Consider the following 144,179-nt stretch of genomic DNA (forward strand, 5'->3'; position numbering starts at 1 on the left):
CATCCCTTGCCACAGAACTGCCACAAAGTCATCAAATCCCCAGCCTAGAGAATTTCATTAAACCTCTCTGTCCTGAGTGCAGACTTCTGAGTGTGTGTTTGTTTAATTTCTGGAAGTCCTTGCCAGCTCATCCCTCCAGCTTAATTACTCCTCAGTGTCAGTCCTGTCCTCCAGGAGAGAGAGGAGCTGGGTCTGTTTAGTCAGAGAAGGGGAGACTGAGAGGGATCTCATTCATGTTTATAAATATCTCCAAGGTGGGTGTCCAGACTCTGTTCAGAGGTGCCAGCAAAGGGCAAGGAGCAGTGGCCAGAAAAAGTTCCACCTCAATGTGAAGAAGAAATTCTTTATGTTGAGAATGGCAGAGCACTGGAACAGCTGCCCAGGGAGGGTGTGGAAACATTCCAAACCTACCTGGGAGCATTCCTGTGTCACCTGCACCAAGTGATCCTGCCTTGGCAGGGGGTTTGAACTGGATGTTCTCTGGAGCTCCTTTCCAACCCTAAAAATTCTGTGATGTTGTGATTGGAGTATGGATTCTCCATCCTGAATTGTCACATCATTTTCTGCTGTACAATAATTGAAAAAAATATATCAAGAATGAAAAGGACCTCTGAGAAAAACCAAACAAACAAACACACTTTTATGCATTTTGAAGCACATAAAAAATGAGTCAAACTGAGCCAGCAGAGAAAGACATAAGAAGACTGACTGTAAGTTAAAGAGAGACAAATGGAAATCAGAAAGCAGTCATGACTTTTGAGCACCAAAATAAACAACCAGGACAACTCATGGAGCCTCTAGTTCTTGATGTCTTCAGATTAGGTGCAATTGTCTCTCAATGTGAACTAATTCAGCCAAATACAAATTACTGGTATTGACACAGGGAAAAGTGGACAGAATGCAATGTAGAACACAGGAGGAGAAACTGAATTATCTAATGGACTCTTCCAGGTTAAAGCTTTTGAATTTATGAATAATGTCTGGGACAAATCTGCTGCTGAAATAATACAGATGTCTGTAATGATCCCTGCTCATTCTATTGTGTAGCTGCTTTTCTTGCCAAATGTAACCACTTAATGTTTCCAGAAAAATGGGCACCAAGGTACATATCATTCCAGGAATTTTTTATTCCAACAAGACAGATAATACAAATATTGCATTAAATTCTATAAGATAGATATGGATACATGCAGGGCAGATTGACATCATTCTTACACTTTATATCTACTTTTGTTTCCTGTACAAACATATAAATTGCTCCATTCCAGCCAGGTTGGGAGAGCTGGGGGTGCTCACCTGGAGAGGAGAAGGATCCAGGGAGAGCTCAGAGCCCCTTGCAGAGCCTGAAGGGGCTCCAGGAGAGCTGGAGAGGGACTGGGGACAAGGGATGGAGGGACAGACACAGGGAATGGCTTCCACTGCCAGAGGATGGGATTTTGGAAGGAATTTTTGGCTGGGAGGGCGGGGAGACCCTGGCACAGGGTGCAGAGAAGCTGTGGCTGCCCCTGGATCCCTGGAAGTGTCCAAGGCCAGGCTGGACAGAGCTTGGAGCAGCCTGGGACAGTGAAAGGTGTCCCTGCCCATGGCAGGGGGTGGAAATTGATGATCTTTAAGGTCCCTTCCAACACAAACCATTCTGGGACTCTATTATTAACCAGACAGCAACCTGTTATCAATTTTCACATCCAGCACAATATTTAGTGTTTTACCTGAAGAGTAGTTTTACAGGGATGGAATCTATTTTTAGAGATCCTGGACTAATTCCACATTGCCTCTTTGTGGTGCAGAAGATTTTTTTTAAACCTTATCTATATGAAATGCTATTTCTATTGAAAAAATGTAACCATTTTTTACAGTTCAAATGCTTTTTTTTTTTTTTTTTTTTTTTTTTGCCAGAAGGATTTCTTCCAAGGATTTCACCCAATATTGCCACGGAACTTTCAAATTTTTCAGGATGGCATTAGGAAATTATTGCCCTAGTATTGTGTTCCAGCAGAGAAACTCAGTGCCCCTAAAAAATAAAGGAGACAGCCACTTGTATCTTTTGTAAGGGCTACTCACAAATAAATATAATTAAATCGAAGTGTTAATTCCTGCTTTCATAGGAATTAATTAAAAAAAAAAAAAGTACCTGAAACATGCACTGCCACCAGATAATCAAGAGTGAGAAAGAGAGGGAGATGGGAAGAGAGAAAAAGCTGGCTCCATGCAGGGCCTTTTTGCTTACAGCTATGAGACAGTGCTGCACTTTCTCCCAATAACCTTGACCTGCTTTTCCTGGCTCAGCAGTAGCATCTGTGTCACATCGGCTTAGCATCTGTTTATCAATCCAACAGCACAAACCTGATTCCTGCTCCTATTCTCCCTACTGCTCACAATATTAAAATGACTGAGTTAAACCAGCAGAATTCAAAAAAAAAAGGAAGCTTAGAGATGAAAGCAGCTCTGTAAAAAGAAAAGAAAAGGTGAAAAAAAAAACTAGAGAGGAAGAGGATGCTGTATGTAGGAGCTCCATTTATTTTATTTTATTTATTTAATCTCAATGCATTTAAAGGAGAAATTTTGAATTAATAATCACTGCTAAAATCTCTTGTGCAGAATTCAGGGCCACAGGCTCTCAAAACAGAGAAGGCAGGAATCATCTCAGGCTTTTTTGAAAAAAAGACATGGCAAGTACAATGATATAATAAATTACAATCTGCCTGCAGTCTCTGCCTCCAGGTGAAAGAGCAAAATACCAGTGAATAGGATTTAGTGCAGGTCTTTAATAAACAGGGTGAAAGCAATTGGGAGCTCCCCAGTCTTGCCCCTGAGGTTTACTTTGTCCCTTTGGTTGACCACTACTCTGCTCTTTCCAGTTCTGAGACAGAACCAAAGAATCATAGAAAATCCTGACTTGGAAGGGACTGACAAGGATCACCTGTCTCCCAAAAATCATATCACATGTGCCTGAAAGAGTTGTCCAAACACCTCCTGAGCTCTGGCAGCCTTGGGGCCATGGCCATTCCCTGGGGAGCCTGTTCAGCGCCCAGCCACCCTCTGGGGAAAGAACCTGATATCCAAATAAACCTCCCCTGACACAGCTCCAGCCCTTCCCTTGGGTCCCATTGCTGGCCACCAGAGAGAGAAGAGAAGGCACAAAAAGCCTCAGTTAAAACTGAGGTGTCAAATAGTGCAACATTATTATTTATTGTTTATCACTGCCATGCTTGGATCTGAATGAAATCAGAGCCCCACTGTGCTGTGCATGCACAGTTCAGTGTTTATCTTCCAATCCCCCACCTGCACAGAAATTAAGGCAACAGGAAAAGGAAGGGAAAAAGAGAATTGGAGAAATTCTCTGATCTGCTGGAAGCAGCTTCGTGAGTCTAGGGTATTGCAGACTTGAGTAAAGATCTCATGAGTACCCAGTGTTTAAAGCATAAAGCAGAATAGTAAAACAGACATCTACCAAATTAATAAAAACACACACAGTTGGGTAAATCAACACAAATAGCCACAGCTTTGGGGTTATGTCTCCTACATAAAACCATATTTTTTCCAGTAGCACAGAGATCACAGAGTTCATTGATGTTACTCTGGTAAATGGTTTAGGTGCTGAGTTGGACAGGAAATACACTCAGAGACACACTGTACCACCCTAAATTATTCTCTGGAGATCTCCCGTACTTTACTACCCTGAGAACTCTAAGATCAAAATGGCAAGAGGTCCTTTCACAATTACTTTATACACATCATTATTTATCCTTCTTTCAAATGCAATAATGGAAACTTTGGACTACATCTACAGCAATGCAAGCTGAGCTGCTCCACTAGATTTTATGCCTACATCCATGATTTTCTGATAGTAAATAAAAATATAAAATAGATGGGAAGAAGGGATTCATTGCAGCTACACAAACTCCCAGCTATCAAAACCATATGAGTAGATCTCAGTGTGAGGTAAATATATGATTTACAGGCTAATTCACTGCTCAGGCCACCTCCAGTGAAGTTAGATTAGTCAAGAGATGAGTTTGAAAGAGAAAACATATGTAAACAATTGCTGAACCTCCAAAGGTTTCCAAACCAATCAAAAAGGATTCTTCCACAGGGAAGCAAAGGATAAAATTATTTGGGCTATAGATCTGCGAAGGAGCAGACAGCCAACACCAACTTTGAGCCAAATTACAATTATTCCAGAGTTCTTCCTAATGTAACAGTGCACATGGATATGCTATAAAGTTGAAAGTAAAGGCCTTGAGCCTTTTTGTTTTTAACAGTTTTTCACTCCATCTTTTGTTTGAGAGCCATGCCAGAAACTCCTGGGAAAGCACACCCAATGTCATGGAGGTTGTAGGATTTCACCTATATTTCACACAGGAAAGCTTTCATGGCCCCAGGGCTGCTCAGAATCTTTCCCCAGCTCATTTTTGCAAAGGCTGGGCTCGATTCGCATCAGTAGCTGCCCAGACTTCCCTTCAGGATTCCTCGTGCCCCAGGCTGGAGACAGAAACAGCAGGAGGGGAACAACAGGTTGGGTTTGAGATCTGGCATTTATGGCAGCCTGGGTTCTATCACTACAGGATTACATTTGTATATAAAATAGGATATTTTATATAATTTTAAGAAGATGATAACTGATGTCAGGAATAAAGCTAACTTTTATTTAGGAGAATTTCTGGAGATGCCAGAGGTAGTTAAAGCAAGAATAATATCAGCAAGAAGAAGATGTGGAAAAGACTGACCTGAGATATACTGAACTTTATTCCACTGTTAACAAACTCAAGTGTTTAGGCAAAGTGTGTGATAATATAAAGAGCCAGAGTTTACTTTTTTTACATAATATCCATAGAAGGAATTTAGGTAAGGTGCCAATAGCTCCCACTGATTGCAGAACTGCACATGAATTAAAATCCCTTGTACTGAAATACTGTTGTCTCTCTTATGCATTAAAATTTCTTGTTATAAGCAGTTAGGAAGGAACAAGTAAATGAGGGAAGGTGTTATGGGTACATAACACTGCTTTTCTTATTGAACATATTTCTACAGGGAAGTACATGAGGAGGTGTGGTTCACATTGGTCCTCAGCTCCAGCAACAGCTTATGGAATCCTTAATAATAATTATTATTAATTTTAATTTTTATATCTGTTTGAATCAAGAGGTAGCAAGCTGAGGAAAAATAAGAGAAAGCTCATCTCTACATGCCAGTCATGTAAAATATGCCCAAATCAAGACAAATTCAGCAAATACTGTTTGAGCTGCCAGACAGGCTGAAGAATGACAAGGATCAGGTACTGGGATCAAGCTGGGATTGCCATGGGGGGGGACAGTGACAGGGAAAGAACCAGACACACTGCCAGGGCCACATGGGAGGTGGGACCATGTTCTTGGAGATATAGGGGGACAGGGTTGGGCTTCCTTGGTTCTGTTCCATTTGGAATGGTTTTTATTTGGTATTTCTGAATGTTTAGGAATTGGGGATCTCACCTGACTATAGGTCATGCAAAAGTGTTATGGCTGTATATGTTTATTATCATCTCATGCAGCCTGGCTGAGGTATTTGAGAAAGCAGGAGATGTCACAGACCAGTGACTCCAACAGTCTGAGTTACTTCCTGAGCAGCTATCCATAATGAAAAAAATAAATAAATAACAGAAGGAAATATCTTTTTAATGGGAGGCTTCAATTTGGGAGACATATGCAACCAGCAGTAAACTTCTCTTCAAATTTAAGAAAAATATAAAGATGAATTAATTATGGGCTGGCAGTTGGTCGTAGCCTAGGGACCAACTGTTATTATTAGATTGCACTCCATACAGAGAGAGGACAGGACAAACCAGTAATAAATACACTTGGCTCTCCAAAGTAATTCATTTCTCAAAACTGGGAAATTACAAAGAGATTTAGAAGGTAGGAAAAAATTCCAAACAAATAAGAATGAACATTTTTAAGACGAGTTTATGAAGCTGTGAGACCAAGTTGTGTGAAAGTAAAACTTTGTTCAAAGGCAAAAGAAATGCACTAATTAGAAATAAGAATGCAACATGTGACAACTGGAAAGAAAGAGATCTGAACACACACAGCAATATAAATTAAACATTATAAAGTGTAGAAAATTGATAAGGGAAGCTAAAGACATCAAAGAATATCCCATGGTTAGTAGGATTAATGACAATGAACTTAATTTTTAGGAATAATTAGGAACAAACTAAATCCTACAAATAGCATAAAACCATTTAGTAATGGAAACTGCAAAACTATTTAAACCCTACAGTGAAGGGTCAGGTCTCCATACGTTTCTGTTTATCTAATAAGGCTTGAACAATTTGCATCCTCAAAGAATTTATACACTGAGGAATGCTCTATATCCTGTAATTTTAAAAGTCATTATTAAATTAGTCTTGTGGCAACTTTTCTAGTATTTTTTCTAGGGTCAGCTTCAAAGTAATCAGTCTATCCTTCTTGTCAGTTCCTTTATCTCTGTTTTTAAATATATTGATACGACACCAGCATATTTTCCTTTTCTAGAATTTCTTTGTTATGCCAATATTGTTAAAAATTACTATCAGTGATTGACTGTGTGATTCTGTGATAAGATTACAAGAGCATTTGATAGACTGTAGGTAACCTAATATTTCAGAAGGCATTCAAAATTGCTACCACATATTCTAACACACATAAAAAGAAAAAAAGCCCACTTAGAACTTTAAGGAAATTCCATAATAAGAAAAGAAGCATTCAATGGAACAAATAAAAGACAATAAATATTAAAAAAATAGGTTTGACAGAGGAATAAGAAGTGAAAAAAAGCTGTTTTAGATTAATTTGGTTTCTCAACAATTCCATAATTCTGAAAATCAGTATAAAATGTATGCTGTTAACATATGTTAAAATCAACATCAAAAAGCACAGAACAACAGGGGTAAGCAACTAGACAGAGCATCCTAAGTACCTCAATAAACCAGGTTCAAAAAGAGAGCATATTTTAATATGGCTGCAAGATTTGTTGATTCCCTGTTAGACCTTCTGGGATGTTCTTGATGACTGCAGAGAAATATGTAATGCTCTATAGCCACATGGGTTTTCTGAGCTAGAAGGGGCCATTGCAGTCTGACCTCAGGTACAACAGGGCTGCTCCAGACATTTTGCAGCCTGTGGCCCAAAATGTTGCTGTCCTTGCTAAGAACGATGTGAATGCACCATTCAGGAAATCTGAAACTGATCTTTGATTGCTAAACCAACCAATTAATCAGAATCTAAAAATAAATTAAATAACAAAGAAAAAAAAAAAAAAAAAAAAAAAAAAAAAGCATCCTTTCCATGTCTGTTAACAAGGATGTCAGCTCTCTAGTTCTGCTATAGGATGGACTAGTCCTAAGTAATATAAAGTACAATGGAAATCATTCCAGTGTTTCACAGCCTTTTATCAAATGGCTCTTGTATCAAAGCCTTTTGCACAATCAAACTTTTTTTTTTTTCCACTAAGAGTGCTAAAATGGGATCCTGCCTCACTAGTTTAGTCCTATTCTTTTAGTTACCCTTTACTTCAGTCCCATAAATTTTAGGTGATTTTTTTAACTTTTCCTTTAGCAACCATATTCCCATTGGGTCAACTGGACATCATCATCACTTGATTTTCATCTTAGGGAGACACAGCCACAAATACACACACACAAAGAGAACCATTGGTCAAGAATGGAAGACAAGGCCACTGGTTTTGCTTTGTGTCCTTAACTGGCATCACCATGTTTTGTTTAGGTAGTACAGTCAGTAAAACATGAAGTTCCAGGGATAAATTCACAGTTCATGGCACTGCTTTTCCCAGTCTGATACTTGCCTGGTCCAAGAACAGGACAGTTATAGAACCTTTCTTCCTGACTCTTTGTTTGAATAGTCTCAAATGCCTCACCAAGGACCTGACCTATTCATGCCCAAAATCAGAGTATCTCAAAGCTACCCTAATTTGCCCCATCATGCTTGTACAATGAGGACCTTGTTCTAATGACAAGGAAAGTGTGGCTTGAAGGAATGTCCCAAATAGTGTTATTTTACTTTTTGCTCTTGACACCAAAGAGTGGTTTATCCAGGAACTGCTAAGCTTGCTCTTCACCATCTGGAATTAACCCACACAGAAGAAATTCCCAAGGGGATGGTTAAGCTGGTTTTCCAGCTGAAAAACAGCCTCAGCAAAGACCAACATCTGGCCAAAGTGTCCTGTCAGAGACCTATGCTCACTGTGCAGAACAAACATGGCTCACTATTATTCTTGGTTTATTTTTTTCTGTCTCTTGAGATCATGATGAGGAAGGGAAAGCAGTAGAGAGGAGAAAGGAAGACAGAATTGGTGTAGTAAAACACACCAGCATTTCCAGAAACTGTAAATCTAAATTGGCATAAATTTACTTCAGAACACACAACAGCAACATTTTCTAGAAGACCTGGGAGTTGGTACTACAGCCAGAAGTTAATGTTCATTATGCTGATGTGTCATCTCTCACTGGCAAACTGAAGCACACCACAAAGGCTCTGAATTGTTCCTAGATTTTTCATGGCTGAGATTGTCTTTAGTTCCTGACAGAACTGAACAAATCTGTTCATACTTTCCTGCATTTTTAATTACTCATTCTCATCTAATAGAAAGAGCACTTTATCTTGCAAAGGTTCTGGGAACCATCCAGCCTTACCCATTTTACTTTCAATTCGTAAGTAGCACAGACAGGAAAGATCAATTTTTTTCTAAATTTTTGTACTCCACAGGTCCTTCTGGCCTAGAACAGACAGATATTATCATACTGGTCACCTGCAGTACTTGCTGATCTGTGAACAGAAATCCAGTTTAAACATCTTATAGGTTATTCTTATCTCCACCCAACTTATCACTTCTAACACAATTAAGAGTTTGGAGCTACTTACACATCCCAAGCTCTAAGCAAGCACCTTCCCTACCCTATTTCTTCATGTGGAAAGGTCTGTTTGTGTAAATAACTTGCTTTTCAGTGTCTTTTCCAGCCTTTTTTTGATGACCTATTGTAACTTCTCACAAAAGCAATTTTCCACGTAGCACTTTTCCATCACCTCAGCTCTCTCTCATAATTGTTAATTAGGAATAAGATTTAAAAGATTTACTTTTCCCTATAATTTATTTTTCGTTTTTGTTTTCTGGCACCTTCCCAGCCCTTCAACTTTCACAGCCATTCTCCACACCTTTGGTTTGCACAAGGCTTGCTGCACTGGTTTTTCCCCAGTCCTTCCACCTGACTCCCTTTATTTCATCTTAAATCAGGTTTTTTCTACAGTGTAACACCAGAAAAGTGAAAAATTCTGTTTTAGTATCACCTCGTTTTTCTTTTGTATGTTGAGCTCGATTCCAAAAACCCTGCCAGCCTTCCAACAACAAGTTCCCTTCAATTTTTCATCAGGCTTCTCTTTGTGAAAAATTCTTATATGTCTTTAATGTTCTGTACTCTCTGTATCTTCTATTATCTATTTTCAGCATGATTAGATAGGCTTTTGCATTTTTTTTTTTCATTATTACTGGGTTTTGTTATTTCTAACATGAGAAGAACATGTACAAAATCAGGGTTTTTTTCTTTTTTTTTCTTCTCTTTACAACCTCATACTTGGGCAATACCTGGGCTTTTGGTTTTCCTCTAATGGGGTACTTATTCCTCTGAGACACTGGTCAGCCAGGAGAATATTTATGTGGTAATAAAAAACTTTAACAGAGGGTTGTTTGGATCTAATAGTCTCAGGTATTTCAACACATCTTTGCTTGTCATGTGTCATGCTGAATTACATCGTGGCCTGCATGTGCAGCAGCCCATAATGTAACCCATGTAATATAGTTTGAAATGTAATGTAGTGGGAAGGGGGCTTAAAGGGAAAAATCACTTTTTTATGCTGGATAAAAGCTGTGGATTAAGAAAGAAAGCAGCTCCAGATTATTGGGGAACTGGGAAAAATTAAATGACAGCTCAGCAACAAGCCTGCAAAGAAATCTGCAATAATGAATTAAATGTTACCTGTAACACATTACATCAATTTTAATAACTTCCATTAATATTTTTCCATTTTACAGCACAGATCATTTTTTGTCTGAGTCATCCAATGACTACTAAATGTTAATTCATGCCTGGCAAATTCTAAATGGCTTATAATTAAATACAAATGCAGAAAGGTAAATAAACATTCACAGAGGATAAATGTCTGGCTGGGACACAGGGGCAGAGCCATGGAGAGAAACCAGGTGTCCTGATTCTCAGGAATGAGCTTCAGCCTTTTGGAAACATCTTTTGCCTCCAATCATGTGCTTATTCTGATATATTTTGGCTTCAGAGAGGATTTGCTTCCTTATTGAACAGTCTGGGTGTATCAGGGAGCAAAAGCAAGAGAGGGTACAACAGATTTCCATTTGAGGTAAAGGAATTGAAAAGTCCTTCTGTTCTTAGAGAGGATCTGATTCTCTAGGGAAATGATGCTCTTTGCTTTGATGAGGGAGTGGTGGGGGAAGGAAAAAAAGAAAAAAAACAACCTGCTTTTTTCTGGCAGAAATGGTGAAATTTCACCCTTCAGCAATTTGGTGAAAGCTGATAGCTGTGGACACTTCTCAGCCTGGGTAGCACAACAAAAAGCTGCACCATGAGAACTGGCAGATGCAAAGAGAGAGAAAAAAATTAAATTACACTTCAGAACTGTTGGCCAGGCTGTCCAGCTCAGGGAATCTGCTCTGCCATCCTCCCTGCTTGCACAGGACTGGTGAAAACTGAGAGAGGAGAGGATTAAACTCATTTTTGCCAGCTGGGAATCCAGCAGATGATAAAGCAGATCACTGTGAAGCTCTGGTACTAGGGGAAGATGTGATTTCATTAACATGGCTCAGATGCAGTTCCTCTTCCCTGTCTGAAACTAGAATCACATCACAGGGCAGACCAGCAAGGTCCAGCTCACCCTTGGATCTGCAAATAGAAGCAGGGCCATGAAACAGCTTTGGAAGTAAAGGATATACAAGCCAAGCCACAAAGAATCATGGTGGGAAATCCTAAAAAGTGCAAAATGTGCCTGTTTTAATTTACACAAATCAACAGTGGAAAATAAGTTCAATTTTAAAACTTTAATAACTTTAAAAAGTTATATTGTATTTAGATCAAGAGTCTTCAAGTGAATAATCCCTATTGATCATGTTTCTTTTCCTTTTAAATTCATGATGAATTAAAAGATTAACATTATTGCTATTTAATTATTACATCATAATTACTATACAATGCAATATACTCTTTTCAAAGCAGAGCATGCCATTTGAATTGCTAATATAAAATTAAAATTAACATTGCAGATTTTTACTATTATTATTACTATTATTATTATTACTACTACTATTACTATTATTACTATTATTATTATTACCACAATCATCATCATCCTTATAAGAATTACTGCATTTCAAGTCAAATTTCAGGATTGTCTGGCTTTGATGCAAGAAAAACTTTCAAAGGTTTTTCCTTTCACAATGGAAATGCAGGTCCCTATTTCTGGGACTTACTAATGCAAAGCCACAGAAAAGTGATAACCATTTCCAAAAACATCAAAAACCTACATCATCAACAACATCTCCCCTTGTCAGGGGAGAACAAGCTTAATTTAGAACAGTAAGTCGTGCCCCTTGTTTCTCTCCTTTGACTGCAATGGGGACTGGAGGAAACAGGTTCCAGGACAGCACTTATGGATCTGCTCAGTCACTCACTCACAAGCAGCTTGTGCCATCTGAGACCTCATGGATTTCCCCCCTGGCCTCCAGCTGCCACTCCAGAAGGCTGCTGGTTTCCATCAGCCCTGTGTCATATCTGTCAGTGCTGTGCAGATGTCTTGGATATCCAGAAGTGCCTCCAATGGCATGAGAAGCCTGTGTTAAAGCAACTGAATTCTGCTACTCTAATAGGATTCAGCTTCAGATTTAGACAAAGCTCCAGATTCAGTTATTAAACACAGGCTGCTAGTGACGTTTGAGATGCTCCAGCATTCCTGAGACATCTGCACAACACTGGCAGATGTGGCAGAAGCCTCACAGGAGACCCAAAAGGTCTGGAGCAGAAACTGGAGGCCAAATGGAAAAACTTACAGTGCCAGAAGTGGCACGATGTGTGTAATGAAATGAATCTTTTATCTAATCAACATAGCCAACAGTCTAGCTGACTGTCCAGATGATGACAGAATCACAGGATAATTAGGGCTGGACAGAACATCTGGAGATCATCCAGCCCAACCTCCCTGCCAAGGCATGGTCACCTAAAGCAAGACACTTTGGGAGCACACACAGGTAGGTTTTGGCTAACTCCAGAGAGGGAGGATTCAAAACCCCCCTGGGCAGACAGAGGTGTCTGCTCCAAGATGAGATTGTTACCTGCCCCAGCTCTGTTGGCTGTACTGATAAGATTTCCCTTGACTTAATGGGAACATCAGCTCCCAGCTCATGTAAAGGCACTGCTTTAACAGGTGTGGTTCTGAAACTGAATTGAAGCTCACTTTTTGCTGGATGAATCTCCTCTTCAGAGTGTAAAGTCCCCACTATTTCCACTGGCACTCACACATAAACAGCACAGAAAGGGATGACATTTTTGGTCAGCTCAGAAGAGAGCTCTTCCTTGGGCTCTGTTTCAGATTCATAGAATCATAGAATGGCTTGGGTTTGAAGGGATCTGAAAGATCATCCAATTCCAAACCCCTGCCATGGGCCAGGACACCTTCCACTAGACCAGGCTGCTTCAAGCCCCACCCAACCTCTCTTTGAGAGCTTCCAGGGCTTGGGTACCCAAAATTTTCTGGTCCATCTCTGCCAGGGCCTCACCACCATCACAGGGAAGAGTTTCTTCCTAATATCCAATCTAAACCCACTCTCTGTCAGTTTGAAACCATTCCCCCTTGTTCTGTCAGTCCAGACCCTTGTAAAAAAGTCTCTCCATCTTTCCTGTCATCTCCCTTCAGGTACTGGGAGGCCAAAATTAGGTCACCTCACAGCCTCCTGTTCTCCAAGCTGAATAATCCCAATTTTTTTTAGCTTTCCTCATAGAAGAGGTGCTCCACCCCTTAAATCATCTGATTAACTTCTGGACTCAGTGCAATAGCCCAATGTGTTCTCTGGGGTCTCACAGGAATGGAGGAGAGGGGCAAACCTGCACCTTGAGAGAAGAGCTCTCCTCTCTAGCAGATTCTGCACATCCCACTTTATGCTGCTGTAGTTTATGCTGTCACTTGAGTCCACTTGAGGCATTTCTTCAGTGTATCTACACCAGACTGGAGGTGTTTCCCTGAGAGAAGGGGTGAGAAGAGTTGTGCAGACATTCTCTGTAGCCTGGTAAAATGTTATTCTCCCCAGGAAATGTCACATCCTGATGAGCATCAGTGCCTTTCAAAGCTTTCCATCTCTGCCCTTAATAGGCAGGATGTCTGTGTCTGTTCTTCTGCAAAGACTGTACTTGGGGCAGATTTGAGATTAATTTAACTTCCTCAAAAAATCACTAACCTGGCTGAAACTTTTTTTTTTTTTTTTCTTCAGATTTCAGGTCCTGATGGGGTCTGTGGGCAGGTTGTGTCCATGGGAAATTTGGTCTCAAGGAGCTGAGCTTCACTAACACACATGGCAAACAACTCCTCCAAGACCTCAATCTGCACATATGTAGCCAATGAAATTTTAATATTGAATAAAGGAATCACTTTGAAATTCCATCTACACAGCCTTTTCCTTCCTTTACAGCATTTCAGGGGTAACACAATAGCCAAGTAATGCAATAATAACAAAAATAACTCTAACAAGCTATGCTTGATTCCACTGCAGCACAGCCTATAAGGGCAATCTTTTCTTTCTTTTAATAATGCTTTTATTGCACAAATTTAACAGAATTATGCCCTAATTATAGTGGATTTTTTTTTTATTTGCCACTGGGAGGAAATATAGCAGATGAAGCTCTTTGAGCTTATGGTTCATACAGCTGTATTAAATGCTTCCAAGTGCTGTCTTTATGGTTGTTAACAAGTCAGGACCAGACACGCTTGCATTTTCTGAGTGCCTTTGAGGATGGCATGGATTATACTTGTATTTTTATTAGAGCTGCTCAACTCATTCACTGAGAAACAGTCTGACTGTGTTTTCCAAACTGGCATCTCTAACTGAAAAAGAGGAAAACAGATTCCTAAAACCAGTCAAATTACTTTGCACAGAGCTAGGGCTCTAAAAGCTCAGTGTTTCTGTCTAGTCTAGACCACTTCGTTTGGAATCAATGCATGAAAATAAGCAGTTCCTGGGGGGCTCCATTTATCCATGGTAGACAAGTCACCAAATGGGTTCTCCAAAGATCCCTATTTCTTTCCATAGTCTTAAAGAATCTGGGATGACTATTTAATGGAAATCTAAATTTTTGACATGTAAATTTGGATGAGATGAATCCTAAGGGGGGGGAAAAAAACCAAAAACAAACAAACAAACAAAAAAAGCCATGAAAACCAACCTTTAATTCAAGCTGAATTAGCAGGCAGGGTAAAGAAATAAAGAAAATCCAGTCAAGTCTCCCACCCTGAGTAGCTTCTGCACCTTCCTTCTCCCAGCCTACAGACTGAGGGGTTCATTCCTGTCCTGCTGCAATCAGTGCATGCATATTATCCCCAGAGATCACGTTACCAGCTGGCAACCTGGGGAATCTAGATTTGGAATCACTTTGGCCTTGTGATATTTTGAGTGTCAAGTGTGAAACAGGTGCTTGATTTGCATAAAATTATGATCACACATGTTAACCCACCCAAAAGCAAGTAAAGCAAAGTTGTTACCCGAAACCAAAGGCACCCCAAGTAACTGGTTTTCAAATATAGGTTTTCAAAAGCCATGGCTAATATCATCAGCTCATGCCACTGGTGTAAATCCAGAATAACTTGAATAGTTCCACTGGCAAAACAGGTGCTGGCTCTTGGACTGTTGGCAAATCCAGTAGTCCAGGTTCCAGTTACTGATTATTGATAAGTCTCAATAAAGTTTTAAATATTCAAATATTTTTTCTAAATTTTCAAAAGATGTCTCAGCAAGCAATTTACATTGGAAAGATAATTCTGATTTCTTTTCTCTTTTTGGCTAGATTGTCCATCAAAAGGAGTTTACACTTCATCATCATTAGGAAATATTTGCAACACCTCACTATCATTGTAGCACAAAATTACCTGGAAGAGATCCCAAAAAGAACAAAATCCCATTTAGAAATTGTCCAGAAATTGAAATTGATATTTTAAAATTGTCCAGAATTGAAATTGATTTAGAAATTGTTTAGAAATTGTCCAGTGTTTTTGATTTTCTTCCTAGTCATGGCTGGGCTAGAATAGGAACAAGAGATGGATAAGATCAGCCAGTTAATATCAGTTCTCAGGTTCCCAGTTTTGCTGGGAATATTTTCTTTCTTGTGGATTGAAGAGTGTTCAGATGTCAGGGAAAGCAAGGTAGGTGGCAATTCACAGAATCTCAGAATCACTAAGTTTAGAAAAGACCTCTAAGATAATTGTGTCCAGCCACCAAACCAGCAAGGCCCACATCTAAATCCCTAGGAATAAATTTAAAGTGACAAAGTTTAAAGGCATAAATCATTTATTATGTTTGCAACAAATTATTTTTTTTCCTAAAACTGGCAAATTACCAATAACGATTTTTTTTTTTTTTTTTTTTTAAGAATTTAGGAGGAAATAAGAAATTTTGTGGGGACTGTGTAGAACCAGAAGTCCATGTGCCTAGCCAAAAGTACAGAATAAAAGTTGTGCCTGAAAAAAAAAAGATGCCTCATACAGACCAGTTAGACCAGAGAAGAATGTTCTTTTGGTGCTGCATTTACTCTGCAATGCTTTGACTTCAATTCCCATCTCTACCCTATAATTTCTGTGTGCCTTGGTAAAAACTTTCGTCTTCCCTTTATTTTTGATTTTTCATATTTACGATGGGAAAAATAATAGCTCCTTTCCCCTTGAGGGGTTGTATTGCTCGTTATTGTTTGAAAAACGTCTTTTGGGGGTGTTTTAAGTAGGATCATTCATCTCTTGAGGCCAGAATGACCTCCCCAAGTCCCTCCTGGCCCAATTTCCTAAGCCTCCGTGATTGCTTCCTAGATTCTGCAGCAATAGGGAGCAAGTGATGACCTAGACAGAAACTTTTAAATGACTCAACCCACAGAGCATCTGTGGGTTCCTCTGGGACTCTCTCTCACAAATGATCTAACAGACACTGGAGAAGTTTGTCGAGGTATCCAACCTCATTTTGCTGGTGCTCAGTTCCATCTCGTTGCCCCCAGTTATGAATCCGTGAGCCACCCTCAAGGATCCCTGTCCCTCCTCGCTGCATGCAGCCTTCAGATGCTCACAGAGCTGCCAAATTCTCCCCACAACCAGCTGGGGACAGCAGGGACAGGCACCTCTTTGGAGCCCCCCAGCACTCAGGAAGAAAGCACACTGCCTGCAGAGATGCCCATGTGGATTTTCTATATTAGAGCAGCGAGCACCTGAGGAGAAACCCACCTGGTGAGAGAGCTTGCATTCATTTAGAAAAAAAAAAAAAAGAAAGAAAGAAAGAAAAACATCAAATGGTGTTTGCCTTACGATCTTAATTCAAGCACTTAATTAAAGCCAACAGAGGATTCTAAAGTGAGGAGAAAAATTAGAGCAACAACTTTTTAATTATGCTGTAGGCATTTTCTCTCTTCCTTATTCTTCCTCCAAAAATCAAACAACTCCTCCTCTAAACACACATTTAGACAAAGATGATAGAACAATAATATTATGGGATACAGCTTGCTTAGTGCTTAGCAAGTACTGCAAGTTGTCTGCACAAATCCATGACCTAAATAGAAGAATCACCCCTTACCAGGGATCCCCAAGTCATAGAAAGAAGGGATAGGAGGCAGCTTAAATTGTGCCTCTTTCCAGGAATCTCTACCAAGTGGAAAATTTTCCATGCAGATCTTCCAATCCATGAAGATCTTCCAATGCAGAAGTGTTATTCTTCCAGTGGTACAGCAAATTGCTGACTGCCCCCAGACAGTGGGAGAAATGGAAGCTCCTGGTCCTCATCTCCTTCCTGTCCTCATCTCCTGGAGCAGCACAGCTCCAGCCTGCCCACAGCAAGGAGCTGAAACTGCATTGCCCTCTCTTGTTCTGCAGTATTATTGTTGCATAAAAAAATGTTTTGCCAGCAGGTGATGTTATATTTCTTGGGATGGATGGGGAAATGTTCTTGTGGACATGGACAAGCTTTAAAGCTTTTTTTTTTTTTTTTTTTTTTTATGGAGTTATAAAAGCTGCTTCCAGAGCCCCACAATGGCTGGGGGTCCTTTTAGCTCTTCTTAGGACTGAATCACAGTACTAGAGCAAGAAAAATAGTTTGAGTAACTCTGTCTCCAACCAAACTCCTTTGGGTATTTTTACTTCTTCCTGAAGAGATGGAGCTTGACCCAGAGAAAGCATGGTAAAGCTTTGAGGCTCTTATTTGCAGAACAGAAATCTGTAAAGCTCTAAGATTACAGGTTTTTTTCAGCTCTGTCTGGACTGATAAACTCAGCAGGGTTTGGACATGGCCTAAGCCAGGGTCCTTGTGTTTCTATAGTGCTTAATTGTTATGACACTCCCTTGCATGGATGTGACCTCTGCCAACTCCTATTCTCCCAGACAATGCCCCAGCATCTTTCATGGGTAACCCAGGACAGTCCTAGGAATATCCAGTTTTATTTGGAGAAACTTTTATCAAATGTGGAATATTAAAAAAATGTAATAATAATGTGGCCCACAAAAAAATGTGACCCACAATAACATGGGTCAAACAGTTTTTCCTTTCCTGATTTATTTTGCTTAATTTCTTTAAAAAAAAAAAACAACAAAAAACAGGAAATCCCAGTCAAGTCCCAGTTGGAATCATTCCTTTGTGCTCTATAAGCCTTTGACATTTCACAGAATATTTGATTGCCCTGTTTTAGCTATTCACCTGTAATCATCCTGTCTCTATTATTGTCTATCTCATTTATTTAAATATCAAGAATGTTATTTTTCTGAGAAAAAAACTTCTGGATTTGGATTGCAGCATTTTGCTCTCATGGGGTTATATTTATATCTGAAAGGATGGGGACAGAAAAAAGGAGGAGATGTAGAGACAAATCAGTAAAACACATGCTAATAATGTGACCTTCCTTCCAAATGGTGAGATGGTCTAGGTACTACAAAATAAATACAAAAAAATATTTTTTTACAAACTACCTATAGGTTTTAAATCTGAAATTCAAAAGAAAATGCCAAAAGAATCAAACAACCATAATAAATATCCCATCTACCAGATAATTCAGTAGGGCAACACCTTCTTATTTCTCACTTGAAATCTTCTAGCTGTGTAAGATATTTTTGAATTTACCTTATTTATGTTTTTTTTTTAATGTTGTTTTGTGGAGACTTAGGATCCAGCATGAATCATTTTCTTTTGCAATAGTCTGTAAAGAGGGTGACTGCACAGAGCTTATCCTGCAGTTCAACATCTCTGACTGTCTATTAGCTGCTTTCTCACCCTCATTAGCATGGCAGAAAAGTAGCCTCAACAGTTGCCTTTCTTTTTTATGATCTTTGTCATTAAAATTACAAATATGGAGCATCCCTTAAAATGGCATGATCATTTACATTTGTAAACATGGGAAACTTAGTGAGAACAAGGAGACAGTACATAACATATCGAGCCTTGCTCTGAAAAATCATCAAATACCTCCTGAGAAATTGGGAAAAATTCCTTTTTTTGTAATGTTAATATAAGAAATAATTTCTTGGGATGAAGCCATGACCAGAGTTGACATATAGGATGGTAAGTTTAGTCTTGTGGATGTGATTCACAAAAATAACTGAGAGATATATAAATCTATTCCCAGTCAAATCAGTGGTAAAAAACTCAGTCAGAAAAGGATAACAGTGAGTATTTTTGGAAACTTTCATTCAATGCTTTCAGGGTGCTCTTTGACACAACATCCTACCCAACAATTACCTGCCATAAACCATTAATGAATATATTCACTCAATAGCTCACAACCATGAAACAAATATATTTTTTCTGCTCTACACAACCACCCCAGAGCTAAAGAAAGGTATAAAACTGTCTGCCTGTGAGACTGGTGCCCTTATTTAATCACAGAACATGGGAAGCAATTACAATCATATTTCCCACATTGTCCAAAATATTACACTTATATCCTGGTGCTTAGGATCAAAGAATATCTCAGTTCCTTGCCCTCATATCCTCATTCAGTCTTTGGCTTTGTAGATGGGTATGCCAGAAAGGGCCTCTCATATTCCCAGTCACAGGGATTATTTTTGTCATATCAACTTTTGTCCAGAAGATACTAAAATAAGAATGCTTATTTATTCCATGCACACAAGTTAGGCATCACCCTCCCCTGATCTGATTTTTCAAATCATCTTCAGTAAATAAATTATGGAGAGCTTTGCAATGAGATTAACTTGGGAACAGCACTTAAAAGAGAATATATCTTTTCCTGCTAACCCTTATCTTGCTGAAGCATCATAATGGTTTGGGAAGTGAAAAGATAGGATTACCAGTGCTGAAAAGCAAAAAGTGCCTGTCTCACTAATCTGAAAGTATTTGGATTATTATGTGGATTACTTCTGTAAATTTGTGTACACTGAGCTGGTGATGCTGCCTATTTATACCCAAGGCAAATGAATAAAACCCCAGGCATTAGCTAGTGTGCACACACTGCTGCAGGAATCACAGGGTGAATTGCTTCCATAGGAATCAGAGAGGTACTGCTGAATGCTGGAAAAAAGAAAAAAAAAAAGAAAAAAAAAAAGAAAAAAAAAGAGCCTCTTAGCTGCCTAACAACCTCAAACACAAAAAACAGATTAAAGGGAAAGTACAACTCCAAGCTGAAGACCCCAGACATGAGATGGATGCTCCTCTGTTCTCATGTTGATGGTATCTATGAGAGGATACAGGACTGAAAAATTTTGGAATCTTACAGCAAAGCTGAGATCTCCACATTTCCTTTTTTTTGCACTGGAAACTCTGTGGAAAGTTGTCTTTGAGCAGGGCTTTGACTGTAATATTCAGGGGAAAAATAAGATAAATTCAAATTTTCTTTTATATCCTTTAGGAATAAAAGGTGCCTTTACCACAAGCTATGGATAGTGCACATATGATTATCCTGAAATTATGAGCCTGAACTAGGCTATGGCCATACAAAAGTAATTTTTCCAGTTGACTTTGTTATTTTATCAATGTATGCTAATTTCTTACTTTTCTCCAGCTCTATCTTTGGCACTCTCATGCTCTATTTTCCTCTCTCCTCACTGTCTGCCTCTTATGGGAAGAAATTCCAGATGACATCTCCAGCCACTCTTTCTTTCTTGTGCTGCAGGATAAACTTCTCACTCCCACTGGAAAGAACTGGCACGTGGGATGCTGATGTCCCATGATTGTTCTGCTGTATCTTTCAGTAACCCTCAGTGACTTCCCTGCTTCACCTGTGTATTTCCAACCCTTCCACAAACACATTCCAAATCATGCTTATTAATATCCTCCTGTTCCCTACAGTTTTTCACAGCTGTCCCCAGGAAGAAACAAAACAAACAAAAAAAAAAAAAAAAAAAAAAGAGGAAAGCAAATTTCCAGACAGATTTGACTTTGCCTCTAGGATATTCCAAACTTGCTAATCTCAGAAAAGACACTCAAACACATTTCACCTACTTTTTGTTGTCTGCATTACACTTCCAAATTTCTTCCTGTACATTATCTTCCCTTCAATGGGAAAAAAATCAATTTTAAGTGTGTGATTACATGACTCACTTTCTAAGGATGCAAACAATCCCACACCAGAGTGGTTTCCTCCCTGCTTCCATTATAGAGGATCTAATCAAACCCAACATAGACTCTGCATTATAGACATCTGAATTGTAGCTATCTACACTTAGCTGAATGTCATGTCACACTAAACCTGACCAACATGAGCCATTGATCTGTTCAAATGTCCCAAGCAACTAATAGGGCACATTCTCCCTTGGTTTACACCTCTATGCAAACTCATGACACCTAGCAAGACAAAGTTCATCTGATCTTCAAAGACCAATATCATGCTATAAAAACAAAGGTCAAGTTTTACTGGGACATAATTAGAAACTTGGAGTAGTTTTGTTTGGAATTTTAACCTCAGTGCTTTGACTCCATCACACTGAACAGATTGTGATCCTCTGCAATTGAAGAGAATTGCCACCACACCATTTACCTGCAGGTTTACATGGTAATATAAAGATATAAAGGGAAGTCAGCACACCCCTTTCCTTCCTGAATTTTCACTGAAGAATCTCAGACACTCACAGTGCAGCCCCAGATGTTGTTGGGCTAAAGAAGGAAACTCTGGGCCAGCTGTGAGAGGGACTGCCACTGAGCAAAACCTGCCCAAATGTACTAGTATTCATCTCTCTCTTCTTTACATTTCAGTTTTGACTATTTTAAACTTTCCTGAAAATAGTCTGAAGTTCTAGCAATGTCCTTGGAGAAATACCTTGCCTGAAAGGAACATTTGGTTAATATTACAGTGGAAAACAAACAATTCTAGCTGCTGCCATGTTTCCCTGAATCCCTCTTCTGCTCTTAAGCAAGAGTCTCAGCTCAGCAAAGAAAGGGAAGACTGAGGTTTTTGCTGGCTATGTGAGGGTGTTGTTTATCATTGTTATTTAAATTGGTTTTATTTCTCTAGAAGTAGCCAGATTAATATTTTCACTGTCTTGAATAATTTCACTGTCTTGCCACTTTGTGGAACAGGGATAAAGTCTGGCAGAGCCAATCTGCTTTGTTCAGCCAGCCTGGCCCTGCCCGGACAGGATTTTATGTGTTGGTGCTTTACATGGCTTTTTTTTTCCCCCTAAACTTCTGAAAGTCTGACAAGCAATTGCTTCTGTTGTCTGTTCCATTGTCTCTATTACTTTCTTTCTTGGATCACATTTTCAATTTTATCACCTTTCCTGAGTTTAACCCTGAAAGGAGTTTGTAGCCAGGTGGGTGTCACGCCCTTCTCCCAGGCTACAAGGACAGGACAAGAGGAAATGGCCTCAGCTGCACTGAGGGAGGTTCAGGCTGGATATCAGGAAGAATTTCTTCATGGAAAGGGTGGTCAGGGATTGGAAGGGGCTGCCCAGGGAGATGGTGGAGTCACCATCCATGGAAGTGTCCAAAGAAGGACTGGACAGGATTCAGTGCTCTGGGCTGGGGGACAAGGTGGGGATTGGTCACAGGCTGGACTTGATGGTCTTGGAGATCTTTTTCAACCTTGATGAATCCATGACTCAAAGATAAACCACCACTCCACAATTAGACCTCTGTTCTGAGAGGCTAAAACCTTTCTCTTCTGTAAACAGATGGGAGCATCAAGCCCAAATATCCAAACTCACCCAAATATCCAAACTCACCCAAATATCCTGACTCACCCAGAAAATGCAGGTGTATTCCAATGAATTAAAGCATTTCAGGTGCTGCTTTCTGGCCAACTACATGAGCTGGTTACTTCCATACCATGAGACCCTCACAGCCTAAAATCGAGGTGAGTGCATGCAACCTGCTTGTTAGGAATACTGTCCAGAACATGAACTGTGCCCAGGAATTGCTAAAACTGTTAAGATTTTCCACGAAAAAAAATTGCACTGGGACCTATAATGATTTCTGGTGCCTGAATCTGAGGCACCAGATTGAGGACTGTTTAATCTGCTACCACAGAGGTACTCAAGAAAATGAACCACTTCTTTTATTTAAATATTTTCAACCTGGTACTTAATTTTTAATTTTCTTTTCCTTTTTCTTTTATTTTTTGTGGTTTAGTCAAACTTCCTTTTTGCCTGCAGTCAGTAAGAAAAGAAAGGAAAAAATAAAAGTCAACTTGTCTTAGCCACAGTTAGCAGCATGATTTGAAGGAAGCAAACATAACCAGGGAACATGGGAGGGCTTCAGATGCTTTTTAAATTGTTTTTTGCCAAGACCATCATATTGCAATCAGTAAGTAACATAATTCTTATAATGCCTCCTATTTCATCCTTAGTTATTTTTTCTTTTCCCTGATCAGACTGAAATAAAACCTAGAACAATTGGCTTCAGCAGGGCAAAGTCTGGTAGGAAGAGTGCACTATAAATACAGTGTAGAAAGATAAAGCTATTGCCTTTATTTGACAAGCTAACTGTTCCCCAAGCACTCATCCACCAGCCTTATAAAAGGAAATGTAGTTACTGAGGTCCAAATTCACCCTTGGCTTAAGTGTGTGCAATTCCACTGAAGTCAACACAATTGTATCTCTTTACTTTCATGGTGAATTGGGACCCAGACCTTTACTGAAGTAATAAAAGGTCAGTCAGATATACAGGCAAGAGACCAAAGCTGTGGCTTTGCTCAAAGTTCTTGGCACAGGTGATAGTGTCAGCAAAACAGCTGACCAGTCTGTGAAAAAATAATCTCTGGGGTATATCAGCAAGTTACAGAGGTTTAGGGGCACATTATCTCAGCAGTTGTGATAAATAATTACATATTTTCACCTTCTGTAAATGCAGAGAAATATTTTTTAGCTTATGGTGGAACAGAAGTAAGGTGAAAAAGTAATGTGGCTGAATACCTTCAAGAGAACATGGAGTATTTGCATTAAAAGACAAAATTAGTCTGATACTAATGAGTTTCTTGTACCATTACATATAATTCCTTCTGAAGGCATTAATTAGAACTGAAAGCCTCCATTGGCTCATGAGAACAGTACAACTTGTCTCTCAGTCACATTTGGGAAGCTCAGACAGTACCCACAGCTTTGCCTCACCAGTCACATCTAAAGTAGCAGGAGTCATGCATACAGACAGAAAATAAGGATGAGTCCCACCAGCTGGATATAACTTGGTCTCATGGTGCCAGGATCTCGTTTACTCATATTGTTACAGTGCTTAGGATAGCACAACAGGACACCAACCAGGACTCACATTGTCTGGGTTGAGTGTGTGTTAGGAAACTAGTTTAAACAGCTTGTTCAAACCAAGGCTCTCTCTTTAGTCAATGGAGATTGTATAATTAGTAAAAGCAATTACCATCCTGATAGCAATTCTCCACAGCAAAGAGATTCGTGTGTTGCCTGTAGCACAAATGGAAGACATGCATGCAGGAGGACTTTGGAGGGCAATGCAGGGGGTGACCCACAGAGTCAAGAGAAACCACCAGTGACCAATAACCATGATGTAAATACATTATAAACCAATCTTACAGCAGTGAACCTACCTCATCATTCTGGTATTCCATATCTCACCCAGATTTCTGGATCACAGCCTAAGATACCAGAAGGGGCAACATGAAGAAAATAAAAATTGTGCAACAGGAGAAAGTAACAAGGAAAGAAATAAATCTGCAATCATAAGGAAGTTTTCAGAATATACCAAATTTATATTTATTGAGAAATAGAAAGTTTTTTGTCAAGACTGAATAAAGTGGATTGAATTAATTCAAAAGTTAGATGGTTGAAGTTATTAGTTTATAGTAGGCAGTAATTTTGCAATGGTAGCAAGCCTATTAATCCCAGGTGCCATGACCACTGAGGATTAAGGATGACAGATCTTGTAAAACATTGAGGATCTCTCAATCTCAAATGTTCTCTCACTCTCATACTTCAGAGAAGGCTGGGAACCTGATCTGAGAGCTCACCTCTACAACAGAGGAGAACATTAATCACAAATCAGAGAACTGTCAAAGGGCTGGAGCATAGCTATGGAGACAGATTGGGAGAGTTGCTCATCCTGGAGAAGAGAAAATTTTGGGATGACTTCATTGCAGCCTTCCAGTACTTGAATGGGGCTTATAAAAGTGGCAGAGACACTTTTCACATGGGCAGATAGTGACAGCACAAGGGAGAATGTATTTAAAACTATTATCTCTCCTAAAAGATGAGAGATTTATATTAGATGTTAGGAAGAAATACTTTACTCAAAGGTGGTGAGGCACTGGAACATGTTGCCCAGACAAGTTGTCTATATCCCATATCTCATCCCTGGAGTGTCCAAGGCTGGGTTGGACAGGGCTTGGAGCAACCTGGGATAGTGGAAGGTGTCCCTGCCCATGGCAGGGGATGGAAATTGATGATCTTTAAGGTCTCTTCCAACACAAACCATTCTGTGAGTCTTTGTTTGTTTAATCTACTTCTAAAACGTTATACTGGTGGAGATTCCACCACCTGCCCAGGCAGAGCTAGCCAACAATTAGAAAGTTTACCTGATGACAAACCTAAATCTTTCATGCAATGGTTTAAGCCCATTGATTCCCATTCTGTCCTCAGTGAATATAGAGAGCATTTCCTTTATTTTTGCAACAAACTTTTCCTTGGCTGCAGCCTGTTTTCCTCTCCTTTATCTTCTTTTCTCACAAAATTAAAAATAATCCTAAAATATGAGTAGAAAATATTTAATATATTCACAGGCTTTATAATAAGCAGGTTATCTGCAAGAGTAAAACTTGCATATGTGAGATTTTGAAGCCGTGTGCCTACTTTAAATGTATATTTTTAATTTTCATTTGGGATTGTGTGAGTTATGAGGCTTGCTGTAAAAATATTCAGATCAACCTGTATTTTCCTCCAACTCTCAAAGGGTGAAGCCCCTGGCTGATAATTCCCTTTGCAAGTCAGATCCTTCCTTACACCTAGAATCCTTAGAAGAACACATATTTCATTTTTTAACTGGAGCACATCTGACGATCCAGAGGAAAGCCCTGTCCTGTAACATTTGATGTAGCCTCAGACAAGAAGAACAAGGTGGCATCAGCCTCCTCCATTTAGTCATGAGCCAAGGAGCTGCACCAGTGTACAAGTGACACACAGAACACATGCATCAGAGCAGCAGCTCGATCTGTACTGCAAATAACCCTCTTTGGTGGCTCAGCATGGTTGCTGGCCCTGAGCTCTACTTCCAGTAATTGACATAGTTGCCCAATGCTAAAAAACAAACTCAGAAACTATTCTCATTAGACATCCCCCTGGTTTGCTGCTCAGTTATTGTAAAACCCAAACACTGAGCCTCCTACCAGCATGGCTCTGTTTTTAATTAGTTCTGATGGCACTGGGCGACGCGCCAAGGAAAAAAATGAACTTCCTGTGATTGAGGCTTGTTGCTCAGTATGTTGCTTCCTCCACACAGAGATTGTTTTCACAACATTTTCTGAAAAGGAGCTACTGACAGAAGTAACATAAGTTTTTACTGCTTTTGATTTTTATTTTTTTTTATTCTTCCTTTCATGCTTATAAAAGGTGGCTCAAAGTCAAGGTTCTGTAAAGTTACTGTGTCATTATTTTGCCTTTGTGTGACTTGGCTGATTAAAGACATCCTAGCAGATTAATTTTTTAATAGAATGAGCACAGGCTCCTGTTTAAAAAATTTAAGACCAAGGACTTTTTAATGGCTTAAATAAATTAATTTGGATATGCTTGGGCATGGGGTGGGGAGGGACTTGAGGCTCATATTCAACAGCATAAGTTGTCACAGTGTGAGTAAGGGTGAGGGAAACAGCAGATAAATGTGATTCAAAAGCAGAATTATATCTCCATGTGGGAATGTGATGAATCCTAACAGTCTCCTTCATTTCTTCTTATGAGGCTTCTCAAGTTAATTTGATGTGAAAGGCTCAAACACAATCACTTTGTTCCAGTGAACTGTAGGTGGGATTGACAGCCATACACCTACATCTAAGGGTCTCAGAAGGGCATGTCTGTGTTTGTGCTGTCCCTGATTTGAGTCTGAGAACACGAAGATCCAGTTGATGCCATCACTGGAGTCCAGAGAGCAGCTGACCTGACCAAATGCAGGCAGGTATTTCTTGTGTGAGCTGAATTGCTTTCCAGGCTCCATTGACTTGTCTGGGCAGGATCTCCTCTGATCATGATGGGCTGGACAGCAAGAGCAGAGGAACCATCCAAATTTCAGATTCCTGACTGCAGACCTACATAGGAGTAGGTGTCTGCCTTCAGGTGTGTGTAACTGCTCTGCAGACTCCCACTGACAGCACTGGTAAGTGCTTGATTAACCACACACACAGATATCCAGGGCTGTCTGAGATGCCCCCAAGCCTCATCCTGCATCCAGCTGTCTCTCCAGAAGAGTGTGGCTCTCCTGTAAGTCCAGGTTATATCTATCAATCCCATATGGGTGTCTTACAAACCCTTGAATGTCTCAGGTGGGCACTAAAAAACTATGTCAAGTCAGATTTGAGCTCTCAATTTTCAGTGACAGCAATGAGAGCTTGAGCATCAGGTACACACACAAATTCCCATGCTACAATTATCAGAATTAGACATCTGCAGCAGGGGAGGAATCTCACCTGCCATGCAACTCTCCCTGGATTGATGCTACTTTATTTGATCCACTTGTAATCCTTTCATGACTAATTCTGTGCTTTATAAATTTCATATTAAAAGATGGTTTAGGAGAAAAGAGATAAACTCATCCTGAAAGCTTCTTGAACCTGGTTTGTACACTTGGATGTCAGCTATGACAGCCTGCTTGCCATTGCTCAACTGTTTTGTGGCAGCCTCATTTCTACATCTATATAAAGAGATAAAAGAAGTGATCCAGACAATTCAATTATAATGTCAGTCAAGTCAGAATAAAAACTGAAACAGTGCTTTTTTTTATCTTTGTACTTCTGGAATTATTTGTCTTACTTTTTAAAAAAGTAGTATGAAGTGCATCAGAGCACATTAGTGTATAAGGATCACTCTGATGGCATTTGAAAGCACATCATGCCAGATTTCCCTGACCACTACTACAATGGGTATTAAATCTGCAGACCATGCAAATAACTGGAGCACTAAACAGGATAATTTATCTTAATACTTTTCTTCTGCTTATATTTATTTGATTAATTAATTTTTAGGTAGAAGACAGCCTTTCTGAAATACAACCATAAATATAGAATATAATCACTGCTTCAAGTAAATTTTCTTCTCTGTTGAAAAAAAGTATGAAAGGATGTTGAGGCAGGCAGGAAAAGGTAAAAAATTCTACCAAAAACTAATAAATAAAAAGGCTCTGGAGATTCCTGAGCCACGGATCACCAGAAGCAGGAACTACCTAGGAACCTGCCTACCACAGGACATTTGACCAGCAGACCCACTTTGCATTCAGCCCATACTGAGCTAATGTTTTCCTCGTGTTCCTTGGGAATCTTTCCTTACCTGATTTTGAATAATGAGCTATGGCTGAGACAACTGATGCTTTGCTGCTGCTTTTGGTTGTCCTGAAAAATTGACAGTCAGATGGAATGGAAAACTAAAATCTTTAATTTCAGAGCACTGATTTTGGATTCTGGAGATGTTTAAGAAAATGGAAAATCTTGAGAGAAATTTCTATGAGCAGATTTTTTATGTTTTTCAGTATTCCAAGGCCTACAAACACCAAAACAACTGGTCTATCAACCATATTCCAAAATATGGTTCCACCTACTATCCTTATATAAAAGCATGAACTTGGCTTCCAGCCACTCTTAAGGAAGAAAATTTGAGGATACAGAATCACAGAATTGAGATTGGAACATCTGGAGATCATCTTGTCCCATACCTCTGTTCCAGCAGTCACCTACAGCAGGCTGCATATTTTCAAAACCACACAAAAACTAGACAGTTCTGGTCAAGAGCAGTAATGGAACACTTTGGCAGAAAGGAACTTTGCAGAAGTCATGAGTCACAAAATGAAGTTAGTTCTGGACTCAACATCAGCATGTTGGTTTGTCTTGGCACTGGCACCAAGATGTAGCTAAAAACAGATGCAAGGCCAGCTGCTCTTTTTGTAGTTTCATTCATTTATGGGTAAAATAAGGAATATTTCTGGGGTTGAGAAATATAACCTAAGTCCTACCTGGAGAAACAAATGCAAACTAGGCAGGATATCAACACCTTATTTGTCTCAAAACTGCTGGTCCTGTGCCTGGGCAACTGAACTGAGCCCAGAGGGTTCCCAAAACCACAAAACAGCAGAGTTTGGAAGGGATATCTCCACATCATCTAATCCATCCCCCTTGCACAGAGCATGGTCACCTTGAACAGGCTGCTCAGTGCTGTGTCCAGTCAGCTTCTGAGAAGGGTCTGCTTTTGTCTTGTTTGCCTCACCCAGGAACCTTCTCTTCTCCAACCTGAATAATGCCATTCTATTCCTCTGTGTGAGAAGTTAAAGAGAAGTTTATGAGTTCATATCTTTTTATGTCCCATAGCTACATCTAATTTTGGTCTAAACTTGAGATCCAAGCAGTGATGAATGGGACACACCAAGGTCCTGCTGTGCAGAACTCACCCATGAGCTTGGTTTTCTCTCCCAGTATCACCCTGGCCATTATGTACCATTCCTTAATACTGTGGAATGGTTTCTCAGTTCTACCTAAACTGTAGTTCCAGTAAGAAATCAGGCATAATGGTATTTAAAGAGCAGAGGGCTCCAGTGAAGCCTTTGAGTCCCTTCTAATAACTAAAGGAGCCCCAACAGAGATGGAGAGGATGTTTGGACAAGGGCTTGGACTGACAGGATGAGGGGGAATGTCTCTAAACCAAAAGAAGGGAGATTTAGATTAGATACTAGGAAGAAATTCTTCATGGTGAAGGTGGTGAGGAACTGGAACAGATTTCTCAGACAAGCTTTGGATTCCCTATCCTTGGAAGTGCTCAGGACCAGGTTGGACAGGGCTTGGAGCAGCCTGGTCTGGTGGGAGGTGTCCCTGCTCATGACAGGAGGGTTAGGAGGTTTAATGTCCCTTCCAACACAAGCCATTCTATGATTTTTTTTGTAGCATTTTTTAGAGAAAACACTTCTCAGCAAAAGCAATCCAACCGTAAAACCTCTATGAATTTTTTATTAAAATCTTGTGCCTTTGTTCTGATATTTTTCATTTTTCTACCCAATCTTGGCTCCTTTTCCTACAAGAATTTCACAGAAAAGCCCTTTCAAATCATGCCTTTTCTATCCTGGTTCTCCAAGGATTTTGCTGAAAAGTGGTATTTTATCCTTCTGATGGTATTTTAGGTGCCTAACTCCAAAAAGCATGTAATTCTATCAGCCTCCTTTATAAATCTCAATTTTCAAATGGTTTTGCAGGAGCTATACAGGTTGGCTTAATTTACAATGTTCCACCCTGACTGAACAGGGTATCTATGAGAATCCAGTCCTTAAAACCTGTGTATTTAGATTTAGCTTATACAGAGCAAGTCACAATCTTCAGTGCTGAAATTCCAAAGCAGGCACTGGGAGTGACACGAGGGATTAATTTGATTCTGTATTTAGATTAACAGTACTTGTATAAATACTGAGTTAGAGCTGATGTCAATCTTTTATGCTAATTGCTAGTTAGACCCATACAAAGACAAGCTTTGCTTGGACCACTTTTGTAAGATTGCTATCTATCTGCTGTGGAGAGATTTACATTTGTTTTCCATTAACATTAATAGGAGCTGTCCACATAAATCACTCATCGCCTGTAAGAAAAGATAAAGTCCTACCAAGTTCAGAGAACACAGGCTTTCCCAATTGAAAAATCTATTAATAATAAAACCCCAACCATGTAAATATCTGACATCTGAACTGTATAGTAAATAAAGTGGTCCATGAAGTGATTGCTTCAAGAGGAAGCAATGCTTGGCTAGTTCCAAACCATTTTTAAAAACTCGTATAAATCCTCTGGTATTGGTAAAAACATAAATAAAGCAAATAGCTGCAGAGAAAGGAGGAGGAGCAGGAGCACAGTAATTTCAATTGTTATTTTTATTGGCCTTTATTTTGTTCTACGAGGTAGTGACAGATCCAATAAAACACCTTGTTTTACACACAGAGAGGACAAAGATCACTAGAAAAGATAGAGAAATCTCTTAGCTAATCCAGATGTAACTGGCCAGGAGCTCATTCAGGCTGAGAAGTTAAAGGTGGCCAGATGCAATGCTTGCTGCTTTGCTCCTTGTTGCTGCTCCTTTCAAAATTGAGGCAATTTATCTCACTAGGCCAGGAAAACACATGAGATCACTGGCCAGGACTCCCTGGTACCTGGCACTGGGCCAGCCTTGATTATGATCTGTGTAGCTCTCCAGTATAATGGCACACAAAAGACAAAATCAGAATTGTTTTCCTCTTTCTGGTGATGTAAACCTGGATTGATTCTAGTGGGGTTACAATAAAGCAGCAGTGAATAATCAAAAGAACCAAGTTTTGTCCATCATGTTGCCATCATTTAATCCCCTCTGCACCAAAGGATTCTATAAATGGGTTGCCAAAAGCTTTTATCTGTGTTTTAAAATATACTCACACATCTATTATTTTGTCTTTTCTTCCATCCTTAAATGGACAACACTGAGAATTAACTAGAAATCATTGGCACAGCACTGTGCCATTAAAAGTCACCTATTAGAAAGCAAACTGGATGCAATGTTGCATTTTGCAACTAATGCCTAATCACTTGACATTAATGAAATGAGCAAAGTGAACATTGTGGGCATACCTGGTGTGTGAGAGAGGGGAAGTTTCTCTTGAGAAAACACCATATTGTCTGTACTAAAATACCTCATGGAAATAAAACCATTTAAAAATATACTTTTTTGAGTTTCACAGGTGAGCATCTAACAAAATGATTCTGTTTATTTATAATTAATTTCTTACAGAAAGCACATAACTTTGGCAAAACACCTCCTTAGAAAAGAAGGTAAAGAAATAAAGGTAAAGAAATAAAATCTTTAGAAGCAGCTCTTTTCCCTGGAAAATTATCCTGATAGATCCACTGAGCTTTGGGCTTGAAAACTGAGATTACAATTTTTTCAAGCCACAAGATCTCTGGATCTAATGTCTCTGTCTCTTTGTCACAATAAAGAGCCTCCCTGGAGAGGCAATTTTGGTTGTGCTGGTACAGTTCATGAACTGATTTACTCCACTTGGGGTCTGGCCAAGGTTTTACCATTGGCCTTGGTTATTAGGTGGAGAGGAACAATTCCTCTCTCTTAAGGAACACTGTGGCAGCCAAAGGTTAGATTGATTTTGGCTGCCATACAGCAACATCTTTCCACTTTATCAAAGGCCTGATAAGCTTGGATTCACACTTGATACTCAGTCCAAATATCCATTGGATTTGTGTAGGAAGTTGGTTGAAAAGAAACAACCATAAGTGTGATAACTTAGAAAAACTTTGAGACCTGCAGGAATGGATGGGCAGGGTGGGAGTGAAGTGCTGCACTTGGCAAGAAAATAAGAGATGGGAAAAAGGGGAATAAAAATAAAAGCTTGTAATTTCTTATATATTATGACTTGCAACTATCATATTGTCATATTCTGATAAGCTGTTGAATTGTACTCATATTTTTAGGGGTTTCTGAGATCCTCATAGAAGAGTCATTGCTGTTCAGGACCCATCACAAGGAAATAAAGATGAGCAGGCAAACAGACAGGTAGATACTGAGAATATCTTTGTAGTCTCCCTTTTAGCACAGTGGCAGACTGCAGAGCCCTAGATGTTATTTACACAGATAAAATATAAATGGGAAGAAATCATTGAATAAATGCAAAAAAAAAAAATTGGACTCTTTCTCATCTAAACAGAAGTATATGAATGTATATCTAGTGATAATTATTTAATTAGGAAGCTTTATTTTTTACAGACACAGGTCATTCTTTTGGTGCACAAAGAGATTCTGCAGACCAAAAATAACAAAAATAATAAAAATAATTATTAGAATAAACCTTCCATAACAGAAGAGGCTGACAATGAAAAAGAAAGCTTTGTCCTGTGAGTGCCAAGAATAACAATAGACAGCACCTTTAGTAAAAAAGTAACATTGATATTTTACATCTAAACACTTTCAACCAACAATGTTAAGACCTTCCATAAAAAAATAAACAAAAATCTTCCTAAAAAAGATACAATGATTGCACATCTATGTACACAGACAAGTGTGTTGAAAGAAGAGATGCTGTGATAGAAGAAGAAAATCAAAAAAAAAGAATGGAAATGGCCGATTCTTTCTTTGTGACATATTTTCTCTCTCATCCTTGCATATTTGCATTAAAGTGATTGTGAATAATGTACATTTGACCAGTGCTGTCTGCGGAACTAATGCCTATTAAAGTGATGGGAAGTAGCATATGTTGTGCCTTGGGCAGAGAAAGTCCAATCACCCCCACTGTGTGCAAGTCTCCAACTAAAATGCAGGGCAGCCTGGGTTTTATCCTAAATGAACCCAGCAGGGAGAAACAGGACATAGTCTCTCATTCCACATTTAAGCTTCTAAACTAAGGCTTAAAGAGTTAGATTTGGAAAAAAAGGGAACTGTAACATCCATCATTTAATTTACTCGTGGAGCTAATGTTATTTTATCTTTTCCTGGTGCTGGGAATACAAAGGGAAGTGGTGAGGCAGGGGAAGTGGATCTGTATGCAGGTTGTTTCAAGAACTGAGATGCATTTTCTTTATTTGTAGCAAGAGAAAGAAAAAAGAAAGAAGGGAAAAAAGGACAAAAAAGAAAGAAAAGAGAGGGAAAAAAACCCCCAACCTTCTTCCCTCCTGTTATGCTTTCACATTTTCTGCCAGTGCACGATTTTGTCAGTAATTGCAAAATGGTTTGGGTTTGTTTGGTTCCACTTTTATGTTCCTGCACTGTACTAGAAATGTTCTGTTATTTGAACAGTTTGTAAAGCTTTTTTGAGCTGTATTACATAATCTTCCCAACGACCTCCAGCATCAAGTTCAGATCTAAAGCAGTCTTTCTTCTACCTGTGTGAACTCGATAGCTGGGGAAAAAAAAAAAAAAAAAAAAGGCAATTACAGAGCTGTACGAGAATAACAAATTCAGCTGAACTAAGGAAATAAAAATTGCCGAATTGTCATGTTTAGATCTGTAGCAACAAATTTTGTTTCATTACCTTCGGCATTACAAAAAGGAGAGGGAGCAGGGGGTAGAAGGGAAAGGAGGCAAAGCCTTTTTTTTTTTTTTTTTTAATAGATAGTATTCATAGGAGGACTTCATTTCCCTTTCCCACGAAATAAATCTGTCTTAAATAGAAGTGTATCTCTTAGTGATGTGGAAAAACATTTGCTGCCAATGTAAATCAGGAGCAGTGGCAGTGAAATGAAGGATTGGCATGGGATCCCAATTACAGCAGTGCACAGTCTGTCTGTCCCACCCAATCCAGATTCATGGTCAGAAGAGAGATCTAAACTTCTTTTTTTTTCAGCATAAAGCTGAATAACTATTCGATTTATTTTGTAATCTCGAGAGCAGATTATTAGCATGTCTTAAGCATTAATTATCACTAGGTAAGAGTTTTGGAGTTGATACCTTCCACTGTCTCTCCATAGGGTCTAAACTAAAAGTTCTGACACCAGTTAGAGTCAAACCCTGTCTTAGACCTACCACTGAAATTCAGATGCAGGTTTTTATTCTCAAATTCAGTTACATCCCAGCTTCAAAATCCAAAGTGAGCTGCTTATTTGCACTTCTGCTCAGCTCGTTACTGTAGATGGAAAAGATCTCCATTTTTTCCTGTTTATTGCTGATGCTATTTAATGTTAAAAGGTAATGGGTAAATAGAAAAAGAAAAAAGAGGGAGAGAATGTATTGCTGAGATAATTACAATAAGAGGCCATTCCCATTAACAGAGCTTAAATTATATGATTAGACTTCTGTTATTTTCCTCACTGTTGCCTAGGAAATGTACACTGGCTTTGGTGGAATTATTTTAGATTTTATTTCTTCCTTTCTCTTATCTTCCCTGAATAATTCCTTAACACCAGCCATAATAAAAGCCCTATTGAATACTCAGAGACTCAGCTGTATTCCACCACAGTGAGCATCCTGCATCCCCACTCTGGGGCTCAGCTCTGCTTTGAGACACTCCAAGCACATTTGCCATAAATATTGGCTTTGTCACCCAAGGCTCTTCTGTCCCTTCCCTTGCTGTTATCATTTGGGACTATGGAATTCCACCCTGAGCTGGATCCCTAAGCTATGGAGCCTCATTCTGAGCTGGATCCCCTAACCAATCTGGCTAAAGAGGATGAAGAGAGTGAGACAATGAAAGTTCAGGCAAATAATTCAGATGATTGCCCAGTGAAAAACAGCAACCACAGTGAAAGAACACAAACCAACCAAACAAGCAGACAGCATGAAAAAGAGGCAGGAGATGTGTGGTTTCAGGTAGATGGTCTTCATACTGCAATACAGAAAGCAGCTTAGTCAACTAACAGCAATTCTGAGATCACAGCTCGGACAAACAAATATCTTATTCAATCATCTGCCAAACTGAACAGGCCAATAAAAGTGCTGTTTTACCCTTGACAGGAGCTGAAGCACTTGCAGACCTGAGCTTGGCCCTTCCTGGCTCTGTCTAATCCTGGCTGCATTCACTGGAGCTGATCCTGGCTCTGTAGGATATTTAATTTAAAGAGTCCAGGTCCCTTATATGTCCTGTGTCACATTATAGGATACAGACAGGTTGGGGTTGACAGGGACCTTGAAGACTCTCTAGCTCCACTCCCCCTGCCATGGACAGGGACACTTCCACCAGAGCAGGCTGCTCAGTATCTAATAACCTGACTGGGATGTAGCCAGCAGATCAGCAGCATCATTGTCTCAGATGACTCAGTAAAGCTTGGGATTTAGTTATCTAGAATAAATGTATATATATTATTCAGAAAGGGAAACCCACACTAGAATTTCTGAGTTCACCACTCCCTCTATCACCTAAAGAAGATGGCAGTGAAGGGACACTCCTGATGCAGCTGCTGAGAGTAAACTTGCAATGGAGGTTTTGCTGGAGTGAGAAATTCAACACTGTAAAAGTTCCTCTCCTTTTACTACACTGTGAGTAGGGTTTGATCCTCCAGGCCTACTAACAATCTAAATCCACTCATCACTATTTTAAGTTGATATGTTGTCATAGTCAAATTAGAGACGCAAGTGGCTATTTGAACATCTCTCTCTCTTGCTTATTCACACACAAAACAATATCTAAATATGTTCCTATACATCTTGTACAACTCAAACTAGAAGAGAGCAAGGAGCAAAGTCCAGAAACAAAGGTGCATGAAGTTTAAATAATTCTAGGCATCAGCTCTGACCCCAGTTAGAAGGCAGCATCCTTCCCCTGCATCACTGGATGCTCATTCTGGATACAGACTGTGGCCACTTCAAACCCATGGTATAATGTTAAGGCATTTTAAATACAAACTTGATTCAGGTATTTAAGACTTAGAGTTGAAGACTTTTTCACTGCAAAAGCCCAGAGGGAGAAGATTTCAAGGGTCCTGAGTGGTGGGAACAAAATGTCAGTTGTTCCTCACAAAGTTACACCACTTCCTAGGGATCTGTGCCATTTCTATCTTTGAGTTTAGCCTCGATGCTTGAAGTGGCCTCATTCCCTAGTTTATTTTGACTGTCTCTTCCCAGTCTTTGTTTTTATATACTTACCCATTATTAGTTCACTTTTCATAATTATGGCTCCACTTTGGGTGGTGTGTTTTAGCTGCTCCCCTGACACTGGTGTTGAAGAATGAAATAGTCTCTGGGCACCCTCTTTGGTGTACATCCTCCTTAAATATTTTTTCTGGGTTCTGAGATGTGCTCACTGCTGCTTGCCTTATGTTTCTGTCTTTCCCTCATTCTGCAGACTTTTTAGTTCACATTTAAGGAACTGGGACAGGAAGAAAAAAAAAAAAAAAGAAGATGGTTGTGAATTACAGCCTTAAACAAAGACATAAAAAATCCTTACAATTATCCAGTCTGACTTTACACATACATCTGAAAGTCATGTAACATGATCATTTATGATAACCTTCCCCAGATCTATTAAGCAATGTAATGATAAAAACAAAATGATTAAACCAATATGAAGGGTTGAGAACCAAAGCTGGTTCAAAATTTCTACTCATACTCCACCCTAGGGAAACAAAGCTTTTTAAACACCAAATTAACTGGTTTTTGGTGCTTCAATTCTCTTCACTCTTGCAAACAGAGTTCACAAATGCATACCAAAATTGGAGACAGCCTCAGAGCTGTGCTCAGCATGTGAGTCCTTGTCCTTTTAGAAGTCAAAGAGACTTTCACCATTAACATCAACTGTCCCACAGTTTTTCTCCTGGTGCTTTTTATACAAGCACTGATACAGTTTTGAAGAAAGGCAACTATTCTGTGACAAACTGAGCTCATAGCTTGGTAGTTCTTTTGCCCCATGGGTATATTGTACCTCACTGCTAAAAAGCTTTATAATAAAATGTAGGAGATGTTATAAATAGACTCAGTGATGCCATTAGGTCAGTAAAAAAAAAAAAAACAAACTAATTCCTTCAAAGATGGCTGGACAGTACCACATCTTGCTTGGTTTTTTGGTCTTATTTATTACTAATTTCAAAATGCATCTATTTGTCCTGTGAGAGGATGTGTTTGGCAAAGAAATTACATGCAGCTACCACCGAGCACAGATGTTCATTGTCATCATTGATAGCAACAAATATCATCAGTCCAAACCAAGATCACTCCTCTAAGGGGAAAGTATATATAGCTATCATTCAAAAACCTCAGCTCACATCCTTGATAGTTCAGTAACTCACAGTTTTGCCAGTGGGGATGATAGAAGTTTCTTTGTTGTGATGGATGCATTTGCCATTACTCACCATACCAGTTCTCCCCTCCCCTCCAGCTGTTTTACTGTGGTACAATATCCAAAACCCATGAATCTTGCAGTATCCTAGCAGCCCACTCTGTAACATTCCAGCCTGACAAAATTGGAGCTAATAGTTCAAACAAGCTGAAACATCAAGTGGGAAAGAGTCAGAGAAGACTTTTCATTAAAGGCATTGACTATTGGGGAACTGGGAGATAAATGGTGATCCAGGAACCATCCTTGTCAAATCAGAAAGTGTCAGTGTATTGATTGCCTCATTATCACTGAATTAATTACAGCTGTATCTCTCTCTAGATATTCCATTTATAGCTTGATATTAGGACTTGCTTTTCTTGACAAAACTATGAGGTTTTGTTTCAAGATTCTCTAAAGTTTTAGGTTTGTAATTTTATTTGTTTGTTTTTTATTTCTTTTCAATTGTATGTTTTGCAAAAGGATGGTGACCTGGAAAATTAATCTCTGCTTATCCATGCAAACAGACACAATATCTCTGCAAATTTCCAGTCTGCCAGCTTCTTCTGAGATATTTCTGTGAACCTACAGCTAGAAGAAAAAGGGTTTGCATCTATTTCACTGGAATCAGTGTGACTCTATATTCACAGTGTGATGGAGTCCAATGACTGTGTCTGTGATGTTGGTGAGCAAAGGACTGTATTAAGAAAGCAAATTTAGTCCATGTGATAGAGCAGGTGGTCACAGCTCTACAGAAAAATTAATTTCAATGATCTCCAAACCAAGCCCCAGCTTCCTGTTTATATGTATATGCAGTAATTACAAGATGAGCTGCCTTCCCAGTTTGGGGATCTACCTGAGATCATTGTCTCTGAATGGTTCCCACCTAAAGCCAACAGCAGCAGGAAAACTATTCAAGGTCTAGAACAGGCTGTCCAGGGCAGTGGTGGAGTCACCACCCCTGCAAGGGCTTTAAGCCCTTTAAGATGTGTAGATGTGGCACTTGGGAGCTTGTGGTGAATTTGGGGGAAGGCTTGGACTCAATGACCTTAGAAGTCTTTTCCAACCTAAACAATTCTATGTTTCTATGAGCCAATAGTGCACTGCATTGAATGTAGCATTTCAGAACAGGAGCCCCATGTGAAATAAGGGTTTGTGAGTTTTTACTTCTGCTCTTTTAGCATTTTTTTTTATTTACTTGGTTAGCATTGTTATATTTGATAGAAATTATCTGATGTGTCATCTCATAATTCGTTTATTTCCAAGTTCCCACTTAGATACTGAAATACTGGCATGGGAAGATTAGGCATCTAAGCTCAATCAGGAAAATAACCATAGGTGCAAACCAGTTTGGATGTCTGAATAGACAGTGCAGCTTGGTTTTCAGTAAGCTCTTTTCTCTGTCTGTGATATTATCAAATATCACTTAAGTATCTTATTTATGTTCTTATTTTAAAATTATTTATTTTCTACTTCCATCTTTGAAGGTGTCATAATGAATAGGGTGAAATCTAATATTGGATCATATCTGCAGGTACCTCAGAGCAATTGTTAAGAAATCCAATGCAATTAGACTTTGCAGGCTAATTTATCTTTGTTTTAATGATGTAAAAGGAAACACATTGAGAAGAAAACAAAAATAATTATTTTCTAATGTGGGAAGGTGCAGGACTTTCACAGATGTTTATGATTTTGACTGATTTTACACAAGGGATACAATTAACACATGATTAGTTTTTTGGGCTTTTTATTGTTTGGTGGCTTTTTAAGGTGAAACTGTTTTCATTGTTTGATTTCAGGTGCAGAGTGAAAGACAAAAAGATCAAGAGAGCACACATCTTTACTTGCCAGGTTCAGCTGTGGAGATCATGTTGCTGAAGGAGAACCAAGGAGGGTCACAATTGGCAAACTGTCTCAAATGACTCCTTAACCACATATTCCCTCATCTGGGTTTCATTCACAACTTCTTTCACCCCAAACATACTTACAGCTCTTGGAGGCCGAATCCTGTTAATTTGCACCATTGGTAGCTCCTCCACATGCAGAAACCATTCTTGATCTTAGCTGTGTGCTGCAAGAGTGCAGAAACCACAAAGTTTAAATAGGAAAACCTTCCTTTCCTCCCACTTTGAGTGCTGGACAATGCTGCTCACTGGCAGAGGAAGAGAGGGATTATTATCCTTTGAAGGAAGCAGCCTAAGAAACCATGGCCATGAAGTCTGAGAGCAGACAGACACTTGTTGGCTTGTTGAATTTTTATCTACAACTTGCATTAGGCTTTGTCTTTTTAGGAGCAATGGTAAGGGAAACATTTCTGATTCCAGATCTTCACAATAACACCTCCCATCACTTTCATCCATCTCAAATATCTGTGGGGTTTTTCTTTTTTATAATCAAGTACAACTTGTAAAATAATAATAATTACCTCACGAGACAGATATGAAGCTTAATTAAATAAAGACTGATTATCAGAAACTTGGAGCATGTGCAGAGCCAGTTTGCTATAGCTTTTTCTATTGCTAAGCTTTTCTGCAGATCAAGCCTGGGCTGTACAAGAAGTGATATGAATCATCTGTATCAAAAGAAACATGACTCATTCAAGGCAGAGCCATCCAAGACCACAAACGAGACATTATTTTGATAATGAGAGATTTATAGAGGAGGCACAGAGAGAAGGATCTCCTGGTTCTTTTAACCCAGCCCCTATCCTAGGCCCCTACACAATCTCCTTAAAAATGTAATAATCTTCACTTGAACATCTTGACTGGGAAGGACTAGCCAGCAATTCATACAAGATAGAAAGCAGATGAGCCTCCGTCATCTTTACACCTAAACTCAAACCAGACTTCATCAAGTCCCTCTGTTCTTTTACTGCTGGTTGCAAGCTGAGACTGGAAGTGGAAATGCCAAAGCATCCCAAAGATGGGCAGCATTTGTGATGGGATGAGAAGCAGATGTTGAAGAAATCTCAGAAGAGATGATCTTTTCACAGAAATTTCAATGTTTTCTGCAAAATTCAAGCCCAAGACTTCAAGAAACAGGTGTATGCAGCCTCCACTCCAAAAGAGCTCTGTTTAAAATATTTTCAGTGGTACATCCAACATCTCCATAGTCATTGGAAATATCCTGGAGCATTTCAAAGGGATGAGGATCAACACGAGTCACTAACCCAAGTCATCAGTGTACCTTGATTTTAACTGCCCAGCTGAAGATAAGCTAAACCCAGTCCAGTGAAGACACCCTGCCACATCAGGGGCTTAAACAAGATGACCTTTAATCTCCCTTCAAACACAAAGCCCCTGGCCTTGAACACCCTCAGGGGTGGGAATGTGTCTTGAGTTAAGAACAGACTGAAATCCATCCCTCTCCTGTATCATCTTTCTTTGTGGTACCATATTGGGTCCAAATTCTTACTACATTTTAATTTCCATGGAATTTAATTGACTTATTGGCCTAATCCAGTTGTGAAGCTAACTATACTGAAGATTGTTCAGCTTCTGTGGTGAGAAGACTTAAGTAACTATTGTGCTCAAACATAGTAAATAAAGAAATCCATTGTGTTGTCTCATTTTAAAAAATAGAAGCTATAGGTGGCATTCATGTCACCTGAGTGTGTTTGAAGTCTTGATGACTTTAGTCATGCTAACAAACCTAAAGGTATAGTGGTTACTTGCAATTAAAATTGTAAGTTTCCCAACTAAGAAAAATAGACTCTTTCAGCAAGTCTTTCATCTCAGCTATGTTAAATTCATACTTTAGGTCTATTGATCTCAGAATTACCTGTCTTCCCCACTGCATACAAAGGGAATCCATAACAACCTCCTTAAATTTAGACTTTGAAACTATAAACACCTAAATTCCATCTGAAAAAAGCACTGAGGCATAATTTAACACCTTAACTCTAACCAGAAATCTGGCTGCAAGCATCTTCTGACAGGATACTTACAATAAGATATTTGTTCATGGAGAACTATTTTTTTTTTTTAAGAAGAAGAAATAAGTTTAAGAATGAATGAGTTATATTGAATGTTTTATGGGTCTACAGGGAGCTAACACAACATAACATTTCGACTCAAGAGGGATTTTAAGAGCCATCAAACCAAATGGTTGTTAAGTGAGGATATTGTGAACATATTCATAAAATATTATTTCTTTCTACGTGTGCATTATCTTTATGGTTGCCATATACCTAAGTATTATTATATTTGCCTTGGATTCTTGCAAAATCTCAGAGTGCTTTATAGTGACTGATTAATTAATTAATTATTGCTCAAACTCATTCTCTTGGATAGAAAACTACCTGGTGGGTTCCCTAAAGTAGGGAGTCCCTCATGGTTGGTGAAGTGGGGGGAAAAGTAAATCTTTTTGCCTCCTGCTTTGCCCCCAGGAAATCACTTTCATAGTTCACCACAGGGCCCAGGCTGCAGTTTTTCATCTCAACCCTTTTGGCCAGTTATTTTGGAATATCTGAAGCTGCTGGTGGAAGGATTCATGAAATGAAGAGCAGTTTCACACTCCACTAAGCACATTGTTTTAAAATAAATAGATACTTCACTCCCATTTATTAAAACCAAAAGGGATTTGCAAACAAATTTCATTTCCTAAACAATCTCAATAGATTTGAGGTGTTTCTATCTCTGAGGAACATGTGAAGCTCATCTCACTAACACCAATTCAAGGTGACACTAAAGCCAGAGCTAAGGCTTGGAGCAAGCCAGACTGTCAGTCTTCCAGTTTCTGTGTGTGGGTTCAATACCACAGAAGTGGGAACCTCCAGACAGTGATTCACTCCACCCTAAAGCAGGTTTCTCCTTGATAAATCAGGACTAGGAGCCTAAGCTATACACAACCAGCATGAAGAGAGCTTAATCCCTTCAAAAACAATCAGCTACTGCTATAATGCAAGTCTTACCCAAATTAAATCAGGCTCTTTTAGTACCAAGTCAACCAGACCACTTGTTTCAAGCCCAAATAAACATCTCCAGTAACAACCAAAACCAAATGTGAAAATTACCAACATAAACGCTCATTTCAATGAAAATATAAATCCCTGTATTTTGAGGCTATTTGGCTTAAATCAAACAACTAGCTAACCTTTGAACCAGCACTGGGAAGTTTCCATTCCAATGAGAGATTTAGGAATCCATGCCAACAACCTACACTCCATCCCCAGTTGGCAGGAGGTTGGCAGGGATACAAAAAAACATGTTAACAATGCTGCTTTTTTTCTATATATACAGTAAACCTTATGTGTATCAACACACTTGTTTAAACAGCTTTTTGAATCTGACTCACAATCTTCATGAATACATAAAAAGTTCCAGATGTTAAAATGTCCCAGGACGTGCATTTTAACCAACTTTGTTCTGCATTTGGAGCCTGACATGCAAAGAGGGCATATTGATTAGAATTACTGGCATACTTACTGCTTCTGCTTTCCTGCTTCCTACTGAGTGGTATTTGCCATGGAATGACTTGTCTTTGTGCTATTTATTCCTAGCACGCTGCTCTTGGGATCCTGGGTGCTTTGGAAATTCCCTTTTCAGCAGCAGCTGGAGAGTTGAAAAGGGAAGAAAGAAAAAAGGGGAAAAGCAGTCTGGGACTTCACAGGTGCAATGAGGGTGAGGAAAAGAAGAGGGTGAGGAGAAAATGTGTTTTCCCTTCTCTGCCTGTACAGGAACTGACCAGAAAATGCCCAAGTCTGTGCTGAGCTCAGCTCACCATTGGCATCTCCATACCACAGCAAAGTCACTGTTTACTTTAATTCTTACTCGATATTAAATTTAGGACTTGGAATCCCCTGTAGCCATTTGCTTTCATTAACAGTAAGTGTGTGTGCACAGCCAGAAAATCCAGGGGCTGGGAGGAACACTCTGCAGAATGCTACAGCTTCAGCAAATGCCTGATAGAAGCTAAGTATCCTGGATGATTTGAGTGGGAATTATCATAAAGGTTTTGTGGAGCCAAAAATCAGATTTTGTGATTCTTTCTGACCTTGCTTGCATTTGATGTCATAGCAGTGCCACATTTCTGATTTTGGCTTAGCTACTTCTGAACACGAATAAATAAGGTTTAGGTGGATCTTTTAGAAGTCTCCTAATTATTCTGTTATCAAAAAGGATGAAGCACTTAGATGAAGGTCTGTAAAGGGCTGATGGAGCCTGTGCTCCTCTGTGCTTGGAGTGACATCTTAGAATGTTATCCAGTTCATTTACTGCAAACACCCAAAAGAGGCACCACAGGAAGCAGCAGGTACTCACTAGATGGAGTAACCCAAATGATGACATTTCAGCTCCCTGATGAGTCAGCTGGCACCATCAGGGCTGACAAGGAGCTCTCCAGGGACTGTGTGCATGTTTTACTCTGTGACTTCCCAGTTAACAGTGCATACATGATGACAGGAGCAGGAGCCTTCCATCCCAGCACACAAGCCAGCTGCAAAGCAATTTTGCCTCTTTCTCCCCTGGTCCCATAAAATTTGCATTCCTCCCTGCAGAACAGCCTGTGCCTGGTGTTAGGAATGAAGGATAAGTCCCAATTTCCTTAATTTTCCTCCTTTGCCCCAAATCTCTTGCTACAGAATAGATTTTGATGTGGAAGATGCCTTCTGGGCAAGGCAAACCACGTGTTCTTCAGGACCACGATGTGTCAGCTGAACTCTGGCAGAGTTAGGAACAGCCTGTGCAAGCCTGGCTTGGGCACCGTGGATCAGGCACAGCAGCTGAGTCAGCAGGGACACACAGCCCCAGGTGCAATTTAGGGATAAATGAGGGGTGGGCAGGTGGGAGGAGCTTCACTCATCTACAGCTGGGAGTGCAGGGTCAGGGGTGAGACAAAATAACCCACCTTTGACCTCTCAGCTGGAATTTGTGGGGTTTCTGATTAAAATTGAATGTGAGTGTGAGCTGAGCTGGCACCCTCTCTCTTCTCCACTGCTGCTTCCCATAGCAGGATGTTTAATACAACAACACTGAAGTGCCTTTACCTCCAACACAAACCCACCTCCCTTTATCTCTGTGTGGCACTTTATGTATTTGCATGCTTGGCTTCATCTGGCAGTGCCAAAATACAGGCATAGGATTTAGGTGGCATCCAGGTGGTGGGAATGTGGCCTCCTGCTCCACGATTTTGCCCAATAGTGGCAGCAAAAGGACAGGTGAAGGACAGATAAGGGAAGACACTGTAGCAATATAATTAATGCTTGAAAACTTCAGGTGTGCCAAAGCCTGAACAGGTTGAAGACCTTTGGCTTAAATCTTAATATTTAGATTAGCAATCTAAAGTAATGAATTTCAGAATGCTGCAGAAATTTATTTGGATTGGAAGTGTTCACCACAGGCATAGTGAATTCACCTCTCCTAACTTTAACCATCAGAAAGTCAGACATTAATCTACACTGTTTAATCAGTTCCTCTCACAGCCAGTGGAGAGAGACACAAACCTCTAGAAATGGCCCAATCCACCCCACTATAAGTGAGCTGCACTCTGGAGGATCCTGTCTGCTTCCATTGTCTTCTGAGAGATAATCAACAGCTTAGACAACCAGCTTGGATTAGGAGCTTGCCATCTAGACAAGTGACATTCCATGGAACTCATCTCCTCCTCAGATATTCCCTCTAAAATCTCATCATGAGTAGTGTTGCAGTAACAAATACTGCTTTTCCATATTTATACTTCCCAGAAGCAAGTTTTGATTTCAAGTGCATCTCTTTTTCTCCAGCAATGATTCACTGTCATTCTCCTCCTCCCCTGTTTAAACACACATATTTGTGCATGTGTTTGCACATACACACTGTATAGATGACCTAACTGCATCTGCATATGTAATGCAACATGCATTCATTTTATGACATTTGATTATATAGGAATAGGGAAATCTGACAAAGCCTCCAAATTTCTGCGCTGAATTCTGGGCATGGAATACTTTTTGTGTTAACTTTTCATGGAATCATGGAATGGTTTTAGTTGGAAAGTGACATTAAAGCTCATCCAGTTCCAAATCTCCTGCCATGGGCAGCAACACCTTCCACTTGTGCAGGTTGCTCAGAGCAGGGCAAATTGCTGGAAATTAAAAGCCTTACCAAATTATTATTAATTTTATATGCTTAAGGGTTATTTTTAAACCACCTTCCCCCAGGTGCTGTAGTTGGCTTGTTCTGGGATACTTAGGTAATGCAAAATTTTGAACCTCTCTCATCTCTTCTTCCAAACTAAAGTCAGCTGAAGCTTTTAAAGCTCATACTTGAAATTAAATTCCTGTCTGTTGAGTCTTCTAAATGTTCTAATCTACAGCTTGTGCTTCTGACCTATGGACAGTGGCTATCAGATGCACAGTTAATCAGCTTTTTTTATCATTTGAAGCCAGAAAGAAAAACAAACAAAACCAAAACAGCAACAACAAAACCCACACAAAGATCAAAACAAAAACAAAACAAAAAACAGAAAAAAAAAAAAAAAAAAAAAAAAAAAAAAAAAAAAAAAAAAAAAAGACATTACACATACATGTAGACGTACACAGTCTGTTTATATCCTAATAATATCAGATGGACTTTTTTTTTTGGGCAGAAAAATAAATTACCAGATAAATAGTTTGCTTGGATACTAAACAGATTAGCCCTTGATGCCATTTAAAGGGAGAAAACTACTTTGTAACAGGAAAATTATTTTTATATCTCCTATCTCACCTGGTGCATTTCCCTTGCATTCTACTGATAATCCCAACATACTTTTTATTAAGAGCAATTCCAGACCCCATTATTGTTCCAAGTTCTGACATTCACATAGGAAATGAAAAACTGCCCTAACCTTCCTTCCTGCTCATAAAGTCCTGGAAGAGGTGGATAAGACCACAGAATCTTTTGACTTAGGGTAGATTTTTTTTTTTCCTGCATTTGCATAAACCCCCAGGCAGGCAGGAAGAGACAATATTTCAAACCCAATCCCAAATATTTCATTTGGAGCAGTTATCTCATAATTACAGAGCTGCAGCCAATTAGCAAAAATAGAAACTTGTGGAATAATTCTGTGCTGTCAGAGATGGAGGAAGGGATGGAGCTTTTGGGCTTTAACATGTATTGTATGCAGATCTACAGCCCTGGACTAAACCAGGCAGTCCTACGGAGTGACCAGTGGTTCCTTTGGAGGGTGCACACACACCCTGGGCACATTGATCCAAACACCTTTTCCTTGTGGAGAAGTTTTCTGCTGTGGGACAATCATTGCTGCCACGGTGATTTAATAATTAATGAAATGTTATGGGCAATATGAGGCACAGGTTATATTTGCCCACCAAAAATGCACTGAGAGTTTGGGGAGAATATAATTGTCTTTGGCAGGGAATTAGTGTCCACATGTAGGTCTTGCCTGGAAGCCTGATAATTGCAGGTCAAAAAACCCTTTTCTTTAACATCAGCTGACCCCCAGAATCTGCAACAAATCCCCAGTGTCCTGTGAGCCCAGAATACAGTGAGGTGGAGATGGAACTCTGGGTGTCTGCAACTCCTGCTGGCAATCTTCCTTTGAAAACCCCTCAGACTCCTCAGTCCCTCACCAGCAGTTTGGATCTGGTGATTCAATCTTATTCCTGCCTCATATCTTATTCTTTAAGGTTTCCAACCCACTAATTTGCTGCTCTGCCACATGCTACTTCTGTTTGTAGGACACAGACTGCTCAAGTGTTTTACAGGTGAACACTGGAGGTCATGGTGAGGAGGGGATGGGAGCAGGACTTTTCCATCTTTATGGTATATTTACAATTTATGAACCAGATATGTCCTGTGCTAACTCTCTAAATAAACAAACCTTAGGAATTGGACTTGATAATCCTTGTGATTCCCTTCCAACTCAGGATATTCTATGATTCTAACCTCTGTAGCATTTTTTGCAAGTAAAAATTTGGGTATGTTTTCCTCACCTTAGGATCAGACCCTGGGTATAACAATAATCACAAAAACCCCTGTGATCACTGGCCTTTTGACCAAATAAAAGTGTAAGGGGTTATCTCACACAGTCTAAAAGGTCCCCTCACCACTTCCCAGGCTCAGGAATGAGGAACATTCAAAGCAAGGCTGTGTCTCCAGGAGGTTACACACAGAGCTGCCACAAGCACAGGATGTTTCCTATTCTCTGTGCTGTGTAAACAGATCTTTTCTGAGCTGCAAGCCTCCTGTAGACCACTTATAAGGTCTCTGGGGAGAACTTAGAACACCTTTTGGTACCTAAAGGGGCTCCTGGAGAGCTGGAGAGGGACTTTGGACAAAGGTCTGGAGTGACAGGACAAGGGGAGATGGCTTCCCTCTGACAGACAGCAGGGATAGATTAAATATTAGGGAGAAATTCTTCCCTGTGAGGGTGGGGAGGCCCTGGCACAGATTCCCAGAGAAGCTGTGGCTGCCCCCAGATCCCTGGAAGTGCCCAAGGCCAGGCTGGATGGGAATTGGAACAACCTGGGACAGTGGAAGGTGTCCCTGCCCATGGCAGGGGGTGGAATGAGATGATCTCTAAGGTCTCTCCCAACCCAAACCATCCCATGATGCCATGACTAATGTCTTGGAGTGACTTTCCTAAATCACATGCATGCAAGTACATGGATCCCAGCTTTGCACAGACATTCAGTTCAAAGGATGAGCAAATTCACCCTTCTCTGTCAGCTCAAGGCCAGCTGAAAGGAACAATCCAAATTTTCAGCTGTTTCTGTCCGAGATCCCTGGTGTAGAAGTGCCATGTCACCACTGCTGGCAGTCCATCTCTTAATGTCCCAGTCCCCTTGAGATAAGCTGGATCTCTGGATGCAGCTGGATAAGAGGCAGGAAAAGTTGGATACTGCACAGTGTCCAGGTAAGTAGGTTTATCCCTGAAATGAGTAAAAATGCTGAAGATCATGTCCAGTACAAATATGTCAAAGCAGGGAGGATAAAATTCTCCTGCCCATCAGCTTTCCTTACCAGTAATGTCCACCTGGGGTGTTTCCAGTCCTGTCTACATTGATGGTGTTTGTGCCTACTAATAAACTGGCCCTGTGTGGTTATCATCAGAATTTGACTTGGATGCTTCCAAAATTTGCTTTTTTTTTTCCCCCATACATGTACTACAAGAAAAGTCATTTAGAGAAGGTTAATAAAATCACATCCTTGAAGGAGATCCTGTGTCACATTGGTTCTAGCCTATCTCAAATGGCATGACTGGGTGCTTTGCTATGAAAATTAAAGGAATATTCTGTGTTGCATCACAAGGCCAAAAATATGAATCAATTACTTTGCAGTGGACAGCAATAAAAAATTAAAGCCAGGCCCTTTTTCTACTGAATCAATTATAATTTTGCTCCTGATTGAAATAAAAGCTGAATGAGACTTCATAACTACTTCCCTAAGTGCTTTAATAGCCAACCCTGTGTCTTTATAATGCCTGTGTTTATATGGCTTATTCATTTAACTACATCCTTTCCCCTTCATTTATGTTACAAATAAACAGAAATTGTTGAGCCAATGCCTGAAAAATATATAATATAAATATTTGTTACAGTAACAACTGAAAAACGGGATTCTCCTCTGGCCCTGCATTTGCTAAGGATAAATTGGGTCCAGTAATTTTTATTGCACTCATTATAAAACAGACCACACACTGGCTTCTTTTAGAAATGTTTAATCAGGGTTTTTAAATTATTAGCAATGCTCCTAGGACCTGTAGCACCTTGGGATGTGCAGAGGGTATCTACTGAAGGGTCTCACCCCTTCCCCTCCTGACTTTTAAAAAAAAACATAATTTACTAGTGTTATTGCAGAGAGGTGGACATGGAAGCATTGTCTGCTGCAGCCTGACACCAGAAGGTGTGATATTGTCTATTTTTGCATCAAAGTCACCCAAATGAAGAATAATCTGCCCCATATGGATACTGATATGACTCGATTGTGCCATTTGGGCCAGGTGCCAAGGAAGTGGGGCCTGATAGCTCCAAGCTGTCTGCTCTAGAGGATGGACTTATAACTCCTTATGTTGCAAATATTTGAGTTTCCCACTGTTTGAATCTTTTTTTTTTTCCTTCTTTTTCTGAAGTCCAGGAAGGTTCACCAGAATGGACAAAACCTGGCATATTTTTCTTCTTTTCTTGTGAAGCTTTTCTGGTGCTCTTTCCACATCTTCAAGCTAAATGGCAGTTGGCTAAATGCCACCCTGCATTAAAAAAAATATAGAATGTGAAAGCAAATAAAAAATGAAGTCGATTTAAAAAAAAATATATAAAAAGTAATAAAAAAATTGGGAAAATTTAGATCTAGAATAATATAATTAACAAACAGTGAGAAGATTCAGAAATTACTGGAACAGCCTGTAATTTTTTCACACTTCATTTCAAGTTAGTAGAAAGAAGGAGGAATCAGGACAGAAAGGCCAAGGAATTCTTACAGCTGACCTAACTGGTGCTTTTCCTCAAATCCAGGTCACACTTCCACTCTTCCTTGTCACTGCAGCACGTTATTCTGCTACCTGGCAGAGCAAGGAGCTAGTTAATGTTGGAAAGCAAACCAAAACTTTGCTGTTCTATACAAATGCTAAATGTTGCTGTGTTATCATGTGAAAAGTGCTGCTCCTCTGATCTCACAAGGGAAAAGGGAGCCTGGTGTGCCTTGGTGTATCAGTCACCCACAGACTGGTGCATAGGTGCTTCAGGACCCTCCAAAACAAGTTCTATAAATGTAATATATGGTTTCAAACCATGGATCATGGCCAGCCTGTGGAAAACTTGTTCATGTTTCAGGTTAACCTTGAAGGGAAGGAGGGACTCCTGTCCCTGTTTCTGGGGTGTCTGCCAGAAGGTTCTGCTGTACTTCACACCCCCAGAGACCATGGGGAAGGGAAAAAGCACCTCACAGATTTTTCAGCCTCTCCCAGAGTTATATTCTCTAAAAAACCTTCACATGGCCTGAGAAAGGCCTGGCCAGTCGCCTCTTTTCCCCATAATAAGAAAGAGCAGAAGAAACTTTGCAGTTTATGGACACAATAATCTCATTAAAGCTTCACCATGGCTTCCAGAAGTTTTAATAAACCAGCTGGCTAATCACAATAATGTCCCTCCCCCCCTCCACTTTATGGAAAGATCCTGCGGTCAGGAAATATAAAACTCTCAACACGTTGACCACAGCAAGGATTACAGCCTCATGCAGTGACACTTTCCCAACTGGAGATCTTGTGTGCTGCACAAACCTCAAACAACCTCATAAACAAGTCTGAAGCAGACCTAAAGCCAGGCTTGCCAAGGAGAACATCAAGAGTGATTCTGTTAATGAGGTCTGGCTGGAGCTGAAACACCTCTCCTAAGTGTGTTATTTTTAATCAAGTCATTTCCAACAGGAACCTTTATGGGAGTGTGCACTGATTCATTCCTTAAAATTCGCACTGGAAGGCCCCAGTTTGGGCCACTGATGTCACCAGAGGCTGTGGCAGTGATGGGTGGGTGTTGAAGCAGACACCACATTCAGTGACTCAACAGCTCAGACCTGGATCCGTGTCCTCAGACTCTCATACCTCAGGCAAGGCTGGGAACAGGATCTGAGCTCACCTCTAGAGCAGAGGAGAAGGTTAATCACAAATCAGAGAACTATCAAAGGGCTGGAGCACTCCTATGGAGATGGGCTGGGAGAGCTGGGGCTGTTCACCCTGGAGAAGAGGAGATTTTGGGATGACCTCATTGCAGCCTTCCAGTACTTGAATGGGGTTTTGAGAGAGGCAGAAAGACTTTTCACATGGGCAGGTAGTGACAGGACAAGTGGGAATGGGTTTAAATCCATTATCTCTCCTAAAAGATGAGAGACAGTGTCACTTCCAGTCCATAACCACTTTTATTCAAGGTGTACCTGAACTAAGAGTTGTTTTTTTCCCAGAAAAAAAAAAAGGAGATTTAGGGTTAGTTTCCTGCTCCATTTAAAAGATTTCAGGCCCCTGTCTCCCAATAAAGCCCCTTAAACCACCAGGCTATTTTAGGAAAAAAAAAAAATCTTATGCTGCAATTAAGTGACTGTGAAACCAAGAGTGAGGGAACAGGGGGGAGTCTGATTTCCCTTTGGACAGCTGCTGTGTCCCCTAGACCTGTAATTGTATTTAAAAAGTGGCAAATGTTGAATGTGGTGAGCACATCCAAAGACCTTCTGCTGCTGGCAGATAGTGTCAGAACAGTGTGACTCTAAAGATGCTGTGACACTTGAGCTCATGTCTTACCTATTAGACCTCAAAAGCTGAGCCCTCCTAGGTCAAAAAAAGCACAGCACAAGGAAGGAGAAAATTCTGCAGTAATGATGAGACTGCTGGAGAAGTGCAATTTTGTATGTCTGAAGACTTCAAAATTCTTAGCATAAATTAAGCAGCAAAAATCATCTTTTTGCCACTTAGCCTAATTTAGCAGCTTATCAGATACAGCCTCTTAGTTCATTGAGGGCATCACTAAGCATAAAAGACAATTTATAACAACTTATTTGAGTCCTCTGGGTGTCTGTAAAGTCCACTGAGAAACAAAAATGTAGAAATTATGTTTTTCCAACCAATCTGGGTGCTTAGATCAGGGTGATACAAGGCTCCCACTGGAAGTTCTTTCTATCCATGTAGAGGGAACCTTTGCAATTTTTAAAACTGTCTCCTTTCAGTCAAGTAAAATCTAGTGAGATTAACTTCAATCCTTAGCAGACAAGCAGAATATGGCTCTCAAACTCCATTTATGAACATTAAAAATGAGGGTTAAAGCAGCTGTTCCAGTGGAGCTGAGAAAATACAGCATTTTTTCCTTTGTCCCATGCCATGTCTCTCACTCAGCCACATTGTTTCTCTAAAGGTTTTCTACTCCTGGAAATTTACTGTTTCTGGATAATGGTTCCCAAGTAGTTGCTTAATTAAAGCCCCCATGTAGCCAGTTTTATTCCAGAATTCTGGAATAGCTATTCTGGTAAATCCTGAAGTGTCAAGAAGCCTTAAGGCACGAGAAGAGAAGTGCATGCCTGTCTCAATGAGAAGCTGTTAAAAGGAAGGTGAAAATAATAGGAAACTTTCCTATATTGGTAAAAGGCAGCGAGTGTGTTGCTGGTAGCATCACTTTAAATCATTCTGGCACACAAACAACTGGAGCTGCACAACTAGTTTGGGGGGGAAAAGAAGGATTGAATTAATGCACCTTCCTTTTTGATTCACACATGGTCTTCAAGGTTGCAGCTTAGTCATTATCTGCATTAACATTCCAAATAATTTCTTGGAGGCATCTCAGTCTCAGGTCTATGAGCTGTTGATTGAATGTGTTTGATATGTGAAAATCAAGCTGTGCTAATTAGTTTTGATTTTACATATAGTTTATGGTGTGTTAGCTCTTTGCCTTGATTGGATTAATGCAGCTCTTAGAAACACATGTTACATGTGAAAAAAAATGTATTTTCAAGTACCTCTGACACAAGTATACTCTAACAGTCATTGGAAATTCTTTGTTTGTGCAAATTTTCCTGCTGTAAACTGACAGATTAAACTATATATTAAACAAAAATTTGCACTGAGAGCGTGAACAGGGGGGAAAAAAAAATACATGCAGTATTTTGAGCAAGAAGTCAATGTTTTGTAGACTAAGCCAGCACTGTTCACTACTGGGTTCATTAACTGCATCCAGTAATTTTGCAGCCCTTGTTCCTGGCACTGGGAGTCCTCTGCTCACACACCACCCCCATCTCTCACTCTGACCTTCAGCTTCAATCACGCCCTCCTGCCTGCACTAACATGAACTCACTCAGACACCTTCACATTGGGTTACTGCCCAGCTCCTGGCACTCACATTCAGTTATGTCCAGGGTGTTACACCCACCCTTAATTACAATCACACCCTCACACTCCCCTTCCAGTTACACCAGCAGTGCTGCCCACCTCCCCCACGCTCAGTTATCATCAGATGTGATTAAACTGCAGTTCTGCACCTCCAACCCTCCACTGGCATTCCCACCCACTCATGCTCAGCAGCCCTCCCTGGATGCACGTCTGCTCGTCACATTCATGCATGGAAACACCAGGATTCTTTCATCCTGACACTGGAGAGGGGCTTTGTCCTTAGTTTTCCTTTCAGTGGCACAAAGAGCACCCACTTCCTACTGAGGAACAGAAAGACCTGCTGTTCTGTGGACTGTTGCCCTCTCAGAAAATCACCTTGAATCCTTGTTTATACCACCTGAAGAATGGATGCTGTGGTGGTTTTAGTTTTAGTTCCTGGTGGGACTTTAAATCAAGGCACCATTCCACAAAATGCTGTGTACTTGAAACAAAAGGCATTGCCAGCACTGTAGATTCAGGCTGAATCTTTATCTGAATCCTTTATCTGTAGACAGTGATGGAATTTCTCATGGAGGAATGTAGCCACCTCCTCAATCCCTGTTGCATCCGTGGGAATGTTAGGAAAGGAAATTCCTGATGTTCCCTGACACATGGACAAGCCCCCACCTCTGCTGCCCAAGCAGAGCACCTGAGGTGATCCATACAAACCACCCCCTCTGCTTGGCCCTCCTGAGCAGCTGGTGATGAGCAGGTGAGATCCTCCTTCTCCCAAACTCAGCAGAAGGGTTATTTCTGTCACCACAGACCCAGAGTGTCCAAGGCCAGGTTGGATTTGGCTCCCAGTGACATGGTCTGGTAGAACATTCCCTGCACATGGCAGGGGAGCTGGAACAACAGAACCTTCAAGGCTGCTCCCAGCCCAAACCATTCCATGATTCCTCCTGCTATGACCTCACCCTTAAGCCCATCATGTCTCCATGAAGACAAGACCCACCTCAGAGTGTGTGAAGCCACATAAAGGTTAACAAGAAATCTGGGACTGGTTTCACCAGGTACATTCAATTCCAGGAACACTAACCATAGCCATGAATATTAATAAAAAGTCATTAAGAGGATAGAAGAAAATGTTGTGTTCAGACACTTTAGAGGCATAGAGAAGGCTTATCTATACCAATCCATGTGCTCCCACATGCACAGACATCACATTATTTTTTTTCAGTATTTAAAAGCCACAGTCAGTCTGAACCAGACTTAAGAGGAAGCTCTGAGAATCTGAATTAATTTCTAGAGCAGGTTTTGATTTAGGAAGATAAGGAAAAGCTCTGACTAAGAAGCCAAATTTCCAATTGTATATTTCAGAGACTTGGACTGGAGTTTTCATTAATCAGGACAAGATCCCAACAAAATTCACTCCTAGAAATAATGGCAGGTGGTGGGAGAAAGGAAAAAGAAGAATAAGAAAAGAATAATAACAAAACAAAAACCTTCCAAACCTAGAAACCCTTTAGGACAAGACAGAGTCTATGGATAAGTGCCTGCCACCACAATAGGATACACATGGCCTGTTCAAAAATGCCTTTGCAGGAAGCCAGGCCACAAATAAAACAAAACATGTGCTGTGGGGTTGAATTGGCCATTTTTTTATTAAATAAACAATTGATCGGCATCAAGTAACTCTAAATCATTTAGGAGGTTTTTGTTGATCCTGACCAGAACTAATATGTGCAGATTACCTGAATTTGGGATTATGATTATCAGTCCCTGCACATCTACCACCCATCAGAAATCTCAACTCTGTGCATCTCAGAGGGGCAGGAGAGCAGAGGAGAGAGAAGGCAGGGAGGGACACAAAAAGAAGGAACAATCTCTTCTCATCATCCAAACATCTTCAGGACTGTCCAAGCCTGAAGAGATGCAAACCACAGAGGGGACACACCAGTGTCAGTGTCACAGGGATGGCACCCCCATTCCACCCCCACCACTGTGTGCTCTGCCCAGCATCCTGTGCAGGGAGGACTAAAACACCATGACTGCTCCTGGCATATAATTCTTGGCAGAGCCGATAGAAGGAGCTTAGAAAAACATGAAGGGTTAAATTCATCCTGCCAACTTCCCACGGAAAGATTAGAAGTCAGATTTTTGTCACAACCTAATGACTTCAAAGACACGACAGAAATTGTAATGCAACATAGAAAAAGTCAAAAGTATTTTACCACAGCATTGTCAGAACCAACAAAGATCACAATGACAAAACAGAAAGAATATTGTGACCAAATGCCTTGCAAAGCTCTTGTGTTTGGACAGGGTGAGATTCAGGTTTGGCTGCTGTGAATATTCCAGGTACAATCCCGTGATTATTGTGGCTTCAGATAAGTTGTCTTGCTCCAATGTTCCTGTATGACTTTTATAAGTCAGAGATATTTTGAATGACATTTTTCCAAGCTGCTGTTGGCTGCTTACTCCTCATTTTTTCAGGACCCCATATTTTGCCACTATTTGTTTTAGAGCCATGCTAAGTGCCACCACTCCATAGTCACCACTCTTACACATCCTGCAGAAATTGAAGCATTTTGGAAAATCCTATTTGACCCTGATGTAACAGAGATAACATCTGTGAACTTCTGCAATACTTAAGGTAAGGTTAGGGCAAGGGGCAAAGATCTGGGTTCAGAAGAGTAAAAAGCTTTATGGTGACAGTAAGGATTAAAATTCAATCATTTGCTAGGAATAGGGAGAAAATTGTAAATGTTGTCATTATGTAGGAGATGTATTCTGCCTTTCAGCTGATGATCCATCACTGACTATTTTGATTTTTCATCAAAATATGAAAAATACTTTCAGAGCAATATTTTTTATGGAGGCTTGATCCTCAAAGACTAGACCCAACCCTGAGGGCTCGTCAGGATCTCAGCAGAGTTTCTGTGGCACCACTGGCTTCCCAGTGCTCAGCTAACTTTCTGTTGAGAAGGTTTTTGTGGATTTACACCCAAAACAGTTCATACCTGATATTTGTAGTGGGCTCATCTCCTATGGAGTAAAGGAAGGGAGAAAAATCATGAACAAAAATGATGATCAGGACAGAGCAGAGAGAGCAACTTTGCAATAAAAAAGATCCCAATCCACATTTTGGGTTCACACCTCTCTAAACAGCTTGTGGGAAAATAGCAACAGCGACAACAATAAACACAGGAGCAACAAAAATGTGGAATCCCAATGCCTGTGCCCACAGTGAGAATAAAAAATGCAAAGCCTGGGCCACCTCGCCTTTAATTTCCTAACTGCTGTTTTGTAAGGCTGTGTCATGCTTCTCAGTTCAAACACGCTTTGGCTCTTTATTATTCATGGGCCTTTTTCTCAGTCAGTGGTGTTGAATAATAAAACAGCCCAGGATCAAATGGGCCAATTCTCCACGCCTGACACCAACTGCTACTGTTCGCTGGGCTCTGCCAAGCGTTGCCTCTGATAATGAGTGGGATTTGGTTAAACAGTAAATTAATGAATAATGAAATATCCAGGTTGATCAGTTAGAGAGCACGCTTGCTTTGCCCCCGGCCAAGTGCTCGGGGCAGAAATTACTCTCAAACGGCACTTGCCTGTGTGCTGGGCTGGATAACTATTTTACAGCCTATTGCTTGACAGGATGTTGGGAAGGGGGAAATGGGGGAAGCAGAGCGGGCAGGGCAATCTCCTTATCACCCTGCATGGAGGGGAGAAGGGGCCGCTTGGGGCTTCTGCAGACCCCCCTAGAAAGGGGACAGGGTTGCAGGGTTGAAGGAGGTGGTGATGAGGCTGGGAGAAGGATGAGCTCCCTCTTAGGTCTTCCTCCCTCTTCTTCTGGCTTTTTTATTATTATTTATATGGCAACACTATTATTATTATTATTATTATTATTATTATTATTATTATTATTATTATTATTATTATTATTATTATTATTATTTCCTAGTCAGGATTACCGATATAACTGGGGTTAACCCAGATTTTCCCCTTTCCTCTGTTAATTCTCCCTTTCCATCAGCCCTGTCCGAGTGTGTTTCAGAGCGGGGCCATCCCTCCTGGCAGGGCTTGGAGCCCAGACTGCAGAAAGAGCCTCCCGGAGCCGTGTGTCAGGTGTTTTGGGTAAATAAAAGAGCCTGTGAAAGGCTCTGCCTGCACGGGATGGGGCATAAAAACAAAAACAAAAACAAAAAAAAAAAAAAAAGGAAAAAGCAAGTGCGAAAGGGGAAAACAACCCTGAACCTTTCATTTTAATAACCCCGTACCCTTCATTTTCTGCATCGGGAGGAATAAGTAGCTGTGAAATATCTCCCGCAGGTCACTAACACAAGCACATGTCTGTACACAAACACACAGGCACGATTCTTACCCCTGGAGAAGGGGAAAAAGCCCTACTTGACTTTGCACACGCGGGACTGTGCCCCAGCCCAGGATGTTTATTTGGGGTGCGTGTATTGCTCCACATCAGCGAGAAAACCACTACAATTATCACCTTTTATCCAGACGCGAAACTCTCTGTAACCAGTTTACCACCCCCACTTTTTTTTTTTTTTTTTTTTTTTTTTTTTTTTTACTAGTGGTTATTCTTTCCAAACTTTCCAAACAAGCCCGAACTTATAAGCCGGAGCAAGGATTCTAAGCCGGAGCAAGGAGAGTGGAGGAAAAACAATACATACATATTAAAAATACAAGAAGGGAGTAGAAAACCCATCTCTTTCCAAAATACGAGTTTTCAGGTCGGGGCTCAGCTAGTTTCCCTCGTCTCAAGTCACTCCTAAGTTAAAGTTTAGAGAAATCTGTGAAGCGTAAAGGGAAGGAGGTCCCTGCGCTGCCTCGACCATCGCCCCCGTCCTTCCCCGGCAGCTGCCGGGAGCAGGAAAAGCCTCCAGGCTGCGGCTGCGATCCGGGAAATCAGGATTGGAGGGGTTTAACCAGAGCCTCCTTCACTCTCAGTCTTTTTTCGTCTGGCTGCCCGGCGTTGTGTCAGTGCAGCGATGAGCAGGCGGCTCTGGGGCAGGTTACAGCCGGCGTTTAGCTCATTTCTCGGGCAGAGCCACCTCTCACATCCACCCTCTCATCTGAACATCAAAATCCAGAACTTTTCGTTTTCGAGTATTTCGTTTGGTTCCTTCCTGCTCTGCAATTTTAAAACGCGTCTTTTGACTCCAGACTATTTCCGTGAAAACTATTTACCCAAAAAATGTGTTCTAGCCCCATTTGCAGTTCTTCCACCGCCATCCCCCACCCTCTTCCCATCATTACCAGTTATTATACTGTGATTTTCTATACAAAACTGGAATCAGGCTCCCTTTTTTTCCCAGCCAAAACAGGTTCCACTCTGCACTGGAATAAAGTTTAGGGGTGACCGGGGCTAATCTCACCCCAATCGTTGGACACAGTTTTTTGAGAAAACTGCAGCTTTCAGTTAAGTTACTGGGACTTTCACAGGAGAAAAAAAAAAACTGCCAGGTGATGCTTTGTGCACGAAGATAAACTATTGCTAGTCCTGATTTCATGAGGCAAAAAAATCTTCCGTGGTACTTTGACGGATTTTTACCAGGAAAATAAATGTCCAAACTCATTTCATTCACATTGGTGTTTTAAATGTGCAAAACTATGGGTACACATTTACTATGGAAACGAGTAAAACTACGGATATAATTGCAATTGCAGAGAATGCTCCTAGTAAGTCTCAACGTGCACTGATTTAACAGCTGGAAGGAGCCAAAGGTTTTTGTTTTAAAGGAAGTGTTCCTCTGGACCTGGGGAAAGCATCCTCCTCTCACGCTGTCAGGAGATGCAGACGATTTCGCGGTGTAATTAACAGGACTAATAATGACCGCCTCAGCGCTTCCCCACGCTGGGGAACCGTGCAGGTCCAGTGACTGATTTTGTGTTAAAAACATCTTGTAAATGTTAGATTTGGGTGGTTTGGGAGTTATTTTGGTTGGGGAAATGTTTATACGTTTGCCCCATTCGGGGCCGGAGGGGATAAAAAGATTCTGAAAATTCGGGTGACAAATACATGCGCAAACACACACACATTTTTTTTTTTAAATTTTAATGTTGTTTGGATCAAGCTCCAAAGTAATTGCGGTCGTTTCATAATTGCGTGAGATTCTGATTTTTTTTCTTCTTCGTATAAAGCAGAGAGTATAGAGACACTCTTAACTGGTAAACCCGCAGAGATTTATCCCTCCCTGCCCCAGGAAGCGCTCGTGGGCAGAGGGGGGATTTTGCTGGGAGGGAATCGGGGCAGCCCTTCCTCCGCTGGGACAGGGGGATGTGCGGAAAGCAGAGCCCAGCCCCGAGGGGAGAGCTCCGGGAAGGACCGGCCCTTGCACCCGCTGGACTGTCCTGCAAGGGTTAAATTCCGAAGACGAAGACAAGGAGCATTTTTGTTTTCCCTTAACTCCTAAAAGCCGGCAGTGGAACAGGCTCTAGAGCAGCGCGCAGTTGTGACACGAAATGTAACACAAAGTCCTGGTCCAGCTGTGCACAGACACAGACACACTTCCAGCTACAGGGGGAAAATATGTGTGGATGCCTGTTTACGAGACAGACAGAGAAAACGAAGGAATTCAGTGAATATATTGGTCCTGGGGATTACTTAAGACATTTGACTAGTTCCATCATAGGGACACCAGATGTTATTTATGAGGTCTCATATAAATGTGAGCCATACCGTGCAGGTAGGGAGGGAAAAGGCAAGGAAAAAAAAGCCAAAGAAAGGGAAAAAAAGGAGTTCACCCCAAAGGGATGAAAGACAAAACTTGTGTTTACAACTATATAAATCACGCTGAAGTTTTGTAATGGAAACTAGAGGTACCTGGAGTTTAAAGGAAGAGAATGGGGCAAGGCAGGAGAGGCAGAGGGAGGGAAAGTCCCTGCTGGTCGTGGCTGGGAAAGCAGAGGAGAACCCAGCGCCCTGGGGAGGGGAGGGCTGAGCTGGGGTACGGCTGCGATTGTGGGGTTACTGCGGCTGCTCCTGGGCTTGTCCTTAGCTGGGGAAAATGCGAGGAGGGAGACAGGACATAGGTAGAGAGGTAGGAAGAGAGAGAAGGAGAGAAAGAAGGAGAGAAGGAGAGAAGGAGAGAAGGAGAGAAGGAGAGAAGGAGAGAAGGAGAGAAGGAGAGAGAGAAAGAGAAAGAGAAGAAAGAAAGAGAGAAAGAAAGAGAGAAAGAAAGAGAGAAAGAGAGAAAGAGAGAAAGAAAGAAAGAAAGAAAGAAAGAAAGAAAGAAAGAAAGAAAGAAAGAAAGAAAGAAAGAAAGAAAGAAAGAAAGAAAGAAAGAAAAACATCAATCTTATGTCTTGTTGAAGCTCTCTGGGAAAATGTAGTGAAGAAGGGAGATCAGCAGGAATGTTCCTGCTTTCCTGACACGCGTCCAGAGCCGGTTCCAGTGTCCGAGCTGGCTGCATGGCCCGGGGGGAGGCAGGACACACCACTGGCAGCAAACTGCACTTTATTATAAACAGACACATAGATGTGCTTTGAATTCGCAACCTTGGCACGGTCGCCGAGAGCCTGTGAAACTCGGGGTGAGCCCTTCCTCGTTCCGTCGGGTCCCGTTCCAAAGGGAGCCCTCGGTTTCCACAGGCGGGTGCTTCTGCTGAGTTACATGAGAGCTTTTCGCGGTGCATTTGGTTTTGGTTTGGTTTGGGGTTTTGGTTTTATTTTGTTGGGATTTGGGGGTTTCTTTGGGTTTCATGTTTTGGTTTTGGGGTTTTTTTTTTGGACTTTTTTTTTTTTTTAATCCGCTTTTTACATAACTGTTGCACACTTCTTGAACAACAGAGAAACTTCCTGATCCCCCCCACCCCCCCTCCAAACAACCTCCCCCAGACTCTGCTGGGAACGGCCAGGGCTGTTTTGGAAGGTTTCATGCAAAACATGTGCTCTACTAAAAATAATACCATCGGTGCGATTAAAACAAAAGCAAACAAAACAAACTACAAAAGCGTGGCGTGCAGCCTGGCTTTAGGGAACCAGCTCCGGTGCCGCAGGTATTCCCGGCTCACCGGCATCCTCCCCACACCTGCGACTGAGGAGGGGAGGCTTGGGGGTCCCCGCCCTGCAATATCCCGGTAAAAATTAGGAAAGGGAAAGCTGGGGGATTCCCTTGGCTCTTTCTGCCCACCTCGATTTCCCCGTGCTCGGACCCCGGGCGCTGCTGTCCCCGTCCCCCCACCCTCCCGCCCGCCTCCTCCATCCCGGGCCCCACGAACTTGCTCCGGGCGTTTTTGCCATCACACCACGGAGAGAAAAGTAGGTCACGGCTGAGTCCAAGCCTGGCTGAAGCCGAGGCAGCCGAGCCTCGAAAGCTTTCCCATAGAACACACTTGGGGCTCGTCGTTTGCAATGCTGTTTGGTTTTTTGGTTTTTTTTTTATTATGATGAAGATGATGATTTATTTTGGACACCATGGGCGATCAGCTGAGCCGGCTCCTGTAGTCCAAGCTGGAAGGAGAGGGAGAAGGGAGGTAGTTTGGGAGATGGAGGTGGGGATGGATTTATTTTTTTGCTATTCCCCCATCCCCTCCGAGAGAAATATTAAGCTGCAAAAACCGATCCACCGCCTGTCGGGGCTCCTGCCCCTCTCCGTCTGCCCTCTGCAACCACCGACCGCTCTGCCTAAAAACCAACAGATCAACCCCAACCCAGACGAGCCTTCAGACCGGCTATTTAGCTGAAATAGTTCACCGCAGTAAAAGCGAGGCTTTAAACCGGTTTTCCACCCTCAGGGCTCCGTTGGAGCACACGTGTGTGTTTGTTTTCAGGGTGGCTGTGCGGAGGGTTAAATTGACAGTCCTTTCCAGGAAAAAAAAAAAAAAAAAAAAAAAAAAAGGTGTTTTCTATAATATCAGTACAAAACAATTAATTAAAAAATCCTGCTGGCCCTCCTCCTTCCCCCAGCCGCAGGGTGAACCCCGAGTCACTCCGGAGCGGCTCCGGGCTCGCCCTGGGGATCCGCATCTCCCCTCGGCTCCGCGGCGATTAAAACATGAATAAAGCCGATTCGGGAGCGGAGGGGAACGGAAGGGGGAAGGGGGAGAAAGAAGTTTTCGTTTGAATATTTCCTTTTGCTAATTGCTGGTGCTGCAAATGTAGACCCAAAGGTAGGAAATAAATATGAACATCACTCCCGATCTCTATATGAGTATATACAAATATACATCTATTTACAGACATCCAGGTATGCATAAGCGAAATGTACAGTTACAATAACATAGAGGGGGGAGGGGGAAAAAAAAGTTTGCTGAGCTGCAGGCTTACATGAAATTTTCTTTTAATGGCTTATACTTTAGAAACAAAAATATTTACTCCGAATTCATCTGGTTAAAGCAAAATGAAACAAAAGCTCACGTTAACATGACATGAGGTTTATTATAGGTCTGCTTAGAATGAAGAGGTAAGAGTGGGAAAAAATATGGACACTTTTGAGTCAGACAGAAATAAAATACCAACATTTCTGAGAAGCAATATTTATTGTCTTTTTTTTTTTTTTTTTGTATTTTCTTTTTTTTTTTTTTTTAATGTAGAGACATGTCCTGAATTTCCCCAAAGCCTAGATTGGGAAAATAAAGACTTCTTGGCATTATAAGTAAATCCGTCTGCAGAATCAAAGCAGCACCAACATTCAAAAAAACTGAAGAGGAAAATACAACAAAACACAACAATCTCTTTTTTTTTTATTCTTATTCTTATTATTTATGTAAATCAGGTCATCACTGGACAAGAAACCAATTTCTACCCATTACCATAACAGCTTGTCTATAAAGAACAGAAAAGATTCAGATAGGATACTATCTAGTCAAGCGGGATTTTTTTTTTTTTGTTGGTTTTGTTTTTTCTTTCTTTTTTGTTTGGTTTTTGTTTTTTTTTATACTTTTCGTTTTTAAATTCCCCCACCCATTCACAGAGGTATAGAGTCACAGATAAATAACCCAAAAACTACTTGCTCGCCATATTTACACATTCCCGTTAAATTAAGCATAAATAAATATATACAAACTCAATACTGAATGCCTCTCCGCATTTCTTCTCAGGAAGAGTCGATAAACTGATATTTCTTACTGCATGGTCAGATTTTTCAAGAAGAGGAGGTGAAAGGGATCGTTTGGGGCATAAAAGGAGAATTTTTTTATTATTTTTTCTTTCATCTTTCCAGTTTCTCATTCGCTTTTTCAGAGCTTTGCATTTGTTCGGGTCTTTTTTTTTTTTTCTTTTTTTGTTTTTTTGCCTTTATTTCTCGCTGGCACACAGTGTTTCATCTCTCTCGAAATGTTCAGGCGTTTGCCAGTGTGTTTGGGGATGTTTTCTTTTATTTTTTTTCCCTTTGTATAAGAAAATATACTATTTGTAAAAAGCCTACTGTCTCTCTCACACAGGGAAGCCGGAGGGGAGGGGGAGGTTGTCTGGGTCGATCTGGTAAATGCTTATGGCAGCTGAAACAAGCACCAAATTCTCCGAGAAATGTATTAAAACAGGTCTGTGTGATAAACCGGTCAGAAAGAGAGGAGCAGGGAAGGGAATAAACCCTCTGGGCACAGCTAAAGGTCTTAAAACCATCCTTCCCCCACTCCCTCCCAGCCCCAAATGCAAATCTGGGGATTTGGGGAGAGATTGGTCTGGGATGCAAAGGGACTTTAAACAGCTTCTCACAGAGAATTTCTATTAGGTGGGACAAGACACAACCCGATTTTAAAGAAACCATCGGGTTGTAAAAGGATTCCCATAAAATTGGCTTCTTGTTTCCATCACATCTTGTGTGAATAACAACCAGGAAAAAAAAAAAAAAAAAAAAGTCAGGGAGCATATGAAAATAAAGATCTTTCCAACGGCAAATAAAGAATTGTTATTAAAAAAAAAAAAAAAAAAAAAGTGAGACTAAGAATGAAATAAAATTTACAGCAACCCACCTGTTTGGTTTGAAAACAAACTTTTCATGGTCTCTCCTCAAACTTTTCCCTTGAGTTACAAAGCAAAGCTGCCGTGTTAATCCTCCTGTTTATTGATTTATGATCCCGAGGAAACCAAATCTTTTAATAACTCAATTATCAGATAAACGTCTGACGTGTCCCACCAACAGAAGCAGTCAGGCTGGGAAAGTGGAGGAAAATGCCTTCCAGAAGGAGCCTGAGTTTAGTTTTGGGGGGACCTCTGTGCTCAGCACTGAGAGGAGCCAACAAGAAATGGATAATTCCCTCTGGGACCAACACTAGGCTGGGGAAGGGACAGAGAGATGTGCTCCTCTCCTGTTTTCTGCCTGATTGCATTAAATCTTAAACCTCGTGAATTTTGTCTCCACACTTTGGGGAGCAAATGAGAGGAGGGAATCCCACTGCAGTCAAAGGAATTTTTGTTTTATTTTGCCTGAGCACTGCACAGTTTGCAGTTTGTCTCCTCCAGGTACGAGAGACTGAAACTCTTCCCTCAACCTGCTCAAGGTTTAGGTCGTGGTCCAGGTGACCAAACCTGTGCCTCGGGGAGATTTCAGCAGGATCAGGCCCTCACACCTGTAAGTGGCTCCCCAAGAAGTTCCAAGGGTTCCCTCTCCCCATTAACCCACAGTGGTGGTGGGATACTGTCCTCTGCAGCTAAAAGGAGAATCCCCTACATTTCTCCAAATAAAAGGAAAGGCCATTCCCAGCATGGCCCCAAAGCCTTCAGCTGGAAGCTCTGGGGTGGCAGGGAGCAGGTTCCCATGGCCCTGCACAGGCAGCTGGGGATGTGGAAGACTCAGAGCTAATTTGGGGTCTCCCCACACCCAAAAGTCCCACTGGGCTGGGTGATGCCGAAGGGCTGGACCCCAGACTCCTCACAAATCCTATTTGCAGGGGGAAGGCAACATCCAACACTTGGTGGTCTGCTCCAATAAACAGGATATTCCCATTAGGAATATCCCAAACAGGATATTCCCTGAGCTTCCAGGTGGGGCCATTTGCTCCTTCCCAGATCCCCTCTTTCCTTTTCCCTTGCATCACTGCTGGGCCATGCCCTACACTGGATCCTGGTTTGTCCTTCCCTAGAAGCCTGATGAGCTTTGGGGTGGTTGTCCAGGGGTAAGATTTGGAGGACTGGGGGCTGCCTGGATGTTGTTTCTCAGTCTGAGGGTCCCCAGCCTGCTGGTGGGGCATCTGTGGTTTGACCACCACACCTCCTCTGGTGACATCCACAGGGATGTGACAATCCCTGCCACAACCAAACCCACAAGCCAGGGTCTGAGACTGCCCCCAGCTCATCCCAACAGCCCATGGAGAAGCTGCCTGCCTCAGTTCCCCCCTTTTCTCACAGGAGAGCCCCACAGCACACTGCCCCAGAAGAACCAGAGGTGCATGAGAGGAGCAGCTCAGCAGGGGCCAGTGCTCCTTGGGGCTGGATGATCCCTGGGTGTCTATTGCCACATGTGCCCAAATCACAGACAGAGAACAAGAGCTGAGACTTGGCTGCACGAAGATTTGAAAAGCAGAGCAGGCTCTCAGCTGTAACCATGCCTCAGAGAGCCAAGGGCACTAAGGGGGAGAAGAGATTGTTTGCACTTTTAGAATATTTCATCAAGGGATGCTGAGATTATTGCTGAATTATTTCTCCCTCACTATCCACTTTGGATGATATCTCAAAATTAAAGCAAGGCTAAGGTTTCTCTCCCTCTCTGTCATTTTTAGTTCAGGCGTGCCTGCTTGGGATGGTGGCACTGAGTCCTGCAGCTTCCACAGGGATCCTAGGGGGAGGCCTGACCCCAGTGACTCCAGGAGAGTTACCCACACCCAGTTCTGACATAAGCAAAAAGATGTGTTAGTGCACAAGCCCTACCCCACTGAGAATCACATGTAATTACCCGGCATGGCAGAGTCCAAACAGAAAGTCATATCCTTACACTTCAGCATTATTTTTACCAGAGAAGACAGAGAAATGTATGTTGAATAAAAACAAAAAAGAAAAAGAGAGAGGAAAGAAATAAGACTTCCTTCACCCCCACCACCCCAAATCATATGCATAGGACATCCTGTCAGACACCAAACCACCAAGAAAAACATTGGAGTTAAGAAGTTTTTGCCCCCCTTACCACATCGACCTGTTCTAAAGCAAGAGTCACAAGACATTTTTTTTTTCTTAAAAAAAGCTTTCTAAGAGAAACAGATTTCCTCAGACTGAGCTCAGAAATCAGGATATTCCCTGGCAAACCCTCCCCACTCCCATCACGAGGAGCCAGCTCACATGGCAACTCTTTCCTCCCTGGGTACAAAACCCTAGTGCCAAGCAAGTGCTGTAACATTCAACACAGCTCTTATTCTCTTTGCAACAGTACACCTCGATTGCAACTTATATTTTTATCTCGTTCAAATTATTCCCTTTGAGCTTCTTTAAAGAAGTGCACCTACAGAATTCAGTAACAACTGGCTTTGATTTGAAAAAGCAAAAAAAGCAAAAAAAATAAAAAGTATCAGAATATCAGAATTGTGGATTTTTTTCTCTGTACCTGATATATTGTGTAGGGATCTCTAGTCCTCTTTGAAGAAGCTCATAAGCCAAGCGGGCAAAGCTTTAGGAAACAGAAGAAAATAAAATAGTGCATACTCCTGAGAAAGAATTACATACTCATATCACTCATTTTTTGTTGTTGTTAACAGTTCTTTAAAAATGGGGAAAGAGCTCTCTCACACACACTAGTCAAGGAAATTAAGGACTGAAACATTGGCATAGTTAGGAATATAAAACTCCCTAGAGAAAAAGAGGAGATCTCAGAAAATTAAGAAATCAGATAGTGCTGACATTGTACCAGACCTTACTTCCAAAATATTGCAACCCATTATAGACAAGGCATTTTTACCATCAAAGACAAAATTACTAAATTACAAAGGTATGTTTGCATGCATTAATATGCGTGGCTATGCACACATACTTTATCTATATATATATATGTATATATCCACATATATACATATATATCCACAAACATACAGAGGATACCCAGGCCCCCCTAGGGAGCTGGGTGTGCACATACCCAGATGCACACACAGAGGCACACACGCACTCAGACACACCTGTAAACGCTGCCAATCTAAACAGAGAGTCTGTCTAGACCAGGAAAAAGAAAAACACGGAATAGTTCTGAAAAAACAGAGCTGGCAGATTCAGCTGAGCCACGCCGAACGTCCCTTCTGGTGGCACCTAAATTAAGATGCTGCTGTGAAGGCAGCTGGTGGTGGTGGCTTGGTGAGGGTCTGGGAGCTCCCCTCCTTTCCTAGTCTAGACAGAACCAGGGTGGTGAGATGAGGTGGGAAGAGCTGAGGGGAACGAGGCCATGGGGTTGCTCAGAAAGGAGCACTCTGGAAGAATGTTTTAGTCAAGGTGGAGACAGGATGTTGCTCAAAACAGAAAGAAAAAAAAAAATAAAATAAAAATGATAGCAAGACAGACTGTGCAGCTCAAGAAATCAAAGCACTGACACCAAAAATGTTTCTCCGATTTCTTCCAATAAGTTATTCATGTCTTTCTTTTATTATTATTATTAATTATTATTATATTCCCCTCCCCCCCAATCATTATTTAAAAAATGTGAAAGAACAGAAGTGGGGAAAAAAATCCTGGTGGTTGTCTTCACATGTTCCTGGCAAGAGACTCTGAACCACTGGTCTTGCGCCATTGTGCTCCTCTAATCTTAAATTATTGTCTTTCTTTTATTATTATTTTTTATTTTTATTGTTATTATTATTTTGTCCTACCTAATAGAATTCTTCCAAAGCCCAATCCAGTATTTTTAAAGCTAAAATTAAGAAGGTTTTGTTTTAAAAGATTATCTCTCTCTCTCTTCTCCTTTTATTTATTTAACCTTTTTTTTTTCTTTTCCTTTCTTTCATTCTAATTTTTTTTTTCCTCTCTCTCTCTCTCTCTGTCTCTCTCTCTCTCATTTTCTGTGTTTCTCTTCCTTGTCTCCAGTTTTACTACCTGGTCCTTCGCCAGATGTGTGCCTGTTAGCAGTGTTGTTGTTCAAGAACATCTTGTCCATGCCTTTGAGAGCTTCAGTCAGGTAGTTTTGGAGGGCTGTGAGGGCAGCACAGATAGCAGGGGCCCCAAAGCCGTGAGTGATGAGGCTGAAGTGAGTCAAGCAGCTCTGAATGCCCGGTTCCAAAATTGGGGTGGGCCGGCTGTTTCCAATGGGCGTCCTGTCCTGGGCCAAGAGATCTGTAAATTCTTTACAAAGTTGCCTGCAGGGAAGAGAGAAAGGCAAAGAGAGGGAGAGAAGAGTGGATGTTAGGCTCATCCAACAGCTCTCTGTGACAAGCAAGGGGTAATTTCAAACCAAAGTGATCCCAAGACATGGGATGGGATCTTTTTGCCACCATCCTTCCCCCAGTTCTTCTTGGAGACCAGCCATGGTGAGCCAGCACTCCCTGCTCAGAGTGATGCTCTTCAGGGGATAACACCAGTTCTGGAGATTCAGATCTCTCCAGCAGCCACAGGGATGCTCCTGAAGCACTGTGAAAACCCAGCCCTGCCTGGTGGCTTCAGAAACAGCCAGGCTGAAAGGGAAACGTGCCCTGGATCTGCCAAGCACCAATCCTCCTGGAGGCCTGACCCTGCCTCAAAGCAGCTCCCAGAAATAAAAGGAAAGCACAGCCGTGCACTGATAGCTATGGTGTGGCACAGGGACCTGGTGCAGGGAAGGGCTAAAACACAGCCTCTCTGACACTGCTCAGGCTGGGCTACCTTATTGAGAAAAATTAGGATTTTGGGACTGCATGCTGGCTTATTCATGGCATGAGAAGCCAAGCGAGCACTTCCCATTTTATTCTGGGGGCATGACACCCCAATTAACACATCAGAGTTCACATCTGTCTCTTGGTTGTTTGCCTGCCCCTTTGAAAATTCAGATTTGATTTTTTAAATGAATTCACACACAAACATTTTCTTTTTAATTACTCTGGTCCAAAAGACCTTCAAGTCAACAGGTGCCTGGGCAATGCAGAAACCCTGGGGGCTGGTGAAGTTCCCACAGGAATAGTTTCTTTAAGACACCCAAAGGATCAGTTTTTTAAGGCAGGTGCCTACCCAGGGACTGGAGATAAAAAAGCCCAGAATTAAAAAAAAAAAAAAAGGAAAAAGAAACCCTTAAAAAAGACATTCAGCTCTCATCCTCTGAAATTCTCTGAAATTCCCAGTGGGTTAAAGGTTTCAGAGGTGGGGAAAGATAAAGGTCTACTTCTATGTGTATTATCCATTAGGAAAGTGCAAGAGAGGAAACTTTGAATTTGGAGAACAAACAGTAATGAGTCCAACATTTTACATCTTCAAAGAGCAAAGCAGGGTCTGCGAGCAATTAAAGTTCTGGGACATTAATATCTTCTGACCCTGTGGAAAAGGGCAATCAAATTCCAATCACGTCTAAGAAACATCTGGACAAATTTGAGCAAATGATTTTTCAACCCTCCATATATTTCTTTAAATTACACTGTCATCGGAGGCAAGCCACGTCCCAGAGCATGAAATAAATGAGAGATGTTTGGGCTGGGATTCTTCTTTATTTTCTTTTCTTTTTTTCCCTTTTTTTTCCCTGGCAGATGAAGATGTGTGAACACTCAGCACCCACTGCTGAGTACCCGAGCAGACCATGAAGCACCCAGTGAGCAGCCTGGGAGGCACAGCCTGGTGTAAATCATCACATACAGCACACCCACGAGGAAATCCCAAGGAGAGATGGGTTGGGGGGGACAAATTGAGAATCATTAACAGTGATGGGAGTGGGCTTTTATTTTTATCTCTTTTTTTTAATATATATTTTTAATTAAATCATATGGAAAAGGTATTGTGATTTAGGTGTGTGTGAGCAGCAGGAGGGACAGACAAACACCCTGTGGAATCAAAATATAAATTTTTGGTCCACTTTACATAAAAATTATTTAACTGGGGATAGCTTTAGCTTGGAAGTGATGCACAACAGCAAGGGGAGCATTGCCTACAACCTCTATAGGGCCAGGGTCTGTCGGCAGGAACCCCACTGCAAAGGGGTGCAGAGGTCCTTTGGGCAATTCGAGCATCCTTCCTCCCCACGGGGCTGCCGGAATTCAGAGCCTGGAAATTCCCTCTGCTCAGAGGAGGAGTTTGATGCCAGGGAGGATTTTCCCCGAGAAGGGCAGAAGGGGATGAGTTAACTTGGCACTCACTTTGTAGCAAGCAGCATGTTTTTCCTGGAGTGGAGGTCGCTGGGGTCCGTGTGCTGTCTGTTCAGGTACTCAGAAACAGCTTTGGCTGGGAACTCCGTTTCACAGATGTACCCAAAATCCCGAGCTAAATGAACGGCCTCACCTGGAGGGAACGAGACGGGAATTAACACCTCCGGGCACCGCCGGCCCGGGCTGGGCTGGCTCCGTCCCCTGGGGGACCCCAGCTCCTTTGGGCCGTGTTTGGAAACCTGTCACCATCCCTTCCGCCTCAGGGACGGGCTCCAGTTGTGTGTTTTGCCCCCAGCAGCCCTATTTTGGGGGCAGAAGTGGATGGGACAGGTTTTGAGGTGCTGAGATTTGTCATTGCTAACTGCACTCGTGTCGTGTACCCATCATGTTTGTGCAGATCGGAGGGAAGAGCTCACACACACACCAGCCACACACACAACTCTAAAATTAACTGGACCAAAGGAAAATGAAAGGGGAAACTGGTCAAATCCTGAAAAACTAAGGACCCAAACTTCTCTAAAAAGCAGAGAAACCATTCCTGTTTCAATACCTCAGATCATTGTCCAAAATTTCACAGATGTGGATATATTATTAATATTAATGTTAATTCTTTGTGGGACTTTATAGACACGCTTTATCCACACACAGGGCACTTGCATCACTATTACAGTTACCTCCACTTCTGTAAGATTATGGAGATAACTGCATTTAGCCCGATGACAACTGAACAATTTGCATTTTTAACTGACCATCATGCAACAAGAACTCCTGTCTGTTGGTGGAAAGATAACAACTAATGGCAACTTTTTTCTGTGAACAAAATAATTATTATTCTAACTCTAATTCTAATTCACTTTTCCTGCCTGCCTGGTTTCAGGTTTCTTGCCTACAGAGATTTGTGCCATCCAACTCCTACTGATGTACTTCATGCCACAAGAAGAAGACAGTAGCTGCAGAAAGGAGGAAAAGAGGAGGGGGAAAAAAAACCCTCAGACTCTAGAGGGATTCCACCAGATTATAGCTCAGCCCCTCTAGAATAAAGCGTTAAACCCTTTAAAGCATCGCCCGAGGGACGAGGGGGAAGATTTCCAGCAAGCAGGTATGTCTAATAACTCCAGGACCGCGTTATTTTTAACTATCAGGAGCTGCTTTCCAACGTCACCTCCTGCTCTGCAATGCTTCTCGCTAATCATCAAACCGGTTAATGAGGGCAGAGCCTGGAGGGGGGTTCCCGAGCCGGGTCATCCCAGGCAGCGCTCGGGCAACGCGGGCCGGGACCGACCGGAGCGTTCCTGTTCCCGGCCACACAGGAGCAGCTGTGCTCAACCCCGCTGCTGCCAGGAAGGCGGAAAAAAAAAAAAAAAATAAAGGGAAAAAAAAAAAAAAAAAAAAAAAAAAAAAAAAGGAGATAAAACTCCATCAGGTGCAGCTTCTTCTAAAAGGAGGGAGCTCTCTGGAGGCAAACTGTTGATTTGTACGGGAATCAGGGGAGAGGAGGGGAATGTACACCTTACTGCACACTTGACACAGATTTTAGCATCACTACACAAGCCCACGGGCTTTGGAGCCTCACACCGGCCTCGGGGAGGGGCTGGCGCTGCTGCGAGCAGAGAGCGCGGCGCTCCGCACACACCGTGGGGCTGAAGCTGCGCTAACAGGGCGCTCAAGGTGCCCCCGAAATGTTTCACACCTTGTCCTTAACCCCCTGAGCCTCGCACTCTCCATCACCCACATCGGGTACCAGGAGGAGCCCCCGCCCCTCAGCCCCTTCTTTTCGGGAGCTTTCCTTCAGCTCTGCAAGCGGCAGCGTCTTGTCACTCACCTAACTCAATCAAAAGAGTTGAAAAGTTAATATCTAGCGCAAATATTTATGCTCGCTTTATAGGCAGAAGAGATAAGTGGATTATTTATACGCCTCTCGGTGTGTATGTGTAATGTAGATACATATAATTCATAATTGCATCCATACTATTCCGGTTAGGTTGTTTTTGGAGGAAGTCCAACTTCTCTTAGCATAAACACGCACATAACCCTAAACTTATTAGTGGCTCTAACTTTTCCTTGTCGATACAGTAACCACAAATCAAAGAAACACACTGGCCACCAAAATGACATTAGCTGACTTGAAACCTTCAGCCTGCCCTTCCCTCTCTCCTTTTTAGCTGGTCTCTTTGTTCAGTTCCAGCCACCTTAAGGAAAACCGAGCTCTGCTACTTGTAAATTGTTCTGCTTTCTTATTTAAAAAGAAAAAAAAAAAAAAAAAGTAATTTTGTATTATCTTTTCCTCACTGAGCATCTTGTAGCGGCCATAAATCAGTTCAGGAGGAGCGAATTAGCGGGAGGATGGAGCAGACCTGGAGTGGGAGATCACAGGGTGGAAATATGGGATGAGGAACGGGACTGCCCTGCAGAGTTACACATCACACAAATGTACACACATATATCCACACGTACACACACAGACACACTCACTCTTGCCACCAAGAGGGATCAGTGACCCTCGGGCCAGTGACTTCATTTTGGGGAATGGTATCCTTGACCGTGATGATGTTCCACCCTGATTTTCACCTATACAGGGTTTTCTCACCTGATCCCAGTTCTTTTTTATTTTTTTTTTTTTTTTTTTCATTTTTAATGGTTTTTTAATATGTTTGCTTGAGGTTTTTTTTGTTGTTTTGATTTTTTTGTGATTTTTTGGGGGGTTTTTTATGTTTTTGGGGATCTGTTTGTTTGTTTTGCTTGTTTGTTTTTTTTTTTTTTGTTTGTTTGTTTGTTTGGTATTTTTGTTTTTTTTTTGTAAACGTGAGACAGGAGCTCAGAGGGTGTGAAGAGAGCTGCGACTCTCGGCTTACCTTCCACCAGGGAGGTGAGTAAAGTGACATTTGCGGCCTTACGCCTGCCGGCTGGTAAATTCAAACCGATTTTTTCTAGCCTTTCTCGCAAAGATCTCCCCCCGTTTTTCGATTTGGCTCTAGAATTGCAAAGAAATTAACATCGTGATTAACCCCGCAGTGTTCCTGGAAGAAACGTTTAGTCTGTGCAGTCAGCGAAGCCTGGGAGGGTTTTCACTCGACGTTAAGGACTCTGGGGGTGTTGATTTCTGCTTGGGTTTGCTGAGATTTTCTTAATTTCTCCCAGGGGTAGAAGTGGGGATGAACCCACTTTTCTCCCGCTTTTATCCAGGGAAATCAAATAACGCCAAACAGCGATAATTAATGGAAAGATTCTGATCTAGAGAGCAAGTGGGTATGATACCAACTTGGATTAAGATGTAGTAAAGGGATGGGCGGGAAGGTAGAGGAGGATTAAACCCTCTGTTATTCCAGGAAAGAGCCAGAATAAGACGAGGGGTTAAAAAAACACAAATACATCTGAAAAGTTCGAAGGCAGCGCCTGTGGATAAATTGGAAAGGAGGGAAATATTTATGAAATTGTTTCCCGCCTGTGAGTGTGCTCCTGAGCGATGCTGAGAAGAGCTCACCTAAGGCTGGGCGCGTTATAAAGAGGGAATGGATCGCCTGGGGGAAGATTGGAATATCTGTCGGAGGTTACTGATAAGGGCAATAAAAGGGTGAGTGAGCTATACGTGGGAAATTCAGAGCTATTGTTCGAACGCACATACATATGTAAACCCCCGGGGATGAAATCGTGCCACCTGCGAAGTCAGGGAGAGTTTTGGCACCTAAGAACAAAGTCTAACAACTCTCTCCTAATTCTTACTCAAAATTTGAGAATTAGAAGTCACACTTAGAGAAAGAAAACCAGAAACTACAGAGAAGCCAGACTGGCTTCCCACTATTTTATATCGAAGTAAATAGGGCTGGATGGCAGAATTGCAAGAGAGCAGCTTTCTATATTTCATCTGCTCTGAACAAAAATCTTGCTTAAAATTTAGATTCAAGATAGGAACTGAAGTCAGCAGCAGCCAATAATTATGGCTTGGGCCACGTCCAGAAATCTGCTGAAGTTCAATAATAATGCTTCTTTACCTTGGTAATTATATTTTCTGCAGAGCATCTCTCAGATGTTCTCCCTGCTCCATTTGCAGTTGTACAGAAGGAGCAGGCAGGTTAGCATCTGTAAGTAAAAATCTCTGCTGCTCTCCCTGGCAGCTGAACAATGATTACAGACATTCACGTGGAACAGCAGCTATTTTAGGAGCCCCTAATTCTCACGTGTATATTTGGGTGACTGACCACATGTAGCAGAATTTTCCCCCTCATCTCCAGACAGGGAGCCAGAGCCCTTGACGTCATCACAAAATTTTTTGCGGGGGCGAGGGGGGAACCCCGAACACCAACTTCATTTTAAAGCACCTTAGAGCCAAAGTATCCCAGCTGCTGCTAGAGGAGTTTTCAAGAGATTTCCTCCTCTAAAATTAGCAACTTTTAAACACGATCTGAAGTTTATACCTTGTCAATTTGCATGCATCTGTCCCTGTCCAAAAGTTATTATTTTTATTCCAGCCTGGTGTCTGCCTCACACACAGACAATGAAATCTTGTACCCTCCCAGCCTGAGTGTGTGAACTGGTGCCTCATGTTCTTACCCCATGGCTTCTCCCTGCTGTGACTGAGATAGAGCCTGAGCTCACCTTTCCTACAGACGAGCCGTGCTGACAATTCACAGTCCCTCAGGCACTGCCAAGAAGAAAAACCCCTTTCTCCCTGGTAGCCTTTCCAGCTTAATGGCCTCAGAGCTTAAATTCTTGCTGCTTCTACATAAAAGCGCAGTCTCCAACTTATTAGGATGGAGTGGCAACCGGACTTCAAGGTTATTCCTTTTCCCCACTTTCTCTAGCACCAACAATGCCAACTATTTTGAGGTCTTCAGCAAAATCCACCAGGACATTAGTGGGTGATTTGCACAAATATTAAGCAGCAAAGGCCTCGAGACCAGCTGTGAGCAGTAGCAGCTTTCTCTGGGTGAAGTGCTGAGTTTCTGACTTTCAGAGCTACCTGTTGGAGGCTTTTCTTTATTAGGTACTTGTCTACCTTACAGCTTGCCTATCAGATCCCTGCCAATTTCTTGTGTGACACCACTCGTCATAAGTGACATAATTGCCTGATCGTCATACAGAGGAAACCTCGTGGGTTTATCTAGGAAATCCCTAGAAATACATTAGGTACTGAAATTCCCGCAGTTCATCCTGAAACACGCTCGTCATGTCATTTTATTTTGTCCACTTTCTAAGAGAGAAGTGTGAGGAGGAGAAGTGATAGAAACCGTGTGCATGGGCAAGAGGAAAATCTTTCTGTCTTGGTTCCTTCATTTGTGGCTAAACAAGGCCAAATCTTTCCCTGCTCTCCATCCATTCATCCCAATGTTGAACACAGCATATTTTTGCCTTATCACCAGCATTACACACACAGGCTCTGACAGCAGGATCAGTGAGTATTTGAAACCATCTCTTCTGTTGACCAAGGATTTCTGGTGCATGCATGGGGACCCAGACACACCCACACGTTTGCCCCAGCCCCTTACCTTCTAAGCACTCCTCCTAGGAGGGACGCGTTCAGACACTCTGGAGGGGAGAGGCGCCTTTGAACTTCTCCCACAGTCACTTTGTACTTTGAAGTTGAGCTAAGCAAAGACAAGCGGCCAGGTACAGAGCAAAACACCTCTCCGGTATTGACAGAAATTCCACCCAGGAAGCCATCTTTATTCATCATCAAAGAAGTAACAGATTTTGGAGGAACCGGAACTGGAGAAAGAAAAGGGGAGGAGGGGAGAGAGAAACCATCACGCCACGAAGGAGAGCAGGTTAAACCACAGTCTCTCTGACATGCACTGAACGGCAAAATGAGAGGGAGTTTTGAATCTCTGGCTACCTCCAGCAACCTAAAGGGTGCTGCTCCCCCAACCTCTAGGACAGTGCTCCATGGATGATGGATGGAGAGAAGGGTGGTACAGTACAGCCTCTATGCAGGGTTTGATCATTGGGAAATAAAATACATATTGGCAAGCACCTGGCAACTTTCGGGTTTGAGCCTGTGTCTCACCCAGAGCCCCCCGATGCCTTTTGTACAACGGACAGCGCCTTTCTGGAGGGGAAAAAAAGAGGAAAATTTACTTTTTTTTGGCTAATGTTTCCATTACTGCTAAGCTGAGCCAGGAATAAATTCTACTACACAAAGGGAGTTGCTGTCTTAAATAAGTATCAAGGCTGGAGGATACAGCAATGGGAAGACAGCTCTGTTATTGCTTTGTGTTTTTATTAAGTCTGGTTTATGAAATAAAATGAGTCTTTTCCTTGAGAAAAATGAACACCAGGAAAAAAAATATCTGGTCTAACCATGGTGCTCTCCACCCTGATCATATTGTGCTGTCCGTGAAACAGTAGGAACTCTCCTACCCCTAAATAAAACTGATTTGGTTTCTGCAACACATATTTAAAGGTAGTTATAGGGAAAAGTAAAAGGAGGATGATAAAGTGAAACTAAACAAAATAAAACCGTGTTGTTCTCTCCAAGATAAAAAGTATTTCTTTTCTCTGAGAAACCAGTGAGGTTATTTTAAGAGTAACCAAGGGATTATAACGAACAAATTCCCATAATAGCAACCAGACACACTCAGAAATAAACAAAAAAAAATTGGCTAAACTAAAACTGAGAGTAATTCCCCCATGACATGGATTTTGTTTACAAATGAACTTAAGTAGCTCCCTTATAATTGTGTGTAACTGTTATGATTTACAGCAGGTGCTCTAATCAATCACCCAATCACTTTAATTTATAGGGAGCCTCGCTGCATTTTCCCAGTTGTTTCATTTCTGCAAGTAATTGATAACAAACCATACTTAAGGTATGTTTTATGCAGGAGTTAATAAGAGCTGACAGCTGCTACTGCAGCTTCCTCTCCATCCGCGGCAACACGAGTTTCCTTATAGAAAATATACGCTGAAATTGGGGCTTTTGCTGGTGGGAGAGCCCCGGCAGACCAGCGGGCATGCTTCAGAGGAGAAGACTAATTGATTACACACCCTCTTCAAGCAGATACTGCTCCACAATCTCCCGTTTCCACTCAATCAATTGCAAAACCAATTCGGCAAATATTAAGGTTCTATTATGCACATATGCCAGCTATTTAGGTAGTTATAATACATGTCAGTTAAGTCATAAAAGCCCTGTTTATTTGCAACATATCTGGAGAATCAAACCATTAGGGTTGAGCGGATATTTAAGTCGTCTGGAGCTGCTAAACAATAAGATCGGGTATCCTAATATATTACCAAGTGCTAACTACTGGGCAATTGCCAATTTTATAACCTCAGTGCATGGAATAGACACAACCGTGTTTCACTGTTTTTATTGCAGATCATTTCCTACTGCCAGACCAGACCCCCACAATAAAAGCTCTATAACAGCTAAAAACCAAAAGGCATGTCGATTTTAGATATACATATTGCTTCGTATGCCTTGTATATAGTCTCCAGTATAAACAAATTATTTTGAGTGGCTTGACTTCAGGGAATAGGAAAGTGAAATGGATTCCTATTTCTCTATTATTTTTAGTTAGGCACTTCATGCAGCTCATAAAGGAGGTTTCAAATAGTTTGAGAACGGCTCAGAAACAGTTATTAAAGAGTTAGAGGCCCGCTCCAGCTTTCATTGCTATTATTAGGATTTTTTTTTTTGGTCATTGGTTCTATAGGAAAAGACTCGTTTGTGTATCAGAGGCAGTACCAGCAGAACAAAAAATTGTTTTGGTATTTTCCCCCTCATTTTACATAGATATATCTCCTATTTCATGCACAATGTTCTGTTTTAGTGAAGCATCAAGTAGAAAAAAATAGAAATTAAAAAAAAAAAAAAAAAAAAAAAAAAAAAGTTGGGTTAAAGCAGCGCCAGACAGATTTCCATGACTGGCATTTTTTTTTCTTGGGACAAACACACGGGCTCTGTGGTTCGAGTACACCTTTACCGTGGCTATATTTAGTGACCAGTTTATCAGGTCACTGTCCAGTGAACTGAGAAATTAAACAAGGGGCAGCAATTCCACGAACATCTGATCTTAGTCCAAACTCACTAAAGAGAGAAGGACCCGTGCAATGCTTAAATGTACCTCACCCCGCTCGCTTTGGCCTTTTAGAGCGCTCATTACATTAGTTAACCTTTGAATTATGGATTTTCACGTGCTCGGGTTGGGCTGGTTTTTTTTTTTCTCCTTGCAAATTGCTTTTGGGAAGCAGGCTGGCTGCCTTCCTTGCTATGCTGAGAGCTCCTCAGCTGCTTTTCCTAGCGGAGTTTCCCTGAAAAGGACGGTATAAACAAACCCATCAGCTGCAGCCTGATAGCTCTGAACCCATTCGAGAGGCTTGCCAGGCGGTGTAAGCATGTCTATCGCAATTTCATAGCTTCGGAGAGATCTATTCTATCTAGGCTCTACATCTTCTGTAAATTACCTAATGCTGCCTCCAAAAAGTGTTTGCCATGGAATGAATTATCTCTATCTATATCATATCTATATGTTTATCATGGCTGGAGCTTTTCAGATCCAGCCCAGACATCGGCAGAGATAACAGAACGTGGAGCTTTTGTGGGTGAGGAGATCTCCACGTCCGTGCAGCTGCATGTGTCAAATCCCTGCCCGTGTGTAAATAAACCCGAATGCAGAGTATCTTTTTAGCCAATGTCAACCCTCCCCAGTTGGTCAGGGACTGCCACAACTGCTGAAATGACAGAGAATAACACACACGTACCCACACAGCATCCCCAGCTCTCCTGCTTTCACTTTATCCCGTTTAGTTCCTGTCATCTCCAGCAGAAACTGTTCCATTTTCTTTCACCCCAAACTCTACTTACTGCGTGTAAGCACTCACAAAATACATAATTCCGCCTTTAAAAAATCTCTGCCTTCTCCCTTCTTTTATATATCTCTACCTCCTTTGTCTTTTTTCCCTTCTTTTTCATCCCTTTATCTTTTTCCTCACCCTTTTTTTTTTTTTCTTTCTCTCCTCCTGTGGTTACTTCCAGCCTCTTTGTCATTTCCCCCCCTTCCATTTCTCTTCAGCTTATCAATAAACCGGGAGAGCAACAGTAGCCGCTTGATTTGTTAGTAATTATAAGCATACTGTTCCTGCAAACGGGATCTCTAGATGAGTGAGATCGCTTTAGAACGACAGCAGGAAATGGTGGGGAAATGGAGCATGGCGAAACTCAGCGTGAAGCTTTCAGTTCTTTACATGTTTACAATTTTCTGTGCATACATTAAGTCTTAGGCTTTTTCTTTCTTTTTTTTTTTTTTTTCTTTTTTTTTTTTTTTTTTTTTTTTTTTTTTTTTTGGTGTTGGGCTGCTCCCCTCAAACGTGTGAAAATGCGCGCAAATGTGAACTCACAAGTGGAAATGGGGTGAAAAAAAGCTGTTTTGACTACAGTAAAACTAAAGAAATAATAGATTTATGTCCTAAAAACAGCTGTTTAATAAGTGTTTAAACTATGGATAGTATTGCAATAACCCAGCTGAATAATATCGCAGTCGAACAGTCAGTCAAATAATCAATCAGAATAAAGGTTTCTTGAATTTCTTATTTTAAAATGTCGTGGACAACTTAATTACTAATAAACTATAAAACTGCTTTCAAGTTGTTTTGGTTTTATTTTTTTTTTTTTCTCTGCCTACTGGACTTTAAATGAGTAAAAAGTTCCTTGTCCCTGCTAACAACAGGACTTTGCTGTAAGTGGTGATTCGGTCTGACTCAGCAGCCAAGCCCAAAACGTCCGGGAGCAGCGTCTTAGACGCCGAAACTAAAGAGACCCGGATCTCATCTTAATTTTAAAGAACAAATACAAAAAGTGCGTGTTCATCTCGCATTTCCTTCTGTCCCCCTGGTCCCCTCCTCTCCTCGCCCCGTCCCCTGAAAGCGGGGACTAAATTTCGAGGTGGAATGTATTCCCTCGAAACTGCTTTGCGTTTAATTAGAGGGATGCTCAGGTTCAGTGGGTGATCCAGGAATGAGCACGGAACTGAGTGGGGTTGAGGCACCATCTCCTGAGCCCCAGATCCATCACCTGAAAAGCTGAGGCCGGAGTGGTTCTCAGTTAATCATTTATCAGCTGCTCCAAGAGCTGGGGAGGAAACTCGTGCTGGATTATTAACAGCTAAAAACAAAAGGTTAAGACACCTTCTTTCATGTGTTTCTTTAAAGTAGGAAGAACAGCGGAGCGTGTTTGCAAGACCATGAATTAAGGTCTTCAAGTTAAAATGGCCTTTCATGCAAAATCAGATGTGTGTGTGCAGACGATCGTCAGAAACAGCTGAAAGTAAATAAATACATCAGAATAATTTTAAGGTCACTGACTGTGCCCCAGAGTCACAAAAAATTAACTTGGGACTCAGGCCATGTAAGGTTTTGCAGGAAGACAACTTCTTTCACCATAGAGAGTGCCAAGGAAATTTCAGATGAGCATCCGACAAGGGAACCAGATCTTTTATTCCTGACACATGGCAAACCTTCCCCTCATTTCAGCCAAAATAGAGGGAAAGGCCTCAAAACGTGCAGCCAGTAAGCTCTGAAAGCTGAGTTAAATCTGATATTAATGTTCTTGGTGATTATTATCATCTTGATGATTTATCTGGCTCCCTCCCATTCCCACCACCCAAATCTTAATGGAAGTGGGAGTTAAAGATGATTTTTTAATGTCTCGTTGGATTTTTAGACTGTTAATGTACCGCATCCTTCTCATTATTAGTTTATTGATTGTCCATTGACCAGCCCCCTTCAAATCGTATTAACCACCCTCTGCCAGTTTAGATTAGGGGAGTTTAAAAAGCACCTTTCATTATTTCAGCGCCACCACCACCACGGTGGAGTTCAGGCTTGGTAGCTTAATGCTCTCTCTAATGGGGCAGCTAAGAGACAAGGGGCCACGGTCCCTGCCTATTGCATTAATAGCTCAAAGGGGGCTAATACAGAAAATTAGCCTTAAACGAGCTCTGGAGATCTCCAAATGAAAGAGCCATTTATCACGCTGGCTACCTTCACTCCACTCGTTTGCTCTCTCTACTGGGAACAACTCATTTCCTCTTAACTAAATTACTTCAGAAATGTCAAGTAAGCTCAGATAGCAAACGTAACAAGAGCCTGGGTATATGTAATCTGTTGTGTGGGATCGATACTTGAGATAAATCAATAGCCGTGGATGAATCCCTATAAAATTTCCTTAATATTTTGGCAAACCTTTTGCATAGAGAGATAATTCCCTCTGCAGGCCTCAGGGGCCATAAAGGAACAGACACAGCCGGGGTGATATAATTGAGTTTAAGCTTCAGGTCCCCATCATACTTCTCCTACTTTGCAATTGAAGAATTTTAGGCAGTGAACTGGGATTGGGTGGAGCAGACCCTCTGTGACCCTTGTCTACCAAATGTGAGTCACAGGAGTGTTCCACTGCACAAAAATCTGTCAGTACCTGGGTGTCTGTCTATCTGTCTGTGCCATCTGCCTGCAAGAACGACTGACAGAGTTAAAATAACTTGTTCTTGTTTCAAAGTACACCCTCACAGCTACAAACTGCAGGGAACAAAGCGAAATTGATACTGAGAGAAAGTATCCTTGCTCCTTTCCTCGTCCTGATTAAATATTGACTGCCACAAATGTGACCTGCTATTTATTACCCATTTCTCTTCCTCTGCACCCAGGAAACTCACTGTGGAAAAAAATAAAAAATACAGTATTTCTTTATGCCTGAGAGTTTCTTGGATCTCAGCCTTACTTCTAAGGAAGAAAATGCTGCTGCAGTGACTTTTAAACCATAGCAAATGCATCTCAGGCTCTTTTTTAGTAACCTTATTTCCAAAGAGCATGTGTCTCCTGTTCATCATGTGTAAACTCAGAGTATCTCCTCTTCTGGCTGCAAATAGGCACAAGTAATCCCACCTAGATGGGGCTGGGTCTCTTTAGGCAGCAGCTGCTCCATCTGGGGCCCTTGCAATGCCCACACACACGAAGCACACCTAAATATATGCCTAATACATATAAAAACCTATACCAAATACGTAATGATTGCAGGCATTCACATGCTAGTGCTGCTCGCTGTCTGATTGCACCACCCGGCACGCACATGGAATGTCTCTGCTGTCCTCGTCAGATGAAGGAGGGAGAGACACAGGCGGGAGTGTGTTAAAAAAAAAATAAAAAATGTATTTTGGATTGTGTATTCTGCAAAAGACCAGCACCGAACAACCTTAGAAAGGAGTCTCTCCGCCACAAATCAAGTACCAATTAATCAAATACACCCAAGAGGGAGTGTATGAGGTGTCAAATGGGGGTGGGGAAGAGGGAGGAGAGTGAGGGAAAAAAAAAAAAAAAAAAAAATACAGCCAGAAACCATCAGGTTACAGACCTTGAGTACAAACCCCACCAAACACTCAAACAGAACCAAAACAGCGGGAATATACAACCTTTTTTTTTTTTTTCTTTTTCTTTTTAAAGTTAAGTAACTTTCTATTTCTTAAACCCTTCGACCTTTCAACCGATAGTCATAAATGGTGCTGTCAAATGGTCTCCAAGTTTTCATTTGTCCTCGCTCAAATAACCAGACCTTGATCTTGTGCGTGAAAGAGAGACCGTACACGGATATTTAAATTAAAAAAAAAATACAGAAACAAAAAACAAACCACAAAAAACCCCCAACAAAACAAATAGCCAACAACAAAACAAACAATAAATACACGGAAGGACCTCATGCTGCCTTCAACACATTTTAGATAAACACCCTCTCTGTTATTTTTCTTTACATCCCAGAAAATCGTCGCTGTTAAACTATTTGTGCGCATTTGACAAATAACAAGGTCCTGGAGATAAGTGCCGTTGATAGTAGGCATAAGGGACAGCGTTTTTAAACCTCATCTCTGGTACTTAAAATTGAATCTAGAAATAGAAACTCCTTAGATAATTAAAGATAGCTTCCTCTCCATTTGCAGCGTGTGATCTGTTTAATGTCTATCAGCATAACACAACACTAATCGCCAAGCGTCTTCGAGTGACTGTCAGAGAAACGTAAAAAAATTAAGCAGCTGTAATACGCCCCAAAATGAGTTATTGTAATTACATTTAATTAGTTTAATTAGTTAATTATTTTGCTTACAGCTGTACAAGAGACTGCAAACATTTGTTAATATCACATTCGCTTTAACAGTATGGGGTGGCTCTGCAGTTACACTAAATCATGGGCGCATATGTAGAAAGATGTAAAAAATGGGCATGGGGAAGGGGGAATCTTGGGGAAGGGGAATCTTGGAGGGAGCGGGGAAGGGGCTGAGTCTGCCTTTCCATGGGCAGCTCTTTCTCTCCTCTCCGCGTTTGATTCGCCTGGGAAATGCATTCGAGCCCCAAAGGGAATCAACCCCTTCCCCCATTAAAAGCCAAGGGGTCCCCACCGAAAACTATGGGGGGGAGAGGGGGAGGGAAGGGGGTGGGAGCTGCATTGGAGCACGGGGTGCCCCATTAGAGATATTCGTGTAATTAAACCCTTCGAAGGGCGGGGGAGGCGGGGATATGAACTTTTCCTTTCGCATGTCTTATCCCTTCACTCTATCTGCTGATCCAATCAACTATTCATCTTGCTGCCACGGGTGCCTGCTTCCCGGAGAAATTCATTGCCCCAAAGTCAAAATATATCATGAGGATATCGCTACACAGTAAAAGTTTCTCTAGCTTGTTGGAATAATCCATACCTTTTTTAATGACAGACTGGTCCAATAAGTTCATACCGCTGTTATTGGCATCTTCAACTGACTGTGGATATAAAAACATCACTATTCAAATTGACTGGATATTAAAGAATCCCGTACATAAATCATGTCATTCCGAACTGGAGTACCTGTTATTTCCATTTATATTCATTCACTAGGGGAGGAGGGATTTTTTTTATTGTTGTTGTTATTATTATTATTGTTGTTATTATTATTATTTCCCCCAATCGACAAGGAAATTAAATCCTTACAAATTATATAGTCTTCTAATAAAACAAAAGGAGGTGTGAAGCATATGGGGTGCAATACTGGTTTTGTTATCTTATAAAACATAGATATCACATAGACTTTTTGCATTCCATAAAGCTTTATATTTCTTCCTTTGAAAATGTGGCAATTTGGCAACATCTGCAAGATCTATTGCATGACATAAATGAACACGATTAAGGACAACTTAAATGCTCCCTCCCCTTTCCTCCCCCTCCTCCTTTTTCTTTTTTTGTTTTTTTTTTGTTTGTTTGTTTAACCCTGCTACATCTTAATAATTCAAGGGCCATTTACTTTTTATATATCATAGTTTACATTATGAACTTTTAATTAAAGCCTAAGCCTTTCGGAGAGCAGTGCAACTCCCACATCGTACAGGGGATGAGCAAAAAGAGATTTACAGCCCCCGAGGTTGCTTCCATGTCCTGAATTAGTGGGGATGGGGAGGGAGGAGCGGGAATACACATTATCAAAAGTATGAACCATCAAATTGATTGCCTAGGAAAAAAAAAGTCTCCGGATTTCAAAGCCTTGTTTCCCCCCTTTTCCCCCCTTTCTTTCCAGCCCGCAGAGGAGCACACCTGTTATTATGGCATTAACTTCTTTAGCAGGGAAGAGAACAAAGACGGGCACAGAGGACACAGCAAATGCTTGGTTTCACTTCTCAAAACGAAAGTGGAATATACAAAATAACCCCAAACAAACCAAAATTACTGCTGAATCTGCGTTCGGCAGAGTAAAGTAATCTCCGAAAAAGAGGAGGTGTCATAAGAACAATTTATGGCAGGATTCATACAGGTTCCGTTTCAGGGTAAATTCTGAGGAAAAGGGAGACCTTTGGGTTTCTTGGCTTTATTTTTCCCATTTCTATTACTAAAGGATTTGGGTTTTTCAGTGTTTTTGCGTATTTGGGGAGTTGTCACGTTTTTCCTTGATAAGCAAAGCACCTTTGCAACAAAGCAGAGATTTACTTCACCATTATTTTAACTTTATCTTTGCTGTGCCGAGAAGCTGAGCTTCTTCAGATCTGGTCCTTATCTCCGTCTCTGTGCTCAGTGGAGACATTCCAGATGGAATGCTGTTTAGGAGAAAATTACATCTCCCCAAAATGCGACGGAACAATATTTTCTATGAGAGCTTTCCTTTCATTTTCCTTGAATCCACCCTCAAACGAGCGCACACACAGAGCGGTGCCTTATGTGCTGTGTTTGGGCATGGCTGTGCCTCTCTCTCATAATCAATAGGCTACATACCTAAAGGGCACAAAATAAAATTACAAAGTCTTCCCTCCTTTCCCTGAGCAGCTCCCGACGAGGGATGATGAGCAAATCCTGCAGCCTGCTGGAGTGCAGCGTGGCGCACCTCAGTGCCACAGAAGCGGAGGTAAACGTGAAACATCACCTTCCTTTTTGTTTTTTTTTTTTTTTTTTTCTTTTCCCCCATCTTTCCTCCTTATCTCACCTTATCTCTGGAGCCGTGCACGCCCTTTAAGCGTGTGCGTGCACTCCACTCGCTCCATCAGCAACGTGGGTTAGTTGTTGTAGTTAATGAGAAGACTCCTGTCTGATTTTCTATCTAATTACGCCCTCCTGCTGGGTTTTTGTACAGGATATTCGCTCAGCATGCTGGCAGTTAATAGTCACAGAGAGGATCGTAAAGATTTAATTAGGACTGCATGCGGAAACGTGGAAAAACAACTCAGACTTTTAATTACTAGACTTCTTTAGTTAAAAGTGATACCAGGGGTTACTTTATAAGAGACTTGGGTGTTTTGGTGCAACTTAACTTTCCGTGTCTCTAGCTGGCACGTAGTGGCAGCGTGAGTGAGGAGGAGGAGCGGAGGTGTGTGTGCAGGGAGGGGAAAGGTGATGAGTTTCCAGATATACTTGGAAAATCTGGAGAGGAAGATTCCCCTCCCTTCCCTCCTCCAATAATCTGATACCATGAGGCATCCTAAATACTATCTATAACCACCTTATTCAGCTTCTATGGATACATCTGACTGAAAACCTTAAAAACTGAGCTCTATATTTTCATACTAATAGTGTACAGAATCTGAATTTCCCCCTCCGTTTTCCCTTCATCGAATCATTTATTACCTTTTTAATAACACTACTAACCTAAGGTTTAGTGACTCTACTTTTGCCCAGCCGGTGGGGCAAAAAAATATCTAGTTTTTTTTCAGAGCCACTATTAGATGATGCAAATTTGTGTTCAATAAGTAGGTCTTGGCTTCTCCTTTCCCTGTCTGAAGGTTGTAAATGGCAGATTGAAAATTCCTCTCGAGAGGGGCAGCAATAGCAATACAGCGTGTTCTGTTTACAATAACAGAGCGCTATCGTGTTACAATCACTTAATTCTAACCCTGGACAATGGCTCACACATGGACTGGATTTGGTGTTTATAAAATAACCACTGTTTCTTTCTGTCACGCACTCTCTGTCTCCTTCTCAGCCCTGCCCATTCTCATGGCACATATTTGATCACACGTGTAAGCTAAAGCGAAGAGAAACATCTTTATCCAACTATACATCTAGATATTCGTTCAACTTTTTGGACTATTGAAATATGAAAAAAAAACCAAAAAACAACAACCAGTATTTGAAACGCTTCCTAGAAATTATATCTAGTGATGGTGGATAATGAGTGTACATAGCCTAAATAAAACTCCCTGTTTCTAGAAAAGGTTTCTTTAACCTAGAATAAATCCATATTAAATATCAAGATGGAAAACGGCCCAACTTCATCAATCTCTGCTGGGGGGACAAGAATAGAAAGTGCTGAGCGGCAGCAGCGAGCTCTGGGCTGCTTTCCCTCCTGCCTGCGTTAACTTGCACTTGGACACCTCTTCCTTCACGTGTTTCTCCTTGGGACACCCTCCTCTCCCTCTTCCCCTCCTCCCCCAACCTGGGAACAAACTTTCAGAAATACAGGGCCTGTTTAATCTCCTGCTGTCTCGGTGCCCCAAAGCAGGACCCCCAGCCCTGCTGGTCCGCAGCCTCGCCTGTCCCATCCCGTCCTGTCCCCATCCCACCGCGCCCCGCCAGCCCTGGCGAGCAGGTCGCGGGTGGCCCCGCTGCTCTGGGAGCTCCGGGGGAGGCACATTCAGCCAGTGCAGTGCCCTTCCCGCAGAAGGGATGTTTTATTGGGAAACGGATGGAGAGCTGCTTGATTTGAGCTCCTTCTTTCCGATTATTTCTTCTCTCCCTTTCCTTCTTTATGTCTTTCTCTCTTTCTTTCCCTTTCCCCCTCCTTTCCCTCTCCTGTCTATCTTCTCTCCTTTTCCTCTCTCCTTTCGTCCTTTCCGCATTTTATCTTTTCCTTCTCTTTTCTTAAAATATCTTTCCTTTCCTTCTCTCTCTTCTATTTTACTCTATTTCTCACAAAAGCACAACAATTACCGGCTATTCTTCGGGGAAAGTGTAAATACCCAGGCACAAACAGTACTTAAAGCCCATCGGCTTCAGAGAGAAAGGAGGAGAGCGATCTCCTTTCAACATTCGCAGAGGTAAAACTCGCCTTGACTTGCAAACCACTTTGTCTGAGCCAGGAATGCGAGACGAGACCTGCGCATCGCACCCAGGGCTGCCCCCAGGTCTCAAAGCCACCTCGGAACCCGCAGAAACCAGCGACCCCACGGTCACTGAGCTGGCAGGCGGGAGCAAATCCAAACGGCAAAGCCTAAAACATTTCGCCCCAGCAAAGCTCGGGGATTTTCCCGTGCAGCCCTAAGACAAGCCTCAAGCCAAAGCAATGCATCCCTTCCGCTTCCCTGCTGCTGATTCCTCTCATGTCCAGCAGCATCCTCTTTCAAGGCTATTTTTTTATCTTCCCAGCTTCTCTTTTCTCTTTTCGTTTTCCCTTTCTATAACTTTGAAGTCGTTATTTCATTCAGTGGTCTATACCTTTATTTATCCCAGGACTAAGTACGTATACGGATATGATATATGATAAAGAAATTTTGGAGAAAAAGAAAAAAAAGATAAAAACGCCTGGAGGGGAACCCCTAAAATCCCTATTAGGAGAGCCTGAGGCAGAACTTGGACCCTGGAGGCTGCAGCCCCCTCCTCGGGGGTCCCCACGGGCTGGCCATGCCCTGCTCCAGCAAGGTGCAAACCACCCCAGCAGCGAAGCTGTTAAGGGTCCTTCTGCTTTTAGGAAATAACACGTGATGATGAGTTTTGCGTGGGATGGAAGAAAGCCGGGAAATACTGTGCTTTGAGCCCGGTGAAACTCCTTTGTTATCCAAAAGAGGGAATGAAACTATTTAAAATCTGTGCTAGCCTACAAAGCACACTTCACGAATAAGGGGGGTGGGGACACGGGACTTGCTCCTGATCACCAGTTATTGCTTTTGGTTTGGGTTTTGTTTATAATTTCCCTCCCTCCCGGATGAAAAATGTAGTAATTCGACAGTTTCATCAAAATCTCTGAAAGGCAGGAAATTGGTTGGGGGGAGGAGAGGGGGGGTGGAGGGGAGTGGAAGCTGAGATTGCATGGGAAATAACTGGAATTTGAAAAGCCAAGCTTGAACTCTGCCAGCTTTTGAAACACGTGGAATATTTAGAGCAGCATGTCTGCCTTCCCCCTGCACTTTGCTGCTTTGCCATGTAGGGGAGGGTTTTTAATGCAGAGCTTGTGCGTGACAGCCAGGAAATAAATTCTCTTATTAAAAAAAAAAAAATAAAAAAATAGCAAAACTGAGGGAGAGGGAGGGGGAATACCACAATTACAAACCCGGTGCGGAAAAACAATAGCAACCCACAGCAATAATGCTGGAAACCCCTCGGTGACCATTCCCAGCCCAGGAGAAAGAAACGCGGTGCCTCACCTGGACCTCCTCCATCCCTGGGTGTCCGATGCCATGCAGAGAAAGGCTGTCCCCCATGCCGGAGTCAAGGCCATGGTGAGCTGAGTGCAGGAGGACATCTGGCCTCCGTACTGAGTGGTAGTCCCGCCTGGGGTCCAGTCCCGAGAGCTGGGGCAGGGCGGCCCGAGGCTGTGGCAGCAGTGACCCGGTTTCTGATCCCACCTCTTGCCTCTGCCTCTGTCCCCAGGGGTGCTGCTGGGGCTGGTGCAGGGGGTTTAGGGAGTAGGGGTCATTGACATGGGAGTAAGGGTCCTGGCTTTGGTGGTAAGGAAGAGGCTGGTAGGGGGGTGGGAAATAAGGCGGCTGGAAATCCGAGGATGGGGTGTGAGAGAGCGGAGGAGCGCTGGAGTAGGGTCCCTGCGAGACGGATCCCAGCTGGGACAGCCTGGAACTGTGGCTGGGCACTCCATCATGCCGGTCCTACAAGCGGAATGACATACAAACAACAAAGAAGAGGACTTTTTTTAGGAAAAGAGAAAAAAAAAAAGAGAGAGAGAGAAAAATAATATAAAAGAAAAAGTAAAAGGAGCACAATCCCAACCCGAAGTGAAATAAAATAAAATAGGATGTAAACAGCTGGAAAGTAAGATTCAGATGTGCCCCCTTCCCCTGCCACTTATCAGAAATGTTCCAATGTTTTGCACTCACATCGTCTCTATTCCCAGGAACTAGCAAGGAGGGGGTAGGGGCGGGGGGTGCGAGGGAGAATTGCTAAATGTCATAATTAAAAATGTAGGACTAGTGCTCCACACACATATACCATCTGCAATTTCAGACCAGTAGTATAATTCCCAATCCATAGTCCCCTCAAATCAAACTCAAAAGGAGAAAAAAAACCCATTAAAAACTAAAGAGCACCAAACTACCCGTCTATCCAGACAACCCACCCCTTCTCCTGCCTAAAGTTTCCCAGCATCTGCTTATTCCCCCTGCTCAAGTCCTGTAACTCAAAATCACCAACCCATTTTCACGTGGAAAAGCCCGAAAAGAAAGTTGCACTTCTCGGAAGACTCTGAGGTGAGAAGTTTTTTTAAAAAGGACTTGGGAAAAATGAAAAAAAAAAAAAAAAAAGAAAAAAGAAAAAAAGAAGAAGAAAAAAACCAAAGTAAAAATCACAGGGAAACTTTGCTTAAAGAGAATCTACCCCTTAAAAAATATTTTTTTAAAAAATTAAATCAAATAAAAATGAGACATCGGTATTGAACAAATCCAGGCGCTATGATTTCTGCAGCAACTTCCAGTGTCTTTTGTTTCCTTTTCCAATATTATATTCCGGAGAATGGGGTGGGGGTTAATTGTAATGAAAAGTCTTTGGGGTGTGTGGGGGGGACAGGGGGTGGGGGGAGTTTGTAGAGGCTTCAGAGAAAAGGTGGGAGAGGAGTTTTGTCCAACTCCAACGCACTGAAGCTGCGAGGTTAAAGTAAACAAGAAAAATATCTATTCCACAAATTGTAGCTCAAACCCCCACAAGCAATGGCACACATGGTTTAAAAAAAAAAAAAAAAAAAAAAAAAAAAAAGAAAAACAACAAGGAAAAAAAGTTCTTTTTCCCCCTGCTCTGCCCCCCAGACTCCCCTAGCTCAAATCGGGAACACACAATGCAAAAAGGGAGAAGCAGCTGCAAGCCTCCTCCAATTATTGTGCTAAATTACCAAGCCAAAGGCGTTTAAAAAGACAGAGAGAGGGAGAGAGAGACACAACAGATCGAGAGAGAGAGAGAGAACATGCAATTCTAGTACAACATGGATCCAAACTCACCATGGCGGAATAGGTGTGGACTAACATCTGGAAATAAAAAAAGTCTTGTAATAGCTAAAAAAAAAATAATGGTGATAATACTAATAATTGGAGGGAAAAATATCAAGGAGATCTGCAAAGGGACGTGTTGGATACAGGAGAACAGCTTGAGATATTTCGAAGTCTATCCATCAAAAAAAAAAAAAAAGGTTAAAAAAAAATAAAAAAAAAGAAAAAGAAAAAGAGACCAGTGCCCCCAAAACCGAGCCTGGAAACATCTATCTACATATATGATTTACCCCTCCCTCTCGGGGTTTTTTTTTTCCTCCCTTTTTTTTTTTTTTTGTTTTTTTTTTTTGTTGGTTTTTTGGTTTTTTTTGTTGTTGTTTTTTTTTTGCCTTTGAGCTCCCAAATACAATCCTCTTCAACCCAAGGCTAGGCTCAGACTGCTCCGCTACCCCTTCCTCCCTTTCCTTCTCTACACCGCCTCATAATAATTGATATTCATGACTATTAATATTACACGACTACTTTAAAGGGAGAATGCAGGACCAAATGGAGCGTGAAGCTGGCAGCCAGCTCGAGAGCTCCCCTACTATTGTAAATGACGTTCATTCAGTGGAGAATTACTAGATGTAATCAGACGAGGGGGGCTGGCAGAGGCAGAGTTTGGGGAGAGGGAGAGGGGGGAAAAGTTTAGCGAGGAAGAGGCAGAACTTCAATTAACTCGAGCGGAGGAAGATGCGGAAAGGAGACACTGCTGAGCTGGAGCAAGGGAGTGAGATGGAGCAATGCTTGAGGCGAAGAAGAAGAAGAAGCAGAAGAAGAAGTAGAAGAAGAAAAAGAAGAAGAGAAAAGTGTATTTCCCTTTTGTTTTAATATCTATTTAATTATACATTCTTAATACGAGGAATTGATTGCCTTTGGTGCTTTTGCTCTTGCAGTTTGTTTTTAAGCAAATAATGAAGAAAAAAGAGCCTTCTCTCTCTCTCTCTCTCTCTCTTTTTTTTTTTTTAATTTTTTTTTAGTAATTTTTAAAGGAATGGAAGAAGAAACTTGCAGTCACTGTAATATAGGTCTATTTACAGAGAAGATTAAGTCCTTCTGGTGCATGTTACAGATCATATTTATTCGCAGCAGCCAAATAAATACTTGATTCTCCATTGTTGGGCTCCCCCCCACTTTTTTTTTATCCTCTTTCTACGGCCCGATATGAAAAAAATATATATACGTACATAGATCTCCCGATTTCCACACAAATGTGAAATGCATGGAGCGAATTTTAAAGGATAGTAAATTTATAGTTTTGAGGCAAAGCCAGGGGCGATACAAAACCTTTTTGATGTTGCAGGAACCCGTTCAACTGGACTGTCTGCCATTTCTGTTAAAGTTCAACTTACGTTCCTTCCTAAATAGACTCACACTTCCCAGGGCTGCCCCCCCGCACGCACAAGCACACACACACACACACACACACTTTTGTTTTAAGAACAGATTCGGTTTAAGTGGCTGAGACGCCTCTACCATCGTGCTGTTAATTATAAATCTGAAAGAAGAGAGAGAAATATTTTTTAACGTGAAAGTAGAGGGTTTCAGCTCTTAAAAAAAAAAAAAAAAAAAAAGAAAAAAAGCAACAATTGCATTTTTTTTTTCCAGGCTACACGTTACCAATGCCCTGGAGCGCATCCCCAAGTTAGGATACACCCTGCCCGCAGCCAAATCCCACCCGACCGCTCCCCCAGCTCTTCTCTCCCCCGGCAATCTACAAACGCGGGTGTCCGCAGATCCACAGAGACTAAACCCCCCATCAAAAGCGGGGTGGATAAAAAAGCCGTCATCCCCGAGCTCGGCAGCCAGCGAGGGGAGATGTTTTGTCGCCTGCTGCTGCGGGCAGACAATGGCCGGGCTGTGCCGGGAGATGGGGAGGGAAAAGCAGCGAGGGCTCAGCGGGCTGGGGACACTCGGGGACACGCACACACACACACACACGCCACACACACACACGTGTGTGCTCATTCCCTGCTCCTTCTGCACATGCCGCCTTGTGCCGGTGATAATTAGCTTTTGGGAGCGGAGACATTTCTCCCGTGCGCCCGGCGGGTCCCTCCGCTCTTCCCTCCATCCCGTCCTTTCTCCGGAGCTGTACCTTCCCCCGGACTCTTCCTGCGCTTTTCCCGGGAGTTTCCCCTCTGTAAGTGCCAAGGCGCTCCCGGAGGGCAGGGCTGCTGCCGGGGCTGGGGACGGGGCGGCCCCGACGGCGCTTCCCGGGGGGCTCCGGCCGCTTCCCGATCCCCAGCCCTGCCCCGCAGCCAGCCCCTGGCTCGGTGTCCCCTCTCTCCTTGGTACCCAGCTCCTACCCAGCCCCTGCCGGGTCCTTGCCCGATCCCACCCCGGCTCCTGCCCGGTTCCCAGTCCCGATTCCTGTCCGGTTCCAAGTCCCAATTCCTGTCCGGTTCCCAGTCCCGGTTCCCAGTCCCGGCTCCTGCCCGGTTCCCAGTCCCGGTTCCTGTCCGGTTCCCAGTCCCGATTTCTGCCCGGTTCCCAGTCCCGGTTCCTGTCCGGTTCCCAGTCCCGGTTCCTGCCCGGTTCCCAGTCCCGGTTCCTGCCCGGTTTCCAGTCCCGGTTTCTGCCCGGTTCCCAGTCCCTGCTCTGTCTCCGGTCCCTGCTCAGTGCCCAGTCCTTTCCCGGCCTCTGCTCAGTGCCCAGTTCCTGCCCTGTCGCTGGTCCCTGCTCCATCCCCAGCCCCTTCCCTGTCCATTCCCAGCCCCTGCCGGTCGCTGCTCAGCGCTCACTCCATCCCCGGCCCTGGTCCTGTCCCCGGTCCCCTCCTTGTCCCCGGCTCCTTCCCGGTCCCGGTCCCTGCCCGGCCGCCTCCCCACGGAGCAGCTCCGCCGCTGGAGGTGGATTGCGCCCTTCTGAAAATCGCCCCCCATGATCGCCGTGCAAACGCCTCCCACTCAATTCAAAAATAAAAACAGTAGAAAAAAAAATAAAATATGATTTTGTGGAGCTCCATTCCTCACTCATCTTTTCCGGTTTTTTTCTTTCTTTTTTTTTTTCTTTTTACCCCCCTCGTTTCTGAGAAAATCCCGCACGCTGGTTTAACTTACAAGGAATACATTCGCGGAGCCCGTTTGGGAAAGATCCGGCTCAGGAAACCGTGCAAAATTAAGAAAGGTTTCGCAGTGTTTGAGCTGTGATTTTTTTTCCTCCCCCCTTGGTTTGCTTTTTGACCTCGCAAAGAAGGTCTGGATAAAGCTCACAACTTTTCCCGTCCGCGGACTATGCGGAGCTGCCTTTGGCTGTGTCGGTTCGGGCGTGTGAACTCACACACGCACAAGAATGTATGTGCCGCTTAATTAATGCCAGTATATGTACACATGCACATCTTATCTGTTGGTGTAGAGGTATTAAAAAGTTGTAAAAAACGTATCCGATTGTGAAAACAAGAAAAAAAAGAAAAATCCATATTCAGGTTGAGCTGAGCTTGGAACTGATAAATAAAAAATAAGAGAAAGAAATGCATCCAGTCCCTGAATACCGGATTGTGTTTCTTTTCTACTTTTTCTCCCTTTAAAAAAATTTCCTCAATATTTGTCCATATTTAATCGAATTATTTATAATTGGAGGTCTAAACAATCAAACTCTTGCCTTTAAGTTGCCTCATTCCAATCCCCAGATCATTTCTTTGATGTTTTAAATCGCATGAAACAGCTTTTCCATGAAAAAAAAAATAAAAAGTTTAGGACTTGGCATGCTGAATACAAATATGCAAATAAATAAGCATTTAAGCATTTACTCTCGGTTTCCCATCTCTATATTCATGTGTGCTGGTGTATGTCTCTATTTCTGCCTGGATGTATATGTAGAGCTATATATGTATTATATAGCCTTGCCTGTTTCTATATGCTAGATGTATATTTAAATATACATATACTCCCTTACTCATATGCATATAATATACTCACCTCATAGATATCTTCATACTTGACATTTTCAACCAGTTTCCAGAGCATGATGGCAGGCTGTTCTCTAGGAGGTGAGTGCATTCATGTGAAGAGCAGATGTCTGGATTCTCAGTACTTCTCTGTCTGTAATGATCCATCTATAATTGGAAATGGGGGACAGACACCAAATCCGACGTTCCTCTTCCATCGCAACTTATATCTGTTGTCTGAAACAATAGGCTGCAGAAGCCTACCTCAATCGGATAGTAAAAAACATTATCTGTTACATAGTTACATATAGCTACAGACATATATGTGACTAGATAGAGACATGTACACACATATAGACACTTATATGCAGGCGTGTAAAATATATACATACACACAGCTGCACGTTCACAGATTTGCACATACAGGCACCCAGACACACATATATCTCTGAACAGGCAACTTTTTCCCGTGTACAGACATATTAGTTGCCACATTTAGATATGTAAATTATATATATTCTTCCACATGTAGGCACATGGAGACTGCATGTTACATGTGCACACAAACCTGGTCAGTTTATATAGGAGTGTATTTAAATGCATATTTGTGGATCTAGTTATACATTTACACATATATATGTTGGTATAGAGAGATTAAATACACATATTATGCAGTGTATATATCTGCTGTTTTAGTAGATGGATGCATGGATGCATGGATGGATGCATAGATAGATAGATAGATAGATAGATAGATGAAATCAAATTAATATTTTTTTCCATGCTCCCTACTATAAAATAAAGGATAAGTTGCCTCTGCACTAAGTGATGCATCATTTTAAACGATATATGATGCTTTCCCCCACATGCAATATGCTTTTATTTACATGTCCAGAATTTATCCTCTCATATGCAGTTAAACACCAAAACAGCGTCTCATCAAAGCACATTCAAGCAAATCTAAAAGCAGTACATTTAGATCAATGATTTCCACTGGAAAGCCTTAGACTTCAAGCTTATGCTGTATATTTTATAACTTAGAAATACTTTATATGGGGAAAAATAAAGGGGAAAAAAAGAGTTCAGCAAACCCTTCTGTGCACACATCTGTGTTTAGTACTTTCAGAAAACGATTAAAAATAGAGTTGGATTTGTGCATTTCCTGGGTAGCCCTCGGTTTGGAAGGGGAGAGGAGGAGTTAGACCAGTTTTAACCTTTATTTTTTTTCCCCCCAGGCAAACCTTCCTTCACATTGTCCGATTTTTTTAACACGTTGCACGGCAAAGAGCCGACACAGACAGCAGAGCCCATCTCTGCCTCTGAAAGGAAACAATCGAGATTTGCAGTGGGCTGGTGCACCAGGAGGGGAAAAAATGGGAGAAAAAAATGAGGCACAGAGGCAGAGAGACAGAGAGAAAGAAGGTGTTTCTAAATTCAAGGTCCTGTCCCTGGAAATTTCAAGCTCTGCCTGTAAGGTTCCTACAAATCTTTGTTATTCTGCAAGGGATCCTATGGGAAAGTGCACAGTGTCCTTTGTACTTTCAAAGGTCCTACAGGTAAAGATGCTTTTATATATATATGTAATCTCGGAAACGAGGAGTACTTCATCAGGAGACACATTTGCTGGTGTGTGGTTGGCTGGTGGGAAGGGTGGGCTTTGCCTTTTCTGTTCGCTTTGGCCTCAGATTAAGGCAGAAAGTATAAATTCATCCATTTTCCTCTCAGCCTCTGCACCACCCTGCCACCCCTCCCCATTTCACAATGAGCATCTTCCAAAGCCTCAACCCACAAAAGACAAGAGGCAAACAGTGGCCAGATATTACAGCAGGAGCTGGACAACGGTCTTGCTAGAAGTTATTAAAGCAGATACGAGGTTTTTTTTCCTTAGCACAGCCAGTGTTGCACTGAGGAAGAGCAGAAAAAGGGCACATCTTTGTGTGGGTTGGATTGATCATTTCAAATGAGGCAATAGGGTAAAAAAGGCTGAAAAAGGAGAAAGGATGTGAGCTGTTTGCAGCGGGATGTGCGGAGATACCCGTGCAGCCACCCTCCCGCACCTATAGATCTGAATGACCCTCTTAGAAAAATACCAAGCTCGTAAAGGGACAGTTTGCCTTCACTTTTGTGAAAGTCTTTGAGTCATGAGGGCTGGCATAGGGCAGAGTGAATGAGCTTCGTGACGGCTAATGCCTCACAATTCCGTGGCACCCTGAATTAAATACGCTCTGCGAGCTGGGGGAGGGGAGAGGAGAGGAGTGAAAAAAAGAAGACTCTAAAATAGACTTGACGTTCACTGGCTCCTTGCTAACATATTGGTATAGACAGCAAATTCTGACTTTTAAACCCCACTCTTAATATATTTCTCTTGCATTTGCAAAACGTGACAAACGAACAAGTGTTCATTTGGAAAAGTAGGGCTCTTCGCATTTTATTTTTGCGCCTGTTTTGCACCCCCACCCCCGCAGCTGACTCCAGTCTAATTCACCAATTCCAGCAGCAACACTTGCACCGGTTTATCCCTCAAACACCCAATGAACCCTGCGTCCAAAAGGCGACACACGTACCCAAAACTGACCGCTACAACACATACTTTCAAAAAAAAAAAAAAAAAAAAAAAAAAGGAAAAACCAGTGGTTTCCCGGCAGTTTGGCTCGCGCTTTTCCATACTCTCCCAAAGAAAACACCGGGTTTTTTTGTTTTGCTTTTTTTTTTTTTTTTTTTTCAGCAGTGAGCCGGGCACGGGCACTGCAGCCTCAGCCTGGCAGCTGCGATGGCGATGCTGTATGTCACAAATATTTTTTTTTGCGGGTGCCTTTCCATGCAGCCAGGGCGGAGGGAGCCCCGCTGCTCTCCTCTCTGCCCGCTCCGCTCCGCAGCGCGGCTGCGGCGGGCGATGCCCGCGGGACCGCGGCTCGCAGCGCGTTCAGCGGGGCAGCGGCGCCCTCTGATGGGGACTGGGATGGAAACACGGCTCGGATCGGGAAGAACGTCTCGTTCCAGCCCCCCTGCCACGACCAGGGACAGCTTCCACTAGCCCAGGTTACTCCAAGCCCTGTCCAAGCTCGGGCAGTTCCAGGGATGGAGCAGCCGCAGCTTCTCTCTCTGGGTAACCTGTGCCAGACCCTCTCCACCCTCGCAGGGATGAATTTCTTCCTAATATGCATTCTGATTCTTCTTTTTTCCAGTTAAAAGTGACGCCTTGGGTTTTAGCTTTTATATTTTTCAGATTCTCTGCTGCTTGGAGTGTAGCTCTGAAACTTCACATTAGGTGTAAATGAGTTCTCTTTACAGGGTAGTTGGAAACAACAATCCCTTCCCAGCCAGAGGATCAAGGACACCCGGTACCCAAAAAGCAGAAACAATGGCTAAGGGAAATGGGCTGAGACTTCATAGCCTGGGGCTGTGGTTGGACAATTGACCCAGATATATAGATGAACCAAAACTTATAAAAGTGTAAAAACTCTTGAGCGGGATCCATCTTGGATTCAACCTGGGTGCAGCCTCAGCCGGGTTCTTGCACTTCCCATGATGTATCCTTTCAATAAATACATATTTTATCCCTTTTGCTCTGTCTAGTCTCTGTTCCAGATCAGCCTTTCTAGCTTTCAAAAGCCATTTCCCCTTGTCCTGTCCCTCCATCCCTGTCCCAAGTCCCTCTCCAGCAGCTCCTTTAAGCACTGGAAGAGGCTTTAAGGTCTCCCTGAATCCTTCTCTTCCCCAGGCTGAACAATCTCAATCCTCAGAGCATCTTCCTGTTCTACTCTGTACTTGCTCCAAGAGGTCCAGGTCTGTATTTGGGAGTCGCAAACATCCAAATATTTCCTTTACTAGAAATGATGCTGATATGAATTTTTCCTCCTTAAGGATAAAGTTGCAGGTTCTTATTTAAGCATTTACTTATTCAAGCATTTACTTATTTAAGCATTTACTTGCAGGTTCTTATTCAAGTATTTACATTGATTTTTGATTAACAGGCCATTCGGTGTTTGAATCTCTACTTAAAATCAGAATAAATCTTTAATACCCCATGTTCAATACTATGAGTATTGAGTATACTATAGTATACTACAGAAAAGTGAGCGTACAGACTAGGTTGAATATCCTAATTATCCCAATGAAATATCTGTTAATAGCCCTGGGAGGGAGAGAAACTACAATAACAGGATGGCTACTTTGTTGAGGACTCAAAAAATTAATTTTAATTCAATAAGTTATGCTACCTTTATTTCACATATTTTATTTTTTTTTTTTAATTTTTCCTGCCCCTAATCAATTCCCTGTTTCAGAAATGGGCTTTAAATCCTGCTCTGCCTTTTAAATCCAGCATGGATCTCTATAAATAAAAGTCTGTCTCCCTCAGTATCCAACTCCCAGCAAATCTGTATTGTTGGCTGGAGTTTAAGACAAATCTGTTTATCCCAGCGCCCTCTGCTGCTCGCTGAGCTCATGGAAAGGCAGATTTCCGAGTTCTGGCAAAATCCAGGCTTTTTGAAAGTGTTTGGTACCTTTTCCTCCAAACCAGCTTCTTTTTTCCTCCTGATATTATTATTCTGTATGTTCTCAGGTGTATTTCAGAAATCAGCATTTTTTAATTTAAAAGCTTATTTTTAATTATAAAGGCTTTAATTTGCGTTACAGGTATCTCCAAATTTACTGCCAGCCTACCAAGGGATTTACAAAATCGTTGCTTTGGTGAGCACTTTATACCTTTTCTTTGTGAATAATACCAAAGCTCTTCTTTTAAAAATCCAGCCTTCCATAATGTTTGCTGGTAAATCTGTGTTTCTTGCTACATCTCCAGACATAACCAGGGTTTTTCATAGACTCATACAATTGTAGGATGACAGAATAATTTGGATTAGAGAGGGACTTTAAAGGGCATCTAGACAATCCCCTGCTGTGAGCAGGGACATTTTCAGCCATGTCAGGTTGCTCCAAGCCCTGTCCAACCTGACTTTGAACATTTCCAGAAGTGAGGCATCCATCACTTCTCTGAGTAACCTGTGCCAATGTTTCACCATCCTCATGGAAAAATTCCTTCATTAGATCTAGTCTGAATCTGTCTCTTTTAATTTAAAAACCCTTGCTCTGTCATTACAGAAATGCTAAAAATTCTGTATTATTTTACATTTTCCTGAACCCATCAGTTCTTTCTTCAAGGAAAGGCATCACCAAACCCAGCAGCAGGAAAGATACTTGGAGCAGCTTTTAACAAGGCAGGAAAGCTCAGTCACATGTGTTGAACCCTTATGGACAGGTCCAAACTGTTTTCCACATTTAGCATCCCCAGGTTCCCCAGTCATTCCTCACAGGACAGCTTCTCTGTCTTCTTCATCAGCTCCATTCCAGCCCCTTTTTTAGTGAGAGGCCCAAAAACTGAAGACACTGATTTTGTCTAGTTGTGATAAAAATGAGCTCAAATGTCATTCCTTATCCCTGGTATCCATTTAGTCACCAATATTTGATGCCAGGAACTGTAACTGGTGTGTCCTCACACTGATGGGTCATGTCCAGTTTCTCCCAGTCCAAGCCTCACCCAGCCTGTGGGCTCTTTGGGAAATGGAGCTTGCTGCATCACTTACTGAGGAGAACTCCTGTATCCAAGACTAATTTTGTCTGCAATCCTGGGTTTTATCCCTCTGTGCTGCCTGGGCTTTTTTTTTTTTTTCCCACAAGAAATCCAGGTACATGATGCCAACAAGGATCCTGACCTTGAGGCAATGGGGATGGGATGAAGCTTTGGCATCCCCTCTTCACAACTGTTCTACAGACCCCAAACCCTGAAATGAGCTGAAATGACTATCAGATCTCCTAGGTTAAGAATGAAGAATGTTTCAGGCTTTTTTTTTTGTTTTTTTTTTTTTTTTTTTTTTTTTTTTTTTCTCATTCCACTGTCCTTTAATCTTTACTTTGCTCTGATGTGGGTACTCAGCTCAGGTTGAGTGAACTTCAGAAGTTCAGGGAGCTCAAAGCCTTGCTCAGGTCGTGCTGCCCCACCAGGTGAGCTTGAATTGCCCAGTTGTTGCCTTATGTGTCCTTGTCTTAGCACCAAAAACCTCTTTGAACAGGAATATCTAGTGCCAACTGCACAGCTTTCCATGACCCACAGGAAAAGCAGGAGGTGGTAGAAGCAGCACTAAACTAAGACTTTATGCACGATTTACCACAGGAAAATTTATCCCTTGGAGCACAAAGGGGAAGCTGGGACGTCTCAAGAGCTGCTGTCACTGCTGCATGGTTATCCTTTGGCTCCACATCCACCTGTGGAAAGGGAATTAATCCTTTCTAAACCTTCTTCCTCCTAGAAGCCAAACAAAACACACAGAAAAGTTGCTGAACTTGTTTCCTTGGAAGTTAGAAATCAGTCATATCAGGTTATATTTCATTTTTCTCAGCTGGGATATTGACCATCACTGAAATTAGCTTGTGCATCTGAATAAAGCATATCCTTTTTATTTCTCTATTTTTCCCATTCCCAAACTCCCCTCCCTCTATATCTAAATAGAGACACAAAATCAAGAATTGTCAAACTGCACCCATTAAAGGGAGGTCTGAGTTTCAGTGAATATTTAAAGTGTCAGGAAGTTAGGAGATTCCATTTTTATTAGTTTAATTTAATTCAGCTGTACTTATGTGAATACAAAGTGTTTGCATGTGATTTAGTCAAAAAACAATATTTAAATTATAATTATGTGAGAAATTTACTTTTTCCATTTTAGTGTGTAGGCAGTAGAGGAAATGATATATTTAAATTTCATGGCAGGAGAGAGTTAATCAGTTTTAAAGGGAGAGAAGAAAAATTAAGATGTGGCCCATTATCTGTTTTGAGAATATAACTTTTTTTCCTCCAGCATCACTCACAGCCCCCCTGCTTTTTAATTTCTCCACTCTCTTAACTCTCTTTCTCACAGTAGGCACTCAGAAAATATGACCACAGGCAATGCTTTAGGGAGAGAAAAAGTTCTGGGTACATGAAAGAAGACACAGCAAAGTCAGCAAACTGCATCTATAGGGGAAATGCATTTCAGGCTTCCAAAATTGCTCATAATGTAACTGGAGTTACACCATTCCCTGGATTCTCCCTTCAGTTTGTTCATATACAGCACTGTGGCTTTCTGGGACTTTAGCCCAAGTAATAGAGGGGGTTTAGATCTTCCCTTCCCTTCCCTTCCCTTCCCTTCCCTTCCCTTCCCTTCCCTTCCCTTCCCTTCCCTTCCCTTCCCTTCCCTTCCCTTCCCTTCCCTTCCCTTCCCTTCCCTTCCCTTCCCTTCCCTTCCCTTCCCTTCCCTTCCCTTCCCTTCCCTTCCCTTCCCTTCCCTGAAACTTCCCTTCCCTTCCCTTCCCTTCCCTTCCCTTCCCTTCCCTTCCCTTCCCTTCCCTTCCCTTCCCTTCCCTTCCCTTCCCTGAAACTTCCCTTCCCTTCCCTTCCCTTCCCTTCCCTTCCCTTCCCTTCCCTTCCCTTCCCTTCCCTTCCCTTCCCTTCCCTTCCCTTCCCTTCCCTTCCCTTCCCTTCCCTGAAACTTCCCTGAAACTTCCCTTCCCTTCCCTTCCCTGAAACTTCCCTTCCCTTCCCTTCCCTTCCCTTCCCTTCCCTGAAACTTCCCTGAAACTTCCCTTCCCTTCCCTTCCCTTCCCTTCCCTTCCCTTCCCTTCCCTTCCCTGAAACTTCCCTTCCCTTCCCTTCCCTTCCCTTCCCTTCCCTTCCCTTCCCTTCCCTTCCCTTCCCTTCCCTTCCCTTCCCTTCCCCTCCCTTCCCTTCCCTGAAACTTCCCTTCCCTTCCCTTCCCTTCCCTTCCCTTCCCTTCCCTTCCCTTCCCTTCCCTTCCCTTCCCTTCCCTTCCCTTCCCTTCCCTTCCCTTCCCTTCCCTTCCCTTCCCTTCCCTTCCCTTCCCTTCCCTTCCCTTCCCTTCCCTTCCCTTCCCTTCCCTTCCCTTCCCTTCCCTTCCCTTCCCTTCCCTTCCCTTCCCTTCCCTTCCCTTCCCTTCCCTTCCCTTCCCTTCCCTTCCCTTCCCTTCCCTTCCCTTCCCTTCCCTTCCCTTCCCTTCCCTTCCCTTCCCTTCCCTTCCCTTCCCTTCTGTCCGGTCCCCTTCCCTTCCCTTCCCTTCCCTTCCCTTCCCTTCCCTTCCCTTCCCTTCCCTTCCCTTCCCTTCCCTGAAACTTCCCTTCCCTTCCCTTCCCTTCCCTTCCCTTCCCTTCCCTTCCCTTCCCTTCCCTTCCCTTCCCTTCCCTTCCCTTCCCTTCCCTTCCCTTCCCTTCCCTTCCCTTCCCTTCCCTTCCCTTCCCTTCCCTTCCCTTCCCTTCCCTTCCCTTCCCTTCCCTTCCCTTCCCTTCCCTTCCCTTCCCTTCCCTTCCCTTCCCTTCCCTTCCCTTCCCTTCCCTTCCCTTCCCTTCCCTTCCCTTCCCTTCCCTTCCCTTCCCTTCCCTTCCCTTCCCTTCCCTTCCCTTCCCTTCCCTTCCCTGAAACTTCCCTTCCCTGAAACTTCCCTTCCCTTCCCTTCCCTGAAACTTCCCTTCCCTTCCCTTCCCTTCCCTTCCCTTCCCTTCCCTTCCCTTCCCTTCCCTTCCCTTCCCTTCCCTTCCCTTCCCTTCCCTTCCCTTCCCTTCCCTTCCCTTCCCTTCCCTTCCCTTCCCTTCCCTTCCCTTCCCTTCCCTTCCCTTCCCTTCCCTTCCCTTCCCTTCCCTTCCCTTCCCTTCCCTTCCCTTCCCTTCCCTTCCCTTCCCTTCCCTTCCCTCCCTTCCCTTCCCTTCCCTTCCCTTCCCTTCCCTTCCCTTCCCTTCCCTTCCCTGAAACTTCCCTTCCCTTCCCTGAAACTTCCCTTCCCTTCCCTTCCCTGAAACTTCCCTTCCCTTCCCTTCCCTTCCCTTCCCTTCCCTTCCCTTCCCTTCCCTTCCCTTCCCTTCCCTTCCCTTCCCTTCCCTTCCCTTCCCTTCCCTTCCCTTCCCTTCCCTTCCCTTCCCTTCCCTTCCCTTCCCTTCCCTTCCCTTCCCTTCCCTTCCCTGAATCGTCCCTTCCCTTCCCTTCCCTTCCCTTCCCTTCCCTTCCCTTCCCTTCCCTTCCCTTCCCTTCCCTTCCCTTCCCTTCCCTTCCCTGAACCTTCCCTGAAACTTCCCTTCCCTTCCCTTCCCTTCCCTTCCCTTCCCTTCCCTTCCCTTCCCTTCCCTTCCCTTCCCTTCCCTTCCCTTCCCTTCCCTTCCCTGAAACTTCCCTTCCCTTCCCTTCCCTTCCCTTCCCTTCCCTTCCCTTCCCTTCCCTTCCCTTCCCTTCCCTTCCCTTCCCTTCCCTTCCCTTCCCTTCCCTTCCCTTCCCTTCCCTTCCCTTCCCTTCCCTTCCCTTCCCTTCCCTTCCCTTCCCTTCCCTTCCCTTCCCTTCCCTTCCCTTCCCTTCCCTTCCCTTCCCTTCCCTTCCCTTCCCTTCCCTTCCCTTCCCTTCCCTTCCCTTCCCTTCCCTTCCCTTCCCTTCCCTTCCCTTCCCTTCCCTTCCCTTCCCTTCCCTTCCCTTCCCTTCCCTTCCCTTCCCTTCCCTTCCCTTCCCTGAAACTTCCCTTCCCTGAAACTTCCCTGAAACTTCCCTGAAACTTCCCTGAAACTTCCCTGAAACTTCCCTTCCCTGAAACTTCCCTGAAACTCCCTGAAATTTCCCTTCCCTTCCCTTCCTGAAATATCTGACAAGGAACATTTCTGGTTACTCAATTTTCCTATTCCTCGGAAGTTCACAGGACCCTGACATGGTTTTGGTTCATATCAGAAATTTCAGGCAGCTCCCAGTCACAGTTTGGGAGGCAGGAAAGACCCAAAAGTATTCCCAGGAGTCTGAATCAAAATGAACACCTTGATTTAGAGTCCATTAAGTCACTTAAAGTTTATTAATATGGATATAAACTACTCAGTGCTAGTTAAGTCATGGCAAATAATTCAGATATAGCCTAAAAAATTAGGCACAAAATTGTTTGATTTTTGTTTGAGTATCCTAACTGCTTTCCATGCAATATTCATTCTGGTGATAGAATGTGATATTAATATTAATATAAACATGAAATTTAGGGTTGTAATCCTAAGGTAATTGTATATCATTGCTTTCATATTATAAATGCAGAAACACAATAAAAATCAGTGTTTCTGGCCTAACAGGCTAAGAATGAGCAAGTGTAAATGAAGCAATTTTAACAGTTCAGAAATTAAACATTTTGCTCTCCATTATCAAAATGAGAAACTTGAAAATTCAAATTTTAGCTTTTCTCCCACTTCTAGTTTTGAAATGAACATCAAATGATTTGATTTGACTACCAGAAGAGAACTTACAATGCAAAAAATATGAAAATCTGCACTTTGATAAGTAGATTTGTTTATAGAGTTTCAGAATATTTTCCTAAAAATATAATGACAATGCTCCTTAAAAAAAAAGGCTCTCAGAATTGCTGTTCCATTTTGACAACATTGATCTCTGTTATTAATGTTCATCATGGTCAATTTTTTCTCTGACTAGGTAATCACTTTTTTTTTTTTTTTTTTTTTTTTTTTTGGGACCCACTTTTTTCCAGGGGCTTTAAACTTTTCTCACAGGCTGGAATCACAAGACCAGTGTCAGAGTTCCTTGAATCACCAACCTTGTTTCAGTCTCTTTTTTTTTTTAATAAAGCCCCTCTTGTAACTAGTGTTGATCATAAGTTAATGATGGATCTGTAAATCTTCAGTGAAAATATAAATCAGAAATACTCTTAAAGCATATGGGGTATGAATGGAGGGACATTAATTAATGTAGTGGAGAGGGGGACTGGAATCCAGGAGAATGCTTCCCTTTCCCAGCCCTGGATTGCTCCTGTGTGCATGACCTTGTCCACACCAATTTCTTTACTGAAACTCCATTTTCACTTACCTTGTTCATTGTTAATCATCATCTATAGAATCATAGAATCCCAGAATAGTTTAGGTTGGCAGAGACCTTAAAAAACTTTTAATTCCAACCCCTGCCATGGGCAGGAACACCTTCCACCACTGCAGGTTGCTCCAAGCCCTGTCCAACCTGGCCTTGAACAAAATTAATCAAAACCAACTTGATCACATCCCAGCTGCAGGAACATCAGGAAGATGCCTGGCTGAAAAAAAAAAAAAAAATAAAAGGGATCAATGTTGCAGCACCAAGAACAACATCCAGCAAAGTTCCCTGTAATGTCAAAATTCCTTATGCCATGTGGGATCTCTTGTACAAATGAAGGGTGTTGCTGTTTGGTCAGCTTCTCTCATTCCCTGGGGGATTCCATTTGTGCATCCTCTGAATATGGAATTGGTCTAAAGCAGAGCAGCAAATCTATTGTGTGCAAGTCATGGAAATGAATGAAAACAAGATAGACCAGGAAGCATGGGACAATCACAGCTTTGTGGGAACAGAAGCTGCCATTTCTCAGTTAGTGTAACTCATGCAGAACACGGGCCAGAAAATCTGCATGGAACAACTGTTGGATGAGCCACAGTGTTCCTGCAGAGCAGGAATAATAACAATGTCTTGGTTTTACTTTTTAAGGCCATGGACATAAAATCTTTGCCTAATTTACTGAATTGTTCCTTTCTTAATCACTACATCTGATAAAGATATAAATCTGTTTTCCACTCAGGGCTTTATTGAAACTGAGTCCTTGAACTGTAAAATCTTCTGATAGGGTCTATCTGTTAACTCTTGCAGGTCCCTGTGTCACCTTGCTGCTAAGATGAATAAATTAAGCTTGTTTTGTCTTTCATTTTATGGATTTCACAGAATCACAGGATGGTTGAAGTCAGGAGGAACCTCTGGAAGCCACCTGGTCCATCCCCTCTGCTCAAGCAGGGATGCCCTGCTGTCCAGGACTATGTCTAGATGACCTGTGATAGCTCCAGGGAGGGAAGTTCACAACCTTCCTGGGCAGCCTGTGCTGGTGCTTGGCCACCTTCACAATAAAAATGTGTTTCCTTCTGTTCAGAGGAACCAGCTGTGTATCAGTGGGTGCACTTGACCTCTGGTCCTTTCTCTGGACACCACTGAGAGAAGCCTGGCTCTGTTCTCTTTGCATTCTCCTTTCAGGGATTTAGGTACATGGATAAAATCCCCCTTGAGCCTTCTCTTCTCAAGGCTGACCTGTCACAGCTTTCTCAGCCTTTCCTCATGAGATATGCTGCAGAACCTTAATCTCCTCAGGGCTCCTTTGCTGGACTCTCTGCAGTCTGCCCAAGTCCCTCTGGCACTGAGCAGCCTTGAGCTGGGCACAGCTGTGAGATCAGTGCTGAGTGCAGGGCAGAGATCCCCTCCCACCTGTATCCAGCAGCTCCAGTGCAGCCCAGGACACACCTGCTCCTTCACACCTTGCTGTGGAGGACACACTGCTGGCTCACATCCAGCTGGGTGCCCACCAGGAGCCCAGGTACTTTCTGTGAAGATTCAGACAATGCTTGGGATGCCACATCCCTTTTCTCAGTTCCCCAACAGCTTTATGAAAGGCATGTGGCAGAAATAAGCCTCATATTCCATGTGCTGTTGCTTCATTCCTGTGACAGATGCAACACGAGCCCTATGAATAAGTAGATGACATCCTTTAGTTTAGTCAGACACAAGGCACTTGGCCTTCTGCCCTCAAGTTCAAGCTCAGGCTTGGTGGATCATCTACAACCAAAAATTCCCTTTCACAGCTGCTGCTTTCCAGAGCAGACTTCACCATCTCATGGGGAAAAATACATATTTTCTTCCAAGAAGTAGAAATTCCTTTTTCATTTTTTAATAAGTTGATTACTGGCATCCAGCTTCTTGAACAATCCAGATAATTTTTCCTCTTAACCAGTTTTTTCTGCAATCTCTCAATCAAATTACAAACATTATCATCAATGCCATTATTTATTCTCATAAATGAGAATATAAACTATTGTCAGGGTAGGAACTGAAACCTGAAACTCTTTTAGGAATTTACATGTTTAATCATTATTATCTCTTTTTATGAATTTCTAGATAGATTTATATTCATTTATGGCATTTAGCATTTTGATGGATTGTTATATTTGTAGTAAACATCCTTGTGGTGGCAAGTAAAATGTGCTCTAGAACTTGATCAAATTTGTCATCACATTAAAAGGAAGATAAACAAGTTTATTTGACAGCGTTTGTTTTCTGTAAACCCATATTGATTAGTGTTAATTACATTATCCTCCTTTAATTTTTTATTAATTGAGTCCTTAGTCAGATAATTCATTAGTGGGAACAGAACTGATGCCAGACTGTTAAGTATCTAATTATGTGGATTTTTCTGTTCATATTTTGAAAATTTTAGTAACAAATTATCTTCTCTGCTTCACCAAGTTATAAAAAATGAAATATTTACTTTCCAGACAGTTGATCATTTCTTTGAAAGCTTTCCAAGTTGTCATATTGTGGAATATTGTGTAACCACAGATGAAATTATTCCTTTGTTTTTATCCATAGCATTTGTTTTCTTCTTTTGAGGCACTAGTTAATAATTGCTGTGAGAGGTTACAGAACCTGCTGCTCTGGTTTGATTATTGCACTAGACTGATCCCTGCTATTAACATCTTCCTTCTCCCTTTTTCTCATCCTTGAAATGTCACAAACATGGAAACAGTGGCTTTCCATTTCTTCAGATGGAGTATAGAAAAAACCCCAGGTGTTAGATGTAAGGAAACCAAAAATCACCTAAAAAAGCCCAAAACATTTCCACTCCTTGTGCCACATTGTCCCCTCAACATGGCTATGAAATGAGAACAATTGCATAAAATGATCTGACAGATTCTCTGCAGAGCAGAAACTGAAATACAGGGAACAAAATAAAGCTCTTGTGTGGATAACACACACTTCTAGATATATGCAGCTAATGCACACTGAAATCAGATCAGGAATTATACATGGGCTGGTGTTTATTCCTCCCAGAAGCAGTGGGTGCTGTTCAGCTGTGCAGTGACACTCACTGTGCTTGTAGGACAGGTTTTTAGTGGGACAGGAGAGGTTTGGGAGCAGCCACGTGTGTTTCAGGGGTTAAAGAGAATCCAGTTGTGTTGTCATTACCATTTTTGAGAATGAGAATTTTGGGGAAGTAACAAAGGAATAATAAAACAGTAAATAGCTTGAGCATTGCTCTGCTGTCTCTACTGATCTCCCATACTCTTCTAATGCTAGAAGAACTCCTGGAAAAGTTTTGGCTTGGATTAGCTGACAGTCTGCCAAGGGGTAGCACACATCAGAGATCTTTCCTCCTGTGCAACCACATTTTTTGAAGGGGAAAAGCAATGCTGAATTGCTTTTGTGAGGAATACAAAAAGTCCCATAGAATAAGGGGAAAATATTGCTAATAAACAGAGCTGTCTGGAATTAATCCTGGCCTATTGAAGTCCATGGGGATTTTGTTATTGACTCAAGCAAAGGCTGAACAGGGTCATTAAGATAGCCTCAAGGTACCTGAGAACCAGAAATGGAGGATGTAGTGTGATATTGGAAAATAAAAGGAGTTATCACTCTTTTGGGCTATTCAGTAACTAGGTGAAAGGAGGAAATGAGAAGATCCTCTTTGAATTGGGATTTAGAGGACATTGCTCCCCATAGTTTATAATATCTAACAATCTTTAAAAATTATTCAGTGAATCAGAGTTTTGTTTGTCATTCCAAGAATTATTAGAGTGACACCAACATTAGAAAAAGGCTTTAGCATTTTGGGATATAAACAGTCTGCCTATATTTTTATTATTATTATTATTATTATTATTATTATTATTATTATTATTATTATTATTATTCCTTTGCATTAGCATTGTTAGCATTATTATTATTAGAATTATTATTAATATAATTTTTATTTTTATTTTTATTTTTATTTTTATTTTTATTTTTATTTTTATTTTTATTTTTATTTTTATTTTTATTTTTATTTTTATTATTTTACACAGATCATCCTCATTGACAGACATTATTATCATTTGAATGATGTAGTTGTTTATTTTGTCTGCAAGGTGTGACTTTTACTTTGATCCTGGGGTCATTCAGCAGCTACAGTTGATGCAGCCTTTCACATTGGAGTCTGGGAATGTTCCCTCTGATCCTGACAGGACTCCCTGAAATATGGGGCTGACAGATATGACACAGGAGATTCACATCATAATTCTTTAACACTTATTTCAGCATTATGAAATGAAAAATGCACCTTACTCCAAAAGCTGGTTTGTGATTAACTTCTTTTGGCTTTGGCTTCATCCTTGGCTCTGTCCCCACATGATCCTTGCTGATAGTTGCTGTGGCACGTTTGTCTGACCTGAATTATGTGCAGATATTTAACGGAATGTTTTAATGACCTTCCTGAGGGCAGGCTGTCTTTGCTGCACTTTGCACAAAGTTCAAGATGATCTGTGTGTCAGAAGTGACTGATAGGAACATTTTATGTAGTGAAACATAATCCACTACTCAGAAGGAGCAGCTAAGTGGCAAGAAGCTGCTTATGAAAGCTGAGGTTACAGACCCCTGAGAAAGGCTACCCAGAAGGTACTAACAGCAGCTGAGATTGAAAAGTCAAAATCCATCTCTTATCATAATTGAATGAGTAATAAATGAGATGCAGTTTAAATTTTGGCAGGTAATTAACAACAAAAAAAATGCACAGAGCTGAAATGTACTAATAAATGAAGACTGAAATATATTCACTGCCCTAAATATTGGTTTTGCTGATTGAAATAGCTGGAAGAGCACATAGATAATCTGGCCCTGCTCCCTGTGTGTCTTGCAGAATGCATCACATGTCAGGGAACTTACCACATCCTTGGTTATGTGGTGGAAATACCTTTAGAGCAGTCTAAGGATCAGTTCCCTGTCTGGTTTCCAGCTGAAGTTTAATTGTACAGGTGTGGCCATGCTGGGACACTTGGCTTCAGAGATCAATCTGTTTAGAAACACTAATTAAAAAAAAATAAAACTGCAAAAAACCCAACCGACTAATAAACCAGATTATTCAAAACTTCATCTGTGACTGCTTGGTTTCTCACTGGTGTAGACTTTCTATGAGTTGGTTTCCATGAGGAATATTCTTCCTATGTTCATTCTTGCTTGTCTGTTCACTGGCCATTTCTGAGGTGCTCTGATTCTATATTTTTTTTTGTTTTGTTTTGTTTTGTTTTGTTTTGTTTTGTTTGTTTTGTTTTGTTTTTTTGTTTTGCTCAAGACAACAACTTTGAGTCAGCTCAGCAGGTTAGTAGCAGTGCAGAATCTGGAGCAGAGGCTGGAACACCAACAGACTGCAATTGGAAACACTGTCCAGTCTGATGGATTAATTGAACCCAAAAACTGGAGGACAGGATGGACAACAGATAAGGTTGCTGCAAGTCTTTCTTCAGTGGCACCAGTTTCAGTCCTGAGCTGAACTAGTGGTGATTAGAAGTTCATCCCATTTAATTTTAGCTGAAGATAAGTTTAGTGTGGGGCTTTTCCCTTTATACTTGAAAGTTAGGTGTTTAATCAAACTAAGCTTCCTCTAGAATCAATGGAGTTGCTCTAACAAACCTGTCTAAATTTATACCTGACTTCTATGTCCAAAATTAGAGACCTGTGCAGAGCTGTGCTTTTGTTTAGGGGTTCAGTGAAAGGCAGATTAAAAGGAGTTAAAAACTAATTGTATGGTAACAGTGAAAAGTAGGCAAAGGCCAATGGTCTCAATACATTTTGCTACAAAAGTAAAAGAGTGAGTCCCCAAAAGCTTCTTCTGCTGCTACAGTACACTTGGCTTGTTAATCAGACATGAAAGTTTTGGGTTTTTTTACTCAAAACGGTGCCACCACAAGCATATTTCCCCAATGCAGTTTTCAAAAGTGGTTTTGCCACACAGGATTTCTGGTTTCTGTTTTAATCGATAGGAATAAAGGGGGAGAAACATAAACTTTTAATGTGATTCAAAAAATCATAGTTTTTAAGCCATTTTCCTCATACATATGCCCATAGCTAATTGTGCAAGATTTTTATCTGTTTGCTCATCTTTCACTTTTATTTTCACATCATAGACAATTTTCAAGGGAGAGTTTACCCATTTATTTCTCCAAATTTGACAAATAAGGAGATAATATCTTGGCATACTTCCAGCAGTTTATTCACAGAGGATCCAGTTCCACTAAGATGGAACTTGCCACTCCTAATTTTCTGTGTAGTTTCATTACTGGCTTCACACTGCATGTTAATTGGCAAAGGTTCAGTGCTTTGATAACACCTTAATTTTTCTGACCATAATGATGGCCCAGAGTGGTTCATTAATACTTGTGTTAAATGCATTAATTAGTAAAAAACCCCACATGTGATAGCTAGATAGCTCTGGGTGATAGCAATAATGGGATCATCTTCCTGCCAGCACATGCCTGGTCTAAGACTTTGGATCACAGAATCACAGAATCCTTAAAGATTTAAAGAATCTTAAAGATTTTCTTCTGGAAAAGACCTTTAAGATCATCAAGTCCAACCAGCACTGCCATGTTCACCTCTAAACCTCATCCTCAAGTGACACTCCCACATGCTATTTCCCCACGTCCCTGGGCAACCTTTCCAATGCTTTACAACACTTTTCCATGATGAAAGTTTTCTAAATATCTGATCTAAATCTCCCCTGGTTCAACTGGAAGCCATTTCCTCTCTTCCTGTCACTTGTTAACTTGGAGAAGAGACTGACAGCCCCTGATTACCACCTTATTTCAGGTACTTGCAGAGACCAAAAAGGTCTTCCTCAGCTTTCTTTTCTCCAGATTAAGATGTAGATTAAGGTGGGGCCTCTGAACCAACTTATTACTGTGCTTGTAGACAGACAAATGCAATATTTTTGCTGAGAGATGATGCTCAGCCTCATTTCATGTTTCCTTGAGAATCCAAAGTGTGCACAAGGGACTGACAGATACAGTGAAGCTGTAAGACCCTGATCCTTCTAGAGAAGCAGTGGGAGTCAGACAGGGTAGACAGGGCCAGCCTCCAAGTCTTGACATTTTGAGTTGCTTCAGGAGCTGCATTTATATATCACTAATTCAAATATCTTTCCATTAAAAAAACTCCACAACATAAACTCTGCCCAGAGCAAAATGCCCTTTCCATTAAGGCTTGAATTTCCCATTAATTTCTTATTCATGTTCTTTTATGGGAAGGTGAACCTGAACAGGAGTTAAGAGGTTAGATTTTGTTAGATTAAGTTTTTGGTCCTTGCCTAGAAACTAAACTGTACTTTCCAGCAAAATATAAATAAATTTTTATAAAAAGTGGGAGCTCTGCTGTTGAAACAAGGGATAATACTACCATACATACTTGAACAACTCTGCTAATTCCTGGAGTTCAGGACACTTGGTATTTTACAGATTTGATCCATTTTTTGCCTGGTCACTTACTTTGAATGCAAATTTACCCAAGCTCCCTGTATGCTGTTTGCATATAAAATCTGAGAGAGATTAATTTTTTTCTATTACTGTTTTTCCTTTTCATCTTCTTGTATGGTGCACTGTCTACAACTTAGGGGCTACTTTTGAGCATTTACTTGTACTTTGGCACTGCCCCTCTGTAAATCTCAGTGGAATTGTCTTCTTTTTGTTTTAATGGTCTGTGTGGAAAAATTAACACACCAAAGTGAAGAGATAGGAAATGTGACTGTGACTGTGTTTAAAATACTGATGAATTTGTCACAGTTGCATTTCCTCTGATTTTGGAGAAGAGCACATACAGAATTGATTAGAGGTATCCACTGTAACATCTGGGGAATTGTATTTCCTAGAAGATTACCAGGGTAATATTAATTATTGAGAGTTCATTTGTTAGGGAACAGAGGTGATAGTTGGATAAAATAAGTTTAAATATGTGGGAACTTCCTCCCAACACATTTCCTTTTCTATCTGAAACTCTTCTGAAGTTTCTGCTGCTACAGCTTTGCCCTTGGTGTGTTGTCTAGAATTGCTCAGAAAATCAGTTCTGAAAGAAGCACTGAACAACACAGAATGAAGGATTGGAATCAGGTTCCCAAACAGTTTTGAATATGTATGTGTTTAAAATTGCTGTTAAAACCACATATTTTTGCATTTTTTAAAAATTTTTAATTTTTAGTGAAAAGTTTTAGATCCATGTGTTTTTGGAAAGTTTGGTTAAACCTCTGAGACAGAGTTGCTTCAAGTCATACCTGAAAGAGGATATTATTTACATCTAAAAACTTTTAATTTTACTGTTGTTTCTGCCTGGAAAGAGTCAAACTTCGTGCCACAATATTGGAATCAAAATCTCCAGTGGGAGCAGTGGCATTTAGCCCAGATCTTTGGCTGAAGCAGGACTTGGAAATGCATTGCTGTAAAATTTCAGGGAGATTTAATAATTAGTTTGAAGCTATGGGGATGAAGATTTGATTGCCAGCATTTTCACAACCTTTCTGTGCATTTATGGGAAAAACACATCTGAGGGCCTCTAAATATCAAATATTAAGGGTTAGCAAGTTTTCTAGAGTGCATCTAATATGAGTTAATAGACATGAGAACTCCTACTACTTTTCCTAATCTAATCTACCACTTATCTAATATAAATCATCCCAACCAGTTTGGATTCCTTCTTCAGGACAACACAAATTTCCTCGCATAAGATCTTTCTCTTTACACAACAACGTTAAATCTGGTTAACAGATTCTAGATTAGATAACTACTTAACATAGTCACATTTAAGTGGGATAAATCCCAATTTTAATCTCTGTATAAACTGATTTCCTTGCTGTCATTTCAGAATAATATTCTTATAGTTTCTCTGCTTTACATGTCTTACCTGTTGGATGAAAATTCTAGGTCTTGTAATGTCATAGATCTGGTTCCTGGTCAAGTATGATAATCTTTACTCAGAGATGGAAATTATTTTGAAGCACCAGACAGATCAGGGTTAAATCAACATAGATTTTATTGCCGTGAAATGTTTGATCAAATGTGGTCATTATCTTCATAGACTCATGTAAAACAGGTAGCTTGTATAGGAAATAGAAATATAAAAGATTATGTTTTTCACCACTGAATTATAAATTAAATTAAGTGGAAGGAAAAGAACCAAACCAAAACTCCAAAGCAATTAATAGGACATTGTTTGTTGGTGACCAAGTGCGCACTCACATTTAAATACAATCACAACAGCTGCTGTACAGAACAGAATTCATTGTACAAAATAAAGAAAAGTAAAGAATGGCAATAAAAAAGATCAGACCTCTCCAAATGACCTTCACCTGGCAAAGGAAAATGACTTTATCTTCCTCCCTCATTCCCCACAGATATATGTGAATTTTTGTCAAACCTGTAATGAGGGCAGGGGCAAAGGATAATTTTATAAATACAGTTCCTGTATAATTTATTGATTCTTCCTTGTGTTGCAGGCTTGTGCCTTCTACTAATGCTGTTTCTTCTTGTCCTTAGAAATAAAGAATCAGAGCAGCAGAACTATTTCTCCAAAGGATAAATGAAAGTCAAATGACCTTGGAATTCACCAGCAGCCCTTTTGGGTACCTAAGACATCTAAGACCAAAATTGCTTGTTGGTATTAGGAAACAAACAAACAAACAAACAAACAAAAAATAGCAGTTAGAGATTGTAAAGTTAAAACTGGCTCTTAGGACAATAAACAGCCCTTCTTGAGCCTGGCTGCAAAACTGTGAGCTGCGCCTGTGCCACTGAGTCACGTCCAAAGGAAGAGATGAACTGGGGAAATATTTACACAGAGGTCTGGGATTTGGAAGGACTATACATTGTGCCTGCTTTGTAGCAGATTTTTCTGGTTTTAGGAAAAGTCAAAGAGAAGCTTCAAAGAGCAGATTCCATGTTGATTTGGAGAGCTGAAGTCTTTTCCCAACAAATGTTGGCGTTTATCTTTAAAAAGGAAGCAAATGAAAGGTCTAAATTCACCCCTTCTGCCAGTTCTCCAAGGCAACAGAATGACACCTAGAAGGAGTTAGGGTTAAAGGTGGCAGCACAAAGGACAAAGCTCCTGACAGCCTTCAGCAGTTGTAGGTGGCAGAGTCATCCCTGCTTGTCTGTGGTTCCCTCCCCTCAACAGGCCATGGGAACTCTGTTCCAGCTCTCAGCATCTGATAAAACTCTCTTTTTACTACATTACATGTAATGGTGCTAAATGAGAGCTGTGTGAACAGAAAACCAAATCTCAGGGCAGAGGTGAGAGTGTAACTCCTGCTCTGCCAGGCTCACCTTCTAAGCTTAGTCAGCACAAGAGCTGTTTGTACTCACAGTGAGTAACACCTTGCTCTAGAAAAATAAATCTGTAGTTAGTCAGTGTGTTTGCTCCATGAGTCATTAGCTAATAAATCCAAGAGTCAGAAGCTGATCTTGGTGAGTCAAACGTGCCAGGACCTAGGATAAGGAGTAAGTTAAGGAATCTACTTAAAATGTTTTGAGATTGGTGGTGGGAAAGGTGTAACTCATGCTGAGCAATGGGCTAAAGCACAACAGGACCCAACTGCTCAGACAGCACTTGGGTTATGAATCAATTTTGTGGTCCAACAATCATAATGACTCCTTGGCCTGGCCATGAAACTTTGGAGACTTTTCTCTACTCCTTTAATGGTTTTGACATTGAATAAACACTTCCATTATCTCTTAAAAGATGATTTCCTCCCCTCTTTTTCTGATCAGACAAATTCAAAGAGGTACAAGTATGCTTCAATCTGACACCAGAGAGCACCCACTAACTTCAAATCATGAACTTCCTTCAAGTTTATCGAGGTCATGAATGTGTTTTGAGATGGCAATGATTCCACAGAGACAAGGACTAAGGAAATAACAAAACCCCCAAATCTACACCATGGGAACATGAGCATGTTCCCATGGACAGCACGGGAATGCAAGTGGATGAGAACCTAGGCTGAGATTTTATAGGAACATCAGTGAATTCATTGCTTAAAGCCCCACTGAAAGTTCCCATGTAAAAAACTAAAGGTATTTGGACACCAAACAGCTCAGATAGCTAGTTCAGCAGAAAAGCAGTGATAATTGTTCTTTGCTCAATAAAATTATTAAGTGCAGTTAAAAATAAAAAATAGAGAGCCTGTCAATGTCAGCAAACTTGGAGCCACTTTTAAAAAAGAACTTTGCTATTAAAATGTGTTAATATCTAAAGGAAAAACCAGAATGTTTGACATGGAAACAGAAATAACTTCTTAATGGTAAGAGCATACAGAAGTTCAATCAGGTTGAATCAGATCTGTATGGACCCTTAACAAAAATGTACAGGGGTCATTAAATCAAAAACTGGAAGTTCTGGGGCTTGAAGTGTGCTCAGATTTATTAATAGCAATAGATCAAAGGGTAAGCCAGGTCAAAAATAATCTGTTGCCTGCAGAGCAGACACTCATAGTGATTATGCAACAGTGAGAGTCACAAGTCTTGAAATAAATTATTGTTGGGATCTTGGACCATATCCTGAATAGGCAAATATTTCATATAAGGTTGCATACATAATATTTCCAATGTTGAGCATTTTAATTTGATGGTAATAAAATGTTGCTTTCCCAACAGTTTCACAGATTTATTTGCCCAACCATTTATTCCTCCTTCTCCGAAAAGCTGATATTTTAGTGGAAAAAACTGAAAAGGATTATAAAAAATGTTTCCTTGTATTTTTTTCCCAAATAAAATCTAATTTAAATTTATCCACATCTTGAAACAGAGGTTCAAATTAAATTGTTTTAATTTGCACATATTTTACAGATGTGGCAAATCTCCATATCTGACACAGTCAAACTTTTAGTTTTTCCATTTCCCTCAGTCTGGGCAATAAAAAAAGCAGAATGAGTTTGATTTTCACTTTTAATCATGGTTACCTACTTCCACACAAAGTATTTCGTGTTCTAGGACAGTTCCACAATGTTTCTGCAGAAGACACCTCTGAGGACTGTTCATTTGATTTCTCCAGAAGTAATGGTACAAATTTATTAAATTAATTTAATAAAATTAAATTTTTGAGGCACTTATCTGACCTTGGTGTGTTAAGGAGATGGAGTCCCATGGAGATATCCCTGTTTCCCTCAATGTAGGATGGTGACTGGATAGCACTAAAGCAGGTGTCTGAGTTACATACCTGCCCTGAGCTAGGACAAATCTGGACAAAAGCATAGGAATTTTTTCCCAGATTTCTTTAAATAAATAGTCAGGGACTCCTTACTTTCTAGAGTGTTTTCTCATGGTGATGGCAATGTCCTTACTGACCTTGAGAGGAACAGCATCATGCCATCATCACTCTATTGCCTTCCATAATTTGGAAGGTGAGGGTTGCCTTGTTGATTCATTTTGATTCCTTGCATCTGGCTCTAAACACCTCAGCTATTTGTAGCAGTCCCTGGGTTTAGTCTAAACTGATCAGCCAAGGTATAATACACTCTAACAACTTCTAGAAAGTGACAATGTGTGTGACAGCTTTTGTCACCCACAGTATCCTCCAGCTCCTCCTCCAGGTGAGTCCAGTTCTCCTAAAGGTTTCATGTCATAACTGTCAAAACTCTGTGGCTGTCTTAGATACCTAAAACATCTCAAATGGCTCTAAATATTTACACATGGACAACTATATTTTTTCCTACCACAGAAAGAGTTGAATTGCCCCTTGGAAGAAAAGGTCTGGTTCTGCTGATCTTAAACTGAGTTTGGATGGACAACCTCCCAGTAATACCTTTCCTTCCTAATTTTCTCAATAAGGTGATGTCAGAGAAACAAGAAAAAGAATGGAATAAAGGTCTTTTGAAGAAGGAGTCGGACTGTGACTGGAAAAAATCCCTAGACTCAGAGTCTTGAGCTCAAGCTATACCTCCCATGTTTTCTGTGTGAGGATGTGTGGCAAAATAGTATTTCAAAAGTACACTAGCAAGGTTATTACCACTCAGCTGCTGTGGACTAAGCCAATCTGTCTTATTTGCCATTTTGTTTTTTATTTTATTTCCAGTGAGTGGATTCTGTTAGACCTCTGCACCTCATCTGGATTTATAAAGACAATAAAGCTGCAGGAAAAAGCTGTTGAAGAAAAGAAAGCATCATAAAATCAAGGCAACACAAAAGGTGACTCCAATTGCCTGCATTGATTGTGTTGAAGAGAGACCCAGGTATGGCAGAGTGCTGTGGGACCAGGGGCTGAGAAAACAGAGAACAGAAGCCCATGCTGTCATTTAAACTGCAGTTCACAGAGGGATCAGGGCTCTTACTGAGACTATCAAGGTTTGTTTTCCTTTCAGTCTGCCATGCTCTTCTCACAAGAGACACCATAGCTGCTGCTTGAATGGTCAGGACAGATTCCCAACAGGTTCTGGCCTCATTCCAGTGCAGCTTCACTGCACATTCCCATGTACAGGACGGTTCATTTGTCCCACGACCCAAGAATTCCTCCTTTTCCAGATTTCCATTTTGTTTTCCCAATGGTGAGTAGATCAGGCATTTCTGATGGACCAGAGGAAGCCCTTCTTTCAATCTTTCCAGCATGCAAGCAAAGTCAGGATGCTGGAACTGTGTGTCCCACAGCTGATGCACTGACCCTAACCCTGCTGCCGGAGAAGAAAGTGCTTCAAATTTCATGTGCCACCTCAGCCAAGTCCAGAAGTGCTTATAAAAAACAGTGTTAGTGTATCATTCAGAACAATCAAATACTACGTGCACAAAAAAGCAGTTTAGAGCAACATAAATTTTAAAAAAGTGACAATTTCATCACACAATTACTGTACACTGCTGTTCTTAGGGTTGAATACTTTCCTCTCGCACGCTCTCTCTTTCTCTCTGTTTTAATCTTTCTTTTTTATTTTCTTTTTATTTTCTTTTTACTATTTTTTTTTCCTTTTTTCCCCCCACTTTTTTTTTTTTTATTTTTTTTATTTTTTTTATTTTTTTTTTTGGATTTGGTCCACTGGAGATAAATCGCCCTCAATGATATATATATTTAAAAAAAATATCAGCAGCAAGACTCTCTCGAAATAGATTCTGTTTGATGTAGCTAGTCTGTCTTTTCTGTTTTGCCCTCTTTCACAGCAGCCTCTGAAGTTTTCCGCAGGGGGGCTTTCTCCGAGTTGGCGTGTCCTTGGCCGGATTCCGCCGCTCCTCCGTTTTTGTGCGATGTGTGCTTTTCCAAGTAGTTCAGCATTTCACTGAGAACAGTTTGGAAAGTGCTTAGGGCAGCACATATTGCAGGAGTTCCAAAACCATGAGTGATCAAACTACAAATGGGAAGGAGATAGAAGGGGGAAAAAAAAAAAAAAAAAAAAAAAAAAAAAAAAGAGGGAAAGAAACACACACACACACATAAATATCAATGCGCTCACAAACACCGAGGAGTTTACAGTACTCGCATTTTGCTACAGTGAAATTCAGGATTTGCTCCCTAAACTATTTATTACCTGTGGGAGAAACAGAAAAGAAAGGAATAGAGCCAAAGAGCAGACTGTATACAGCTTCAAAGGTTGTTTTTGGTGGAGCCTCAGTTCTGAAACACCATGGGACACACTCTCAGCAAGCACAGACTGACACAGGGCTGTTGACTTCAGAGAAGCCAAGACAGAATCCATGCCCTCAGCTCTCCAGCATTGCTAATTTTCCAGTGCCATGAAGTTTGGTTCACACTTCTTGGGTAAATAAAAGGAGTTCTGTGTGGTTTATTCACAATTCTGGATCATACTTGGCTGTCTTGGTGATCTTGGAAGTCTTTCCACCCTTAATGATTCTGTGATATTGTAGCTCTTAAACATGACCCACTTTTTGTACATGAAGGTATGGCTGCATCTGTACTAGGAAATTCAGCAGAGTCGAGGAAACCATCTCCAACCCTCAGAACATTTGGCATTATTTGGCCATTTCCTTGCTGCTAAACTCCTGGACCATCCAATAGGGTGAGAGCTGAAATTCCTGTTGGGAATGGACCCTGGCCAATATCCTTGGCCAATATCCATGCTCAAGCAATGAATGTTTCACAATAATGCTGGTTTAGCTAGGCTGAATTAATGGGTGATCCTAACCAATAAATAGCAAAAATAACACAGTTCTAACCATGTTTCTCTGGTAGTGTTGAACTTACTTGTATTGATTTGCCCTGTTGCACCTTTCATCTAAGCACCTACAAAAGGTGTTTTTTAAAACACTGAATTTTTATTGACGTTGTTCCTGGCTACAACTTGTAGATTCAGAAGTGTGCAAGTTTTCCACAAGTCCCATCTCTTGCATACCATCTCTCTGAAGATCATAGAATCCCAGAATGGCCTGGGTTGGAAGAGACCTTAAAGATCACCTCATTCCATCCCCCTGCCACGGGCAGGGACAGCTTCCACTATCCCAGGATGCTCCCAGCCCCATCCAGCCTGGCCTTGGACACTTCCAGGGATCCAGGGGCAGACACAGCTTCTCTGGATACCCTGTGCCAGGGCCTCTCCCTCCTCACAGGGAGGAATTTCTATCCAATATTTTGTCCAACTCCACCCTCTGTCAGTGGGAAGGCACTCCTCCTTTTCCCATCACTCTATGCCCTTACCCAAAGTCCCTCTCCAGCTATCATGGAGCCTGTTAGGGTCCTGTGAGGAGCTCTAAGGCCTCCCCAGAGCCTTTTCTTCTCCAGACTGAACAATCCCAATCCTCTCAGCCTTTCCTTGTAGCAGAACTGCCCCTGCCCTTTTGCCATCTTCACGGACTCCTCTGGACTTGCTCCAACAGCTCCATGTCTTTCCTGTGTTGGGAACCCCAGAGCTGGATGCAAGACTGAAAGATGTCCCAACTACCACAGGATATGGGATGTGCTACTAGAAACGAGTTTTTAGGCAATTGACTTTGGTGCCATTTGCCTAAATATGTGTATAGTATAAGATGATCATGAAAGGGCCAAAAAAGCTAAAGCTATTATGGTCAACCAAGTTTTTCTCCTTGTTATAATGATTCATTTTGATAAGTGGTATGTGAAAACAAAAAACCCTGCCCCAGTCCTTCACATTTGTAGTTTTCATTTAGAAACATAAATTTAAAAAATTAATTCAAAGGTTGAAATAGCATTGAATTTTTTCAAAAGTGATATCAGTTATTTTAAACCCACTCAGAGAAGAAAGAAGATGAAAAGAACAGAAGCTAATTTTTGAGTTTGTGGGCATTTTTGAGAAATCAATACTTTATATTGGTTTGGATGAGGGAAAAAGAAAACCCACATCACAGTGATTCTGACAAGAAAAAATAACTGTTTCCCATTCCCTGCCAGTTAAGATTTTGTCCCTACAGTGACTCTCTGGCTGTCTTGGGCACCACTCAGTAAATCCTGATCTGATGCAGACACCTATGTGAGGGTCAGAAACAGGAATATTTCACTTCAGTGATCTGTCTCCTCTGCACTTTGGCTTCTCAGTCTTTCCAGATCTTTTATAAACAAGTGAAAATGAAGGGACTAAGGGGAAAAAGGTTTTACAGGACATGGGCAATTGATAGCATATTGTAAATATAAAAAAAAAAACAAACATATGGAAAAGGCTTCAAGATATTTTTTGGGTCACATTTCTGTCTGCTAGACATGGGAAACCTATTTGATAGGAAAGCTGGTATCTTAGGGAAGACACCAAATATTTGTGAATTCTAACCAAAATGAGTGCTCAGTATGGAAATATGTCTTCAATTCAGATTGGCAGTGGCACAGCCTTTTATAAAAGGTCTCCAAAAGGCTATTTACAAATAACTAGCATTTAGAATGTTTATCTATCAGTCTCCAGGCACTTTTCAAAGCAGGAATTTATATTTATCCCCAGTTAGTAATGTGAGGAAAATGGTAATTAAATATTTACAAGCAATATTTTGCAGACATCAATTAATAATACCACATAAAGTTTGGATACTTGAAGTTTGGACTTGAATGAATATATATATCTTTAAAATTTAGCATTAAAAATAGGTGAACATACCTCAGTTTAATTTTATTTTCTCTTTAGGTATGCCTGGCATAGCAGAAATATAAAGTTCAACATCACTGTAATTCATGTTCTAAACAGTTGTAAAAACTAGACCAGCAGTAGTATATATATGAGTCTTTTAAGCCCTTCAAAGTCACTTTAGGAGTCAGGTGATTTAATGATTTTGTCTTGCATTTTATCATAATTTCTGGTCTTTAGAAGTCCAGAGACATGAAAATGAATGGAGTTTGCAAAAACAGTAAGCAAGAGAAAGGAAATTAAAGGTATTCATTACTATTTATGTTATTGCATGATTTTTGCACTGCTTGTGTGATCTTCTGAGTTCTGATTTGGGAAATTGACTGTACTGAGACGTAAAAATTTTATAATCTTGCAAGTAAAAGAAACTAGTGTATGTATTATAGAATCTGGCAATATCTGCATTCATTCATTCATTCATTCATTCATTCATTCATTCATTCATTTCCAGTAGAAGCAAATCATACAATCATAGAATCATTTAGGTCGGAAAATACCACCAAGACCATCAAGTCCAACCATTAACCCAGCACTGCCAAGCCCACAACTAAACCATGTCCCCAAAAGCCACATCCATGTGATTATTGAACACTTTCAGGGAAGGTGAACCCACCATTTCCCTGGGCAGCCTGTTCCAATACCTAACCACCCTTTCAGGTAAGTTTTTCCTAATATCCAACCTAAACCTCTCTTGGCTCAACTTGGGGTTGTTTCCTCATGTCCTATTGCTTGTTACTTGGGGAAAGACAGACCTCACCTGGCAACCATCTGCTTTCAGGGCACTGCAGAGACTGGGGAGGTCAAATAAATAGTCAGTTTAATACAGGATAAAATAAAAAAATAAACTTTCTGGCCTAAAATGTTTGGAAACTTTCAATTTGGGAAGAAAAGGAATGAAACTGTGTTTGTTTGACAGCTCAATAGACCCTAGAAGTAAAGTGGGAATACTACCTTCAAAATTCAGAGGGGTTGTCTCAGAACCTCTGGGGGTAGAACTTTAACTTTTTGAAATGCTGAACAAGACTGTAGGAAATATCACAATAGGACAAAATCTGATATTAAGGAACACAAGTGTAGGTGCCAATTTGTAGGTGTAAACATCAACAGTGCCAAACTCCTGTTACCAACAGAGGGGACTGAATGTAGTTTCCTGTCTGTAAGAGTTTACAGTGTTTTGATATGTCCTGTGACATCTGCAACATCTGTACAGATTTGATAGTTTGATATAGGACTGAAGTCCAGCCTGCTTCTAGATATTCTAATGCTGGGCAGGTTACCCTTGTGAATCTCAAATTGTTTACAAAATGAACTGGGACTTTATTCAATACAGTCAGAGAAGCCTGGAGAATGAATTAGCACATTAAATGCATGTGTCTCCTTTATGGTGAGCTGCACCATTCTCCTGGCCAGACTGAGGTTTCCATCCTAAATAAAAATGTGATTTGGGTGCTATTTGAGGTGTTCTGTGGTAGCTGACACCCGTGTCATGTGAACAGGTAATAATACAGAGGGGTTAGAGGGGACCTGGACCCTTTTAAAGCAGCAGTGGACTGATGGAACACCTAAAAAAAGCTCAGCTATATCTTGCCCTAGATCTTCTTTGACTACATGAGAAGCTCAGACATCCAACTTACTTAAAAGCACCAAGATACTGCTACTTTATCCAGAGCAGAATCTAAAACTTCTGGTTTAAAACCTAATGCTCATAGGAAAAGAATGCTTTGGAGTGAGTAAGGAGTCTATTTCCTTTACAGTTTAGCCTTTTAGTTGGCAATAATCATTAAATATGGCAGCTCTAACCAATGCAGCCTTGTGTTTCTTATTAAAAAGCCAACTCTTTTTAGTGAAATGGTGCTGCAGAGTCTCGTGGCAACTCTACTTTCAGTTCTTGATGAATATATTCTCCTCCACAAATGGGGATCTGCAGAGCCTTTTAATTTTCCTATGAAGCTTATTAAGAGAAAGCATTTTATAGAAAATTTCTAACCAGTCCTTTTTGCCAAGCTCCTGTGAGGGTGTATTTTATTAGGCTCACTTTAGGTAATGAGCATGAAAAGGCCGAGAGATATTATCTTCTACTTTATCTTTATACTTTCTATCAGTAATTCCCCTTGCTCTAATTTTGGTGGTCTTTACTTCTCTGCAAGTTAAAGTCTTTGAAAAATCCAAGAAAGTTGGATAATTTCCCTTTGCTGATGAAAGTAAGTTTCAAGTTTGGGACAAAATCTGATTTTACATTTAAATCAGACATAACAGACGGAAGATTAATGGCAAAGCATTTAAATGTGTTCCCTGAAAGTCAAATTTAGCTGCCTGATTTTCCAGGCTAATTGAGCTCACACTGAAATTGGCTCATTTTTGGTGTGCTCCACACCTATGAAAGGAGCTGTTTTCATTATCATACTTTCATTTGGGTTTATAAGCCTAAAAATTAAACATGGTGGTTTCATAAATGGAGTCTTCTGGGTATTCCCAGCTTTGTAGTGCATCCCACTCCAGCTCCTATAAACCAACTTTATTGTTCTGAGAGGCCAGGCTGGAATCTCTGATTCTGGTGTTGGAGAGCTGCAGAAGGAAGGCAGTGAATATCAGGCCAACACATTACAAAGCCTGGTGCTTAAGGACATCCAGACCTGCCTGTAATTCTGCCCAGTGCTATGATGCAATTATGCCTGCTCATGTTTTAATGATGGCCTTACTTAAAAGTGAAAAGATCCAAGTGTGCCTGAAGGCTTGGAGTCTTGTTTGGCAACCACCTCAAGGACTCCTCCATACCCCAGGCTGGTGAAGCTCTGACATGAAGCAAAAGAAACAGCTTCCCTCTCAGTGAGGGGGAAGAGGCCATCTGCACTGAATGTTTACACCCTCATTTTAAATAAATAAGCCCTTTAAAACAACAATAATGAAGACAAAGCAACCTTGAACTTATTGGTCGGATTTTCTCAGAACTTTGACTGTGAAAACTCAATGATTATCCAAATTCAGCAGCACACAGCTGATGACAGATGGTAAGATATGATGTGAAGTCTAGTGGTTGTAAAGGAAATGGTAAAATATTTGTGTCTCTTCACTGACACAAGTAACATCTGAATGTAGAGGTGACAATAGTGACTTTGAGGTGCTTCTGTTGATTTCAGGGTCTCTCTTGTGAAGGTTGTGCAGAAAGTTAAATGGTGGTAAGTTTACTTCAGAAGCTCAGAAGGTCTAACCATGACACAAGTTAGACTGATAGTCAAAAATCAGAACGTGGGCAGAGTATGTTACAGGGATAAGAAGTCTATAGGATCAGAGTAGCAAACAGTACAGAAGTTGCCTTCAAACTAGGACCTTGTGTTTTCCTTCTGTTCATAGTGTATTAAGGACATGTCCTCTAAGCAGATGGACCTCCTTCTACCACATGTAAAGGCCATGGAGAAAGTAGGAGGAGAGTGTTAGAGCTGATGCCCCAAATTTAAGATAATCTATTTCAGATCTGTAAATTTCAGACTTTGGGACTCATTTTCTACACTGAGAAGAATTGCCCAGGCAACAGATCTGAAACTTCCAAAAATTGTGGAGTGTTTCTGAGCTGTAGACCAAAGATTGGACCATTTAGTGGTTCATCTTTATGTTATGGGAAGACAAAGAAACTGATGAGGTTCATTCAATTTACTGCCATCCATAAATTTTTCCTGTGAGGAAATATTGCTAAGAAGCCCTATTGCCCTCCTCAAATGAGAAAGACCAAGAATTAACATTTATAAACATGCTCATGACTAAGTACAATCATTTTTGTGGCCTTTTAATTTGGAAAGGAGGGGAGGGCATTTCTTTTTCTTTTGGGAAACATGAGAGTGCCTTAAATGCTTTAAGAAGTCTTAAGTGCTGTGTTAAAAAATCCAAGCACCCTCCAAGATTTTTTCCCTTCTTTGATGAATGTGAGTTTTTTTCATGATTATGCAACCTAGTTTTTAAAGAATCAGGTAAAATAAAGGAAACAGGTTTTTGTCTGTTTTCTTGACTCCATAAATTGTGAGTTTAAAGGTATTATACAACCCATGACAAAAACCTTTAGCAACATTAGAAATTAGAAAGTATTTAGTTCATCAGGAGAGCAGGACAACCTGATGGAGACCTTACTATGGAAAAATCAAAGAAGGAATACCTTGAAAAGGAGATGAGGGAAAGAGCCCAGAAGAAGGCACTCTGACACTAATGGTAAAGAAAGAGACAAGAAAAAAAAAAGCAAAAATAAAATTAAAATAAAAAAAGGAAAAAAAAATGAAGCAATTTGTTGCTCCCTTGTGCCTCAGGCACCAGTGCTGTCCCTCTCAGTTAACAAAATCCAAAGATTGAGGGAGTTCCTGGAAATCAGGGAACTCTAGAGGGCACCAGAGGCGTTTCACCAAAAATTAATTGCTCACCAAGCTCCTTCCAGTGCCTGCATCCAAACAGGAGGCTGCTGCCGTGAACTGAGATCTCTGGAATTACAGCAGAAGCTGCTCTACCTCCTGATAAGCAAAGAAGTGTAAAAAAATAAAAAAGAGAACAATGTATAAAAGGGGGTGAGCACATCTTTGAAGGCAACCCACAAGTAAGTCTTTGGGCTTGGCTTCTTGTTACAGTTTAAAAAAACACGCTGAGCTTCAAAACCCGTTTCATCGTTCCGCTTTCCCCTTTGGAAAGAAGGATGCTCCTTCTCAGTGCTCCCAAAGTCTGAGGCTCTGGTTTCTTGTCTGTCACTTTTCGTGTCACCTCGTCAGCGTGATGCCAGGCACTGGCAGGAGGAGGCTGACAGCTCCAGGCTCTGCCAGCAGCTGAGCGACAAAACTCTTGCCTCAAACAGTTTCGTGGGGAGGGCGTTTCATATCAGCTGGATGGCTCCACAGAGCACAGAATAATCCATGAGGATGCTGATTGCTTTCATTACCCAACTTCAGTGTTCTGAACATATTATTTTCTGTGTGTCTGTTTTTATACGGTTTCTGCGGTGAAAGAAGTGTCACTTACAAGAAAGTCATTTTCCCTTTGCCTTTCTGTTGTCTTTATCTTTTATATATGAAATAGAAGATCTGGGTGTGATTTTGCATCTTGATGAAATGTAGCCTTGAAGTTAAAGGATTAACTACCTGCAGTTATCAGTGGATGCTCTCCTTTCCCTAGTAGGATATCTGATACTTCCAAACACCACAGATTCTTAGAGACACAAGTGTCCCAAAAGTAGATGTAGAAGATGTGTCTATACCCAATTCTAAAAGTGAAGAAAGTGAGGCAAGAGGGTGTTTGATGAGTTCAGGTAGTCTGTATGTATAAACCAACAAACAGACACAGATCTTGTGAGTATAATCTCAGAAAATTTTCTATTTGAAAGATTTATGTGTTATGGTATTGGATTTCCAGCACAGAATGTGGGTTATTTTGATGGGTTTTCTGCCAACTGTAGGTTACATGAGATTTTGGGGAACCAAGAAAAGAATTCTGCTAAAAATTAAAAAATAGCAAAACAAACAACAAAGTTGTTCTGATGCAAGGGCAGGTTAAGAAGACAAAGACATGAAGACAAGTCAGAGTGACTTTCAGGTTCCTGGCTGAATCTTAGATATGACAGTGAAATGGAAGAGAGAAGAAGGTATGTGCTCTCTCCACTCAATAGAAATGTTACCTAAAATAAATTGATTTTAAAAATTACTGTCTTATTGATTTGGATATTTAGTCCAATTGGAGGGGTACCCTAAATGCTGATCTGAGTGGCAGATGCATGTGAAGCAGGATGTCTCTTCACACCTAAAACGACCCTAGATCTCCACAGTCACCAGACAGGTGAATCATTCTAAGGTTCTTATACTGAAGCTGAGGAATGTTGTTAGTTCACCCTTAGCTGCATTAGCAAAGTGAAAATACAGAGATTTCTCAGGTCATGAGTGATCTGGCACAGCCTGGCCCCATCTCTATCAGCCAAGCATTTTTACCTGAAAGTAGTGGCCATGCCTAAGCCTCCAACTGAGACAAGGCTGACCAGTGTCTGGGAACTGTTTGGGACAGAAAGAGGTGCTCTTGGCCAAATTCATTCAAGGAACCACAGAAGCACCCAAACATTACAGTAATTGTGGTCCAGTGTCCAGATCTAAAGTCACACAGTCAGATTAATTTTTGTTTATCTTTTGAGGTGTCTTAATTTCTGCCCATCTTCATTCCTTCTTTAAAATGTTCCATTCTGCAGGAACTCTACAACTGAGAATCATTGGTTTATCTGGTCTGGTTCTCTGCTCTGGAGAGGGCTGGATGCACTAAACATGTGAGTAGTGCAAATATACCACAGAGATGAGTGATATGGAGCTGTGGATATTTCCCATGCTATGTGCCTCAGATCTACCTGCACAGCCCTAGCAGGAAAAGGATGGGGTTTGATGGTTGTGGTGGCTAACATTGTTCCAGATCCAGCAGAAGAACCTGTTGATTGCAATGTCACCATCCAGCTCTGCTGATTTAGTGGCAGAACTCTGTTGTTGGGGGTCAACCAAGCCTCAGAAATACCTGTGCCCTAAAATCTCTGTGTGTATCTCAGAGCTCTTTTTTCTCCAGGAAGATTTGTTTTCACCTTCTGCAGGTTATGATTACCCTAGTTTACTATTTCTGGGCTTTGCTAAAGTGAATTATTCTCAGTGTCTTACATGTGTTTTGCTCACATCTATCCTTTTCCTATCTCTAAGCATTGCAATCTCCCTTTTCCTTCCCATCACCTTGGACAATTAAGAGATGTCTCTCATTTTTACTGCTATTTTACCTGATCTGAAAACATACCCAGTGAACTTACAGTGCCAAAGAAAGATTTATGTAACCAGAAAGGTCCTGAAAAAAAAATAGAGATGAAGCCTCAGCTTTACTGGCATCTGTAGGATTTGAAACTGGTTTAAGTTTTGTGAGAAATTAATTCCCCAGCTTTTCCCTCTTCCATACTCAGATGCATGCACATATACACAGAAGCTTCACTTGATTCTGTGAGATTCTGGGGAAAAAACCCTCTGAATTATAATAAATAAGATTATTTTAAAAGAAACTAAGGTTTATGTAAGTGTTTTCCTTTTCTCTTTCATTTTTGCTTCTCTTTCTTTTGCTCTTGCTCTTCTCACTCTTTAATCTCCTGACCTTAGAGACCTTTATGGTCTCTCCACTTTGAAAGTAAAGGGTGAGAAAAATAGGTTCCTCTCATTAAAGCTATAGAAAATTTCAGGTTCTTTTCTAGTACTGATATGCTGACTTTGCTCTCTTTTGTAGTACACTCAGAAATGCTTTGCACAGATCAGCCTTTGGAGGACAATAAAGAGACTCTCCTATATCTGGACAAAGTGTCTCAGCACTTAGCAATGGAACTGGATTTTTCCAGGATTTTCTTGTTTGCTCCATGATTTCCACAGAAACTGAAGGTGGAGTAGCTCAAGTTGTGACTTTCAGGCCAGACACAACCCACAGGACTATTTGTGTTCAGGGTGTGCAAGACCAGGTTGAGTGGGGCTTTGAGCCTGGTGTGGCTGCCCATGGCAGAGAGGTTGGAACAAAATGATCTTTAAGGTCTCTTCCAACCTTTCCTGCTCAAAGAAGAGCTGAAGGGAAGGTTGGGCAGCCCTACAACATATCACCTCTTCTTGAGCTCAGACTTAGTGCTTAGAAATCTGGGCTACCCTAACACTTAGCCCATGAGGTTTGGGATCCAGCCCTGGCAAGGCAGGACTTCCCTAAATCTAAATTTATAACACAGGCAAGATACCTGACTGGGCTGTTATAAGGGCTGGTGCTTCCAGGATTTCTGAACTTTCACTTTTATTGGTGATATATATGTACCACTGTGCCCAGGGATAGTTTGGGTTAGTGCTAGTCAGACCAAGTATAAAAAACCCCAGAAATTCTGCAGACAAAGAGAAGCACAGATGGCCAATGCCTGTTCTCTGGCACTACTTTTATCTGCTAGTATCAATACATTTAAATTATTTGAACTCATCAATATAACTTCAACAGCCTACTGGTAAGTGAAGTTACATTGATAACTTCTCAGCTGTAAGATCCTCTAAAATGTATTGAAAAGGGAGAAATGTTGCATGAAAAAAACATAAAATGACCCTGGATGAGGTTGTGCACAATATTTTCTGCTATAAATTTAGAGGTCTGAATCATCTGTTTGTGATCAAATAATATTGGAAAATCATTCCTCATGGAGCATTGAGTTTTTTAATTCAGGTCAGATGAACATCTCAAACAGCAGCTGTACAAACAGTGCTGTACCAGAGGTGTACAAGAGCCCTTGTTTTTTTGCATGAGGTTGTTTAAAATCCAGCAGTTTTCAGGCTCACTGGCAGCTCCTTTGAAGATTTCCCGTTTTGTGTTTTGTGTGAACTTTGAGTTTGGAGTTTGAGCAAACCCAGCACTTCTGACCCCTTCATGGGGACTATTCTGTACTTCAGGTTGGACACATTTACAGATCTCAATGAACTAAGACTCAGTGGAAAAACTTCATAGAAAAGTGTGAACTTGAAGATTTAAAAGAGAGTAAATGGGGAAAATGCTTCTATCTGACCTGTGCCAGGCTGTGAACCCTGGTCTTAATTATTAACATAGAATAAATAACATCACGAGGAAGTGGAGTACACAACTCTACATTGAACAGCTGTAGGGGAATTTATTCCTAAAGAAAACTCCCTTTCACCCCAGTGTAGTAGAGGCTGGATCCATTTCTACTGTAGATATCCAATATTATAGCTCTTCAAAAGGTCTTTCAATATCTTAGAACTTGTTTTAATCATAGACATTTGTGTGATTCCTCTGATTTTCTATGGTCATATAAAAGCTCTTCAGATTTCTGACATTGTGTCAGAGAATCATGGAATGGTTTGGGTTGGAAGGGACATTAAAGACTCTCCAGTCCTCCCATGGCAGGGGATTGGAACAAGATAAGATTTAAGGTCCCTTCCAACCCAAACCATTCTATGATTCTGAGATATTTAATCTCAAGGAGACAAGTAGTGATATAGGGATTGAGATGATCTGGCTGTAATGGGAATAAAAGGGATGGGAATTTTTCTGCCCACATTAGGTTTAGCTCTCCACAGTGTGTCTAGAGTGTAGTGGTTGGCTAATCTCACATTCAGGTAGAGATCTAGACCAGAATGTTCAGTCAATAGAGTTTAGAGAGAAATTCTAGTTACACTGATGTAAACATCTGCTAGACATGCTTAATTCAGATTTCTCGAGCAATACAGGTGAGATTCCTGGACACAATGGCAGAAGATACAGCTGGCTGCAGTGGAGCTCCTACAGGCATCTGAGCAGAGTTAGAAGTCCAGGGCAGAAGCTGATCTGACCCCAGCATCTCTACACGAGCTGGAAAAGGAATATGGTCACAGCTCCACCTCTGGGTCTGGCAGCACTCATCATTCCCTGAACACAATCAGAGAGTTTTGTAAAGTTGACAGTTTTGCAGCTGAAGCCTTCAGCATTTTATCCTGACTGCTATTTCTGTTTTAGACACAGGAATCCTTGGGGATTAACCACCTTATATCACATTTCCTCTGTGTGCATGTAATAGGGAATTATCTCTTTTTCCACAAGCTTAGATAGCTTATTTAAATCCCTCTATGATCATTCTGCATAAATAAGAATGTTTCTCTTGATGTGCACGTGTAGTTGGGTGTTTTGGAGTGTGTATTATGGAACATATACACACACCTGGGTGCTCTGTGTGTGCACATGCTCAGCACTGCCTGAGAATAGGAGTGGGGATGTCCAGGTGTGTTCTTACACATGTAGGATGCACACAGATGTGTTTAAGAATAAACAGGAATTTCAGGAATATGTGCATTTGTGGATGGGGAATTACCCTTGCCTCTCCACACCCCAGCAGATGGAAGAAGTGGGATAGTGGGTATTTTTGGGATTCCACTCAAAGTCTGAGGGACTAAACATTAGTTATCACAGCAGCTATCAGAATGTTAATAACTAACAGATGTTGGGACATTGGGACACAGAAGTTGTCTGTCCAACTAATCAAAGAAGGGTAGCTCAGCTGCTTGTGCTAAAGAATATACAGCACAATTCTAAGCCTTTATAGGGCTATGAAACTTGCTTAGTATAATAGTCTGTAAACAACTCTCTGGCACAGTTCTTCATATGTTTTTTCATATATTAGATAGTGGATGGAAAACATGAACAATCTGTAGCCTCATCAAGTCGTGTGGCCTGAGCAAAGACAGGAGCACCTCCAGGATGTTTCATCAGACTTATCTGTGATAGATATCTTAGATGACCCCACTATTTCAAAGTGGCCCTCTGGAAGATCCCACCTCACTCATGACTGTATCTGACACATTGCCTAAAGCAAAAACGTGAGATTGCACAGCAGCTCCTGAGCTAATAAATCTTTCTGACCCCAAAACATCTATACACTTCTATACATAATTAGGATAAAATTCTAATGAAGTTTGGGCTTGTTGTGCATGTACCATGGGTCTTTGTCTTCAAAACAAGCTGGTTTAAACCAGTACATTAAATATTGCTCAAGAACTGAGTCTAAATATATCATCAGCCTGGTTTTTTAGTGTGAGTCAGCTTTCATTCTCCCAGATTTTTCTAGTATGTTATTTGGAAATTAGTGCAGTAAAATCTTTTTAGTAGGTAGTGTGCTTTGAGGCCAGCCTGCTTTGGAAGCCAAAGAGTTAATAAAATGGTCCTGGTAAGACACTGTCAAATTATGTCAGTAGCATAGATGAGCCTCTGGAACTATTTATTTAATTGGAAAGGATGCAGCCTCTTCTTCCTATTATTTCTACCTTGAATAATTAACATTTTTTTAGAACTTGAATTTCTATGCTTCTGGACCATCAACTTGAGAGCTGTGATTTGGGTCACATTTAAAGCAGGACAATTTTCTGGATAGGTGGGGACATTTGACCAGTAGATGCAGAAAATATCCTATTCAAGCTCAGATTGTGGACCTAACAGAAAGCTGAATGCAGCAAACTTGAACTACATTGCTGGGCAAACCTGCACTTTAAATAGGCACAGCTAGCAGGGATTAAGGGTGTTAATTGATTATTTGCATGTCTTTTAGGCAAGGGAACAAACACCATTAAAACTTCATATGCAGTCTAAATAAAATGTGTGGATTTTTAGTTTCCTCTTTCAAAATCATACCTGAAATGTGTTAAATGTCTCTGGATGTCGAGGTCTAATATTGGAGTTGGTCTGGAGGATCCGAGGGGTGATCTGTCTTGACTTAGAAGGTCTTGGAATTCTTTACATATTTGTCTAAAAAGAAAATGGAAATCCTTCAATAAAACAGGTGTAATCCTTCCCAAAAGGCTGATTCCCAAAACACTCCCACCTTATCCTGAGTGATCTCATTCATAACAGAATTGCTTGGCAAAAGTGTTGTCACAGAAATTAAAGACAAACAAATCCATCTCTGCTTCCCTGCCCCAAATTGTCAGAGCCAACATCATACAGAATCTCTTGAACAGGAATATTTTCCCTGTGGAACCATATTAATGCTAACATTTTAAAATGTGATTTTTCCCCAAATAGGACCCAGTTTGGCAGTGTTAATTCTAGCTTAGCTTACCTACATTGGCAACAAGGCTTACAGTTATAGGAAATGGTGAACTAGCATTGGAATATGCCTGAAATGTGTAAATTACTCTATTATTTAGTTTGTGTAAGTACACCAATACTTGTACATGGGCTTGTGTACATTGTGGGCACTGCTTTATCTGCAAGTTGAAGTCCTGGATATTTTGGACTTGCCTTCTTAACTCCCAGCCCTTGAGACAGAGGGGTTGTGAAGGAAGGACCCCTTGCAGTGGGAATTCAGGGTCTGTCTTCTCTGGTCTCCCACAAACAAAGTTGCCCATCCTCTTTGTAAAGAATAGATGGTCTTACTGTTTTCCCTCTCCACTCACTCTTCCCTGAGGTTTCTCAGGATGCCTCAGCACCTGGGGGTCAAATTTATTCCCTGGAACTCCTCTATATAGGACATAGCAAGGAAAGAGCTGAAAATAAGGCCTTTTTGTTCTTGTGTTGTTGTTTGTAAATTAGCCCATGAATATTCTACCAATAAACCTTTAAAAACAGAAACCAACTCAGTTCCATTTAGCTCAATACTCTCTGAAGAATTATTTGGACCATGAATGAACAGACATCACTTACTTTCCCTTGGTTTATGATTCAGTTAATTGGAGAAAAGAAAGGGGACCTGTCCAAATTAGCATAGAGTTCTCCATTGCCTGTATTGGAAATAAAGGGGCTAATGGGGGATCAGGAGGGCATTATCACCTCCAGATGATCAGAACCCTCAGCTGGGGCCTGATCTTTGTTGGATTAACCTGGTACTGGTCACAGTGACTACATGTAGCCTGGTAAGAGTGCCACCCAGTGAAGTGTAGAGTGACAAGGGCCACCCTCACACCTGCATTTGTCACCATCTGATAATCCATACAATTATGCTCTTTTGGTCTCTTAAATCCTGTGGCTTCCTGAGAATAGACCCTGTTGTGGGCTGTCTCCCAGGACTTGCCCAAAAGATATTTGGGAGAATTCAATGAGCCATTTTAACATTTAGTGACATGGACAAGTGCAGTCTGATGACTCAGAGTGCCTGTGGTTTACTTTGTTAGCATGGATGCAATCATTGTGCCAGGGGCAGTTTCTAATACTGAAGAGCATCTCTGTGGTCCATGATTCCTTTCAGGAGACTCATTGCACACCTGGTCCTAGAGAAAATTTGGGTTCTTCATAATCACCTTGTAACTGCTGTCTTTTGGGACATGGAAAAAGTGGATAAACTCTTTTTTGGTTTTTAGAAGATCCTTCACCGTGGAGTTACAAGCAAGAAAACTGTGCTAAGCTGGTTTTATCCTTCACTTTGTCACAGTGACACAAGCTGGGAACAGAGATCTTGGATAGCTCTCTCTTGACTAAGAGGAGATGCAGAAACCTGTTTCCTGCTGTGCTGCTGGACCCCATCCAGGCCTGACTTCTCTAAATGCTTGTCATCTGCAAGGACCTAGACACCGACTGCTTGAAAAGACAGCATCACCCCAGCCTTCAGCAAAGAGAGCTATTCAGCAGAAATGTATGTAAATGCAGCATACAGTTTTAATGAATCAGGTCCTCAGAGGAAAAACAGTTCCTTTCAACAACTGAAAACAGTCAGTCATTTTGGCTTCTAAACAATCCACTATCCCCAGTCGGCCCTGTCAGCACTGCTCTTCTCTCCTTCCTCCAACCTCTACTTTCTACCTGTTGAAAAAGTTCATCTTAAAAGTTCTTTTATTTTAACAAAGGAAAGTGTCAGAACCAAGTGTGCAATTAAGTTCCCTTCTATCTTCACGTGTCAAAAGTCTTTACTGAATGATGGCAGATTGAAAGGAAAGAAAAAAAACTTTTTTATTATACATGAAAATCTGCAAAAGGCAGTAACCTACTTTTTTTTTCATGGGGATTTCTAGGCAAAGTGGTGTCTCAGAGCCTCCACTGCCAGTAAAATATCACCTGGGGTAGTGACAGGGAGAGGGGTTGCCAGTTTTTTATTGAGCTGGACTGTGATTTTGAAAAAAACAGAGGAAGATGGTTGTGCTGTCCTAGGGGGCACAGATTAATAAAAATAGTCCTGGTCACTCCTGCATGGGAGACATCTAGTGATTTGTGATACATGGTCAGATGACCCAGTATATGACCAGAAAAAGAGAACAAATTCTGTACTGGGCCAAAACAAGAGCCCATGCAGCCCATGGGCCCCCTACCAGGGGCCAAAGCAAATGCCTGGTGTTGAGTGCAAGAGTGGGGCAAACATGACCCCATAAATCTGATTTATTCCAAGTGTGGCAGAGCTGCCATGTATCCAAGGACCAGATGTCAGAGAAATGTCATGAGCCAGATGATGGTTAGTCTGTGCTGGCTGTGATCAGCTCCACATTAAAATTATTATTCACAATATTCTGGTTTGGTCTGTGTAAATGTGGATGTGTCTGTCCCTCTGATCATATGGAAGACCTTGTGCTGTGAAACACTGGGATGTTTCCTGTAGGATGCTGTGCCTCTCCAGCAACTGGAATAGTTGGCACAGCCTTCAGCACTACTGCATCTGTCCAAGCTGCAAACAGGTCAGGTTCTGTCCCCTGCTGTAAAACATTTCAGGATCTCCCATGTTTCTGCAAGGTGAATAAGCCTGTATTTAAATACCCTATAAAACCAGGTCCCACTATTTTTTTTAATATTTCTATGTGAATTGAATACATATCCTGAAACCTTCTTACATTTCTAGGATTAACAGGACAGAATTGTGACAATTCATTCCTTTTTTGGAGCATCTTGCTCTGTCCAGAAAACCGTCTACTTGCCCAGACAATCATCTGCTCAGTCAAAGGAGGTGAGTGGAAAGAAAGAGAATAGTAGGGGACTTGTTTCTCTCACTGCTGATGCCTTTCTTACCCTTTCAGCACTTTTTCAGCCTGTTTCACTCCCATCCTGCCATTGATGACACTTGTGTTCAGCAGTGAACAGTGGCTACACAGCCCAATCACTTCTTCTTCCCATGATAATTATTAAGTAGATCTCTCATCCTTCATTGTCTGGTCCACAAATCTGTTAGAACAGACCATGGCACCATCCTGTTGCATCAATTTGTACAGTCCCAGGCAGGTCCTGAGTGTGCAAATGTGAGAGACCATTTCCATGAGGTAGCTTTGGAAGATGAGGCAGTTTAACAAAATGAACATGATTTGTTCCTTGATGGACAATGTTCCTGTTTTCATTCTCTATATTTCTATCAGCATGGCCTCACACCAGGTAGGGCTGAGCAGGGCAATGAAAAGAGTCACTTAAGCTCAGTGGCCTCCATGTGTTGGCTGTTGGCATTTAAAGCAGAAATTTTTAGTCTTCACTGTCTGAACTGCTTCCACTCAGGGTGGGTGGATTGCTTGATTACAAGGTGAGGATGCCCTTGATGCCAAGAACACCTGGGAGCTCCTACTGGAGGCTTCATCACTTTTAGATATTTAGGGCTCTCTTTAGTTACTCCCATGTAGATTTGTAATATACAAGACATCCATAACCACTGGTACAATACAGTAACAAAAATCTGTGAGGCCCTGGAGCAGCAGCTCATGCCCAAACTGGATAACCCAGTTCAACTCAAATGGCAATGGGTGTCTGTGTTTGGGCAGCTGAATTGAGCCAATGAATTTGGATGTCTAAATCCATAATGGAAATACACCTAGATATGAAAAACTGTGGAAATCATGTTACCTTTTCCACTTATTTTTCCTCATCACCTATATTCTAAGGACTGTGGAAATAACTTTGTTCTTTCCCCTTGCTTTTCCTCAAGACCCCACATGTGAACATTTCTGTGAGCTTCTGGCTCTGTCCCACAGTGGTCAGCAGCAATACACACAGGCAGTGGCACTCCAGCTCTGTCCACAGACAAAGCTTGCCACGAGTGATCTTACCTCCCTGGGATTTCTGTGTTGGTTTTGGCAGCACAATAATCCCCTGCTTTTTCTGGTGTCATCACTCACGAGCCCACGAGTCAGGGAAGTTGTGGAATTGCTGAAATTGCCAGCCTGGAGCTTGGGGATGGCTGGTGAGTAGCTGAAGCTCCTGATGATTGTCTAGAACTCTTTATATCAGGGGAAGCATGGCTGGGGAATGCCATGATGTCACTGACCTGTGTGTCCTGGAACACCTGGGCAGGGCTGGGGATCCCTGTTCTCCTGGCAGGCAGGAGAGGGCAGTACTAACACACACATTGACCCATCCATCCCTGCTACCAGCACTGACTGCAGTGGGATGTGGCCTTTCTATTATTGACAGACCTCTCTGAGCAATTTCCTGGTGCTTTTAGCTGATAGGACGAGGGGAAAAGTAATTTTGTTCCTAACAAGTGCTGGATAACAGCCCACAAGCCCGAAGCTCATGGTGGTTAGAGGTAGTTCAAGCCCATGGTACCTCACCTCAGCAGTGAAGGAGGCTGAGAAAGTAGACATGGGGTGGTGAGAAGGGTAGTGAGACTCTGATGTGCCCCTGAGTGGCACAGCCTTTGGGGACAGGACATAGAAATGACACACCAACTATTACAACCCATGGCTTTGTGATTTCTCACTAGAGCCAGGGAAAAATGGGGAAGATTTTCATCATTTTGGTTGAATTATGTTCTGTAAATGGGACAAATCCTCAGCTAGGAGGCAGGATGTTAATGGGCTACACAATTTGCAGAGAGGAATTTCTTCTGGCCAACTGGTTTATTCTCATGCCTCTGAAACCCCTTGAGCCCTTAAAAGTGGATAGAGGTAAGAATAAGGTAATATTCCACCTACATTATTCCTTTTAATGTACAGGGGAATTAGGAATGTGATCTACGAGGTCCCTCATTACCTTCATAACCAGAAAATTCCTGCTGGTCAACATGGTGATGCTTTTATCACCCAGGGAACAATCACAGGCTGTACTCATGGGATTCACAAGCATGAGATGTTTGAGTGCATCTCATCTCTGGGTCACTGTCAGGGCAGAGGAATCTTGCCAAAGCAGAAGGACACTGGGACACAAAGGACAATCCTGTTGCTGGTCAGCCCTTTCCCCTAGTACAGGGAAATTCCTCCCTGTTGGATATATCACAGCCTGGAAGGGTTTTCAAACACTCCCAGCATGGAGGGGATGATTGGAGAGCTCGGATTTGTGGTCTCAGCTCTACTTCAGCCTCAGATACGACACTGCAGTGAGCACAGAGAGACTGTGAACGTGTTTGAGGTCACCCCACACAGTCAGAACACACACCTAGGGCAGGTCTGCCCTACTCCACACAGACTATTTATTCCTGTTTCCCATGGCTCACGAAGGCTAATTCCTCCCTCATCAGGGCTAATTAACCTAGTTGGAATGTTATCCTAACATGATGTTACTGCTCCAGGGAGACAGAGTGGCTTGTTTAGAGTGAAGTCTGATGCCTCTTTGTGTCTTTAATGTCTTTAGCAAAGCTCCCCTGCTGTTGTACATTGTTCCAGTGCCTTTGACTTCGGGGGAGCTCTGGCAGTTTGCATCCAGAGAGGATCTGTCCTTCTGCAAACCAGCTCTCCCCCAGCAGACTAATGGTAATTATCCAACAGTAACCAGCACTTCAGTAAAAGCTCAGATCTCCTGCTCACACACAAACAGGAGACAGTTTCTGTCCCACAGATCTTACCATGTAATAATATCCTCTGTTCCCATCCAAACCAAAGCATCTGGGAAGATGCAGGTGCCCCCTTAACCACAGGCAGTGAGAGCACAGCCACTGAAACCCCCTGCAGTAAACCAGGTCCCTGTTTCAGCATCTCTGAGGAGGAGAAGCACTCAGTGAGCACTGCTGTGACAGCAGTCACCACAATCCCAGCTCCCTGCTCCCACTCCTCCCTCCCCCAGCCCCCAGATCCAACATGGAGAAGTGACAGACCGATTTCTTTTTTCGCTCCCCCTCCCTGCTTACTTTGTCGCTAGGATCATCTTTTTCCTCGCTGTCTGCTCTTTCTGTTCCATGTGCTGTCTGGCAATGTGCTCTCCTACTGCCTTGGCAGGGAACTCTGTTTCACAGGTGTAGCCGAAATCTCTGGCCAAATGTAGAGCTTCCCCTGCGGTCAGACAAAACGGGTCAGTCGTTTTTTAGGGTTATCATCACCATCACCATCATATTGTTGTTATTATTGTTACAGAATTTATTGCACTCTTTAAAAAAAAGCCCCAAACAGTAGCAAGTCACTTCTGTAGACATTCTCAAGTCACACATTTTACCCCAATTGGCCTGTTATGTTTAGTCACCACTGGTGCCAGGCAGAAGACAGGAGGATATTCCTCTCATCAGATGGAAGATTGTCCCTCTCATGAGAAATACTGGCCAAGACACTTGGCCCTGCCTTGCCACCAGTAAGTATTGGGCATCTGCCCAATCTTGCAAGCCCTGTTCATCACTAAAATTCAACGTGTGGAAATGAACAAAAAGTAGGAATGAACAACTTTGAAGAGCCGAGTCAGCCTTTGGTGCATCACTCCCTGTGTGTAACAGAAGAGCCCTTCTTCTTTACCCCAGGGAAGACCCACGGGGATAACACACATTCCAGTGTATTTGCTTAGAGGTTAAGCCAACAGTACAAGTGCCCCACACCAGAGAAAAGCAGACCCCAAGGGAGAGCTCAATAAATAATCCTTTTTCCAAAAGGATTGGGAACAAAATTGACCAGGCAAAACAAAAAGGGAAGATGATGAAGAAGGCAGTTGCACTGAGCACCTTTCCACCTCACTGCAAAGACTGAACACAAGAACCCAACTCCATGCTGGCTGCCAAATGCAGGACAGGACCCTCTTTACTGGCTCAGAGAATCCAGAATCCAATTTTAGGGTTTACTGAACACTATGACCTGCACGCTGTGACTCTGACAACCTCGGTGTGGGATTTATCTGATCAAAAGCAGCTGCCTGGATTGTGAACATCTGTGCCCAAGTAAGTGTTTCCCTGGTGGGAAATAGGCATTTCCAGATGACACTTGTTCTCATCTCATTGCAGAGAGAAGAAATAGGTCAGCCACCAGAAGTGTGTGTTAAAGCACATCTGCATGAATGGCTAACAGACATGTGCTCCAGAATAATTTTAGAGTTCAGGGGTTGTGGTTTTTTCACTTTACTTTTCTTTTTTTTTTCAGAGCAGTGTGTTTGATTGCCATCAGGAGAAGCATTGGACTCTGGCTCTTTGAAGTTCAAAAGGCTGCTGCTGTCAGGAGGGATACAGGACAAGTAACTCCTCCCTTTGAGAATATCTGCAGTACAATTCATCAGATTAAATGTCAATATTGATGTCTGACTTAATACTTTCAAGTCAATGGAGACAAACTAGCACTTGAAGCAGGTATCATCCAATAGTAGAGTAGAAGGCAAAAGGGAATCAGAGGAATTATGGAGTCTAGATTAAGTCTAGATAAGAACTCAGGAAATCACCTTCTGCTGCCAGCATTGCCTTAGATGAGATTATTCAAGGCTTTACCAAGCCTAGTCTTGAATGTTTCCAACTATGGAAATTCCACAACTGTTCTGAGCAACATAATAAAATGTTTAATTATTAATTTAACTTCATTTAATCATTAAATCAAATCATTCAACACCCAGAAGTGCTGATTTCTCCCTATTTACTATGATCTGACATGAGAAGGTGCAAATGCAATGAAGATGAGGAGATGAATCCCATCCTCAACAAGGCTTGGTTAAGCCAAGGAAGAGGAGAAGTTCCATGGAAACAGTGGTCCTGTGCCAGGGACAGTATGAATAAGAAAACAAGAATAAGAAACTGCAAGCACTGACCTCTATTTCAACTCCATTCTCTCCCTTTTGAGATATCATTGTCTCTCCTTCTACCACTGGAGTTTTTATGGAAAAATACCTTTTGATTTCACAAGAAAATTCTTTACTGTGTGTTTATCTGCCCCAGTTTATTCAGGTGCTGACAAAATCCAAGCACCACTCCCAGGAACTCTGTTTGCTGATACCAGCCAGATACAACCTCTGCAGCTGTAACCAACTTTACAGCAAAAATTGAAGATTATAGTCAAAATCATCTGCTTTCTTTGGATATTTTTAAAACATGATTACCAGTATTGTTAAAAAGAATGAAGATGTTAACAAGCAATCAATATCTCTAAGTTGAAAAGAGAAGCACTTAGTTTGCAGCTTCTAGAAAAGTAAAATAATTTCCAGTGGAAACAAAATGGATTTCAGTGAAAACAAAATAGATTTCAGTGATAAGTTAACAGAGAATAAGAAAGAACAGGCATAGAGTTGACTGATTGCTTTGTATTTGAAACATCTATCCCAGAGTTCTTCATGGGTGAGAAAAGGTACAAATTTAAGCCACAGCTTTTACATTTCTGTAGAGTAGTTTCAAAATGTCTATTTCAGATATGCTTTTAATCTTCCTTAAATAAAGACTTACAGAGTAAATCAATTTCAGAAGAGCACCAGATTTTTCTTTTTAACTAAATTCTGTTAAAATACTGGATAGGTTTATCTTCACTCCAGCATGGAGAGAAAATAAAAGCCAAACTCTTTGAAGCTGTCATCAGGGGGAACTGCAATTCTCTAGACAGCATCATCATGGTCCCAGTCAGTCCCAGTAACAATACAAGAAATGTAGACAGCAAAGAATTTAAACATTTAGCCATTGGAAAAGTTTTGGTTTCTTCAAGAGAGCAGAGCTTTTTGTGTTGAAATGTAGACATTCATTTAATGTGATCAACAACCAAGTGACTGAAATGGGAATGTTTCCACTTACTGTTAGAAAAAAGGAAATGAAAATGTGAATTGACATTCAGATTCATATCTACAAAGATGGTTTATATTATTTGTTAGAGCTGAGAAAATTATACTAAACTGTTCTGATGATCTGAGAAAATGATTCAAAAGTATAAAACCTGTCTGGAGCTGGGATAGTGATTGTGATATAAAATCATTTGAGAAAAAAAAACCCCAAAATTACTTATCTATTCATGGATATAGATTGGTAAAATATAGATGCAAATGTCATTATTGTTTTTAATGAAATAATAATTATAATAATTTTTAATACTTTTGAAAATATTTTTTGCTGGAAATGGCTCATGTATACTGCAAATGCATGTTAGAGCTATGCATATTTACTCATTTAAGGTATCCTGAATTATAACAACAAATTCTAAATAAAAATGAAAATTTGGACTTGAGAACACACTGCACAGAATAATTTCTCCTATCTCATTGTTGAGCAAAGATGCAATTTTAAACCAGGACCAAATGGTGATTTGATTTTTATAAGTGTACTGTGATATGCTTAATTATTTGTGAATAGGTGTCCCTTTGATTACAGTAGAATTAAGTCTGCTTGGTGGGGGAAATAAGTTTATACAAAATGTCATAGAATAAGTTTTTTCTTTTTCTACAGCACAGTTTGGATAAACATTTACTTTGGGAGAAAATGTGTAAATATCAGAAATGTGGATGAACTGATCTTTTTTCTTTTACCTAAGATTTCCCATCTTCTGCCTAGTTGTTATTTACATCAGGGTAGGAATCACAATGAAGGTAAAAACCACCAAAACCCCTGACTTTTATATTAGTTGCCTTGTTTCAATCTTAAATTCAACCTAAAACCAAAT

At 41.5% G+C, this 144,179-nt stretch overlaps 2 protein-coding genes across 4 annotated transcripts in view; both read right to left on the bottom strand.

The window, feature by feature from the left end:
• Positions 1 to 67,474: 67,474 nt before the first annotated feature.
• Positions 67,475 to 95,204, bottom strand: TFAP2B (transcription factor AP-2 beta). Of its 2 annotated transcripts, none has more exons than XM_056488627.1 (7): positions 95,124 to 95,204; positions 89,380 to 89,838; positions 84,264 to 84,324; positions 76,071 to 76,290; positions 73,440 to 73,558; positions 70,579 to 70,720; positions 67,475 to 68,622 (listed from the first exon to the last, which is right to left on the bottom strand). In XM_056488627.1, the coding sequence occupies exons 1-7, from the start codon at positions 95,202 to 95,204 to the stop codon at positions 68,322 to 68,324; spliced, it is 1,383 nt and encodes a 460-aa protein (XP_056344602.1). In that variant the 3' UTR covers positions 67,475 to 68,321. The 2 variants fall into 2 exon arrangements, with proteins under 2 accessions (XP_056344602.1, XP_056344603.1); XM_056488628.1 differs by lacking the exon at positions 95,124 to 95,204 and adding an exon at positions 91,177 to 91,606.
• Positions 95,205 to 119,954: 24,750 nt separating this feature from the next.
• Positions 119,955 to 144,179, bottom strand: part of TFAP2D (transcription factor AP-2 delta) — a 48,295-nt gene continuing 24,070 nt past the window's right edge. For both annotated transcript variants that reach the window (XM_056487672.1, XM_056487670.1), the window contains 3 exons: positions 140,495 to 140,636; positions 134,167 to 134,280; positions 119,955 to 120,273 (listed from right to left, as the gene is read on the bottom strand). In XM_056487672.1, the coding sequence (XP_056343647.1) occupies positions 120,054 to 120,273; positions 134,167 to 134,280; positions 140,495 to 140,636 (476 nt within the window). In that variant the 3' untranslated portion in view covers positions 119,955 to 120,053. The remainder of the gene's footprint in view (positions 120,274 to 134,166; positions 134,281 to 140,494; positions 140,637 to 144,179) is intronic.

The sequence above is a fragment of the Oenanthe melanoleuca genome, chromosome 3 (assembly GCF_029582105.1).
Source record: "Oenanthe melanoleuca isolate GR-GAL-2019-014 chromosome 3, OMel1.0, whole genome shotgun sequence".
NCBI classification, from domain to species: domain Eukaryota; kingdom Metazoa; phylum Chordata; class Aves; order Passeriformes; family Muscicapidae; genus Oenanthe; species Oenanthe melanoleuca.

Bases quoted from the DNA above. Each gene is read 5' to 3' on its own strand.
- TFAP2B (XM_056488627.1), bottom strand. From the start codon at position 95,204: ATGCACTCACCTCCTAGAGAACAGCCTGCCATCATGCTCTGGAAACTG. The intron at 89,839-95,123 runs GTGAGTATATTA...TTCCGCTTGTAG, and splicing joins AGTATGAAGATATCTATGAG to GACCGGCATGATGGAGTGCC. The intron at 73,559-76,070 runs GTAAGGGGCTGG...TTGCAATTCTAG, and splicing joins CTAGGAGGAGTGCTTAGAAG to AGCCAAATCGAAAAACGGGG.